At 43.5% G+C, this 103,789-nt stretch overlaps 2 protein-coding genes and 1 long non-coding RNA gene across 8 annotated transcripts; 2 read left to right on the top strand and 1 right to left on the bottom strand.

The window, feature by feature from the left end:
- The first annotated feature begins 4,518 nt into the window (after positions 1-4,518).
- Positions 4,519-10,253, top strand: LOC117077334 (melanoma-associated antigen 9). Of its 3 annotated transcripts, none has more exons than XM_033201005.1 (5): positions 4,535-4,601; positions 8,061-8,132; positions 8,281-8,367; positions 8,526-8,596; positions 8,672-10,253. In XM_033201005.1, exon 5 carries the CDS (start codon positions 8,737-8,739, stop codon positions 9,679-9,681), a length of 945 nt encoding a protein of 314 aa, XP_033056896.1. In that variant the 5' UTR covers positions 4,535-4,601; positions 8,061-8,132; positions 8,281-8,367; positions 8,526-8,596; positions 8,672-8,736; the 3' UTR covers positions 9,682-10,253. The 3 variants fall into 3 exon arrangements, with proteins under 3 accessions (XP_033056898.1, XP_033056896.1, XP_033056897.1); XM_033201006.1 differs by lacking the exon at positions 4,535-4,601 and adding an exon at positions 7,450-7,522; XM_033201007.1 differs by lacking the exons at positions 8,061-8,132; positions 8,281-8,367 and having other exon boundaries at positions 4,519-4,601.
- Positions 10,254-29,237: 18,984 nt separating this feature from the next.
- Positions 29,238-33,562, bottom strand: LOC117078037. The gene is made up of 3 exons (XR_004434907.1): positions 30,439-33,562; positions 29,912-29,978; positions 29,238-29,396 (listed from the first exon to the last, which is right to left on the bottom strand). It is a non-coding gene; the product is annotated as an uncharacterized LOC117078037 (long non-coding RNA).
- An 8,711-nt stretch (positions 33,563-42,273) lies between these two features.
- Positions 42,274-89,480, top strand: MAGEA8 (MAGE family member A8). 4 transcript variants are annotated; one of them, XM_033201551.1, is made up of 4 exons: positions 42,274-42,373; positions 45,433-45,494; positions 45,570-46,118; positions 88,403-89,479. In XM_033201551.1, the coding sequence occupies exons 3-4, from the start codon at positions 45,633-45,635 to the stop codon at positions 88,874-88,876; spliced, it is 960 nt and encodes a 319-aa protein (XP_033057442.1). In that variant the 5' UTR covers positions 42,274-42,373; positions 45,433-45,494; positions 45,570-45,632; the 3' UTR covers positions 88,877-89,479. The 4 variants fall into 4 exon arrangements, with proteins under 4 accessions (XP_033057442.1, XP_033057443.1, XP_033057444.1 ...); XM_033201552.1 differs by lacking the exons at positions 42,274-42,373; positions 45,433-45,494; positions 45,570-46,118 and adding exons at positions 84,824-84,960; positions 86,663-86,939; positions 87,718-87,779 and having other exon boundaries at positions 87,854-89,480; XM_033201553.1 differs by lacking the exons at positions 42,274-42,373; positions 45,433-45,494; positions 45,570-46,118 and adding exons at positions 84,824-84,960; positions 87,467-87,779 and having other exon boundaries at positions 87,854-89,480.
- Positions 89,481-103,789: the final 14,309 nt, after the last annotated feature.

Raw genomic sequence — 103,789 nt, 5'->3', positions numbered from 1 at the left:
TGATTCCCCCACTACACCCCCACTTTTTCTTTCTTGTTTTCCTTCCTTCCTTCCTTCCTTCCTTCCTTCCTTCTTTCCTTCCTTCCTTCCTTCCTTCCCGTCTCTCTCTCTCTCTCTCTGTCTCTTTCGCTCCCTCCATTCCTTCCTTCTCTTTCTTTCTTTTTGAGTCAAAAATTAATTTAAAAGATGTCATGTTTTAACTAAGGAAGCAGCCTTTTATGGTGACTTGGAGTGTTCAACTTAGAACACATGCTATCATCAACGAATAGGTTCAAGTTCTTACCGTAGACACAACTGGGCACAGACATCAAAGCAGCTCTGAAATCAGGGCGTGCAGACAGCCCCACACCCACACATATCCCTGTCTGTGATTTTTAATTTGACAGTAGGTGGCAGAGTCCTGGGAGAAATGGGAAGAGGCCATAAGAGAATGCAGACATGGGAATGGATTAATTCACAGTCCAGCCATGGTCTGCAGGTGGATCTCCCTGTCTCGACCTGCTCACTTACAAATGGGTGCTCATGTACAAATTGGTGTGAATCACATTTCATCATTTGTGAGCGCCTTAGCTTCCAAGAAGTACAATTTTCATATGTATTTCTTGGACTTTATACATATGCCTCCAGAGTTTGAATCATGCAAAGATGTTGCCACTTAAACACCTCTTTCCTGGCCAGGCGCGGTGGCTCATGCCTGTAATCCCAGCACTTTGGGAGGCCGAGGTGGGTGGATCGTGAGGTCAGGAGATCGAGACCATCCTGGCTAACACGGTGAAACCCCGTCTCTACTAAAAATACAAAAAAAAAAAAAAAAAAAAATAGCCAGGCGTTGTGGCAGGCACCTGCAATCCCAGCTACTCGGGAGGCTGAGGCAGGAGAATGGTGTAAACTCGGGAGGCGGAGTTTGCAGTGAGCTGAGATCACGCCACTGCACTCCAGCCTGGGCGATAGAGTGAGACTCCGTCTCAAAAAACAAAACAAAACAAAAACTCTTCCCTACAAACTTATACCACTCCAATCCTGGTTTTCCTGTAAATCTCAACTTGACGCAGTGGCTCACGCCTGTCATCCCAGCACTTTGGGAGACTGAGGCAGGTGGATCACGAGGTCAGGAGTTCAAGACCAGCCTGGCCAAGATGGTGAAACCCTGTCTCTACTAAAAATACAAAAATTAGCCGGGCACATTGGCAGGCACCTGTAATCCCAGCTACTCGGGAGGCTGAGGCAGGAGAATCGCTTGAACTCGGGGGGCAGAGGTTGCAGTGAGTCAAGACCACGCCACTGCACTCCAGCCTGGGCGACAGAGTGAGACTCTGTCTCAAAAAAAAAAAAAAAAAGAAAAAAAAAAAAAGATACTGTTAGAAGAAAGGGACAAAATATATAGATGGAGAGAAAATATTAGTAATCTGATGTCTGATAACTCATATGCTAAATAAATACCAAACTTTTAACATTCAACCATTTGGAAGCAAAGAATCCAATTAAAGATGGAAATCATTTGAAGACATTCACCAATGAAGATACACAGAAATACATATACATTCACCAATGAAGATACACATATGAAAAGATGATCACCATAATTATTCACTAATAATGCAAATGTCAACAGCACTAAGATTCCTCTACCCACCTTTTACAATGGATAGAATTCAAATACCTGAGAATTCCAAATTCTGGAGAGGATGTGGAATTCTCATTCATAGCTGGTAGACAAGAAAAACGTTACATTCACTCTAGAAGGCCTTTTGGCCCTTTCTTAGGTAGTAAAACAGACTTACCATTAGACCCATCAGTCATACTCCTAGGTTTTACCTAAGTGAATTGGAAACTTGGGTTCTCACATGGAAAATCGTGTACACGAACGTATGTAGTAGTTTATTCATAGTCGCCAACCAAGATGTCCTTGAAGAGGTGAATGGATAAAACCAATGGGACATCCACAAACTGAAAGTGTATTCAAAGTTCAGTCTACCCTCAAATATTCCAGGACAGGAAATTTTGGAGGCCAGTTCAGCCAAGTGGCAAGGGAAAATGAATCACCATCTTATCTCAACTCTTCCAATGCATCCAAAAATGGGCAATTGTTCAACTCATTCTCCCAGGCTCGCTCTCCTGGATTCAAAAACAGATGAAGGCACCCAAGCACTCACGAAAAGAATTTGTGAGGCAAGTGTTCACTCATATCGCAGCACATCTCATAAACAGATAATCACATATCCAGCACAACAGTGGATTAACCAAAGAAGCCACCTGTACGCGTGGAATAAGAATACGATTAAATGTTAGCAAAAAAATCAATTCTAATTCCCTGCATACAAGATAGACTAAAAGAAAAAAAACTGCCATGACAATGGGTACAGGAAAAGGCTCTGAAAAAAATTCTATGTAAGTACAAATTAACAACGTTTAGCAAACTAACATTAAAAGGAACTTCCATTTCCTAAAATCAGCAGCAAGCATATGTAAATGTGAAATGTCAGAAGGGAGCCATTCACGGCAGTGACCAGTCATTGACATATGCTGTCACCTTTACCACCCACATCTGCAGTGAATATCAAAATGAAAAAGAGCCAGAGCTATGGATGACAAAATGAAAATGAGATAGGAAGACTGCAAAGAAATAGATAGTATGTGTTAACTATATGATTGTCTGCATAGAAAATTCAAAGGAATAGACACATTGATTATTCAAACGAGTAAAAGACTTCAGAAAACATCATATAGAAGATCATTACAGCGAAATCAAGAGCCTTGCCACACAAAAGCGGCTTAGCGCATAAAATAGAAAATAGAAAATATACCATTCACAACAGCATTAAAATCCACAATGTGAATAAGAAGAGCCTAACAAGACCTTTATGGAAGCAACTGTGCGAAGTTGCTGATAGACTCAGGGAATAATCTCAAGTAAATGGATCTGTATACCATATTCCTTGATGGGGAACAGAATATGGCAAAGATGTAAATGCCACTTAAATACAGAGTGAGTGCCTTAACTGTCATTGCCAAAGTGACAACCAAGCTCAGGTTGCTGTGCTCTGCTCCCCAAATCAACCCCAGAAAAATATAGAAGGGAAAAGACAAATATATATATATGTGTGTGTATATATGTATATATATGTGCATGTGTGTGTGTGTACACATCAACATCAAAACAGAGAAAGCCCTGGGGATGACTGAAGACTGTGCTCAACTAGTACTGTGTTGGGGTCCAGGGAGCAGCAGGGAAATCGAGGAGGTCTGTACCCTGCGTAGATGGCAGATTACAGGATAGGTAGGAGAAAGTGTTTAACATTCCACCCCACATCATCGCACAACCTGAGGCAACACCACAAAATCTGGTGCCAGTAGCCCTGGGGTAATATCAGGACACCAGGAAATTTGAGTTGATTGAGACACTATGGCTCCAGAGTTCTGCTAACAACCACCTGAAACAAACTTAGTAGAAGACCCGCCCTCCAAAAACTTACTATTTTAATGGAATATAAAGAATGAACTAGGAATAGAATAGTAAGTATGTGTGAAACCCACATACTATGAGTAGATATTAATAAAATATGTGTGCATATATATAGTATAAAGTCTACAAATACAAATGCATATGTATCTAAAGATATATACATATAAGTACAAATAATTATACATATATGATATAAAGATATATATGCATGTATATATACATATAAGCATAAATGTATATGATGTCTAAAACAGGTATGTATATAAACAAAATGTACATATAACATATATAATGTACATATACAATGTAAAATGTATTACCATATGAATGAGGATTAAAATATGAAAATCACTAATCTGGACTCTGATATGTCAGATACCTTCAAAACACATGGCTTCTCCAAATCTCTTGCTGCTACTCAGCCTCCTCCCTGTAAAAATAAATCTTTTAGGACAAAAGGTTTGCAAAGTCTAGCTCTGGCTGGGGAGGAGCCCCCATGGGAAGGTGTGCATCTATCTTCGCTCAGAGGTCCTACAATCACAGGTGCTGCAGCCCCCCAGGGAGCATCTAGCCTTGGACCTGCAGCCATTTTCTGCAACGCGTGCAGCTGAGCAAATGCTCAAAGGTGATATAAACAGATCATCTCCCACCCATCACTTCACCAAAGAGCAGGAGCCAGGAGGAGAACCCTCCTGAGTGGGGACTGAAGGTTCACCCCCCCCCCCACATAGAGGGGCCACAGAATCCAGCTCAGCCCCTCCTGTTAGCCCTGGAAGACCCTGGCAATGTTGTCACCCCGACCACACCCCTCCCTTCACTGCCACCTCATGTGACTGGGGGTCAGAGACTTGGTCCCAGAGGAGCAGACCCAATCGGCAGAGGATGGGGATCCAGACTCAGGCATCAAGGTCAGGACCCCCTAAGGGATGACTGAGGGCCCCTATCCCCATCCCCACCCCTACTCCGCCAGAACCCGGTTCAGCCCCTACTGTGGACCCAGGGAAGGCCCAGGCTTGGAGGCCGGATGTGACGTCACTGACGCGCGCACTGGGGGGCAGAGAGAAGGGACACGCCTCCTTCTGAGGGGTGGCTTGATACCGGTGGAGGCAAGCGGGCCCAGGCTCTGTGAGGAGGCAAGGTGAGGTGCTGAGGGATGACTGAGGACGTCCCCACCCCAGATAGAGGACTCAAATAACCAAGTGCCGTCCCTGCTCCCAGCCCTGGACCACCCGGGGGCGATCTGGGGCCGACTTGTGAGGTTGGACCGACTCCCTCCCTCCGCCGCTCAAGCTGCTGGGCACTCTGGAGTGAGAGCTTGGTGTGACCAGGGCAGGGCTGGTTAGGAGAGGGCAGGGCCCAGGCTCTGCCGGGCATCAAGGTCGGGACCCTGAGGGAGGGCTGGGCACCCCCCCACCCCACCATGACCTACGGCCCCAGGTTCCCCAGCCCCATCCTCAACCCCACTCTCCAACCCACCCCCAACTCCCCCGGGCCAGAATCTCGTTCCGCCCCTGCTGTCCATCCAGGGAAGCCCCAGGTGCCGGGATGTAAGACCGGTGACTCGCACTTCAGGGGTCAGAGAGTAGCGGGGGCCTCGCTCTGAGGGGTGGGTTGATATCCGCGGAGGGAAGCGGGCCCAGGCTCTGTGAGGAGGTAAGGCGAGACCCTCAAGGAGGACTCAAGACCCCCCCACCCCAGATACAGGACCCCAAATAATACGGCGCCGCCCCTGCGCCAGCCCTGGATCACCCCGCAGGGTCGGGCTTATCAAGCTGGGCCTAGGCTCTGACTGGAATCAAGGTCAGAACCCTGAGGGAGGGCCGAAGGCCTCCACACCCCTAACCCCGCCGCCACCACCGTGACCTACAGCCTCAGGTTCCCCACCTCCATCCTCACCCCCCCCACTCCACACCCCCCACCCCCAGGTTTCCCGCGGCAGAATCCGGTTCGGCCCTTGCTGTCAACCCAGAGAAGCTCCAGGTGCCCGGACGTAAGGCCTCTGACTTGCGCACTGGGGGGTCAGAGAGTAGCAAGGGCTTGGTTCTGAGTGGTGGCTGAAGATCGCTAGAGGGAAGCGAGCCCAGGCTCTGTGAGGAGGCGAGGTGAGACGCTGAGGGAGGACTGAAGACGCCCCCACCCCAGATAGAGGGTCCCAAATAATCCAGCACCACCTCTGCTGCCAGCCCTGGACCACCCGGGGGCGGACTTCTCAGGCTGGACCCCCCTTCGCCACCCCACCGCTTAAGGCCCAGGGGACTCTGGGTCAGAGCTTGGTGTGACCATGGCAGGACTGGTTAGGAGAGGGCAGGGGTCAGGCTCTGCCAGGCATCAGGGTCAGGACCCTGAGGGAGGGCTGAGGCCCCATAGAGGGAGTCACTGCCCCTGCAGTCAACCCTGGGAAGTTCCGGCATGGCAGGCAAGCGGATCCTGATGTCTGCATCCTGGGCTGACCAAGGCAAGGGGCTTGGTATCGTTAGCATGGCCGCGGGAGAACAGAGGGAGGGCCCAGGTCCTGCTGGGAGACAAGGGAGGCCTGAGGGTACGCAGCACCCCAGGACAAGGGGCCCACCCCACCCCCATCTGAGACCGAGGCGCCTCCTCATTCAGCCTCGGGAATCCGACAGATAGAGACTCAGGTCCACAGAGGGGTGGGGCCCAGCCCTCTAGGAGACCAGGGAAGGAACAAGATGGAGGACAGAGGGGATCCCAGAGTCCAGCTCAGTGGGGATCGTGGCCTGGGCTATCCCGGGCACGGTGGCCACATGTGGTGCATTGTGGCTTCTGAGATCGGGTGTCAGTGGGGACAGGGCTGTGCTATGAGGAGTGGGGCCTCAGGTGAGCAGAAGGAGGAGTCCCAGAGCCCTGAGGAAGGATTCACCAGATCTCTCATCCCAGACCTAGGAAACCTGCCCCTGCCGTCAGTCTTGGGAGGCCCCAGGCAGGACTGTGAGGAAGGGAAGTGATCCCCCACCCCCAAAACACACTATCTCAAAGAGAGTCTAAGGGAGAAGTTGTCCTTGGTCTGCAAGACTCATCTCTGGTTCAGCAAAATGGCAGGGGCCAGATTCTGTCCCAAGTAAATATGAATACCTAGAGGACACCCAGATTGACGAAGCCCCCTGACACCTGCTCCTTTGGTCAGCCTCGGGTATCTCATGCATGAGTGACCATGAGGTGCCCCCTCACTTCTGCCTCCCGGGTCTCAGGGAGGTGGGGGCCTTGGTCCAAGGGGCGTCCTCAGCTCAGCAGAGGGAGCCACACCTGGTCAGCACAGGGTGGAATCCAAGGTCTTCCAGGAGTGACGGGGAGGAAGTTTGGTGAGGACCGAAGATAAGAAGGTACCTCCATGCTCCCAAAAAACAAAGGACCTCACAGACACTGGTGTCACCTATTCTCAGCCCCAGGTGGCCCCAGGCAGGAATGACATGTGGCATGCTCTCATTTCTGCCACGTGATTTTGGGTGAGAAGTCTCAGGGAGGTGAGTACCTTGATCCCAGGGGCACTGAGAGATTCAACAGAGGGATCCACACCTGGTCAGCAGAAGGAGGACTCCCAGGATCAGCAGGACCCAAGGTGTACCCCCTTCATGAGGAATGGAGGTACTCCCAGCCCAGAAAGAAGCCACCCCACAGAGTCTAGGTGAACTCTGTTCTTAGATCTGGGGGAGAGGGGGGAGCCTGATCAAGGATGGCGCTAAGTGGCAAGCTCACTTGTACCACGGCAGGAAGTTGAGGAACCCTCAGGGGGATGAGGCGTTGGTGTAAAGGGAGATGTCTGCTCATCTCAAGGGTTTGGGGGTTGAGGAAATCTAAGCCCCAGCAGGAGTAAAAATGAATCACCCACAGGAGGACTTTGGAACACCCACCTCATACCCGAAAGGGTCAACTGGTGGGGCCAGCCCTGGACACCCCACGCAGGGGTGACAGATGTGGGGCCTCCTCACCTCTGTTTCTGGATCTCAGGGAGGTGAGGACTTTGTTCTCAGAGGGTGTGTGGACAAAACAGGGACCCCCTTTCTTCGACAGACACAGTGGTCCCAGGATTGGCCAGCAGTCCAGGTGAGGAACCTAAGGGAGGATTGAGGGTACCACCAGGCCAGAGAAACTCTCAAATCAAGAGAGTTTGCCGTGTCCCTACTGTCACCCCAGAGAACCTGGGCAGGGCTGTCTGCTGAGGTCCCTCGTCCGTCCTGGGATCATTGGTGTCAGGGAGGGCTGGCCTTGGCCTGAGGGCGCTGCACACGTCAGCAGAGGGAGGGTCCCAGGCCCTGCCAGGAGTCAAGGTGCAGACTGAGGGGACCCCACTCACCAAACACAGAGGACCTAGCCCCACCCTGCCCCTTCTGTCAGCTGAGGGAAGCCGCTGGGTGGACGGACTCCCCTCACTTCCTCTTCAGGTGTCTCCTGGAGATAGGGCCTCAGGTCAACAGAGGGAGGGTTCCAGACCCTGCAGGCATCAAGATGAGGACCAGGCAGTATCCTCATCCCAGACACATGAACCCCATTGAATTTGGACATCTCTTACTGTACTTCCGGGGAAACCCTGGGCAGGTGTGTCCAGATGTTGGTTGGGACACGTCCTTCTGTTCCATATCAGGGATGTGAGCTCTTGATCTGAGAGATTCCCAGGCACATAGAGGAGTGGAATCCAGTCCCTGCCAGGAGAAAGGTGAGGGCCCTGAATGAGTGCAGAGGGGACCATCCACCCCAGAAGTGTGTAGAACTCAAGAGTGTCCAGCCCGCCCTCTTGACGGCACTGAGGGACCGGGGCTCTGCCTGCAGTCTGCTGCCTAAGGGCCCCTCGATTCCTCTTCCAGGAGTTCCAGGAAGCAGGCAGGCCTTGGTCTGAGACAGTGTCCTCAGGTCACAGAGCAGAAGAGGCCAAGGCAGTGTCAGCAGTGAAGGTGAAGTGTTCGCCCTGAATGTGCACCAAGGGCCCCACCTGCCCCAGCACACACGTGAACCCAGAGCACCTGACCCCATCCATCCTACTGTCACTCATAGAGCCTTGATCTCTGCAGGCCAGCGGCACGCTGAGTAACCCTCTCACTTCCTCCTTCAGGTTCTCAGAGGACAGGCTGACCAGGAGGACAGGAGCCCCAAGAGGCCCCAGAGCAGCACTGAAGAAGACCTGTAAGTCAGCCTTTGTTAGAACCTCCAAGGTTTGGTTCTCAGCTGAAGTCTCTCACACACTCCCTCTCTCCCCAGGCCTGTGGGTCTCCATCACCCAGCTCCTGCCCACGCTCCCGACTGCTGCCCTGACCAGAGTCATCATGTCTTTTGAGCAGAGGAGTCCGCACTGCAAGCCTGATGAAGACCCTGAAGCCCAAAGAGAGGACTTGGGCCTGATGGGTGCACAGGATCCCATAGGCGAGGAGCAGGAGGCTACCTCCTCCTCTGATGAGGAGGAGGAGGTGTCCGCTGCTGGGTCATCAAGTCCTCCCCAGAGTCCTCAGGGAGGCCCTTCCTCCTCCACTTCCGTCTACTACACTTTATGGAGCCAATTCGATGAGAGCTTCAGCAGTCAAGAAGAGGAAGGGCCAAGCACCTCGGTCGACCTAGCTCACCTGGAGTTCATGTTCCAAGAAGTACTGAAATTGAAGGTGGCTGAGTTGGTTCGTTTCCTGCTCCACAAATATCGCGTCAAGGAGCCGGTCACAAAGGCAGAAATGCTGGAGAGTGTCATCAAAAATTACAAGCACTACTTTCCTGTAATCTTCGGCAAAGCCTCCGAGTTCATGCAGCTGATCTTTGGCACTGAGGTGAAGGAGGTGGACCCCGCCGGCCCCTCCTACGTCCTTGTCACTGCTCTTGGCCTCTCATGCGATAGCATGCTGGGTAATGATCATAGCATGCCCAAGGCTGCCCTCTTGATCATTATCCTGGGTGTGATCTTAACCAAAGACAACTGCGCCCCCGAAGAGGTTATCTGGGAAGCGTTGAGTGTGATGGGGGTGTATGTTGGGATGGAGCACATTTTCTATGGGGAGCCCAGGAAGCTGCTCACCCAAGATTGGGTGCAGGAAAACTACCTGGAGTACCGGCAGGTGCCCGGCAGTGATCCTGCGCACTATGAGTTCCTGTGGGGTTCAAAGGCCCATGCTGAAACCAGCTATGAGAAGGTCGTAAATTATTTGGGCATGGTCAATGCAAGAGAGCCCATTTGCTACCCATCCCTTTATGAAGAGGCTTTCGGAGGGGAACAAGAGGGGGTCTGAGCACCAGCTGCAGCCAGGGCCAATGTTTGTGGGGTCAGGGCCCCATCCGGCAGCTGCCCTGCCCCATGCGACATGAGGCCCATTCTTCACTCTGTGTTTGAAGAGAGCAATCAGCGTTCTCAGTGGCAGTGGGTGGAAGTGAACACACTGTATGTTTTCTCTGGGTTCCTTGTCTGTTCGGTTATTTGGAGATTTATCTTTGCTCCCTTTTGGAATTGTTCAAATGTTCTTTTAATGGTCAGTTTAATGAACTTCACCATCGAGGTTAATGAATGACAGTAGTCACACTTATTGCTGTTTATGTTATTTAAGAGTAAGATTCTTACTTTTGATTCACATGGGGAAATCCCTGTTATTTTGTGAATTGGGGCAAGATAACATAGCAGAGGAATTAATAATTTTTTTAGAAACTTGAACTTAGCAGCAAAATAGAGCGCATAATGAAATGAAAATGTAGTTAATTCTTGCCTTATACCGCTTTCTCTCCCCTGTAAAATTAAAATATATACACGTATACCTGGATTTGCTTGGCTTCCTTGAGAATGTGAGAGAAATAAAAATTGGAAGAATAATTTTTCCTGTTCACTGGCTCATTTTTTCTTCAAACATGCACTGAGCATCTGTTACTCGGAACACCCTGGGTTAGTAGTAGAGAGGCTAGGTAAGCCAGACCCACCGCTTCCCCATAGGGTGGTGAAGTCTAGGAGCCACAATCCTAAAATGAAGGTGGTGCCATGTCCTCTAAGAACTAGAGGAAAATAAAACGTGGGTGAGGGTTTGGGGCTCTAGGTGACAGCAGTCGAGTGTATATGCCCTGAGCCAGGGTCTTTCGGGCTTTGGGAAACTGCAATTCCTTCTGGGGGAGGTAATTCTATTGAAGCTGGATGGTGCCAGAGCCAGATTCTCAGAGGATGAGAGAAAGGCCTGGAATGGAGAACTGCTCAGCAGTTCCTTTTGGAGAGTGGATGAACAGAGGAGAGTCTCCACCTGGGACAGGAATAGAAGGAAATTGTCCAGCGCTCTCCTCTCGGTGTGGTTGAACACAGTGCAGGGGCTAGGTGATGGATACCTAACATCTGCAAGGGTTTCCCGCAAGATGAGGGTGAATCTCCCAGGAAGGGAAGCCCAGAAGTCACTGGCCAGGTGCTTTTCTGCCTGTCTGGGAGAGCCAGAGTTGATCATATTTAAAAGGCATTCTAATCAAGTTATCTCAGGTGGGATTTGACCAATTGTAAGCAAAGGTTAGATTTTGAGTGTTAACAAAATAAGTGAAAACAGTGTCTTGAATCAAAAAGCAGGTGGCAGAGAGGAAAGGAGTTGATTCTCGATTCAAATTCTGGGAGCTTTGAGCTGCATTCAGCTGTGCAAGACTCCAGCACACCCACATTTTCAAGTACATTCGATAAGAGGAAATACTTAACTTTATTGATGAAACTTCCTGTTTGGGCTGATTATCCCATGTCCTGTTGAGCTGTATATTCTCTGGTAATTCCTGGAGAACAACAACATTTACAAAATCCCAGAGTTCTAGAGTCTAGGGTCAAATGGTATTACATACTCGGGTGGCTGAGGCAGGAGAATCCCTTGAGCCCAGGAGGCAGAGGCTGTAGTAAGATGAGATCTCACTACTGTACTCCAGCCTGGGCAACAGAGCTAGACTCTGTCTTAAGAAAAAAAAAAAGTTTATTTTATGACTCGAGATAATCTAGCTTGGCGAGTCTTCCGTGTGTGCTTGAAAAAAGACGTATTCGGATGTCGGTGGTGCTGTGATATTTGCATCCATAGTATTTGTGAGTCATCCTGAATAATGGCTGAGAACTGGGTGATGATCTACCACTAGTTCATTTCTCCAGTCCTTGGTAACTATGAAGATTTCTGCGTGAGCACCTTAGGTTGGGCCCAGGAATTCCTGCTCAATTTCATGTGTTCTCTTGCTTACACTTGCTACTCTCAGTGGTTTTTCCCAAGTTCACTGGGTCCCTGGGGACTTCCTCTGATCTTCTAGCTAGAAGGTAAGTCTTTGGTGTCCTCACATTGCTGTGCATTTCCCTTTCAGGAGTCAGGCTAGGCGGCCAAGTGTTGGGAGGATGACAGAGAAACATAATATGGATTTCTCTCACACTTGTTTTTCCTCCAGCTTCTCTCAAGACCTTTTTCTCTTTGATTTCCTGCAGTTTGAATAGGATATACATAGATGTATACTTCTTAGTATTTATCCTGTTTCCTGTTCCATGAGCTTCCTGAATCTGCAGTTTCATGTCTGTCATTAATTGGGGGAATTCTCAGCCATTACCACTTCAAATATTTCCTTCGTTTCTTTCTCATCTTCTGAGCATGGTATTTCAGTTATGCACAATGGTGACTTTTGTAACTGTCTCAGACTTCTTGAACATTCTGTTCTGTTTTTTCCTTCCTTTTTTTTCTCTTTGCATTTCAGGTTTGGCTTTTCGATTGACATTTCTTCAGGCTTGGTGCTTGTTACCTCAGCCACATCCTGCCTATTGATGACTTAATCAAAGATATCCTTCATTTCTGTTACGGTGGGGGTTGTTTTATTTTTCCTAATAAATTATTTTTATCAGGATACAACACATATCACATAAACCCTCCTAACCATGGCAAGTGCACAGTTCAGGGGTCTTAATACATTCATACCCTTATTCAACCATCACCATGTCTCATCTGAAGAACTCTTTTCCTCTGACAAAAATGAAACACTATACCCGTTAAAAATAACTCCCCATTTTTCCTCCCTCTCATCTGGTAACTAGCTTTCTATTTCCTGTCTCTATGAACTTGACCACTCTATGTACTGTGTGTAAATGATATCCTACGGTATTGTCTTTTCATGCCTGACTTATTTCACTTAGCATAATGTCCTCAGGTTCAGTCACGCTGTACCTTATGCCAGAATTTCCTTCCTTTTGAATGCTGAATAATTTCCCATTGCATGTATATTGCATTTTCCGAATCCAATTATGTGTCAAGGGACACTTAGGCTGCTTTCACAGTTTAGCTATGGTGAACATTGCTGCTATATATATATATATATATATGGATCTACAACCATCTGTTTGAGACTCTGCTTTTAATTATTCTGGGTATACACTTAGAAGGGGAATTGCTAGATGATATGGTAACTCTATTTGGAATTTTGTGAGGAATCACATACTGCTACCCACAGCAATTTTGTAACATTTTACATTCCAACCAACACAGAGTTTCCAATATCACCACATCCTTGCCAACTTGTTATTTCCTGGTTCCTTGTTGCTTTATTTGTTTTAACAGTAGCCATCCTAGTGAGTGGGAGGAGGTGGCTCATCGTGCCTTTGATTCCTGTTTCCCTAATGATTAGTGGTGTTGAGTGTCTTTTCTGGTGCCCATCAGTCACTTGCATATATTTTTAGGAGAAATGTCTATTCAAATATTTTACCCATTTTTGATTTTGCTGTTGTTGTTGTTTTGTCGTGTTTCAGGAGTTCTCTATACATCCTGGGTAAATATCTCTTATCAGATCTATGATTTACAAATATTTTCTCACAGTCTTTGACTTGCATTTTAACTCTGTTCATAGTGTTTTTTGATGCACAAAAGTTCTCAATTTTCATGAAATCTAATTTGTCTGCTTTCTTTTATTGCCTATTTACAGTGTTTTAGATTTTTAGTGTTTTCTTGTGATTCTTCTTAAAGAGTTTCCATCCCCCTGCTTATATTACCCACCTGTTCTTGCATGTTGTTCACTTTTTCCGTTAGAGCCCTTAGCCTATTCATCATAGTGGTATGAATTCTCAATCCGGCAATTCCAGCATCTCTGCCATACCTGCGTCTGTACCTGATATTTACTCTTCAACCTGTGATTTTTTTCCCCCCTTCACTATGCCTTGTAACATTTTTTGATGAAAGCCAGTAGTAATGTCCTGGGTAAATGGAATGGAAGAGAATGGGCCTTTCAGGTGAGAGTTTATTTTTATCTGACTATGCGGTAGACTGTTTACTGTTTGCTGGAGCTACAGGTGTCAGAGGTTAAACTTTACTCAGGTGTCCTTGTTTTGTTCTTACCTCCTGTCTTGGATTTCCCTAGAGACTTTTTCTTCTTCTATTTTGTTTGTTTCTTTTAGACACAGTGTCGCTCTGTGTTGCCTCGGCTGGTCTCAAACTCCTGGCCTCAAGTCACCCTCCCGCCTTGTCAACCAAAAATGCTATGATTACAGGTGGGAGTCATTGTGCCTGGCATGGGACTGTTCTTAAATGAAGTTTGCGACGTGCACTTGTTTCAGTACTGTTCCCCTGCTATTACACAGGAGCCTACTGACATCGTGGAAAGGTATGGGGGAGAGGAAGCGCTCTACACACCTGTGAGTAGGCCTGTCTTTTCATTGGCCTCTGCCACTGTGCCATGACCTGCACAAGCGCTTTTCGTTTCTTACCCCCGAACTCTCCCCATACTTTTTGGTTGAAATTTCTTGTCAGAGAGCAGGAATCATCTATTCGAGGGTTTTAGATGCCCGCCCAGCTGTGGTTGATGCTGCCGCCGCAGGTTACAGATTCAGGATTGGGACTGGTGTGGAGGCAGGTTTTATTCCCTCATTACCCATGTCCTCTACGGGCCTGCCTTCCTAGCTCTTGGACCGTACAGAGAGACCTTCATACACACAGATTTTCGTATCCTTGTGTAATTCTCAAATTTAGGCTGCCTTTGAGTCCGTGCTTGGAGACACAAGAGGGAAAAATAGCACAGGCATTTCTCCACCATACTGACCTTACTTCAACTTCTGGTTTCTTTGCCCAGTGCTCCTTTTCTGAACCATGCACCCTTCTGGACAAGGCGTCTTTACAGGAAATTGTCAGTAGGACCTGACACAGCAGGGAGAAACTGAGCTGCATATTGATGTCGCTTATGCCGTTAGGGGTCCTGGACTGAACCAGTTAACACAAACCCCATTAACCACAGAGGTGCATCTTAGACAGCCACGTGGCTTCCCTCTTAAATTTCAGTATTAACATTTTCTTTATATTTGGCCAATTCAATCACTTGGGGCATCAATTCAGGCAGGACACAGCTCTGGACTATTGTGACCTGACCTGAAAGTCATCCAGGACTGAGGCCCTGTCACAAAGGCAGGGCACACATGGGACTTACAACCCCGAGGGCACATGTGGTCCCCCTGCAAACACACAGTGTATCACAATTTGGGCACCCCAAGATGGCCGAACTCAGTCAGGAAGCACAGAATATCAAGGCCTCACTGTGACATCCCACCATGGCACCTCCTGCCAGCTACAAGGGTATCCAGTACACAGGACACATAATCCAGTTCAGCCCCTGGTTTCGCTTGCAGACAATTTGGCTTTTCCATGACTGGTAGGGAGGGCATCTGGAGGTACTCTGTGAGCAACGTAGCGGAGGCGGGGCCTCTCCCTCTGTCCCCTAGTCAGCAAGGTCAGATGTTGTCATGGGTGCAGCCGTGAGTTTGGAGTCACAGAAATTGCAGCTGCTGGCAAAGGCAGCATGGCGAGTTTTCCTTCAGCAAGAGAAGAAAGCTTCCGGGAACAGTTCTGCAACACCAAGATCACAATGCCCTCCTCACACCTCCCCAGATGTTGTGTTTTTCCTCCATCCTTACTAAGTCAGCATGGCCCACTCAACAATAAAAGCTTTACATTGCTTCAATCATCCCCTACCCCGCCGAGGCCTTCTCACCTGGCAGGGTTACGTGGCATGGGGACAAAAACATTTTCACAGAAGAACACTGTCATAAAACAAGATGTGAATAGAAAGACCCGTCCTGTTTAGGAAGCAGCCAGGAAAAAGTCCTGTGTTTCCAGAAGATTCCAAAATGAGTTTGCATAACCCTTTTCGTCCTGCTCATTTATGCAGTAAACAGTGTAGAACAATAACGACAACAAGAAAAAAAAATCCATCACTTCCTGGGCTCGGCTGCATTTGATAATCCTACTGCCTGGCGTGTGGACCAGGAGGAAGGAGAGGAAGCAGAGTTAGGCTGTCTGTCCACTACCTAAAATTGCAACTGATGTGGGTCCTGGGACACAAGTGACTGACAGCGGACATGCTAGAGAGAAGGTCTCAGACTGAGCTGTCACGAGTGGGTGGAGAAATCACAGTGGGTGCGGGGTGCCATCCCACAACATGCAGCTTTCAGCAGACATCTCACCAGTTAGAAGTGCAACCTGTCTGCGTCAGAAATACAGTGCCCATGAGCAGCTTCACTCCAGTTGGCCCCACCGGAGAACAAGCCCTTCATCACGGGCATCTGCAAGAGATGTGTGAGGTCCAGGGCTGCATCTGTGTTGTGTGGTGACAGTTTTGAACCTCACTAACAGGTGTTTAAAGCCTACCAGGGTTCCAGAGTCAAAGATGCCTTTGTTGCGTTGAGCTATGCCTGCTTTCTGCTTGGCCCAGCCTGTGGTGAGTCTGAAACAGCCCAGAGCAGATCCTTTGGTTAGAGTCAAGGCCAGCCTATTGAGATTTGTGAATCTGCAATTCCAAAACAGTCGGTAGTGGGGGGAAGGGATTCTGTAGCAGCAGATTAGCCAGCATGCTGCAAGGCCAGACAACAGTGAGGCAGGGAGACACCTGCATGGTATGCTTTCCTATGGCCTTTAGGCCTTACCAGCCTTACGGTCCAAACGTGCACCTCAAATCAGGCACCTTAGCTCCAACAGTCATCGGTTTATACGTGGCTGACATCCCAGTTCAGAAGAGCTCATTTCACACTGTTTGGGACTGGGGGTTGATCAAGGAAAATGATAGGATCACCAGAGGCAATACCACACAAGCAGCTTTATTGGGTGGTGCTTGGACAGGGAATGCAGGGAGGGGACAGACTGTCCAGAGTCTGCGTTTCCAGGGTCACCATCAGAACGGGAGGAAGGCAGGAGAACTGATGGGCAGATGGGAATTGGAGAAGGACCTTATGAGTATAGGTGATATTGCTCAGCAGCTGGGCAAAGTGGCTTGGGAGTCTCGTAACCGTAAGATTCTATCTTATCTATGGTTAGCAGATGTTAGGTGAGGACTAGCAGGGTATGGAAGCCAGCAAGGCTCTGAAAGCCTAACAATCTGCTTAGCAGTGCCACGTTTCAAACAATCAAATGTGTGAAAAATTCAGTTTCGTGCTGATGGGCTTCTGAGCCAACAGGTCTCAGTCTTGTGAAGGAAAACGTAGAGAAACATGAGCAATGCTGCACGACAGCTGAGATGCTGCTGCAAGGCCCTTTGCCAGCCACATCCCATGTCTAAACAATAAGCAAGGCCTTCCTCCAGCCTAGGGGCTACACACACAGGTCATCTTTGGTTCATTTATAGAACACAAGCTGAAAGCTGTTTTTAAAGACTCTGAAGATGGATCTCCACCTGGAGACCGTCTCTCTTTTTCCATGTGGATTTCCTTCCTCCAGGGATCCCAGGAGGCAAGAATTATCACCTTCAGAAACGCTTTCTGTTTCCCATACTTGAAAAACTTAACGCAAACACACACGCAGAGTTAGACAGAAAAAGCGTGAAAGCAAATCCAAGCACTAGATATAGATTGATTGCGAATAATGTTAATACTACAATTCCTCACAGACAAAGTTTCCTCCAAAAGGCTTTTAAGATTCTGTAGAAAAGAAAATCAGTGGAAATCACGAGCATCCAAGTATCCCTATCTAGAGCAAGGGAGGAAAGCTCAGTGTTAAGCAAAGCTAGCACTGTCTCCTTTAGAAAGGCTGATTAACTGACCGGCCTGTGTGAAACACCATTCGGGGAGGCCACTGCTGTGGACTAGCCTCCTGCCCTTAGCCCCAGCTGATCACACCCGACCAGAATGGGGTCACTTGTGCTGAGTGCCACATAATCATCCTGAACTTTCCAATGGGCTAATTAAAAAGAAAAAAAAAAAAGAAAGAAAAAGAATAAACAAAACTTAGAATCTTCCAATTAACCTGAGCCAGCGAAATGAGGAAGACCCTTCTGCTCTAATCTTAGAAGGAAAGGAACTTTGAAATGCTGAATCTCTTTTCCTTTTCTTTCCTTTTCTTTCTTTCTTTCTTTTTTTTTTTCTTTCAGTTTCTGCTTTCTTTAGCACTGTTCTGCCTACAAAGCCAACCTCGTCTGCTTGGTTCATTGTAACACTCATTTTATTTTACAGAATGTAGTGTTGCTCAATTCTAGCATCGCCAATAAAAGCCAGTTTGATCTTTAAATCATATTTGCTGTTATTATTTTTTTGGCAGATTCTGGTGGTTTGGAGGGACCCAAAAGACACAGCTGATGTCTCTGGAGACCCCTTGACAAATGCAGGGGAGATGCCGCTGACAGCTTTGGAGGCCCCTCTCACCCTCACAGAGGCACAAGGGTTGTCAGTTCCTCTCGGGTCACATTTTTGCATTGATTCCCCTGATCCTTTTGGCTCTTGATTCCAGGATTCGTTTGTCCTGTGAGAGAGAACATGACCTGGGGGTTTGTGGGGGCTGACAAGTCACTGACAAGACGTGTAGTTTTAAAGGAAACTGATGGAGGGAGCAGATGATCACAGGCAGTGTGTGACTCTGGCTTTGGGAAATCTGCAGGGATCTGGGTTCTCCAGTTTCTTTTGCTTGTATGCTTCGGTAGGAGAGATTCACTGGTTACGTTAGTCAAGAGAAGCTCAGAGTCATAGCCAGGACTGACTGGTGGCTCCAGTTTGGGCACTCAGGAGCGACTGGAGCACTCGCCACCTAAAAACTAGATGTCTGTATTAGGATCAGCTGGTCATGAAACAAGTGAAATACCATGTCACCGCCAGCCTCAAGACAGCATCCATGCAGCAACAGGGAGGACTCTGTGCAGCTGCTGACACTTACTGTTGTATGTGGATGAAGAAGACAAACAGGCTGGTTGGTTAGAATGGGTAGATTCCTCATCTGGCTCATTCTTTGGTCTGTTCAATTTCAGTTGGTTTAGCTCATGGGAAGCCTGCCTAAGGGGCTGTTTTCAGAGCCCCCAGCCAACCTGAGATTCTAGTACCAGAGTATCTGGAAAGGCTGACCTAACTGGAAATGGAGGGGAGCTGATGGCAGGTTTTTCCAGCATGCTTTCCATAGGGTAATTCTTGTGCCTGGCAGACAGCCTAATATCCAGTTGTCCAACCCACCGGTGATCACGTGGCCCCTCATATGGGAAACTTGTTTACTCTGGCAGATGTCCTTGTGCTTCTTGTCTGATCTGTGTCCAGCTTATGCCTGCCTGTGACCATCATTCGGGCGCTTGGAGTTTGAAATTCTCTCCATCCCCCAGCATCCCAGATAAAGTCTGACCTTGGTTGCCATCTGATGTTCAGGTGAAAGGCACACCTTCAAATCACCACCACAACACAAAATAAATTCAAAGATTTGTTACTTACTGATCCTGGGCAGAGAGAGCTCAAAGAGTTGAGAGGACAATTCTCCGTTCCCTGATCACGTGAGGCAGAAACGAAGAGTCAAAGAATCAGGCAGGTAGAGAGAGAGAGAGGGAAGAGAGAGAGAGAGAGAAAGTATAAATATACAGGAATAGGGAATGGGTCAGGTAGGTTCACAGTCAAATGTCTGAATAGTCCTTTCAAAGAAAAGGATTTTGAGGGAAAAGCGGGGAGAGATGCCTCTAAAGTTTTATCTCTGCCCACAGGCTTGAGCCAGTTGAGTGTACTGTTCTACTTCAACTTCCTAGGCAGCAACCTCCACTCTGCCATTCCCATTACAAGGGCATACTCCGAACTATGGGTATGATCCTCTTGACAGTCATAAGAGTAGTCTCCCTGGTTCACTGCATCCTCTCAAAAAGGCTTATTAATCTCCATGCAGCCATTGTTGAATGCTATATGGTCTGTCTGCAGCTGGAATGATGAAAGCTCCAAGAAACACATGGTAACAAGGACACTGCAACATATGAATGGCATGTTAACTCCGGAAACCCAAAACTGATGGTGACTAAGTGTAGCATTCATGCCCTACGATTTGGTCATGGCCCAAAGGAAGGGAGACTGTGAAACAAAATTAATGGGAGGCCATTGTGCCAGCCTAGCTTCCTGTACTAGGCCCTGGAAGACAATAAAACCAGAATGGGGTCACTCATGCTAAGTGTCATGAAATCAAACTGAACTTTCACAGAGGCCAGTTAAAAAGTTTCAGAAGATGCCAATCAATATGACTCAGCATAATCAAGAGATGTGCTCTGCTTGAACCCTAAATGGAAAGGAACTTGGAAATGAGCAATCTGCTCTTTGCTTGCTGTTTCTGCTTTCTTCAGCACTTTTCTGTGTAGAAAGGCAAACTCCTCTGCACAGATCATTAGAATACCCATTCTAAATGAGTGAGGTTGCAGATCCGAGGGTCTGACCTTGTGGGCCTATTTCTGGTCCTCTACTTCCTCACTGTGGAGCCAGGGTCATGGCTCAATCCCACCATTGCAAAGGTTAGCTCATTACAGAGATGGCCTCATTCCTACTAACCACCCAAGGGAGGCTTGCACACAGAAAATGACACAGACCAGCAGAGCGCTTAGCAGAGCAGCTGCCTGGCACCCAGTAAACCCTGAACCAAGCAGGGTGAAGGGCAACTGGTGTGGCAGATGCCTGAGTGTGTGAAAAAGAGGAGTGCAGTGGCTGACAAAGAAGAAAGGAAGGCCTGAGACATCTGAGGAGTTGATGTCCATGCAATCAACAAGTTCTGAGCCGTGATTCAGCATATACTCATGTCCTGGGGACAGAATTCCTCTTCTGGCTGCTTTCTGGAAGGTAATACAGAAAAGGAAATTGGAACGATCATAGGTTCAAGAGAGATTTGCAGCTACTAAATAGGTAACCGCAGGCTGTTTCAAACCGTGAAAACAACTGTGTGGGCGAGACTGTGTTTCAAATAGCCATGTAGAGGGCTGCCCTGCATGTCTAAGCTGTGGCCGAAGAATTTGCAATGTGGCTTCAGCCCTCCTTAGAAACTTGCACCTGAAAGGTTGAGGACAAGCAAAGTGGGGGCATCCACAGTGTCCAGGCGGAGGACTCTCCTCTCAGAGCTTTTGAGTTGTGGGGATGGATACAGGCAGGGTGAGCCTGGAGAATGTCTTGGAAGACTCCCCCAGGGCCGACTCCCCCAGACACATGTATTGATCCTGGGTCTGGTTCAATAGCCCTGGCTGTCGTCCCAGGCAGGACTAGAACAAGTTCCACCATGCCTACACAGGTCTGAGATGTGAGATGATTTATCCGTGATGGCAGATTTTCAGGAGAAAAAGAAAATAAATGCATTAACCAATGTGCATGTGGATCATAAGACACATATAGGTTTAGAAATGTTAAAATATGGGGGGAAGTTACAACTTAGGCACACAGTAAAGAAAGCTACTTCTTATTCACCACGTCATTTGGGCCAGGCATTTTACATGCAGGTGACCTCAGGTATAAACTCACAACAATGCTCTTACTTCGTACTGTTCCATGTCCATTTTACAAATGAAGAACTGAGGCACACAGAAGGCACATGATTGGCTCAGCTTATAACCAGCAGCAGTCACATTTCACAGAGCCCTGCCCTCGCCCTGGCCTGGCTGTGTTCCCCACGACCAGGGGAGGGATGCGCTCATCAACAGTTACCCAATGTCCGAAGCCCCATGCCACATGGCTGAGGCCTGCAAGGAAGCCAGTGAGAGACTGTCACTGGATCCGGCCCACCTGGCCTCTCCCCAACCCCATTAGGACACCACCCTTTCTGAAATTCAGATGAGGGCTCTGCTGGAGACGTTGGGTTTAGAACAGAGTGAGTGAGGATGGAGAAGCTTCCACTTGTACATGGATGATGCAGGTCCCTTCCGCCCTTCAGAGGCTGCACTCCTGTCCCGGCGTGGGGCCTGCACCCCCATAAACCTGCCCCGACTCCTCCCCATCTCTCCCCGCTGACTGGGTGGCCCAATGATCTCCTGTGGACCAACTCTAATAGGTCAAAGAGGAAAATATATGAACAAATATTACTAAGGTTAGTAATTGTGTGCAGCCTTCTTCATAACTGCAGTCATATATGAAATACTGTGACCAGCAAGCTAAGTCATCCTAAGACATCTATCAAAAACCTTGACAGATCACACTGCATATAGTTTCACCCAAGGAGTCAAGATCATGAGAAATTTTTTCTTTCACAAATGAAGATTTAAAAAAGGACATCTCTTCATTTATTGAGCAAGTGTCAATGTTTATTCATGTACCCACAGTGCTTGCACACAGAGTTAACAATGGGATAACGTACGTTTGTGGAGTCAAATCTGAAAAATGCATAAAACAAATTAGAACTCTCTCAAAGTCTCCACACAATTTATACCTCCAGCATTGGAAATAATGCAAGGAAAGGAATAGGCACTACAGGTAAAGATATAAGCAATTGCCTGGGGATAGTCCTTAAGAGCTGGCTGAATTTCACAGTCGCTAACTATATGTTGAAGTTTTGCATCACATGTACCTGCTGTTTTTTCCTTTAGGACATGTGTGTCCTCAAAGGATATCTCACATTCATTTTCTATTTGGCGCTACTCTTTTAGAAATTCTATGATACACGAAATGAGCATTCCTTATTAACCCTCCCTATTTTCTGCTTAGGGGTATTGATCATTTCGAAATTAGATGTCAAAGATATTGACATTATGGGCTTCCAGCATTTGGCATTATGGCCTACGGGGTGGGGTCTTTTGGGATTCTGATCCAAACCCACTAGGTTTATGCACTACTTTTGTTCGTGTCTCTTAATCCTCTCTCCCTCTGCTTAATGAGTGCACAGATCGTAAATGTAGGGCTCTTTAATTGTCACCCGTGAACATCCTTGGGGAGCCCATCACCCACCACACAAAAAACATCTGCCATGAGGATTTCCCCTCATTTCCCTCCCAGTCTCTGTCTCCCAAGGTAGCCACTATCCTGACTTTAGTGCCATAGAGTAGTATTGCCTCTTTTGATCTCCATCTAAATGGAATTATGGAACTGATATTCTCTGCATTGGCTACTTTTGCTCAACATGAGGTTCGTGGTCTTCTTCCACGTTATGGATGTAGCCATAGCTTTTTTACGCTCAGGGCTGTATAGTATTCCTTTGTATGAGCTCCAACGTATTTCCCCATGCTCGTGGTGATGAACATGGGGGTTGCTTCTAGCATGCTCCTAAGGGCGTTCTTGTACACATCTTCTGTTGAATGAATGTGTGCCTTTCCACTAGTACATACCTCTGAGAGGACATTCTGAGGGGCTTAAAGTATGGGTGTTCAGCATTAGTTCATACATTTGGGTCTCTTTCAGTCTCTAGCAGACCTATGGCCCACAATGCCCTCCTGCATCCCACCATCCTTTTCCATTGTATTGACTTGTTGTAGCGGACTGATCAGTGGACCTACAGCATGTCTCACCACTACTCATTTGTCTGTCTGCTGCCTCATTGTGTCATTTAACGCTTGCTCCTTCCCATGGATTCTGATTATCGGGCTTTAGGCTCATATCTACGTTTGAGGCAGGTCTCACTCTTTTCTGACGAAAATGCTTCGTCGCTGGTTCCCTGTCTCCTACTGCATCCTAGCATGAGGCATATGATTTCTGGTTGTTTCACTCTTGAGCTTATTGACACTGACAGGTGGGTTCAGGTGATGACAGTCTCATTCCTCTCTTGTAGGATGCCTCACTGACCTTGAACCAAAGCGTTTCATCCATCCTACAGCAAGTGTCTCACTGGGAGTTGCAGATACTGGGTTTGGTTTTGGTTTTGGTTTTTTTCTGAAACATACCCTTTACCATCCTCAGCTGCAATGTTTCAGTGAGGAAGACCTCTCCCTCAACTACTGTAACTATTGTGAAATCTTGAAATACACAGGAAGGGCAGAAAAAAAATTAATGATTTCCAATGGATTGCCGATAGTCACCAAGTAAGGAGTGGTTGCACTTCTTCCTTTTTTTTTTTTTTTCTGAGATGGAGTCTCGCTCTGTCCCCCAGGCTGGAGTGCAACAGCACAATCTTGGCTCACTGCAACTTCTGCCTCCTGGGTTCAAGCAATTCTCCTGCCTCAGCCTCCTAAGTAGCTGGGATTGCAGGCACCCACCACCACACCCAGCTAATTTTTGTATTTTTAGTAGAAGTGTGGTTTCACCATGTTGGCCAGGCTTGTCTCAAACTCCTGACCTCTGGAGAATCACATGCCTCTGCCTCCAAAAGTGCTGGGAATGCAGGCATGAGCCATCGTGCCCGGCTCGTACTCCTAATGACATCCAAGTGTCATTTTAAAATAAACTTTTAGATTTCAGAACAGTGTTAGATTTACAGAATTATTGCAAACATGTTACAGAGAATTTCCATACACTTCACACCCAGTTTCCCTATTATTAACATCTTACATTAGCATCTATATTTGCCCCCATTAATGAATCAATATTGATACATTGTTATTAAGTCCATACTTTATTCAAGTATCCTCAGTTATACCGAATGTTCTTGTGCTGTTTCAAGATCCCATCGACGATACTTCATGACATTTGGTCATCCTGTGTCCTTTGTCTTATCTTCGTTGTGACAGTTTCTGAGGTTTTTCTTGTTTCTGATGACCTTAACAGCATTGAGGAGTATTGATTAGGTCTTCTGCATAAAGTCCATCCAGTGGGATTTGTCTTATCTCTTTTCTCATGATTAGCATTGGAGGTATGAGCTCTCAGAGGAAGATCTCAGATGGAAAACCCCATTCTCATTACATCATGTCAAAGGAAGTTACCAGAAATATGACTTCTCACGACTGATGTTAGCTTTGGTATGCATTTCTTCTGTAAAGCGACACTAATCAAGAAAATATGGGTATTGGTGGAGGAATAGACACACATCGATGGAACAAAATAAAACCCCAAAATGGACCCACACAAATATTGTCAACTGACTTTTGACAAAAGTGCACAGGCTATCATATGGAGAAATTGTAGTTTTTTCAACAAATGGCACCTGACAAAATGAATGCCAAGACACAATGAAATGAACCTAGGGAGAACGTCACACCTTTCACAAAGAATTAACTCAAAATAGGTCATAAACCCAAATATAAAATACACGATTTTAAAATTTCTGGAAGAAGACACAATGGAACATGCACATGACCTTGATGTTGGAGATGGGTGTTTAGATACAACATCACAAACATGGCCCATAGAACACAAAATGGAAAAGGTGCACTTTCTGAAAATTAAAAAAAAAAAAATTGCTCTGCAAAAGACACTACTAAGAAAAAGAAAAGGCAAGCTACAGACTATAAGAAAATATTTGCAAGGCATACATCTGACAGAAGACTCATATCTAAAATCTTTACAGAAAGCTTAAAATTAAACAATAACAAGTATCTAAAATCTACAGAGAATGCTTAAAAGGAAATGATTTAAAAAATAGCTGAGGGGACTGTACCCTGCAGAGCCAAATGGGCAGAGATGCCCAAGGTCTTGGGAGCCCACCTCTTGCATCAGTGTGGTCTGATTACTAGACAACGTCAATGGAGATTATTTTTGAAGCTTTAAGATTTAATGACTGCCCTGTTGGGTTTCAAACTTGCCTGTAGCCCTTTTGTTTTGGCCAATTTCTCCCATTTGGAACGGGAGCATTTACTCAATGCCTATGCCTTCATTGTATCTTGGAAGGAACTAACTTGTTTGTTATCTTACAGGCTCATAGGCACAAGTGACTTGCCTTGTCTCAGATGAGACTTTCGACTTGGACTTTTGAGTTAATGCTGGAATGAGGTAAGACTCTGGGGGACTGTTGTGAAGCCTTGGTTGTGTAAGAACATGTAAGAAAAGACATGAGATTTGGGAGGGGCCAGGGGTGGAATGATATGGTTTGGCTCCGCGTCCCCACTCAAATCCCATGTTGAATTATAATTCTCAGTGTTGGAGGAGAGGCCTGGTGGGAGGTGATTGGATCATGTTGTGGGGGGACTTCCTCCTTGCTGTTCTCAAGGAGTTGATTGAGTTCTCACAAGATGTGGTTGTTTAAAAGTGTGAAACTATCCCCTCTTTGCTATCTCTCTCTCTCCTACTCCACCAAGTGAAGTTGTGCCTGCTTCCCTTCCACCTTTCCTCATGATTGTAAGTTTCCTGAGGTCTCCACAACCATACTCCCTGTACAGCCTGCAGAACTGTGACTCAATTAACCTCTTTTCTTGGTAAATTACAAAGTCTCAGGTAGTTCTTTACAGCAATGTGACAACAGAATAATTATCTACCTATCTATCTAACTATCTACCCCATAGTCCAACTAATTATATAGATGAAGGATGGTGAGAAGTATCTTTCTCACTGTTGAAGTAGATACTTACAGATAAACAAAGGAAGGAGACTAAAAGCTCTTTGTGGTATTAGAGTAGTGTCGTGGACATCAGGCAATACTCATACAGAGGGTGCACACATAAACACTGATAAACAGGTAAATAAACACACATATATTTCTTTGTTCTGTAAATGAGAGAGCAAGAAGCAACATCTCCCAAGGAATGATGAGCATGCCTAGCACGAACATCTAGGATTCTAATACTTTTCCTCAATACAAGGAAGCAGAAATACTTGGAAAATGGATTCTTCTGTGACTGGAACAGAAGATATAAAAATGATAATCATTGTAATTATTCAATGAAAATGCAAATATAAAGAGCAGTACAATTTCTCTACACACCTAATACAATGAATACAATTCAAAGACCTGAAAATATCAGACTCTGGAGAGGATGTGGAAGTCTCATTCATTGCTGGGAAAGAAGAAAACTGTTACATTGCACAACAGGACTTTTTGATTGTTTCTTACATAGAGAAACATAGAATTACCATTAGACTCAGCAATCCTACTCCTAGATTTCGCTTAAAATGAAAATGTAGGTTCCCACAGACAAAACTGTGTGCACAAACATATATAACAGCTTATTCAAAATCAACAACCAAGACTTCCTTTAAGGGGTGAAGGGATAAAACAAGTGGTACATCCATCAACTGAAAGATTATTCAAAGCTCAAGCCACCCTCAAATGTTCTGGAACAGACACTTTTGGAGGCCAATTCTAACAAATAGTCAGGGAAAATTATCATCAACTTATCTCAACTCTTCCAAAGCAGCCAAAAAGATGAGCAATTGTCCACTTCATTCTCCCGGGCTAGGACTCCTGGATTCAAAAAACAGATAAAGATGCATCCGCAGCTCACATGAAAAGAACACGTGAGTGAATGTTCACTGGTAACATAGCAAATGTCCTAAATATGTAATCGCATATTCAAGAGAACAGTGGAAATGCATAAGCAACCTGTATGTCAGACATAAAAACGTTATTTCACGTTAGAAAAAGTTGCAGTTGTAATTCCCTACATACAAGACAAAGAAAAAGTTCCGTCGTGTAAATGGGTACAGAAAACCCTTTGAAAGAAATTCTATGTGATTTCAAATTAACAACTTTCAGCAAACTAACATGAAAAGGAACTTCCATTTCATAAAATTGGCAGGAAGCATACTTAAATCTCAAAAGCTAGAAGCATTCTCATTCGCAGCAGAGACAACCATCGACATAGACTATCACCATGGCCTTCCATAGGTACAGAGGATATGAAAATAAAAAGGAACCAAAATTATGGACATGAAAAATATACATGAGGTATAAAGATTGAAACAAATAGTATTTTGACAATATAATTATCAAGAGAATTCAGGGGAACAGACACACGAAGTGTTCAAATGAATAAGAGACTTCAGAAAACATCATATAAAGGATGACAACAGCAAAACAAGAGGATTGTCACACAAAAGCAACTTAGGTCTAAAATAGAAAATATACCATTTGCAAGAGCATTGAAATCCAAAACATAAATTAAAAGAAGCCTAACCAAAATGACCTTTATGGAGGCAACCATACAGGTTTACTAGTAGATTCAGGGAAAAAAATCCAAAATTAATGGAGTAACATGCCACATTCATTGATGGAGAACAGAATATGGTAAAGATGTAAATCCTGCTTAAGTTATATACAAAGTGCCTTTCTCGTAGCTGTCAAAGTGAAAGTCAAGCTCAGGCTGTTGTGCTCTGCTCCCAAAATCAACCGTGGAAAAATATAGAAGGATAAGAGAAAAAAAAAAATCTGAAGAAAACAGAAAAAACCCCGGGGATGATTGAAGACAGTGTTGAACTGGTATTCATGTTTGGGGTGGGAGAAGCCAAAGGGATATTGAGGAGGTGTGTAGTCTGTATAGACAGCATATTACGGGATGGGTAGAAGGAAAGATATGAAAATCTACCCGACATCCCCACATCATCGCACAATCTGAGGCAGCACCTCAAAACATGATGCCAGTGACCTGGGGTAATACCAGGATATCAGGAAATTTGAACTGAGTGAGAATTTTTGACTCCAGAGTTTTGTTAATAACCACCTGGAAAAAACCTAGTGGAAGAGGACAGGCCTTCCAAAAATTATTTTCATGGAAAAAAAGAATGAACTAGAAGTAAAACAGTGTTTGTGAATCACACATACTATGAGGGGATAGTGTTTCATGAAATATGTATATGTGTGTGTGGTGTGTGTATATATATATAGTCTACATATCTACATGTACCTATATCTAAAGATACATACATATAAATATACATATATAAACATATATAAATTGATGTGTTTATGTATATACACATAAATATAAACATAATCTACATACACCATATATAATGTGCACATACAATTGCAAAGGTTTAAAATCTATTTCTTACTATATGAATGAGGATTAAAATACAAAAATCACTAAGTTGGAGTATGAAATGATAGATACCTTCAAAACTCATGGCTTCCCCAAATCTTTTGCTGCTGCTCAGCCTCTTCAGTGTAAAAACAAAGCTTTTAGGACAAAAGCTTTGCAAAGTCTAGCTCTGGCTGGGGAGGAACCCCCGTGGGAAGGTGTGTGTCTTCACCCAGAGGTCCTCACAATCACAGTTACTGCAGCTCCCAGGGACCATCTGGCCTTAGACCAGCAGCCATTCTCTGCAAGGGGTGGAGCTGGGCAAATGCTCAGAAGTGACAGAAGCAGAGCATCTCCCACCCATCACTTCATCAAAGAGCCAGGAACCAGGAGGAGGACCCTCCTGGGTTAAGACTGAGGGTTCTCTCACCCCACATAGAGGGGCCACAGAATCCAGCTCAGTCCCTCCTGTCAGCCCTGGAAGACCCCGGCAGCATTGTCGCCCAAGGACTCCCTTCCCTCCACTGCCACCTCTGGGGACTCAGGTCAGAGCCTTGGTCGGATGGGAGCCAACACCATCGGCAGAAGATAGGGATCCAGGCTCTGCGAGGAATCAAGGTCAGGACCCTGAGGGATGACTGAGGGCTCCCCAAACCCCACCTGCAGTATCCCACTACCCCACCCATCCTCCCCCACTACCACACCCCTCCCCTACCCCACACCACAGTCTCTCCCCCAGACCCTCACACCCCCACTACCCTCTCTGACCCCCACACCTCTTCCTACACCTACACCCCAATGTGTCCACTCCCCACCCGACCCCCGACTTCCCCTCTTCCTCACCACGACAGAATTCAGTCCCGCCCCTGCTGTCAACACAGGGAAGCCCGTATCTTGGTGGCCGGATGTGATGCCAGTGACTTGTGCCTTGAGGATCACAGAGAAGTGAGGGTCTGGTTCTGATGGCGGCTTGAGATTGTTGCGGGGAAGCGGGCCCAGGCTGTGTGAGGAGGCAAGGTGAGAGACGCTGAGGGAGGACTGAGGATGCCCCCACCCCAGATAGAAGACCCCAATAATCCAGCACCACCCCCATTGCCAGCCCTAAACCACCTGAGGCGGACTTCTCAGGCTGGGCCACCTTTCACTACTCCTCCCCTTAAGCCCCAGGGGACTCTGGAGTCAGAGCTTGGTTTGACCAGGGCAGGGTTGGTTAGGAGAGGGCAGGGGCCAGGCTCTGCCAGGCATCAAGGTCAGGATTCTGAGGGAGGGCTGAGGCCCCAGAGAGGGAAGCTCTGTCTTTGCCGTCAGCCCTGGGAAGCTCCAGGAATGGGGACCAGGCACATTGATGCTCTTGTCCACATCCTGGGCTGATGGAGGGAAGGGGCTTGGTATCATGAGCACCACCTCAGAGGAGTAGACGGAGGGCCCAGGTGCTGCCGGGAGAGCACGGACGCCTTAAAGGACAATCACCACAGGACAGGGGGCCCACCCCGCCCCCATCTCAGGCTAAGGTACCTCCTCGTTCCACCTCAGGAATCTGATGGATAGACTCAGGTCCGCAGAGGGGAGCTCTGAAGCAGCACTGCCAGGATCAAGGGGAGGAAAAAGAGGGAGGACTCAGGAGACCTTGGACTCCAGATCATTGGGGACAGCCGCCCTTGGAGGTGCCACGCACGATGGCTGCATGTGGTGCATCCCTGCCTATGCCTTGGAGATGACAAAGAGGAGAGGGCTTTGGTATGAGGAGTGGAGGCTCAGGTTAGCAGAGGGAGGAGTCTCAGGACCCTGAGGGAAGACTCAGCAGAGCTCCTTTCCCAGATGTAGGAAACCTGCCCTTCCTGTCAGTACTGGGGGGCCTTGGGCAGGACTGTGGGGAACAGACCTGGCCCCCACTTCCTCCTTAGGGATCCCAGGGAGATGGTGGCCTTGACCTACAAGACCCATCCAAAGTTCAGCAGGAGGGAAAGGGCCAGGCCCTGTCGGAAGTAAATCTAAACACCTATAGGACACCCAGACACAGGAGGCACTCCTGAAATATGCACCTTTTGTCAGTCTTGGGAATCCCATTCAGGGGTGTCAGTGTAGCGCCCCTTCACTTCTGCCTCCCAGGGCTCAGAGAGGTGGGGGCCTCCGTCTGAGGGGTGCCCTCAGCTCAGCAGAGATAGCCACACCTGGTCAGCACAGGTTGGGTCCAGAGTCTGCCAGGAGTCAAGAGGAGGAAGGTTGGTGAGGACTGAAGGTAAGAAGGTACTTCCTCACCTCGAAAAAGAAGGGAACTTGCAGAACCTGGCTTCCACTGTTCTCAGCCCCGGGTGGCCCCAGGCATAGGTACCATGTGGCATGCTCTCCTTTCTGCCACACGGCGGGAGGTGGGAGGTCTCAGGGAGGTGAACACCTTGGTATTAGTGGCACTAACAGTTCAACAGAGGAAGTCACATCTGGCCAGCAGAGGGAGGGGTCCCAGGATCAGCAGGACCCAAGGAGTGCCCCCTTCATGAGGACTGGAGGTACCCCTGGCCCAGAAGGAAGGGACTCCACAGATTATGGCTGTCACCTCTTCTTAGCTCTGGGGCAACCAGATCAGGAATGTCCCTAATTGGCAATCTCACGTGTACCACAGATAGGAATTTGGGGAACCCTTGGGAGCATGGGGTGTTGGTGTAAAGGGGAGATGGCTGCTCATCTCAGGAGTCTGGGGGTTGAGGAAGGGAGGTGCCAGGAGGAGCAAAGGTGAATAACCCACCAGAAGACATTGGAAGGCTCACCCCAGAACCAAAGGGGCCAGCTCCTGGAATGAGCCCTGGACACCCCATCCAAGGGTGATGGGATGTGGAGCCTCCTCACTCCTGTTTCTAGATCTCAGGGAGGCTCACCCTCAGGCCTTGTTTTCAGAGGGTGACTCAGGTCAACACAGGGACCCCAATCTGATCGACTGACACAGTGGTCCCAGGATCTGCCAGGTGTCCAGGTGAGGAACCTGAGGGAGGACTGAGGGTACCCCCAGGCAAGAATGCAAATGGGGGCCCCACAGAAATCTTCCTTGCCCCTGTTGTCACCCCAGAGAGCATAGGCAGGGCTGTCAGCTGAGGACCCTCTCTCATCCTGGGATCTTCAGTGTCAGGGAGGAGGATGCCTTGGTCTTTAGGGGGTTGCACTCAGGTCAGTAGAGGGAGGGCCCCAGACTCTACCAGGAGTCAACATGAGGACCAAGCAGGTTCCTCGCCCAGGACACATGGTGTCCAGTGAATTTGGATATCTCTTGCTGTCTCTCCCAGTGGACCTGGGCACGTGTGGCCCGACGTGGGTCCCCTCATACCCTTCTGTTCCATATCAGGGTTGTGAACTCTTTATCTGAGTTTCTTGAGCCAGCAAAAGGGCAGGATGAGACCCCTCCAGGAGAAAGGTGAGTGAGCACAGAGGGGACCATGTAACCCACTGAGAGTAGGGACCTCACAGAGTGTGGCCAACTCTCCAGACAGCACTGGAAAGCTGGGGCTGTGCTTGCGGTCTGCACCCTGAGGGTCCCTCGATTCTTCTTTTAGGAGCTCCAGGAACCAGGCAGTTAGGCCTTGGTCTGAGGCATTGTCCTCAGGTCACAGAGCAGAGGAGTCACAGGCAGTGTTAGCAGTCAAGGCAAGGTTCTGATCTGAATGGACAACAAGGGCCCCACGCTCCCCAGAACACAAGGGACTCCAGAAAGCCCAGCCTCACCCTCCCTACTGTCAGTCCTGCAGCCTCAGCCTCTGCTGGCCGGCTGTACCCTGAGGTGCCCTCTCACTTCCTCCTTCAGGTTCTCAGCGGACAGGCCGACCAGGAGGTCAGAAGCCCCAGGAGGCCCCAGAGGAGCACCGAAGGAGAAGATCTGTAAGTAAGCTTTGTTACAGCCTCCAGGGTGTGGTTCGCAAATGAGGCCCCTCACAAGCTCCTTCTCTCCCCAGATCTGTGGATTCCTCCCCATCGCCCAGCTCCTGCCCACAGTCTAGCCTGCTGCCCTGACCAGAGTCATCATGTCTTCTGAGCAGAGGAGTCAGCACTGCAAGCCTGAGGAAGGCCTTGAGGCCCAAGGAGAGGAGGCTCTGGGCCTGGTGTGTGCGCAGGCTTCCCCCACTGAGGAGCACGAGGCTGCCTCCTCCTCTACTCTGGTTGAAGGCACCCTGGAGGAGGTGCCTCCTGCTGGGTCACCCGGTCCTCCCCTGAGTCTCAGGGTTCCTCCTCTTCCCTGACCATCAGCGACAGCACTCTATGGAGCCAATCCAGTGAGGGCACCAGCAGCCGGGAAGAGGAGGGGCCAACCACCTCGCCAGACCTCACTCACCTGGAGTTATGGTCTTGACCATGATCTTAACAGAGGGCCACTGTGCCCCTGAGGAGACAATCTGGGAGGTGTTGAGTGTAATGGAGGTGTATCATGAGATGGAGCACAGTTTCTCTGGGGAGCTGAGGAAGCTGCTCACCCAAGATTGGGTGCAGGAAAACTATCTGCAATACCGCCAGGTGCCCAGCAGTGATCCCCCGTGCTACCAGTTCCTGTGGGGTCCAAGGGCCCTCATTGAAACCAGCTATGTGAAAGTCCTGGAGTATGCAGCCAGGGTCAGTACTAGAGAGAGCATTTCCTACCCATCCCTGCATGAAGAGGCTTTGGGAGAGGACGAAGAGGGAGTCTGAGCAGGAGTTGCAGCCAGGGCCAGTGGAGCAGGTTGGGGGAGGGCCTGGGCCAGTGCACGTTCCAAAGCCACATCCACCACCTTCCCTGTCCTGTTACATGAGGCCCATTCTTCACTCTGTGTTTGAAGAGAGCAGTCACCATTCTCAGCAGTGGGAAGCAAGTTGGGTGTGAGGGAATACAAGGCGGACTATCTCTTGGTTCCTGTTCTCTTGGGCGATTTGAAGGTTTATCTTTGTTTCCTTTTGGAGTTGTTCAAATGATCCTTTTAATGGATGTTGTAATGAACTTCAACATTCATTTCATGTATGACAGTAGGCAGACTACTGTTTTTTATATAGTTAAAAGTAAGTGCATTGTTTTTTATTTATGGAGGGAAATCTACGTTATTTATTTGAATTGGGACAACATCACATAGCAGAGGATTAAGTATCTTTTTTAATGTGAAAGGACAAAGTGGTAAAATGGGTGAGATAAAGAAATAAATTAAATTGGCCGGGCACAGTGGCTCATGCCTGTAATCCCAGCACTTTGGCAGGGCGAGGCAGGTGGATCACGAGGTCAGGAGATGGAGACCATCCTGGCTAACACAGTGAAACCCCTAAAATACAAAAATACAAAAAATACAAAAATACTAAAAATACTGAAAATACAAAAAAATTTAAAAAATTAGCCGGGTGTGGTGGTGGGCTCTTGTAGTCCCAGCTATTCGGGAGGCTGAAGCAGGAGAATGGTGTGAACCCAGGAGGCGGAGCTTGCAGTGAGCCAGGATTGCACCGCTGTACTACAGCCTGAGCGACAGAGTGAGACTCCATCTCAAAATAAATAAATAAATAAATTATAGTTCATTCTTGCCATTCTTGAATTCTGTGTAGTTAAGAAATACATATTCGCTTGGCTAACATATATGGGATTAGCTTGGGCTTTGAGAAGGTGATTGAATTAAATGTGAATAAATACATTCCCCTGCTCACTGGCTCATTTCGTCCTGAAACATTCATTGAGCTTCTGCTCTTTGGAAGATCCTGGGTTAGTACTGGAGATGCTAAAGTAAACCAGGCCCACCGCTAACCTTATGGTGGTTGAGTCTAGGATCTGCATTCATTTAACTAAGCTGGCCAGGGTCCCCTAAGATCTAAAGGAAATATAAGAGAGGGGTGGGGGTGGGGGGCAACAGGTGAGAGTGGTGGAGTGTACATGCCCTGAGCCAAGGCCTTCTGGGCTTTGGGAAACTGCAGTAGCTTTTGGGTGAGCTGATTCTAGTGAAATGGGGTGGGGCCAGAGCCAGATTCTCAGAGCATGAGAGAAAAGCTTGGAAGGGGAAACTGCTCAGCAGTTCCTTTTGGATGGTGGATGAAACAGAGAGGCATCTCCTCCTGGGGCAGGAATGAGAGGTGTCCTACACTCTGTCTCAGTGCGGTTGAACACAGCACACGAGGTTGGTGATGGATACCCATCCTATGCAAGGGTTTCCTTAGAGAGAAGCGTGAATCTTCCAGGATGTGAGGCTCATATGCCACTGGCCAGGTGCTTTTCTTCCTGGTTGTGAGAGCCTGAGCTGACTCTATTAAAGAGACATTCTAACTAGCTTATCTGAAGTGCAATTTGGCCAATTATAACAAGGGAAAGATTTTGGGTCGTGATATAATCAATGAAAAATGTGGTTTGGATGTAAAAGAAGCTGAGAGAGCGAGAAGGACTTTATTCTTGACTCATATTCTAAGAGCTTTGAGTTGCATCCCAGTTGGGGGAAAGTGCCGCACACTGAAATTTTGAAGTATATCCTGTGAGAGGGTAAACTCACTGAAATGCATTGACAAAAATAAAAGTCATGAGGAAATGAGTTCCTATTCAATAAATGGTGCTGGGATAAGTAGCTAGCCACACACAGAAGATTGAAACTGAGCCCCTTCCAGTTTCAACTCAAGATGAATTCATCTTTAATCCATTAGCTCAAGATGAATTAAAGACATAAATGAAAAACCTAAAATGATAAAAGTCCCAGAAGAAAACCTAGGAAATACCATTCTGGATGTAGGCCTTGACAAAGATTTAATGATGGATTCCAAAAGCTATTGCAAAAACCTCCAAATTGAAAATAAGGCCTAAGTAAACTAAAGAACTTCTTCACATCAAAAGAAACTATCAACAGAGCAAACAGAAAAGCTATAGAATGGGAGAAAGATTTGCAAACTACACATCCGACAAAGGTCTAATATCCAGAATCTATAAAGAACTTTAACCAATTAACAAGCAAAAAATAACCCCATTAAAAAATGGGCCAAGGACATGAGCAGACACTTCTCAAAAGATGACATACACACAGCCAACAAGCATATGAAAAAGTGTCCAACATCACTAATATAGAAATGCAAATTAAAATTACAATGAGATACCATGTCACAACAGTCAGAATGGCTATTTATAAAAAGTCAAAAAATAAAAACTGATGCTGCTGAGGTCGTGAGGAAACTAATACTCTCCTGGTGGGAATGTACATTCCTTCAGCTATTGTGAAAAGTAGTTTGTAAATTTCTCCAAGATATTAAATCAGAACTACCAATTGACCCAGCAATCCCATTACTGGATATGTACCGAAGGGAATATAAATTGTTCTACCATAAAAACACATGCACACATATGTTCATCACAGCGCTATTCACTGTAGCAAAAACATAGAATTAACTGAGATGCCCATCAATGGTGGACGGGATAAAGAAAACGTGGTATATATAGACCATGAAATACTATGCAGCCATTAAAAATAACAAAATCATGACCTTTGCAGTAACATGGATGGAGCTGGAGGCTATTATTCTAAGCAAATTAATGCAGGAAAGGAAAATCAAATACCACATGCTCTCACTTATAAGTAGGAGCTACACATTGAGCATACGTGGACACAAAGGAGGGAACAAGAGACACTGGAAACTACTCTACCAATGTGGAGAGTGGAGCTAGGGGTAGGGTGACAATTTGAAAACCACCTATCTGATACTATGATGATTACCTGAGTGATAAGTCATCAGCACACCAAACCTCTGTGACACGCAATATAGCCTTGCAACAAACCTGCACATGTACCCCCTGAACCAAAAATAAAAGTTGGAAGAACGGAAGAACCAAAACCTAATTAAATTTTTTAAAAAATAAATGCAGTAAAGACTGTAAAGCCAGAAAAAAATTTCCAAATCATTTCCCACAGTTTTTGTACTATATCATAGTTCCCACTGGCAACATACCAGATTTTAAGTTGGTCTTCACCCTTGCTAGCACTTAGTAATATCTTTTTTCGAAAAATTTTCATTTTCAACTATGTGTTATGCTATCTCTTTATGGTTTAATCCCCATTTCTCTTATAGATATGATGAATGATAATTTTTCATGTCTTAATTTGTCACACATATGTCCACATAGGGGAGGTGACTATTGATATCTTTTGCTCATTTACAAAATTTAGTTATTTGTGACAAGTGAACTCATGTCAGGTGATTGTTTTGGACCAAGGTCTGTGTCTGGGCTCTAGCAGAACAGACCGATACAGAATGGAGACACTGGCGCTAACTGTCACTTAATCAAAGCGAATGGTGGCTCATCCTGTACTCTCTTGTTCCCTGGACTGTCTCCTCTGCTGCTCTCCTTTTGCTCTACCATGCCCTGCTCTGAAAAGACACCTGCCATTTCTCCCCCAGCAAGCAGGCCTGCTCTGCTGAGGAGGGCAGCATGCAGCTGTGCTTTGCCTGCTCTCCAAGCATCCATGGCCCTGAACCAGGGGTCTTGGCTGACCGCAGACTATAGCCTGTATAGTGCCTACGATTGTACAATACCATCTACGGAGTAAGCTCTTGTGAACAATGCTCTTCCTGCTGGCTGCAATGGATGAGTGGCTCAGTGGTCTGGCCTGGCTGCAAAGCACTCTATAGATACAGGAGCTGGTGTCATAGACAAAGATTATAGAGGAAATGGTGGTGCTGTAGTGCTTAATTTTGGTAAAGAAAGGATTGAAGTCAAAAAAAGTGATCAAATTGCACAAGTCTTTTGTGAACGGATTTTCTATCCATAAATAGAAGTTCGAGCTCCGGAAACAGAAAGGCCTTCAGAAGGTTTAGGTTCCACTGGAAAGAATTAAAATCTCTGCCAAAAGTAGAAGATGAGAAATCATAACTTTTTCTGAAAAATGAAGAGTTTTGCTTAAAGGGATTTGTTGTTTGGTCCTTCTGTAAACTTAATAGCTTTAACCTTCTAAGAATACTGCATTTTCGTATGATCAAGGAATGAGTACATCTGTACAGATCACATAAAATACCTTCTTATGTTTTCTTCCAATAAGCAGTTGTATGTAAATCTGTCTTGTGGTGACCTTATTCAAATGGCGTCTTTTAAAAAATTAAATGCATAGAAATTACTAATATAGATAAACTTGTATTACTTCACTCAATAAATGATACCCCATTAGCAATTTATTTTGCTTTAATTGCTTTAAATCATTAATACCTTTTATTGAATAAACTTAAATTCTTTCATGGATACAAAATTTTGCATAAGCTGAACTAAAAGAAATAAAAAATGAAAAGGAGAGATTAAAGTTGTTACTTGTTCTTCCCTGCTCTTGACTAGTCTAATTTTTTAAATCTTAAAATTCTTTGTGAGGGTGAGAAAAGAGTCCTCAGTTTATTTTTTCATTATTATATTTCTTTTGGTAGATATCCTGTTGACTAGGAGAGGTATGCTCTTGAAAAGACATGGGTCTTGGGAATTTGCTACATTTAGTTTGTTTCCCTGAATTTCATCTGAGAACTAAAAAGTGTCTGAGACCGGTGTCAGTCAGTTTGGACATTTATTTTGCTAATGTTAAAGGCATGTCTAGGAGGTAGGTCTGTGCCTTTCTCCAGAGATGATTTTGAGGGCTTCAATATTTAAAGGGGAAAAGCAAGCTGGAGGAGATGGAGGCCATGGTCACATTCCCAAATGCACATGTTGCAAGAGGAATAGGAGCAGGAAGGGGGATAACCAGTTATGTATTCCTCTCTCCCTCATGAAATTGGCACTTTACACAAGATAAAGTGAACATAGGGTAGCTACCTGTGGATATGTTTAACCTTTTATCTGTAGCTCTCTGCTTAGGAGCAAAAGGAAAGGTAGCTTCTTACGTGACTCACCCTTTAGATTCTTTTTCTTCTTTTGGCGTAGTTAATTAGGGTCCCACATTTTATGTTTCTTTCACATTTCTCCCTCTTTTCTTTTGAAAATCTTGGAAACATAGCATTTGTATTAGTCATTTTCACACTGCTATAAAAAACTACCTGAGACTGGGCAATTTATATACAAAAGAGGTTTAGTTGACTCACAGTTCCGCATGGCTGAGGAGTCCTCAAGAAACACAATCATGGCAGAAAGTGAAGGGGAAACAAGGCACCTCTCACATGGTGGCAGGAGAGAAAGAGCACAAGGGGGGACCTGCCAAACACTTTTAAACCATCAGATCTCTTGAGAACTCCCTCACTATCATGAGAACAGCCTGGGGGAAACTGTCCCCATGGTCCAATCACCTCCTGCTAGGTTCCTCCCTTGTCATGTGGGGATTATAATTCGAGATGAGATTTGGGCGGGGACCAGAGTCAAACCCTATCAGCATTTTAGAAGAAATTGAATTGCTGGTTTTGGGTTTTGTCTGATCACTGGTGGCTAGGACAATTTATTCCTACACAAATAGGTCCCACATTGTTAGGAAAGCTCATTTTTAGCAGGTTGTGAAATCACACACCTTATGAAGGAAAATTGGGAGAGGAAGAGAGAAGGAAAACAACAACACACAAAATGGAGTAAAAACCGTGGAAAACGGATACAGCTGGTAATTCTCTGAAGTCCATATATAACTCGATAGGAATGAAAGTGTTTTATGTATATAAATTGGTTGCTGCTATTTTCTCCTGAAGTTTAAGCTGTCTAGCTCCAGTTCACAGGGCATTAACAAAAGCACAGCTCAATTTTTAGCAATTTCAAATCAATAAAAATGGGGAAATGGGGGAAAAAGAAGCAAAAGAAACTGAAAAATATATTTTGGAGACTTACTGGGTAAGTTTTAGAATTCAATTCAAATTGCAGAAAATAACAAAAATTGAAAAACATTAGACGAGACAAGAATTTAGTAACAGGTATAGTATACTTTATTTTGTAACAGTTTTTCTTTTGAATTCCTCAGTTTTACTAAAGTCAAAATCATAGTAGTACCAATTTATTTGTAAAATAAAATTTAGTTCTATTACACTTGGCTTATTTGCATAATCAAAAATAATCAATCGCCATATAGGTTCTACCTCTTTTTTAAAATTGACTCTGCTGGAAACTTTTTCATAAGGAATCAAAGATTAGAACTTTTTAAAAGCCTCCAGCTCAGCCAAGGATTTATCTGTACCTGCAGATACCTGTGTGAATTGGGTGAATTCCTCTCTGTCTGAGGTCCAAAGAAAACTTGAGATTCCCAGTCTATCAGAAACTAACATTGTATACCTACCACAGGTTAAGATCCTGTAAAGGACAAGGGATGGGGCCAGTTTTTCCAAGGGGCTTCCATTTCCTCTGTAAGTCAGTCTCATTTTCTCAAGGCAATCTAAAAACTGTTATCCAGTCAAGGCCTTGGTAGAATAACCAGTGTCTTCAATAATGCCATGTCATAAAAGAAAAGATACTTATTCAATGTGTACAAATAACCATATTGTCATAAAAGAAGAATACTCACAAAATAGTTTCCAAAACATGGAGAAATTAAGTTGAAAGAAAGAAATTATGTTTTAAATCTTGCTCACAACAGTATACTTTACTGAATTGTTAAAACCTGTAAATAGCTTAAAACAAGAGAAAGTTTTCTTGACTCTGAAAAACAAAACAAGCAGAATCATCAAATGTTTCCAACAAAAAGTCATAAAAGATTATTTCAATCGTCTGTTAGTTCAACCCATGCAATTAACTTCTAATCTGCTTGATATTACGTGTTCACTCAGATTGCAGCAAATGTCCTAAACGGATAATTGTATATTCAACACAACAGTGGACTAAATGAACAAGCAGCTCCTATGCAAGGAATACAAATGTTATTTAACAATAGAAAACTTCAATTTTAATTTTCTGCATACACGATAGAGTAGAAAAAGCAGTCAGGTCAATGGATACAGAAAAAGCGTCTGAAATAAATTTTATGTGATTTCAAATTAAAAACTTTTAGCAACCTAAGATTCAAAGGCACATTAACTTTCTAAAAATGGCAGGAAACATACTTGAATGTGAAATGTTAGAACCATTCCCATCCTGGTCTGGGGCAAGTCACTGATATATGCTTTCATTGCTACCGTTCATAGCTGCAATGGATATCAAAAGGAGAAAGTGTCAGAGCTATGGATATCAAGATGAAAAAGAGGTATGAAGATTGAAAAGAAATTGATTGTATTTTTCACAATATGACCATCAAGAAAATTCGAAGGAAGAGACACATGGAATGTTCAAATGAATAAGAGACTCCAGAAGACAGCATGCAAAGACCACTACAGCGAATACAAGAGACTTGCCACACATAAGCAACTTAGAACATAAAATTAAAAATACACCATCCCCGACAGCATTTAAATCCAAAATATAAAGAAGAAGAAGCCTAACCAAAATATGCAAGACATTTACAGAACAACTGTACAAGTTTGCTGACAGATTCAGAGAAAAAATTCCCAAATAAATGGAGTAGTATATGATGTTCACTGATGAGGAACAGAATACGGCAAAGGGGTAAATCTTACTTAAATTAAATAAAGAGTGAATGCCTACCTGTAGCTGCCAAAGTGACAATCAAGCCCAGGCTGCTGTGCTCTACTCCCAAAATCCACTGTGGAAAAATATAGAAGGGAAAAAGAAAAATAAAACCACAATATCAGCAACAAAGTCTAAACAACGAAACAGAGAAAAACCCTGGGGAAGATTGAAGACTGTGTTGAACTGGTACTTGTGTTCTGGGCAGGTGGAGAGGCAGGGAAGTTGAGGAGGTCTGTAGCCACTGCAGATGACACGGTGTGTTGCAGGAAAATTTTTAAATGACCACCTCACATCAATGTACAATCTGAGTCTGCACCTCAAAACACGAGGCCAGTAGCCACGAGGTAATATCAGGACACCAGCAAAATTGGATTCACTGAGAGACTATGGCTCCAGAGTTCTGCTAATAACAACTAGAGACAAAGAGAAGGTTAGGACTGACTTTCCAAAATATTATTATTTTAATTAAATATATAGAATGAACTAGAAATAGAATAGTATGAGCGAATCACACATAGTATGAGTAGATATTGTTTAATAAAATAAGTACATATAGTCCACACACATATATTTATGAATATATGTAAAGATACATACATATAAATACATATAGCTATATAATATAAACATATATACATACATGTATGTGCTTATGCATGTAAACACAAATATGATCTACATATACCATATATAATGCACATACACAATTGGCATAGATGAAAAATTTCTTCCTTACTATACGAATGAGGGTTAAAATACGAAAATCACTGAAGTGGACTAGGAATGGTTAGATAACTTCAAAGCTCAGGACCTACGCAAATTTCTTGCAGCTACTCAGCCTCTTCAGTGTAACAACAAGTCATTTAGTACAAAAGGTTTGAAAGGTCGACCTCTGGCTGGGGAAGAGCCTCCGTGGGAAGGTGTGTGTCTTCTCCCAGAGGTCACTACAATCGTGGGTGCTGCAACCCCGCAGGGAGCGTCTAGCCTGGGACCCACAGCCATTCTCTGTAAGGGGTGCAGTTGTGCAAATGATCAGAGGTGACAGAAACAGAGTATTTCCTAAAAGCAGGATTCGGGAAGAGGACCCTCCTGAGTGAAGACTGAGGGTTCACCCCCACCACATAGGGGGGCCACAGAATTCAGCGCAGCCCCTCATGTCAGCCCTGAAAGACCGCAGCAGCCTTGTCCCCCCACCACACCCTTCCCCCCACTGCCACCTCAGGAGACTCGGGGTCAGAACCTGGGTCTGAGGGGTGCAGACCCCATCAGCAGAGGGCGGGGCTCGGGCTGTCCCAGATCTCCAGGTGAGAACCTTGAGGGATGACTGAGAGGCCCCTCCCTGCCCGCACTAGAATCCGGCTCCACCCCTGCAGTCCACCCAGGTGAGCCCCCGGTGGCGGCTTGTGACGCCACTGACGACGCGGCCGCGTGAATCAGAGAGAAGCGAAGCCCTGCTTCTGAAGGGTTCGCTTGCGATCGGCTGAGGGAAGCGGGCCCAGACTCTGTGAGGAGGCGAGGTGAGACGCTGAGGGAGGACTGAGGAGGCCCCCGCCCCAGATAGAGGACCCTCAGTAATCCAGCGCCGCCCCTGCTGCCAGCCCGGGACCAGCGGGGGGCGGACTTCTCAGGCTGGGCCACCCCTCACCACCTCTGGCTCAAGCCCCAGGGGACTCTGGAGTCAGAGCTTGGTGTGACCAGGGCAGGGCTGGTTAGGAGAGGGCAGGGCCCAGGTTCTGCCAGGCATCAAGATCAGGACCCTGAGGGAGGGCTGAGGCCCCACAGAACACATCTCTGCCTCTGCTGTCAGCCCTGGGAAGCCCTGGGCACAGTGGCCGGGCATGGCGGCCGGGCACGCTGATTCTGACGTGCGCATAGGGGACTGATGCAGGGAAGGGGCTCGGTATCATGAGCACAGCTGCAGAGGAGCAGAGGGACGGCCCAGGCCGTACTGGGAGATGAGAGAGGCCTGAGGGGACCAGGAACCCCAGGACAGGAACCCCAAGGGGTAACCTACCTTACCCCTGTCTGAGACTGAGGCGCCTCCACATTTGGCCTCAGGAATCCGAGGGACTGAGACTCCAGTCAGCAGAGGGGTGGTGCCCTGCCCTTCCAGGAGTCAAGGAGAAGAAGAAGAGGGAGGACTCAGGGGATCTTGGACTCCAAATCAGTGGAGACCTCAACCCTGGGAGGTCCCAGGCTCTGTGGCTGCATGTGGCACATGCTTGCTGCGTTTTCAGGGTGTCAGAAAGGAGAGGGCTGTGGTTTGAGTAATGGAGTCTCAGGTCCCCAGAGGGAAGCGCCCCACACCCCTTAGGGAGGACTCAGCAGACCTCCTATTGCTGACCTAGGAAACCTGCCCCTGCTCTCAGGTTGGGGCACCTCGGATAAGACTGTGGGGAAGAGATGTGCTCCCCCACTCCCTAGTCGGGGGCCTCAGGGAGCTGCAAGACACATCCATGGTTTAGCAGGAAGGAAAGGACCATGCCTTGTCATGGAGTAAATATGAATACCTGGATGACATCCAGACAGAGAAAGCCCCCATGAAACTTACTTCTGTCAGCCTTGGAAATCCTATGCAGGGGTGTCCATGTAGTGCTCCCCTTACTTCTGCCTCCCAGGTCTCAGGGAGGTGGCAACCTGGGTCTGAAGGGCGTCCTCAGCTCAGCAGAGGGAGCCACACCTGGTCAGCACAGGGAGGAATCCAGGCTCTGCCTGGAGTCAAAGGGAGAAAGGTTGGTGAAGACTGAAGGTAAGAAGGTACCTACACAGCCCAAAGAAAAAGGGAACTTGTGGAGCCTGACTTCGGTTCTCAGTCCTAGGAGGCTTCAGGCATGGGTAACATGTGGCACGCTCTCATTTCTGCCACATGGTTGGGGATGGGCGGTCTCAGGAAGGTGAGAACCATGGTCCCAGTGTCACTCTCAGGTTAGCACAGGGAGCCACACCTGTTCAACAGAGGGACGGGATCACAACATCTGCAGGAGCCAAGGTGTGTACCCTTTGTGATGACTGGGAGTACTCCTGGCCTAGAAAGAAGGGACCCCACAAAGTCTGGCTAACTTTGGTTATTATCTGTGGGGAAACCCGATCAAGGGTGGCCCTAAGTGGCAATCTCACCTGTACTATGGGCAGGAAGTTGGGGAAACTCAGGAAGATGAGGTATTCGTGGTAAGGGGAGATGTCTGCTCATATTAGGGTGTTGTGGGCTGAGGAAGGGCAGGCTCCATCAGGGGAAAGATAAATAACCTCCTGAAGGCCTTAGAACCCACCGCTCAAGAACAAGTAGGGGCAGACCCTAGTGTCATCCATGGACACCACACCCAGTGGTCATCAGATGTGGTGTCTCCCCATTTCTCTCTTGGGATCTCAGGGAAGCGAGGACCTTGTTCTCAGAGAGTGACTCAGGACAAAACAAGGACCCCCATCTGGGCAACAGACTCACTGGTCCAAGAATCTACCAAGAGTCTAGGTGACAACACTGAGGGAAGATTGAGGATAGCCTCGATGGTTCTCCTAGCAGGCAAAAAACAGATGGGAGCCCAACAGAAATCTGCCCTGCCTCTGCTGTCACCCCAGAAAGCATGAGCAGGACTAGCAGCTGAGGCCCCCTGTGTGATACCAGACTCATTGGTCTCAGGGAGAAGAAGGCTTTGGTCTGAGGGGGCTGCATTCAGGTCAACAGAGGGAGGGTCCAAGGACCTGCCAGGAGTCAGGGACTCAAAGGACACCACTCACCAAATACACAGGACTGAACCCCTCCCTGCACCTTCTGTCAGTCATGGGAAGTGCAGGAAAAGGTGGGTGGATGGAATCCCCTCACTTGCTCTTCCAGTGTTTCCTGGAGATAGGTCCTTGGATTGAGGAAGTGGCCTCAAGTCAACCCAGGGAGAGTTTCAGAACCTGCAGGCATCCAGATGAGGACCAACCAGGATCCTCACGTTTGGACACATGGGCCCCAATGTATTTCGTGTAGCTATTGCTGTTTTCTCACCCTAGGACAGGACACATGGACCCCAATGTACTTTGTGTAGCTATTGCTTTTTCCCAGGAGGCCTTGGGCACGGGGGGCCAGATGTGGGTCCCTTTACGTCCTTCTCTTCCATATCAGGGATGTGAACTCTTGATCTGAAAGTTTCTCAGGCCAGCAAAAGGGCCAGATCCGGGCTCTGCCGGGAGAAAGGTGAGGGCCCTGAGTGAGCACAGAAAGGACCATCCACACAAAATAGTGGGGAGCTCACAGAGTCAGGTTCAACCTCCTGACAGCACTGGGGTGCTGGGGCTGTGCTTGCATCTCAGCCTGAGTTCTCCCTCAATTTATCTTCTAGGAGCTCCAGGAACTGGGCTGTGAGGTCTTGGTCTGAGGCAGTATCTGCAATCACAGAGCATAAGAGGCCCAGGCAGTACCAGCAGTCAAGCTGAGGTGTTGTTTCCCCTGTATGTATACCGGAGGCCCCTCTGGCATCAGAACAGCAGGAACCACACAGTTTCTGGCTCTACCAGCCCTTCTGTCAGTCCTGGAACCTCTGCCTTTGCCCGGAGGCTGCACCCTGAGATGCCCTCTCAATTCCTCCTTCAGGTTCGCAGGGAACAGGCCAGCCGGGAGGTCGGGAGGCCCCAGAGGAGCACTGAAGGAGACCTGTAAGTAGGCCTTTGTTAGGGCATCCAGGGTGTGGTATCCAACTGAGGCCTCTCACACACTTCCTCTCCCCCCAGGCCTGTGGGTCTCAATTGCCCAGTTCCGGCCCACACTCGCCTGCTGCCCTGACCTGAGTCATCATGCTTCTTGGGAAGACGCATCAGTCCTGCAAGGCTGAGGAAGGCCTTCAGGCCCAAGGGGAGGCACCGGGGCTTATGGATGTGCAGACTCCCACAACTGAGGAGCAGAAGGCTGCATCCTCCTCCTCCACTCTGATCGTGGGAACCCTGGAGGAGGTGCCTGATTCTGGGTCACTGAGTCCTCCCCAGAGTCCTCAGGGTGCCTCCTCTTCCCTGACCGTCACCGACAACACTCTACGGAGCCAATCCAATGAGGTTTCCAGCAGCAATGAAGAGGAGGGGCCAAGCACCTCCCCAGACCCAGCTCACCTGGAGTCCCTTTTCCGGGAAGCACTTGATGAGAAAGTGGCTGAGTTAGTTCATTTCCTGCTCCGCAAATATCAAATTAAGGAGCGGGTCACAAAGGCAGAAATGCTGGAGAGTGTCATCAAAAATTACAAGAACCACTTTCCTGAGATCTTCAGCAAAGCCTCTGAGTGCATGCAGGTGATCTATGGCATTGATGTGAAGGAAGTGGACCCCGCCGGCCACTGCTACGTCCTTGTCACCTGCCTGGGCCTCTCCTATGACGGCCTGCTGGGTGATGATCAGAGCACACCCAAGACCGGCCTCCTGATAATCGTTCTGGGCATGATCTTAATGGAGGGCAGCTGTGCTCCTGAGGAGGCAATCTGGGAAGCATTGAATGTGATGGGGCTGTATGATGGGAGGGAGCATAGTGTCTATTGGAAGCTCAGGAAGCTGCTCACCCAAGAGTGGGTGCAAGAGAACTACCTGGAGTACCGTCAGGCCCCCGGCAGTGATCCTGTGCGCTACGAGTTCCTGTGGGGTCCAAGGCCCTCGCTGAAACCAGCTATGTGAAAGTCCTGGAGCATGTGGCCAGAGTTAATGCAAGAGTTCGCATTTCCTACCCATCCCAATCAAACAATATCTAATTCGTGCCTTCCTTGTACCTCTTACTGTACACTGTATAGTTAAAAAATACATATGTGTACCTGGATTTGCTTGGCTTGAGAATGTAATAGAATTAAATATGAATAAAGAAGTCCCCTTGGTCACTGGCTCATGTTTTCTCGAAACATTCATTGAGCATCTGCTATTTGCAAGACCCTGGGTTAGTATTGGAGACGCTAAAGTAAGCCAGGCCCAGCCCTAACCTTACGGTGGTTGAGTCTAGGATCTGCATTCATATAACTAAGCTGGCCAAGTGTCCCCTAAGATGTAAAGGAAATATAAGAGAGGGGTGGGGTTTGAGGGCAACAGGTGAGAGTGGTGGAGTGTACTTGCCCTGAGCCAAGGCCTTCTGGGCTTTGGGAAACTGCAGTAGCTTTTGGGTGAGCTGATTCTAGTGAAATGGGTGGGGGCAGAGCCAGATTCTCAGAGGGCAAGAGAAAAGCTTGGAAGGGAAAATTGCCCCGTAGTTCCTTTTGGATGATGGAGGAAACAGAGAGGCATCTCCTCCTGGGGCAGGAATGGGAGGTGTCCTACACTCTGTCTCAGTGCGGTTGAACACAGCACACGAGGTTGGTGATGGATACCCATCCTATGCAAGGGTTTCGTTAGAGAGAAGCATGAATCTTCCGGGATGTGAGGCCCAGATGCCACTGGCCAGGTGCTTTTCTGCCTGGCTGGGAGAGCCAGAGCTGACTCTATTAAAAAAGCATTCTAATTAGCTTATCTCAAGTGTCATTTGGCCAACTGTAAGAAAGAGAATGATTTTCCATGGTGACAAAATGAATGAAAAGTAGTTGCTTTCTGTTGAGGACTTACTGTGAAAGATGTTATGGGAGAGCCTACAAGTGCTCATCCACATCTTGGCTCCTCTGCCAAAGGCACAAGTACCCTCCCAGCCAGCATGTCTGTCTGGGGACAACAGTTTCCCGACTTACAACACCCTTTTCCTGGTCTCCAACGCGTGCCTTCTATTCCAACTCAGAGGCCGAGCCTGGTGCTCGTGCTTCCTTGCTGCCTCTGGAGGCTGCATGGAATCCCCTGCTTTCCCCAGAACATGGACCATCTCTGTCCCCTGCAAAACCCCCCTAGATTTCCCATGGCTCACCTTCTGTCCTGTCCCATAGACACAGCCACTCTGGACTGTGACTTTAGACACCTGGTCCTCCCTCCCTAAGAGTTCTATACATAGTCTTTGTTTTCCCAGTGGGCTGTGAATAGAGTGTAGTTTGCCCATAATCTCCTGACTCTTGGGATACAGCCCTGAAGGTGGAGAGCAGTAAGTTTTCAAGCCACTCACATATTTGCAGTAGGATTTCAATGAGCTTCTTATCTGAAGCTGGGGACTGAATAGGCAAACAAACAGATAGTGCTCAGAAACTCCATTCTTTCATAAGAGGTAGAAGAGGAGCAACCACCCTCTAAAGTTGAATTCTTACAAACACTGGGCTCCTCCTGGGGTATAAGAAATGGGTCATTGATGGGCATGCCACCTGGAATTTGAAAAGAATAATTAATCACTCTTCCACTGCCCCCTGTCTGGCATCTGCACCCAGGGACATACTGGCTTTCAGTGTGACTAGTGACACCTGCACAGGTGTTCAGGCAAGAACAGTTATGTGGAGAGTAGCAGTATGTCAGGTAAGATTCTGCCCCTGCATCAGATGGAAGGAGGAAATCCGCAGCCTCCTGAGGTGATAGATGGCATTGCAAAGGGAAGTGCAGTCAATGCTATGTAAAGAAGGTGAAATCTCCCTGCTAAGTTTTGCAGGATCTTCTTCCATTTGATGGGTTAATGCATTTGAATGCATCTGCTACCTGGTAGACACTTGCAAATTCAGATAAAATCAAGGCAAAACTGGTCTTCTCAGAACCGTCTATAAGAAATGAAGAGTAGTTAACATGACAAATTAGAGTTTGTATGTAGTTTCCTCTACTTCTGGCTGCATTCATAGCTGTTGTTTCTCCACAGCTGTATTTTCAAATCTCTCAGATTGACATGGGACATTTTAGCTAGTCTAATCTATTGAAAAAAATAACAGTTGGTTTCATCAAATGCATTTATTGTTTCCAGAAGTTTCTGAAGCTTCAATTTCATTAGTTTTTCCCTTCCTGTCTATATCATCCCCATCTTTTTGTTTTCCTCAGGTTTAATTTACTTTTCTTTTCTTAATTATTTAACATCAATGAAAGTCATCCAGGGCTGAGGCAGTGTCACAAAGTCAGGGTGCACATAAGACTTACAACCCCAAGGGCACATGCAGTCTCCCTACAAACACACATTGTACCATAATGTGGGGACCACAAGATGGCTCTACTGAGTCAGGTAATACAGGATAGCGGAACCCCAATGTGACCTCCCATTGTGTTAATTCCTGTCAGCCACAAGGTACAGGTCACGTAATCCAGTTAGGTCCCTGTTTTCACTTGTAGACTGTTTGGCTTTTCCATGACCAGTTCAGAGGATGCCTACAGGTGCCCTGTGGGGAACATGGAGGAGCGGGGCCTGCCCCCCTGTCCCCTAGTCAGCGGGGTCAGATGTTGCCCTGGGCACTGCCTTCAGTTTGGAGTCACAGAACTTGCAGTAGCTTGCAAAGGCAGCATGGGGTGTTTTCTTTCAGCAAGAGCAGAAAGCTTTTTTGCTCCATCTTTACAAAATCAGTGTAGCCCACCAAGTAAAAAAGCCTTACATTGCTTCAATCACCTCTTACCCTCCCCCAGGCATCTCACCTGGCAGGGCTGTATGTCACAGGGACAAAAACATTTTCACAGAAAAACACTGTCATAAAACCAGATGTGAAAGAAAGACCCATCATGTTTAGGAAGCAGTCAGGAAAAATCCTGTGTCTCGAAAAGATTTCAAAATGGGTTTAAATATCACTTTTTATCCTGCTCATTTATGCAGTGAACAGTGGAGAACAACAACAATTAAAAAAAAAAATCCCTTCCTGGGCCCAGCTGCATTTGATAATCCCACTGCCTGGCTTGTGGACCAAGAGGAAGGAGAGGAAGTAGTCAGGCTGTCCATCCACTATCTCAAACTGCAACTGATGTGGATCGCCAGACACATCACCCACATTGGACATCCCAGAGAGGGGGTCTGAGACTGATTCATCACAATTGGAAGGAAGGATCACAGTCCTTGCTGGTGCCTTCTCTCAATGTGCAGCTTTCACCAGGCATCGCCAGTTAGAAGTGCAACTCTTCTGCACTAGAAATGCAGTGCCCAGGATCAGCTCCACTCCAGTTGGCCCCACCTGAGAGCAAGCCCTTAATCCTGGGCATCTACAAGTGATGCAGAAGATCCAGGGTTGCATCCGTGCTGTGACAGTTTCAAACCCCAAAGAGGGGTGTCCAAAACAACCAGAGTCCCCCAGTCAAAGACTGCTTCATTGTATTGAGCTATGCCTGCTTTCTGTTCAGCACAGCTTGTGGTAAGTCTGATACAGCTCAAGGTGGACACTTTGGGTTTTAGCTTAGAGTCAAGCCCATCCTATTGAGATCTGTGAATTCAGAATCCCAAACAATCAGAGGGGCAGGGGAGTTTCTCCAGCACAAGAAAGCCGAGATGCTGCAAGGCCAGACAACAGCAGCATTCTGCGTCCCCATGAGATGCCTGCCTGGTGTGCTTTCCTAAGGCCTTTTGGCCTTGTCAGTCTTACAGTTCAAACAAACCCTTCAAATCATGCACCTCAGCTCATATAGTCATCAGCCTCTAAGGGTCATATATTTGAGTTCATAAGAGCTTGTTTCACACTGTGTGGGCCTGGGGGTTGATCAAGAAAAATGATAGGACCACCAGAGGCAGTACCACACAAAGCAGCTTTATTGGGTGGTGCCTGGATAGGGTGCTGGGGAGGGGATATTCTCAGAGCAGAGGGCTGTCCAGAGTTTATGGTTCGGGGTCACCATCAGACGTGGAAGAAGGCAGGAGAACTGCTGGAGAAGGTGGAAATTGGATAATGGCCTTACAGGTCTAGCTGATGTGTCTCAGTAGCTGGACAAAGTGGCTTTGAGACCCACAAAGGTCTATCTTATCAATGGTTAGCAGATGTGGGGTGAAGTTTAGCAGGGAATGGAAGCCAGGAAGGCTCTGAATGCCTAACAATCTGCTTGGCAGTGCCATGTTTCAAACAATCAAACGTGAAAATTTCAGTTTTGTGCTGGTGGACTTCCGAGTCAACAGGTCTCAGTCTTGTGAAGGAAAACATAGAGAAGCACGAGCAGTACTGAAGGATAGCCGAGATGCCTCAAGGCCAATCAACAGCAACATCCCATGTCTAAACGACAACCAAGACCTTCCTCCAGCCTAGGGACTACACACACAGGTCATCTTTGTTACATGTATATAACACCGGCTGAAAACTGCTTTTAAATCTCTGAGGATGTATCTCCACCTGAAGATTGCTTCTCTTTTCCATGTGGACTTCCTTTCTCCAGGGACCCCAAGAGGTAAGAATTATCACCTACAGAGACATGTTCTAGTTTCCATACTTGAAAAGCTTAACACACACACACACACACACACAGAGAGAGAGAGAGAGAGAGAGAGAGACAGACAGACAGAGAGAGAGAGAGAGAGAGAGAGAGAGAGAGAAAAGGCAAATCCAAGCACTAAATATCGATTGAGAATTTTAATACAACAATTCTTCACAGACAAACTTTTCTATGAAAATCTTTTAAGGTACTATAGAAAGGAAAACCAGTGCAAACCACTAGCATCAGATCTTCCTGTGTACAGAGGGGGAGGAACGCTGGCTGTTTAGGAAAGCTAGCACAGCCTCCTTTAGAAAGGTCCATTAACTCAGGGGCTTGAGTGAAACAGCCTACACAAGAGGCCACTGCTGTGAACTAGCCTCCTGTCCTAAGCCCCGGCTGACCACACCCCACCAGAATGGGATCACTTGTGCTGAGTGTAGCAAAAGCACCCTGAACTTTCCAATGTGGGGGGGAAAAAAGAAAAAACAGAATCTTCCCATGAACCTGAATCCCTGAGTCAGTGGAATATCTTCTTGAACCCTAAATGGAACGTAAATTCAAAATGACTAACCTGCTTCTTTTTTTTTCCGTTTCTACTTCTTTCAGCCCTTTTCTGCTTTCAAAGCCAACCCCCTTCTCTCGGTTGATTGGCACACTCATTCTATTTTATAGAATGTACTGTTGCCCAATTCTAGTATTGCAAATAAAAGCCAGTTTGATTTTTAAATTGATTTGCTGTTATTTGTTCTTTTGGCAGTTTCTGGCAACCCATGATAGGACCCAAAAGGCACTGCTGATGACTCTGGAGATCCCTTGACAAATGCAGGGGAGATGCTGCTGACAGCTTTTGAGGACCCTTTCACCCTCACAGAGACACAAGGGTGTAAGTTCCTCTAGGGTCACATTTTTGCATTGATTCCCCTGATACTTTTGGCTCTTGATTCCAGGATTCATGTGTCCTGTGAGACAGCACATGAGTTTCTTGGGGGTTTATGGGGGCTGACAAGTCACTGACAAGACCTGCAGTTTTAATGGTAACTGATGATGAGAGAAGCTTACCACATGCAGTGTGTGACTCTGGCTTTTGGAGATTTGCAGAGATTTGGTTCTTCCAGTTCCTTTTTGTGGGCATGCATAGTAGGATAGATTCAATGGCTACATTAGTCAAGGGGACCCCAGAGTCACAGCCATGACCTGACTGGGCGGGCATGGTTTAGGCACTTAGGAGCGATTAGAGCACTCACCACCTGTAAATAAGATACCCATGTTAGGATCAGCTGGTCATGAAATAAGTAAGTTTAATACCATGTCACCCACCAACTTCAAGACAGCATCCATGCAGGAAGGTTCACTAGAAAGCAATCCAGGACCCAATTCCATGGCATTTCCTTCTTAGACTTTGATGTCAGCCCTGAAAGACCCAAGAGTCAACATAAAAATGAGACCTCTCGGCCATTTGTGTATCTTATTTTGAGAATCATCTATTCATGTTCTTATGCAAATCAAAACCACAAGGTGATACCACCTTACTCCTGCAAGAATGCCCATAATCAAAAAAAAAAAAAAAAAAAACAGTAGATGTTGCCATGGATGTGGTGATCAGGGTATACTTCTACACTGCTGGTGGGAATGTAAACCAGTAAACCACTATGAAAAACAGTGTGGAGATTCCTTAAAGAACTAAAAGTAGAACAACCATTTGATTTAGCAATCCCACTACTGGGTATCTACCCAGAGGAAAAGAAGTCATTATACAAAAAAAAATACTTAGATACGCATGTTTATAGCAGCACAATTCACAATCACAAAGTCGTTGAACCAACCCAAATGCCATCAATCAACGAGTGGATAAAGAAACTGTGATATATATATATATATATATATGTGTGTGTGTGTGTGTGTGTGTGTGTGTGTGTGTATGATGGAATACTACTCAGCCATAAAAAGGAATGCATTAATAGCATTCACAGTGACTGGGGTGAGATTGGAGACTGTCATTCTAAGTGAAGTAACTCAGGAATGGAAAACCAAACATCATATGTTCTCACTGATATATGGGAGCTAAGCTATGAGGACTCAAAGGCATAGGAATGATACAATGACTTTGGGGACTTGTGGGGGAAGAGTGGGAGGGGGTGAAGGATAAAAGAATACAAATATGGTGCAGTGTATGCTGCTCAGGTGGGTGCACCAAAATCTCACAAATCACCACTAAAGAACTCACTCATGTAACCAAACACCACCTGCACCCCAATAACCTATGGAAAAAAAATTTAATGAGATCTTTACTTTCCAGAGACCCACGTCCTCCACCTTCTGGCTATACTTGCTTTTAATATGTATAAGTATTAGGCAGCAGAATCTGCAAGCCCTTTAAAAAATGGCACAATCTAATAAGGATAATTTAGACTTACAATGGCCATCATGTGGAACATTTCAGATGAACAAGGTTGTTCATCCCAAAAATGTGCTTAAAAATTAGGCCTCCTCCTCCAGCTCCATCCATGTCCCTGCAAAGGACATGATCCCATTCTTGTTTACAGCTGCACTGTATTCCATGGTGTATTTTCTTTATCCAGTCTCATTGATGGACATTTAGGTTGATTCCATATCTTTGCCATTGTGAATACTGCTGTAATGAACATACACATGCATGTGTCTTTATAATAGACTGATTTGTATTCCTTTGGGTAAATGGGATTGCTGCGTAAAATGGTAGTTTTGTCTTTAGGTCTCTAAGGAATTGCCACACTGTCTTCCACAACGACTGAACTAATTTACAGTCCTACCAGCAGTGTATAAGTGTTTCTCTTTCTCTGTCACCTCACCAGCATCTGTTGTTTTGTGACTTTTTAATAATAGCCATTCTGAATGCTATTTATGATATCTCATAAAACCCAAAACTAAAAACACTGGAAGACAACCTAGGCAATACCATTCAGGACATAGGCATGGACAAAGATTTCATGATGAAGATGCCAAAACCAATTGCAACAAAAACAAAAATTGACAAATAAAATCTAATTAGACTAAAGAGCTTCTACATGGCAAAAGAAACTATCAACAGAGTAAACAGACAACCTATACAATGGGACAACATTTTTGCAAACTATGTGTCTGACAAAGGTCTAATATCCAGCATCTATAAGGAACTTAAACAAATTTACAAGAAAAAAAACAAACAATTCCGTTAAGTGGGCAAAGAACACGAACAGACACTTTCAAAAGAAGGCATGCATGCGGCCAACAATCATATGAACAAAAAAGCTCAAGATCACTGATCATTAGAAAAAAACAGTTATTTTAGATTTTATTAGAATCAACAAGGTCTTTCAATTATCAAACTTGACTCTCAGTTGTTGATTTCAATGGAATAATATGTATCCATCATATTAGAAAAAGACACTTTGCTTCTAAGAAAGTGTCAAATAATGTTTCTGCAGGTATCAATTTTGTTAAAAACAAGAGTGTTCACCACAATGTGTGGACAAGTACTGAAATAAAGATACAAATTACCTGTCAAAAAAAAGTTAGGCCTCCTGAAATAGGTCCCCACACGGATGACTATTCATGTGCACAAAGTTCTGAAAATATTTTTTAAGCCTTGCCTCTTTAAGAAATCCCTCATAGAAGACAAATGCAAAGTTTAAGTAGGTAATTAATAGGAAAATGGAATCTGCCAACATTTTCACTTAGTTACTTTCCTGCTCCAAGGATAGAAAGGAAGCTAGATAAGGCGTTTATAAGTTAAGTCGAGGACAAGCAGGCTTGGTTCTTTTTCAGAACTATCCATGTTGATGATTCCAGCTATAGAAAATGCTTTGCCTGCACTATTCCTTAATGAACATTGCCTTAAACTCAGTCATTTGGTTGAGAAACAGAAGCTGAGTTGAAAATACCACACATCGAACTAAATCAGTCTACAAAATACAACTTTCTGGCATTTAGAAAATCACCAGAAATTCTTGCAGTGGGAGAAAGTATTGCTTTAAATAAACCTCACCTTTTACCATTTTGTCTTTACTCAACTTCCTAACTATTCCTTTTTCAGTCTGGCAAGTAAAGGAACTCAGTCCTGAAATCTAAGTTCTGTGCCTTTGACATGTAAGTTTCCTACTTTGATTTACCTAAGAACTATCCCTTTTGAGAAGCAAATTTAGGATAATTTTTCTTTCTTAAAAATTGGATGAATTAAAAGGACAGTAATGGAGTTAGAACAAGGGTTAAATTTACTAATAGTTGAATGGACCAGAGAAACTCTCTGCTAGTCCCCTAACTTTTGCAGTACCCCAAACAAATCTGTTCTGCTTCTCTCTTTCTGTAAAATGTTAAAAACCACAAGGCAGAGATGACAAAGAACACCCCAGATAAGAATTGCTCAGGGCAACAATCAGGTAGGTGGATCAAGAATAGGGCAAGGGTCCCTTGATTCAACCCCCTCACTGGAGTGGGTAAAATGGTCAGGGGATGAAGAAGAGACATCCTCAGAGTAACCTGATTTGGAGGGAAGATGAATGATCTCTTAGAAGAACAGATGGTGGTTTGTGAGGAGGTCTGTCTGGGTATGGTGTCGACTTCTGACCTCCTGTTCTGTGATAAGAGTCATCTTCAGAGGACTCATGACAGTTGAGTTCCTTTTGAAGGATCTGTCTTTAGGTAGGTAAGGGGAATTCAGAGAGCCTTGCCTTACATTTTGCTATTCTTCAAGAGCCTTAAGCTCAAAGTGATTAGTATACCAAAGCAATGCATTGTAGGTTGGCATTTTATGAGCTCCTCCAATAGCTAGCTTTGCTTAATGAGCAATTGAATTGTTAAGAATGAGTAAATTAGGTAAATATAAATGGAATAAACTTTATAAGTAAGCTTTTCATAGTTTCAAAAATATTTTTCCATATGGCCACATAAGAGGGGAACGACACATACTAGGGCCTATTGGAGGGTAGAGGGTGGGAGGAAGGAGAGGATCAGGAAAAATAACTAATGGGTACTAGGTTTAATACCTGGGTGATTAAATAATGTGCAAAACAAGCCCCCATGATACAAGTTTACCTATATAACAAACCTACGCATGTACCCCTGAAAGTAAAATAAAACTTAAAAAATCTTGTTTCATCACTTGGCATCTTAATATTATGTTATGTTAAATGAAATAATAAATAGTCATAAAATGTCTAAGTCTTTCCTAAGTGTTAAATTATTGAAACATTAATTGCTGAACATAAATATAAAGTATCGATACTTTGGAAGCTTGTTTTTATAACGTATAGTGAAGCTTAATATATTTGAGTCTGTTGTTAAACAAAAAAATTGTTATATGAAAAGTATATTTATAAAATGTTAGTATATGACAGTTCAAAATTGCTTACTGTATAGTTTAACAAAAAAAATCAAGATCATAAGGGATTTTGAAAAATCTAATATGTGGTAACTAAAACTAAAATAAAGGAAAACAACTCTATATGTGAGGAAAGGAAGGCATATTTTATTTAAAAAAAAAAAAAGGCAGATGTATGATGCTGTGTTTGCCTTAAGGGAAAAAGAGAGTAATTTTTATCCTAAAATAAAATGACTGATTGTTCCACAATGTGAAAGAGAAAAAGTATATGAAAGATCAAAGAGATACAAGAACATAATAGGACTGTGAAAATAATTTCATGTGGGGTCAAGCATGCTAAAACGGAATAAATTTATTATGAGTTTTTTTGAATGAGCTTTAATATCAAAAGTACCCTGATACAAAACTAGAATCAGATCTTTGCTTTTGAAAATGGGTATTTCCTCGGAGTGTTAATAAAAGACTAGGAAAGATTTTCATATGCTTATAGTGATCTACCTAAGGAACAAGAAAATAATAAATTCGGTGTTTCGTCAAGATTTTTTTGTTGTCTTTTATAAGGTATTTCTCCTTTTATGTGTCTTTTATCAGGTATTTCAATTAAAAAAAAAAAAACTGAGTCCTGCAAATCTTCAGAGACCTAAGTCTTTTGAAAGCTATGTAACATATCTGTAGTTGTCTTTGCTTCATATTGATCGGTGATCCTGTTTAGTGAAGTGCTTTAAACCTTGTGATGTCTTTCAAAAACTTCCCAAAATCATATCCTAAATTAAGTCTTTCTTCATCCTAAATTAATGTTAGAGCATTCCAAAGGGCTCCTAAACCTCTTCAAAGGAAGGGAGATATTGAACCAATTAGGCTTATTTGATAAGTTAAATTATTGGGACACATTGTCAAATAAAAAGTGATATTTAACCTTCTTTGACTCTATTTTTACAGATGTCATTAATATGCACTCCAAAAGTTGCATGAGATTCCTAGAAAACTGGTATGTTATCAGTCATCATTTCAGCCATTATGTTAAAATGTTGTATGTCACAGAAATAGCCAAATTTCCTTGTCAACAGTGGCATCATTATAATGCACTCTCATCAGATTTTTTTTTTATTATTATACTTTAAGTTCTAGGGTACATATGCACAACATGCAGGTTTGTTACATAGGTATATATGTGCCATGTTGGTTTGCTGCACCCATCAACTCGTCATTTCTATTAGGTATTTCTCCTAATGTCATCCCTCCCCCAGCCCCCGACCTCCAGGCAGGCCCTGGTGAGTGATGTTCCCCGCCCTGTGTCCAAGTGTTCTCATTGTCAAATTCCCACCTAAGAGTGAGAACATGCGGTGTTTGGTTTTCTGTCCTGGTGATAGTTTGCTGAGAATGATCTCATCAGATTTTAAACCATGACCATTTCAAGTCTTGTCACCCACAGTTAATTATTTTTTGAATGCTTTTCAAGCAACTGTAATCCTATTTTTTTTTCCTTTTTTTTTTTTTTTTTCTTTTTTGAGATCGAGTCTTACTCTGTCGCCCAGGCTGGAGTGCAGTGGTGTGATCTCGGCTTACTACAACCTCCGCCTCCCAGGTTCAAGTGATTCTCCTGCCTCAGCCTCCTGAGTAGCTGGGACTGCAGGCGTCTGCCACCACACCCAGCTAATTGTTGTATTTTTAGTAGAGACAGGGTTTCACCATTTTGGCCAGGCTGGTCTCAAACTCCTGACCTCAGGTGATCCACCCACCTCGGCCTCCCAAAGTGCTGGGATTACAGGCATGAGCCACCGCGCCCGGCCCAGCAACTGTAATCCTTAAGTGCTTTGTTTTCAAAAAGACTCATGCAAAAGACTCTGAAAAGTACAGGATTCTGGTAACTTTAAAATCATACCATTGGACTTGACAAGAATGTCCATAAATCTAATGAAGAAACTGACGACTTCATGAAACAGTTGCTCCAACATCAAGCAGAACAAGAATTAATTACATGGGAATAAATGAACTGATAAGGATAATGTTTTCATATTTTTTATTTTGGAATTTCCTTGCTTCTTTATTTTAATGTTTTGTTTTCCAGATTTAGGAAACTTCTTTATTTTAAGGTATCCAGGGCTTACTATAATTTGGTAAAGTATAATTTTGTGAACAAAATTGAAATCATTTAATTTTTCTGTCTACTTAGTCCCTCTAGGAATCAGAAACAATATATATATTTTCTAGTTTTTATGGCGATGTTGTTTGCATAAGTTCAATTACAATCTGCTCTCTTCATAACAGGATACAATTGGCAATGCTAGTTATATTACCAAGACAGTCACTGGGACACCACATTTGAGAAAGTCCATATAATTAATGGCTTTGAGGGTTCCTAGCCTTATAGTGAGTGAGAAAAAAAAGTCACTTCCTAAAGGCCTAGGGACCTCAAAATATTTTGGGGACCCAGAGAAGAGAGGAATTCACCCAAATCTGTACAGCAGGCAAAGTCTGAAGTCTGCCTTGGTTTGGCTTCCTAGCATAAAGAGGCTTTGAAAAAGTGTAATCTGAGAATCCTTATTAAAAGTTCCAGCAGAGCAAACTTTAAAAAGAGCTGTTTGGCTAATCACAATCTTTACTGTGCTTAAGTAAATAATCAGGGCAAGTTTGATGATACTAAACTTATTTGCTATCAAAATAGTCATACTCTGATTATCTTTCTCAGAAATGGGGATGACTGAAGACAGAAAAAATATGTTTTGGGAAAATTAAAAAAAAAAAAACCCTATTGTGCGCCTATTATTAGACTGTATCTCTGTTCGTTGTTTTTGAGTTCTTATTATCTATTTGTAGACCATACTTGATTTCAAATTGTTCTAGTTTTCTCCATTACCTGGCTACAAGTCCTGTACTAACAACAAAATCTGCTCGGTTCCTCTATAGGCTGGAGGTGAACACCTCAATGTAAATATCAAGGGACAACATTCCTGCCTGATATGTGAGCCAATCAGGAGTTCACCACAATCCTTAAAGTCATAACCAGGGACATTCAAACTGCAAACGAAGATAAGAAGTTGATGACTTCAGAGTTTCAGTCATGATGGTTAACTAGACACAGCCAGGAGGATCATCTGCCACCAAGAGACTAGGACATATGGAAGATTGTGATACTCCAAGCAGATCTTCAGAGGGAAAGCATTAAGAGTGGATGGAGATGGGATGCAGATGCTGGACTGAAGGGGGAGGAAGCTGGGAAGGCTGCACAAGGCTACCATGCACCAGGACTCATTCCTGGCAACCAGCGACAACTGGGGAAGGGATAAGTTAAACAGGCAAAGAGTGGTCTGCTCTTGCCATAGACCTGAGGAATCCTAGCAGCAGGAGACCCCATCACCCCACAGGCACTTGAGCTGGCAGGGAGAGCTACTTAGAGAGGTGGTAGGGTCAGTAGTCCAGCCTGTGCAGAGCCCAGATGGTTTAGTGCAGAAATGTCTGCAGTGGAGCACCACCAGGGATGCCCATTCCACAAGGCTCACCCTTTTCCTCTAGGAGATTTTAGCCTTGGGGCAACAGTCGGACCTGGACAGATCAGCATGGTATTGCCTGTGATATGGGACCTGTCCAATCTGAGTGCCACCCTGTCTGTTGTCATCTCCAGGGCCACAGCCTAGCTTTGCCTGCTTGCAGTACAGCCTGGGATGCTCTACCACAGTGCTTCCTGGGGTCTTTATCATAGCTCCTTCACCAGCAGAACATGTTTGACCAGCAGAGAACTGCAGCAGAGTGGCCCCCATCAAAGTGCCCCAGCCCACCTGTACACTCTCCCCATTGCAGCCTCCTCCACACCACTTTGCTGGCATATACTCACCCACAGCCACCACCATACCACTTTGCTTATGCATGCATGCAGGCAGACCTCAACTCCCCTCCTCAGCTGATATGCATATAAGCAAACAGGATGCCATGCCACTGGTGCTGGTGTGAGCACATTCCACCACATCACCTGCTGACGTGTAGGCACCCAGCTATCTTGCCACTTCTGGCGTGAATGTGCAAACGTATGCTGGCAAACCACCCCCTCCCCCATGCTGCCACAGGTGTGAACTTAGGCATGGACACCAGCAGCTCTGCCCCACCACCTTGCACTGCCACCTCTACTGGTACAAACACACTCATGGAAGCCAGCAGCTCCAGGCCTCCCTGTGTCCCACCCCTGCTGTTGCCACCACTGGCATGAGTGGACACACAGACTCCAGGACCCCCGCCCCTGTCCACATCACATACCTGTCATACTACAGCTGCTGCCACTGCCATGAGTACACACTACAATGCCTCAGCCTTGTTCCTACTAGAACTCAGCCTCAGCCATGGTGCATGTACCATGCTGTGTTTCTGTGGCTGCTAACATGTGTAAGGAGGCAAGGATCCCAATGTCACTTCCCTAACAATGTGCTTTAGCCAGCACCACTCATGGGAGTGTGGTGACCAGCAGACCAGGAACACTTCTTCCCCTCCAGCATGGCAAGTTGCTAACCTTGAGCGGCTGGAGAACAAAGCTAGGGGCCCAGTCTCAGCCCCCAACAGTTAGAGCCCACAATTCAGGGGTGCTGAGCTGAGCCTTGGCCTCCTAAAATCATCCAGAAATGAAGCCAGTTCACTGCACACACTTGATACAACAATCAAACCCTTAAGAGCAAAAAAGAAGATAAATGCAAAAAAAAAAATCCAAAGTACAGCAACTTCAAGGAACACCAGCGCACACAGATGAGAAAGAAAGTGCAAGAACTCTGGAAACTCAAAAAGTCAGAGCCACACTAGGTCCCCAGCAATGGTTCTTAACCAGGCTGAAATTGCTGAAATGACAGACATAGAATGCAGAATATGGTTAGGAATGAAGATAATCGACCTTCAAGAACAAAACTCAATCCAAGGATTCTAAGGAATGCAATAAAACAATCCAGGAGATGAAAGATGAAATGGCCATTTTAATAAAGAACCAAACCAAGCTGATAAAGCTGAAAAATTCACTTCAAGAATCTTGAAATACAATTACAAGTATTAACAATTAAATGGATCAAGCTGAGGAAAGATTCTAAGAGATTGAAGACCTGATTTCCAAAACAACTTAGACAAAAATAAAGGAAAAACAATAAAGAAGAATGAATAAAATTTCTGAGAAATATGGGATTATGTAAAGAGACCAAATATATGACTCACTATTGTCCCTGAAAGACAGAGAGAGAAAGCAAGTAACTTGGAAAACATATTTAGGATATCATCCATGAAAATTCCCCCACTTTGCTAGAGAGGCCAAGATTCAAATTCAAGAAATGCAGAGAACCCATGTGAAATACTACACATGAGCACTGTCCCAAGACACATAGTCATCAGATTCCCCAAGGTAGAAATGACACATACACAAAAAAATGTTAAAAGCAGCTAGAGAAAAGTGGCAGGTCACCTACAAGGGAGCCCCAACAGACTAACTGAGGGTCTTCTAACAGAAACTGCACAAGCCAGAAGAGAATGGAGGCCTACACTGAGCATTCTTAAAGAAAATAATTTTCACCCAAGAATTTCATATCCAGCCAAACTAAGCTTCATAGGCAAAAGAGAAATAAATTCCTTTTCAGACAAGCAAATGTTAAGGGATATTATTACCACCAGGGCTGCCTTACAAGAGATCCTGAAGCAAATGCTAAACATGGAAAGGAAAGACCATTACTGGCCACTACTAAAATACACTTAAATACATAGACCAGTGACACTATAAAACAACCACACAAACAAGTCTACTTAATAACCAGCTAACAACATGATGACAGGAACAATTCCACACATATCAATTGTCACCTTGAATATAAATGTGCTAAATGCCCCCAATTAAAATCCACAAAATAGCTAAACAAGCAAGATAAATAAGCAAGATCCAATGGTATGCTGTCTTCAAGAGACCCATCTCACATACAATGACACTCATAGGGTCAAAGTAAAGAGATGGAGAAGAACCTATAAAACAAATGAAAAACAGAAAGAAAGCAGAGGTGGCTATTCTAATTTCAGACAAAACAGACCTTAAGCCAATAGAGATGAAAAAAAGACAATGAAGGGCATTATAAAGTGGTAAAGGGTTCAATTCAACAAGAGAACTTAGCTATCCCAAATATATATGCACCCAGTTTCATAAAGAAAGTACTTAGAGATCAATGAAGAGACGGACATAACCACACAATACTAGTTGGAAAATTCAACAATTCACTGAGAGTATTAGACAGATCACTGAGGCAGAAAACAGAGAAAGATATTCAGGACCTGAACTCAACACTTGACAAAATGGACCCAACAGACATCTACAGAGCTCTCCACCAAAAAAACACAGAATACACATTATTCTCATCTGCACATGGCACATACTCTAAGATAAGCCACACAATTGGACATAAAACAATCCTTAGCAAGTTTTAAAAAAAAGAAAAGAAAAGAAAACATGCCAACCAACCACACTCTCAGACCACAGTGAAATAAAAAGATAAATCAATTCTAAGAAAATCACTCAAAAGTATACAATTACATTAAAATTCAACAAGCTTCTCCTGAATGACTTTTAGGTAAATAATAAAATTAAGTTAGAAATTGAAATATTCTTTGAAACTAATGAGAACAAAGATACAGCATACCCAAATCTCTGGAACACAGCTAAAGCAGTGTTAAGAGGGAAGTTTATAGTACTGTATCAAAAGGTTGGAAAGTTCTCAAATTAGCAACCTAATGTCAAACCTAGAGGAACTAGAGAAACAAAAGCAAACCAACCCCACAGCTAGAAGAAGAGGAAAAATAACCAAAATCACATCTGAACTGAAGGAAACTGAGACGTGAAAAGCCATTTAAAAAAATCATCAAATCCAGGACTTGATTTTTTGAGAGAATAAATAAATAAGATTGATAGAACACTAGCCAGACTAACAAAAAAAAAAAAAAGAGAGAGAGAGAGAGAAGATCCAAATAAACACAATCAGAAAGACAAAGGGGACGCTACCACTGACCCCACAGAAATACAAAAAAATCTCAGAGACTACTATGAGTACCTCTATGCACACAAACTAGAAAACCTAGAAGAAATGGATAAATTCCTGAAAACATACAACTTTCCAAGATTGAACAGGAAGAAACTGAATCCCTGAACAAACCAATAATAGTTTCTAAAATTGAATCAGTAGTAAAAAGCCTACCAGCTAGAAAAAGCTCAGGACCAGACAAAGTCACAGTCAAATACTACCAGATGTATAAAGAAGTGATGTTACCATTCCTACTGAAACTATTCCACAAAGTTGAGGAAAGGGGACTCTCTTTAACTCATTCTATGAGGTCAGCATCATCCTCATACCAAAACCTGACAGAGACACAAGAAAAAAAATAAAACTTCAGTCCAATATCCTTGACAAACACAGACAAAAATCATCAACTAAATAGTACCAAACCAAATGCAGCTGCATATCAAAAACGTAATCCACCATGATCAAGTAGGCTTTATCCCTGGGATGTAAAGATAGTTCTACATATGCAAGTGAATAAATGTGATTCATTAAATAAACAGAACCTAAAACAAAAACCACATGATCATCTCAATAGATGAAGAAAAGAGTTTCTATAAAATTCAACATTCCTTCATGTTAAAAACCCTCAAAAAATCAGGCTTTGAAAGAATGTACTTCAAAATAATGACAGCAATCTGTGACGAGCTCACAGCCAACATCATACTGAGCGGGCAAAAGCTGGAAGCATTTTCCATGAGAAATAGAAAAAGCCAAGGATGACCACTCTCACCACTCATATTCAGCATAGTAATGGAAGTCCTAGCCAGAGAAATAAGGCAAGAGAAACACATAAAAGTCATCGAAATAGGAAGAGAGAAAATCAAACTACCTCTGTTTGTAGACAATTTGATTCTATAACTAGAAACCCCATCGTCTCTGCCCAAAAACTTCTAGTTCTGATAAACAACTTCTACAAAGTCTCAGATACACAATCAATGTACCATAATCAGTAACATCTCTATACACCAACAACATCCAAGAAGAGAGCCAAATCAAGAATGCAATCTCATTCACAGCAGCCACAAAAAAAGAATCTAAGAATACAGCTAACCAGAGAGATGAAACATCTCTACAAGAATTATAAAACATTGGTCAAAGAAATGAGAGATAACACAAACAAATGGAAAATATTCCATGTTCAAGGAGAGGAAGAATCGATATTGTTGAAATGACCATACTGCCCAAAGTAATTTAGAGACTCAATACTATTCCTATCAAACTACCAATGACATTTCTCTCACAATTAGGAAAAAAAAAAAAAAAACTATTTTAAAATTCATATGGAACCAAAACCAGCCCAAATAGCCAGGGCAATCTGAAGCAAAAAGAGCAAAGCTTGAAGCATCACACTGCCTGAATTCGAACTGTACTGCAAGGCTACAATAACCAAGAAAACATGGTACTGGTACAAAAAAACAGACATATAAACCAATGGAACAGTTTATTTGTAGAGAACCCACAAATAAAGCCACACACACCTACAATCATCTGATCTTTGACAAAGTCAACAAAAATAAGCAGGGGGGAAAGGACTACCCATTCAATAAATGGTGCTGGGATTACTGGCTAACCATATGTGGAAGATTGAAACTGGACCACTTCATTACATCATATCCAAAAAACAACTCAAGATGGATTAGAAACTTAAACGTAAAACCTAAAACTATAATAACCTGGAAGAGAACCAAGAAAATACCATTTTAAACCTAGGCCCTGGCAAGGATTTCACAATGATGCCAAAAGCAATTGCAACACAAACAAAAATTGACAAATAGGACCTAATTAAACTAAACAGCGTCTGCACAGCAAAAGCAACTATTAACAGAATAAACAGATAATCTACAGAATGGGATAAAATATTTGCAAACTATGCATTTCACAAAGGTCTAATATTCAGAATCTATAAGGAACTTAAATTTACAAGCAAGAAACAACTCAATTAAAACGTGAGCAGGGGCCAGGCACAGTGGCTCATGCCTGTAATTCCAGCACTTTGGGAGGCTGAGGCAGGCAGATCACAAGGTCAGGAGTTCAAGACCAGCCTGGCCAATGTGGTGAAACCCTGTCTCTACTAAAAACACAAAAAAAATTAGCCAGGCGTGGTGGCACATGCTTGTAATCCCAGCTACTCGGGAGGCTGAGGCAGGAGAATTGCTTGAACCTGGGAGGCGGAGGTTGCAGTGAGCCGAGATTGCGCCACTGCACTCCAGCCTAGGCGACTGAGTGAGACTCTGTTCCCCACTCGGCCCACCCAAAATAAAAAGTGAGCAAGGGACATGAACAGACACTTTTCAAAAGAAGACATACACGTGGCCAACAAACATATGAAAAAAATTTCCACATCACTATTAGAGAAATACAAATCAAAACCACAATGAGATATGATCTCAAACCAGTCAAAATGGCTACTACTAAAAAGTGAAGAAAATAACAGACACTGGTAAGGTTGCAGAGAAAAGGGAATTCTTATACACTGCTGGTGAGAATGTGTATTAGTTCTGCCACTGTGAAAAACCCAGTCATGATTTCTGAAAGAACTTAAGGCAGAATTACCATTAAACCCAGCAATTCCATTATTGGGTATATACCCAAAGGAATCATTCTACCATAAAGACACATGCATGCATATACTCATTGCAGCACTATTCACAAAAGCAAAGATATAGGGTCACCTACATATCCATCAGCAATAGATTGGAAAAAGAAAATGTAGTACATATACACCATGGAATACTACACAGCCATAAAGAGAAAGAGATCATGTCCTTTGCAGCACCATGGATGGAGTTGGAGGCCATTATTCTAAGTGAATTAACACAGGAACAGAAAACCAAATACCACATGGTCTCAGTTAAAAGTGGGAGGTAAACATGGAGTCCACATGGACACAAAGAAGGGAACAACAGACACAAGAGTCTATTTGAAGCTGGAGGGTGGCAGGAGGGTGAGGATTGAAAAACCATCTATTGTGTACTATGCTTATTATCTGGATAAGACAGGCACCAAACCCCCATGACACACAATGTACCTGTATAACAAACCTGCACATGTACCCCTGTACTTAACATAAAAGTTAAAAATGTATGACTTCTTATGAAGTCACACTTGAAATAAAACTTATCGACTTACTGAAGTCTTATTGAAATAAGACTCTCTATCACAATGACACCCTTACCCCTCTTAATTTTTTCTTGCTTATGTTTACCTCATTCACTTGTCAGGATAATACCTGTACAACTGATCCTTGAATAAAGTGAGGGCTGGAGGCACTGACTCCAATGCAGTCAAAAATCTACGTATAACATATGACTCCTTAGAAACATAACTACTAATAATTTACTGCTGACTGGAAACCGTAAGAATTAACACATATTTTTTCTGTTTAATGCATTATGTACTATATTCTTACAATAAAGAAAGCTAGAGAAGAGAAAGGGTTATTAAGAAAATCCTGTGTAAGAGAAAATATATTACTCTTCATGAAGTGAAAGTGGATCATCATAAGTGTTTTGTATTATATATTTTATGTATTTGTATATTCTAGTAAAATATATTTACTATTTATTAAGTGAAGTGGGTCATGATAAGGGTTTTTGTCCTCATTATCCACACTTTCAGCAGGCTGTGGAAGAAAAAGAAGAGGAGGGGTTATTTTCACAGTCTCAGGAATGGCATGAGCAGAAGAAAGTTCATGTATAACTGGACCCACACATTTCAAACCCACATTGTTCAAGTGTCAAAAGTAGTTAGAATTTTACAATGATTAGATTCCATAGAAAGTTGGATATGCCATGCCAAACCCATATTTTTATGTGACCTAAGAGAATTTTTAGGTCCACCCAGTAGCTAGTTTTATCAACATCCTTGATGCAATTGTTTATCCAAACTTTGCTAGTAATCCTTTTATAGAGTCAGACTTCCAGATCCACTTGACCTCACTCTCTGCTTTAATTTAGCCCTGTGATAGGATAGTAGATCATAGAACTGCAACCTTCTAGCTCAAAAGAGAGGGATCTCTACAGTTGCTAACACTTTCAGTTGCACGTGGATAAATAGGACAAACAGACTGCTTGGCTAAAACGAGTAGACTCCTCATCTGGCTCATTCTTTGATCTGTTCAATTTCAGTTGATTTAATCCATGGGAAGCCTGCCTAAGGGGCTGTTTTTAAAACCCCCAGCCAAACTGAGGTTCCAGTACCAGAGTAGCTGGTAAGGTTTCCCTAACTGGAAATGAAGGGGAGCTGAAGGTAGATATTTCCAGTATGCCTTTCACAGGATAATTCTTGTGCCTAGTTGTCCAACCAGCGATCAGGTAGCCTCTCATGTGGGAAATTTGTTTATACTGGCAGATGTCACTGCGGTTCTTGTCTAATTTGTGTTTATGCCTGCCTGACCACCGTTCTGTCACATGGAGCCTGATCTTGTGTTCCTCACAACATCCCAAGTAAAGCCTGGCCTTGGTTAGACACAGGATATTCAAATGGAAGGCAAAAATTCAAATTGCCACCATGACAGGAAATAAATTCAAAGATTTATTACTTACAGATCCTGGTCAGAGAGGGTTCAAAGAGTTGGGAGGACAGTTCTCCATTCCCTGATCATATGAGGCAGGAATGAAGAAGCGAAGAGTCAGGCACAGGGAGAGGCAGGGGAGAGAGACAGAGACAGAGAGAGAGAAAGAGAGAGAGAGAGCAGTATAAATATAGAAAAATAGGATATGAGTCATGTTAAGTTCACAGGCAAATGCCTGAATGGTCCTTTTAAAGTAAAATATTTGGGAGGAAAAACAGGGGAAGCCCAGTCTTTTAGGTGGGAGATACACCTCTAAATTTTTTGTCTCTGACCAGAGGCTTGAGACATTTGGGTGTGATGTTCTGCTTCAACTGGCTAGGCAGCAACCTTTGCTCTGTCATTCCCATTGCAAGGATATGCTCCAAACTCTTGGCATTATCCTCCTGACAGTCATAAGAGTAGTCTCCCTAGTTCACTGCATCCTCTCAAAAAGGCTTAAAAATCTCCATGCAGCCATCTGCTGAATGCTGAATGGCCTCTCTACAGCTGCAATGATGAAAGCTTCAAGAAACACATGATAACAAGGACACTATAATATATCAATGGCATGTTAACACCGAAAATCCAAAACTGATGGTGACTGAGGGTAGCACTCATGCTCTCTGATTTGGCCACACTCTCACCCTGGCCAAAATGGGGGGATTGTGAAACAAAGTTAATGGGAAGCCATTGTGTCAGACCAGCCTCCTGTACTAGGCTCCAGAAGAACAAATCAGAATGGAGTCATTCATGCTAATTGTCATGACATCAAATTGAACTTTCAAATGGGCCAGTTAAAAATAATTCAGAAAATTCCAATCAACATAAGTCAGCATAATTAGGAAGTCTCTTCCACTTTAGTCCTAAATGGAAAACAACTTTGAAACGACCAACCTGCTTTTTGTTTTCTGTTTCCACTCTCTTCAGCACTTTTCTGGCTACAAAGACAACTTCGCTCCTCTGTTCAATAGAACACTCACTCATTCTACTTGAGAGAGGTTGTGAGTCTGAGGGTCTGACTATGTGAGCCTATTCTGGTACTCTTACTTCCTCACTGTGGAACCTGGGCCATGTCTGAACCCTTCCATGGTCTAGGCTGGCTCATTGGAGGGATGGGCTCTTTCCAAATACCCGTTGAAGGGAAGGTGGCACATAGTAAATGACACAGACTCCCAGAGCACTTTGTGCAGCAGTTTCCTGTCACCCGTTGAATGCTAACAGAAGGTGGGTGAAGGGCAGGTGGTGTGGCAGATTTCTGAGTGTGCAAAAAAGAAAAGTGCAGTGGATGACAAAGCTGAGAGAGCAAGGCCTTGGACATATGAAAGGTTGATGTCTATACAATCAACAAGTTCCTAGCCATGGTTTAGCACATAATTGTGTTCTGGGGACATAATTCTTCCTCTGGCTGTTTTCTGGAAGAAAATCAGAAAAGGAAATTGTAAATATCTTAGGCTCAAGAGAGGTTTGCAGCTTCTAAGTAGGTAGATCTAGGCTGAGTCAAACCTTGAAAACAATTGTGTGAGCAAAAATGGTTTTAACATACCTGTGTGGAGGGCTCCTTGCAAATCCAGGCTATGGCAGGAAGAATTTGGAATGCGGCTCCAGCGTGCTCTAGAAACAGGAACCTGGGAGTCCAGGGACAGGCACAGTGTGGGCATTCAGGGTTTCCAGCTGGAGGACTGTCCCTTGCAAAACTTTGGGGTCTGGGGTTGGGGTCAGGGAGTGCGGTCCTGGAAGATGTCTTGGAAACCTTCCCAAGGCCAAGTCCCACAGACTCATGTAGTAATCCAGGCCCTGGTCCAGCAGCTCTGACTGTTATCCCAGCCAGTGCTGGGAAAGTTATACCATCCCACAGTTCCGAGATGTGAGATGAACCATCCATCATAACAGATTTTCAGGAGGAAATGAAAATAAATGCATTAATCAATGTACAAGTGGGTCTGAAGACATATACAGGTTTAGAAATATTAAAATATGAGTGAAGGCATATTTTAGACACACTGTAACAAAAGCTACTTCTTACTGACCACATCATTTGGGCCAGTCATTTTACACGCAGGTGACATCAGGTAAAAACACACACCAATTCTCTGAACTTGTACTGTTCCCACTTTACAGATGAAGAATTGAGGCAGAGAAGGTACGTGATTGGCTCAGCTTATAACCATCAACAGTTGCATTTAACAGGGCCCTGCCCTCCCCCTGGCCTCAGCTGTCTACCCCATGGCCAGGGAAGGGTTGCTGTAATCAACAGTTACCCAATGCCAGATGTCCCATGCCACATGGCTGAGGCGTGCAAGGAAGCCAGTGAGAGATTGTCACTGGACCTGGCCCACCTGTCCTCTCCCCATCTCCATTAGGACACCATCCTTTCTAAAATACAGACAAGGGCCCTGGAGGAGGGTTGGGGTTTAGGACAGTGTGGGTGAGGATGAAGAAGCTTCTACTTGTACATGGATGGTGCAGGTCCCTTCCACCCTCCTGAGGCTGCACTCCTGTTCAGGGGTGGGCCCTACACTCCCATATACCTGCCCTGAATCATCTCCTTCGTTCCTAGCTGACTGGGTGGCCCAAAGGTCACCTGTGGGCCAATCCCACTGGGCAGGCTGACCATTAGGCCCACACTAGGGCCAGCAGGCCAGAATACGATGTCTACAGTGAGGAGTCCACCATAATCCCACAAGATGCAATGCCAATCACCATAACCCTAAATGCTGAAATTCCAAAATATCAAAATGCCGAAAATGCACTTCTGGGAAAAATAATTTTAAAAATCATTGAAGATGTTTATTTACTTTTTAAAATGTAGGCTTATTTGAGAAATGCAAAAACATGACAGGATACTTCATAAGCCACTTTATATAATGAAATAGACAATAATAACTTGCATATATTTGCAAGCACAAACAGTTATACCAATGACAGTCACACAAGTATAACTCTTATGAGCAGACAAACCATAATCATAAAGAAATAGGTCACACAGGGAAGTGTATCAACAAATATTACTATTATTGATAATTTTGTAAGCTCATTTTATAAATTTGGTGTCATATGAAATACTGCGACCAACAACCTAAGTCTTTTATCAAAAACCATTATAGATCACCACTGCACACCTTCACCTAAAGAGTCAAGATCTTGAGAAATTTTGCCTTTCAAAAATGCACATGAACAAAAAAAGACATCTCTTCATTTATTGAGCAAGATTATACATACATCACAATGCTTACACACAAAGCATTGTGATAATGTACTTTTGTGGACTCTAACTTGAAAAAAATGCATAAAACAAATTAGGCTCTTTAAAAGTCTCTATGTAATTTACACCTCTAGTACTGGAAGCAATGCCAAGATGAAAGAAATATGACACATTGTAAAAAATAATGCTGACAATTTAACATAGTGAAAAAAAGAAAATAAATAGGAAACAAAAACTTTAAGAATGACATAAGAAAAAGTGCATCACAGATATAAATTATGGGCTATTGCATGGAGATAGTGGTTAAGAACTGACCAGATTTCGCGATCATTTACTATATTTTGAAGTTATGCATCACATCATACAGCTGCTTTTTTTTTTTTCTCATTTAGGACGTGGGTATCCTCAGTGAATATATTCACATACATTTTCTTCATGGCACTGCTTTATTGAAATTCTATGTTACACTGACATGAGCATTCCCTATTAACCTTTCTCATCTTCTGCTCAGGGATTTTGATCTTTTGGAAATTAGGCTTTAGAAATATTGACCTTTTGGGGTTTCAACATTTGGAATTGTGGCCTATGGGATTGTGTCTGTTTGGATCCAAACCCACTAGATTCACACACTGTATTCATTCATGTCTCCTAATTCTCCCTCTCCCTGCTGACGAAGTGCACAGATCACAGACATAGACTTGCTTAATTTTCACATGTGAATATCCCTGGAGGGCCCATCATCTCTCAAGAAATTAACATATTCTCTGAGAATCCCCCTCATTCCCCTCTCAGTCACTGTCTCCCAAGGTAACCACTATCCTAACTTTAGTGGACAGAGTAGTACTGCCTGTTTTGATCTTTATTTAAATGGAATTATTGAGCTGATACTCTTTGGGTCTGGCTATATTTGATCAAAAATAGATTAGTGACCTTCATCCATGTTGTAGAAATAACAATTTTTTTCATGTTTGTGGGTGTATAGTATTCCTTTGTATATGTTCCAATATATTTACCCATGCTAGGGTGATGAACACTGGGGCTGTTTCTAGCATGCTACTGAGGGCATGCTTAGACACATCTTTTGCTGATGAATGTATGCCTTTTCACTAGTACATACCTCAGAGAGGACATTCAGGAGCTTAGGGTGTATGGATGTTCTGCTTTAGATCACACTCCTGGGTCTCTTTTAGTCTCTAGCAGACCTATTGCCCACAATGTCTGCCTCCATCCCATTGTCCTTTTTCATTCTATTGGCTTGTTTTAGCAGACTGACCTGTGGTCCTGCAGCATGTCTCATCACCATTCATTTGTCTGTATGCTGCCTTCTTGTGTCATTTAACTTGTTGCTCTTTCCCAGTGTTTCTGATCATAGGAAGTTAGCCTCTGTGTCAAGGTTAGAGGCAGGTCTCACTCTTCTGATAAAAGGACTTCGTCAGTGGTGCCATGTCTCCTACAGCATCCCAGCATGAAGCGCATGAGTTCTGGTTTTTTCACTCTTTACGATATCAGCACTGATCGTGGGTTCAGGTGATGACAGTCTCATTCCTCCTTTGACTGATTCCTTACTGACCTTTAACCAAAGTGTTTCATCCATCCTACATCAGTTCAGTCACTGGGGTTCTAGATATTGTTTCTTTTGTTAAACATAGCCTTCACTAAGCTTGGCTTAAATTTTTCAGTGAGGAAGAGCTCTCCCTCTTCAAGTGTGCCTATAGAGTAATCTTAAAATACACAGGAAGGGCAGAATAAAAGTTTAATTCTTTCCATTATGTTGCCAATATTCAGAGTAAGGAGTGGTTGCCCTTATTACTTCTAGTGGGGTCCAAGATTCATTTTTTTAAGTAAAACTTTAAAATTTTAAAACTCTTTCAGATTTACAGAATTATTGCAAGTATGATAAAGAGAATTTCCATACACTTCAAACTCAGTTTCCCTGTTATTATTATCTTACACTATCCTGTACATTTGTCCCCATTAATGAATCGATATTGATACATTGTTATTAGCTAAAGTTCATACTTTATTCAGATATCCTCGGTTATACTGAATTTTCTTTTATTGTTTCATGATCCCATTCAGGATACTTCATTACATTTGCTGGTCATGCTTCCTTAGTCTTGTCTTAGTTGTAACAATTCCTGAGACTGTTCCTGTTTTTGATGATCTTAACACTTTTGAGGAATATTGGTCAGCTCTTTAGCACAAAATCCATCCAGTGGTATTTGTCTTATCTTTTTCTCCTGATTAGAATGGGGATATGACAACAGATCCTCCCCCACAATGAGTGATCACTCCTGCTTGTAGGGCATAGAGAAGGCACGTAGACCTGCACCCACCAGCACCCCACCCCTGAGCCACCACCACCTCCACTGTGACCACACACACAGTCTCCAGCAGAGGGCCCCCATCCCCCATCCAGCTGTATTGCCTCCACCACTGGTGAACACACACAGGGAGGTAGGCACCCTGGCACCCACAAACACTCTACCACAGCTGTTTTACCTCTGCCTGCACAGTGCAGTGGATTCCAAACCTCAAGGAGCCAGAGAACAAAGATGGAACCCAATACAAATCCCCCAGAGTTAGAACATAGAGCCCAGGTGTTGAGTGCTGAGTGTTGGCCCCCTAAAATCTTCCAGAAACAAAACCAGCCAGTTGAATCCACCTTACACCACAATCGAACCTTCAAGGTCATCAAATGGGATAAAAGAAAAAATCCATCCAAAGGTCAGCAACCTCAAAGACTGAAGGTACATAAGCCCACAAAGATAGTAAGAATCAGTGCAAGGATAATAAGAATCAGTGCAAGAACCCTGATCCTTGATGAAGAGTAATGCAAAAATCCTCTCAACAAAATACTGGCAAACTAAATCCAGCAGCACATCAAAAAGCTTATCTACCACGATCAAGTAGGTTTTATCCCTGGAAACAAGTTGGTCCAATATATGCAAATCAATAAATGCAATTCATCACATAAACAGAACTAAAGAGAAAATCACACAATTATTTCAATAGATTCAGAAAAGACTTTCAATATAATTCTACACCCCTTCATGTTAAAAATTCTCAATAAAATAGGTGTTGAAGGAACATACCTCAAAATAATGAGATTCATCTATGACAAACTCACAGCCAACATCATACTAAATGGGCAAAAGCTTGATGCATTTCCCTTGAAAACCGGCACAAGAGAAGGACGCACTCTCTCAGCACTCCTGTTCAACGTAGTACTGGAAGTCCTGGACATGACAATCAGGCAAGAGAAAGAAATAAAGGGCATCAAAATAGGAATAGAGGCAGTCAGTTAAACTATCCCTGTTTGCAGATGACATGACCTATATCTAAAAAACTCCATAGTCTAAGCCCAAAAGCTTATTGAGCTGATAACATCAGAAAAGTCTCAGGATACAATATCATGTACAAAAATCAGTAACATCGCTACACACCAACAACAGTCAAGCCAAGGGCCAAATCAGGAATGAACTCTCATTCACAATTGCCACAAAAAGAATAAAATACCTAGGAATACAGTTAGCCAGGGAGGTGAAAGATCTCTACAATGAGAACTACAAAACATTGCTCAAGAAATCAAAGATGACACAAACAAATGGAAAAACATCCTATGCTCATGGATAAGAAGAATCAATGTCATAAAAATGGACATACTGCCCAAATCAATTTGTAGAATCAATGCTATTCCTATTGAACTACCATTGAGATTCTTTATGCAACTGGAAAAAAAAAACTATTTTAAAATTTATATAAAACCAAAAAAGAGCCCAAATAGCCAAGGCAATCCTAAGCAAAAAGAACAAAGTTGGTGGCTTCCCACTACCCAACTTCAAACTACACTACAGGTCTATAATAATCAAAATAGCATGGTACTGGTACAAAAAGACACATAGATTAATGGAACAGAATTGAGAACCCAGAAATAAAGCCACACACCTGCAACTATCTGATCTTCAACAAACCTGACAAAAACAAGTGATGGGGAAAAGATTCCCTATTCAACAAATGGTGCTGGGATAATTGGCTAACCATATGCAGAAGATTAACACTGGACCCTAGCCGGGTGTGGTGGTTAGCACTTTGGGAGGCCAAGGCGGGCATATGACGAGATCAGGAGATCGAGACCATCCTGGCTAACACAGTGAAACCCTGTCTCTACTAAAAATACAAAAACTAGCTGGGCGTGGTGGGTGCCTGTAGTCCCAGCTACTCAGGAGGCTGAGGCAGGAGAATGGCGGGAACCCGGGAGGCGGAGCTTGCAGTGAGCCGAGATCACACCACTGCGCTCCAGCTTGGGCGACACAGTGAGACTCCCCATCTCAAAAAAAAAAAAAAAACTGGACCCTTTCCTTATACCATATACAAAAATAACTCAAGATGGATAAAAGATTTAAATGTAAAACTTCAAACTATGAAAACCCTGGCAAATAACCTAAACAATGCCATTCAGGACATAGCAATGGGCAAAGATTTCATGACAACATGCTAAAAGGAATTGCAACAAAAGCAAAAATTGACAAATGGGATCCAATTAAACCAAAACGCTTCTGCACAGCAAAGGAAACTATCAACAAAGTAAACAGACAACCTACAAAATGGGAGGAAATTTTTGCAAACTATGCATCTTACAAAGATCTAATATCCAGCATCTATAAGGAACTTAAACAAATTTACAAAAATAAAATAAACAACCCCATTAAAAAGTGGGCAAAGGACATGAACAGAAACTTTTCAAAAGAAGACAGAAAACATACATACAGCCAATAAGCATATAAAAAAAACTCAACATCACTGATCATTAGAGAAATGCAAATCAAAACCACAATGAGATACCATCTCACACCAGTCAGAATGGCTATAATTAAAAAATCAAAAAATAACAGATGCTGAGGATGTTACAAAGAAAAAGGGATGCTTATAAACTGTTGATGAGAGTGTAAATTAGTTCAACCATTGTGGAAGATAGTATGGCAGTTCCTCAAATACCTAAAAACAGAAATACATTTTGACCCAGCAATCCAATTATGGGTATATATCCAAAGGAATATAAATCATTCTATTATAAAGACACAAGCACATGTATGTTCATTGTAGCATTATGGACAATAGCGAAGACATGAAATCAACCTAAATGCCCATCAATGATGGACTGAATAAAGATAAATGGTCCAAATACACTATGGAATACTATGCAGCCATAAAAAATAATGAGATCCTGTCCTTTGCAGGAACATGGATGGAGCTGGAGGCCATTATTCTAAGCAAACTCATAAAAGAACAGAAAAACGAATACCACATGTTCTCACTTATAAGTGGGAGCTAGATGATGAGAACACATGAACACATAGAGGGGAACAAGGCACACTGGCACCTCTCAGATGGTGGAGGGTGGGAGGAGGAAAAGGATCAGGAAAAATAACGAATGGGTACTAGGCTTAATACCTGGGTGATGAAATAATATGTAAAACAAAACCCCATGACACAAGTTTACCTACATAACAAACCTGCACATCTACCCTTGAACTGAAAATTAAAAAAAAAAAATTTTTTTAAAGAATGGAGATAGGAACATTTAGGGGAAGATCTCAGAGGAAAAATGTCATTCCCATTACATCATATAAAAGGAAATTACTAGACATATGAATGGTTTCTCATGGTTGATGTTAGCTTTGATATACAGTTATTCTGTCAACCTACAGTAATCAAGAAAGTATGCTATTGGCAAAAGAACAGGCACATATCAATGGAACTAAGTAGAGCCCAAAAAAAAGACACACAAATATAGTCTACTGATTTTTGACAAAGGTGCAAATTCAATTCTATGGAGAAATGACAGTCTTTCCAACAAAAGGTACCTGAACAAATGCATATCAATATGCAAAGAAATGAACCTAGAAAGAGCCTTACAACTTTCACAAAGAATTATCTCAAAATACTTCACAGACTCAAATATAAAATGTAAAATTATAGAATTTCTGGAAGAAAACATAAGTGGAGATCTACCTGGCCTTGATATTGGTGAGGGGTTTTTACATACAACATCAAAAGCATGCCATAGAAGACAAAATTGAAAAGGTGGACATTCTGAAAATTAAAAACAAAACTACTGCTCTGTAAAAGACACTGGTAAGAAAAAGGAAAGATAAGCTACAGACATTAAGAAAATATTTGCAAAACGTACATCTCATAGAGGACTTGTATCAAAAATCTACAGAGAAAGTATAAAACTAAACAATGAGAACTATTCAGAATATACAGAGAATGCTTAAAAGTAAATAAGAAAACAAACTTAAGAAACCTCTATTAATAGATGTGCAAAAACTCTGAACAGACAAATCAACAAAAAACATGTACACATAAAAAATAAGCGTAAGACAACATAGTCAATGTCATTCTTTATTAGAGAATTATGAATTAAATAACAAAGATACACACTTACTAGAATGTCCAAAATCCAAATACTGACAATACCAATTCCTGGCAACAGGGAACAACAGGCACTCTCATTTGTTGCTGTTGGGAATGCAAAGTAGTACAGCCACTTTCAAAGATGGTTTGTCAGTTGATTTTTTTTTTTACAAAGCTGAACAAATTCTTGACACTCCTAGGTATACATTGAACTAATTTGCAAACTTATGCCCACACACACAAAAAAAACTTGCATATGAATGGGTGTGGCAGCTTATTTAATAATTGGCCAAAACTGGAAGCAACGAAGATGTTCTTCAAGAGACAAATGAATAAACAAACTGTGGTCCAACAACAATGGAACACTATTCATCAACCAAAAGATTTACTTATCGGCCGGGCGCGGTGGCTCAAGCCTGTAATCCCAGCACTTTGGGAGGCGGAGACGGGCGGATCACGAGGTCAGGAGATCGAGACCATCTTGGCTAACACGGTGAAACCCTGTCTCTACTAAAAAAATACAAAAAAATTAGCCGGGCGCGATGGCGGGCGCCTGTAGTCCCAGCTACTTGGGAGGCTGAGGCGAGAGAATGGCGTAAACCCGGGAGGCGGAGCTTGCAGTGAGCTGAGATCCGGCCACTGCACTCCAGCCTGGGCGACGGAGCGAGACTCCGTCTCATAAAAAAAAAAAAAGAAAGAAAAAAAGATTTACTTATCAAGGCACACAAAAACATGAATTAATCTTAAATGCTTAGCTCTAAGTAAAAGAAGCCAGTCCAAAAAGGTTACATAGTATATGATCCAATTTATTTGACGTTCTCCAAAGACAAGACTATAATGACAGTAAAAATACCTGTTGTGGCCAGGGATCAGGGGTGGGGAAAAGGTATGACTAGGATAAGCAGAAGGAATTTATTAGACTGGTGAAACTATTCTCTAGGCTACTTTAATGATTGATTGTATCATGTCATGGTTGATGACATGCTGTCAAAAAATGGAATATGTTATGCATTTGTCAAAAAGGATAAAACTTTTAGTTCTAGATCCTTGAGGAATTGCCATACTGTTTTCCATAATGGTTGAACTAGTTTACAATCCCACCACAGTGTAAAAGTGTTCCTATTTCTCCATATCCTCTCCAACACCTGTTGTTCCTGACTTCTTTTTTTTTTTTTTTTTTTTTTTGAGACGGAGTCTCGCCTGTCGCCCAGGCTGGAGTGCTGTGGCCGATCTCGGCTCACTGCAAGCTCCGCCTCCCGGGTTCACGCCATTCTCCTGCCTCAGCCTCCTGAGCAGCTGGGACTACAGGCGCCCACCACCTCGCCCGGCTAGTTTTTTTGTATTTTTTAGTAGAGACGGGGTTTCACCGTGTTAGCCAGGATGTCTCGATCTCCTGACCTCGTGATCCACCCGACTCGGCCTCCCAAAGTGCTGGATTACAGGCTTGAGCCACCGCGCCCGGCCGTTTCCTGACTTCTTAATGATTGCCAATCTAACTGGTGTGAGATGGTATCTTGTGTGGTTTGATTTGCATTTCTCTGATGGCGAGTGATGATGAGCATTTTTTCATGTGTCTGTTGGCTGTATGAATGTCTTCTTTTGAGAAATGTCTGTTCATATCCTTTCCCCACTTTTTGATGGGGTTGTTTGTTTTTTTTCTTGTATATTTTTTTGAGTTCTTTGTAGATTCTGGATATTAGCCCTTTGTCAGATGTACCATATGACCCAGCCATCCCACTACTGGGTATATACCCAAGGATTATAAATTATTCTACTACAAAGACACAAGCACACGTATTTTTATTGCGGCACTATTCACAATAGCAAAGACTTGGAATCAACCCAAATGTCCATCTGTGACAGACTGGATTAAGAAAATGTGGCACAGGCCGGGGCGCGTGGCTCAAGCCTGTAATCCCAGCACTTTGGAGGCCGAGACGGGCGGATCACGAGGTCAGGAGATCGAGACCATCCTGGCGAACACAGTGAAACCCCGTCTCTACTAAAAATACAAAAACTAGCCGGGCGAGGTGGCGGGCGCCTGTAGTCCCAGCTACTCGGGAGGCTGAGGCAGGAGAATGGCGTAAACCCGGGAGGCGGAGCTTGCAGTGAGCTGAGATCCGGCCACTGCACTCCAGCCTGGGCGACAGAGCAAGACTCCGTCTCAACAAAAAAAAAAAAAAAAAAAAAAAAATGTGGCACATATACACATGGAATACTATGCAGCCATAAAAAAGGATGAGTTTGCATCCTTTGTAGGGACATGGATGCAGCTGGAAACCATCATTCTTAGCAAACTATCACAAGAACAGAAAACCAAACACCGCATGTTCTCACTCATAGGTGGGAACTGAACAATGACATCACTTGGACTCGGGAAGGGAACATCACACCTGGGGCCTATCATGGGGAGGGGGGAGGAGGGAGGGATTGCATTGGGGAGTTATACATGATATAAATGATGACTTGATGGGTGCTGACGAGTTGATGGGTGCAGCACACCAACATGGTATAAGTATACATATGTAACAAACCTGCACGTATGCACATGTACCCTAGAACTTAAAGTATAATAATAATTAAAAAAAGAAATAAATAGTTCTTATTTTCCACTTAAAAAAAAGGATAAAACTTTAAAGCACAAAGAATAAACCTCAATGTATGCAAAACTGAAAAAATTAGGAGATTGAGGAATGCCAAGGTGGAGTATAGAACATGACAAAACAATATAACTGTGTTACAAATCTATGAAACAACCTCTAATGAGTATCTGGGGATATGGTGCTGTCCTAAGTACCTGTGGAAGTCAGTCTCTGAGACTGAAGTTAAAAGAAACTGTACTGAAGCAGTACTGTCTGGCTTCTAAAGCTATTTCCCACAGGGATTGGGTTTAAGAATTCTGCTTATGGATATGTGTATACACACAGGTTAATATACAAAAATATATATCCTTACTGTGAGAATTGAAGTGGCTAGGAATCACAAATTCTCAGGACCAATGAGCATGCCTAACACCTACCTCTCACATTCCAGTACTCTTCTCCCATAAAAGGAAGCAGAAAACCATGGAAAATGGACTCTTCTATGACTGGAACAGGAAATATAAATAGGAGCCTGCATCATCTTGTCATACCATAAGGTAAGACAGAGCTACAAACAAGTGTAATGACTCAGTTGCTTGAAAGGGACATCAGAGCCAACAGAAAGAGCCTCCAATGGACAAAGATGAACAATTTGAGCAGCAAAATAAAAGTAGTGTTGAATTATAACCCCAACATATAATAAATTACCATGAGTTCATCTGAGATAAATCGAGGTTACATAAATACAAATAAGGGGGAGAATAGACAAATCTCCCATTGAGATGAATCCCAAATCATTCATGTCAATACTATCCCTTCCCAAGAAGGTGGACCATACTTCCCTACTACCCAATGGGCTGCCCTTAGTGACTTTCTTTTATAAGCACAATACAGAAAGGGGGAATGTAATAACCTTGCAGAGGGAAATACTGACAAACACTACCTCAGCCAGTTGATCAGTCAACATCAACAGTGATGAATCATGGTGCTAAAATATCATGTAATGAGAATGTCATTCCACCTGTCTGGTCTCCTACCCCAAAACAATTGCTCAAGTCTATATATGAAAAAAACTCAGACAAATACCAAATGAGGGTAATTCCACAAATAGCCTGATCAATACTTCCCCAAACTGTTAAAGTCATCAAAAACAAGAATAGTCTGAGAAACTATCACAGCTTAGAGGATTCTAAGGAGACATGATGACTAAAGTAGCATGGTATCCTAGATAGGATCCTGAAACAATGACAGAAGTGTCAGTTGAATATTGATTTGTGAATTATGAAGAAGTATCATATTATTGTATGATGCTAATAATAGGAGAAACTGGACATGATGTATAGGAAAACCCTCTTAACTGTCTTCACAACTTTTCTGTAAATTTAAAATTACTCTAAAATGTTTACTAAAAAAAAAAAAAAAAAACAGTTAAAAGATGGGGAAAAAGCCAAAAATGGGGAGAAAATACTTGTAAACCCTGTGTCGGATAAAGGATTTGTATACTGAATGAATAAACACCTTATAACACGCAATCATATAAAGATGAAGAGTCCAATAAATAGTAAATGATTTGAAGACTTCACTAGTGAAGATACACAGATCACAAAAAAAGCATATGAAAAGATGATTACCATAATTATTCAATAAAAATGCAAATGTAAGCAGCAATAACATTCTTCTACCCACCTGTTACAATTGATACAATGCGACAACCTGAAAATACCAAATTGTACAAAAGATATGTAGTTATCTTTCATTGCTGGTAGAGAAGAAAAAAACACATTCACTCTAGAAGAGATTTTGGCTATTTCTAATATAGCAAAACTTAGACTTACCATTACACACAGTAATTGTACTCCTAGGTTTTATCAAGGAGAATTGGAAACAGTTCATACACACAAAATCATGTACACACAAAAACATATATAGCAGCTTATTTATAATGACAATCAAGACTTTTTCCAATTGGTGAATGGATAAAACCAATGGTACATCCACAAACTGAAAATGTATTTAAAGCTCAATCCACCTCTACCGTTCTAAGGCAGGCAGTTTTGTGGGTCAGTTCCACCAAGTGGTCAGGGAAAACGAATCACCATTTTAACTCTTCCAAATAATCCCAAAACACGGGCAATTATTCAACGAATTCTCCAAGGCTCCCTCTCCTGCATTGGAAAAACAAAGAAAAAAAGAAAAAACAGATAAAGACATCCAGCATTTATAAAAAGAACATGTGAGCCAAGTGTTCACTCATATTGCAGCAAATGTCCTAAATAGATAATTGTATATTCAACACAACAGTGGACTAATGAACAAGCAGCTCGTATGCAAGGAATAAAAATACAGAAAAAGCCTCTGAAATGAATTTTATTATATTTTCAAATTAACATTTTTAGCAAACGAAGATTAAAAGGCACTTAATTTTTAAACTGACAGGAAACATACTTGAATGTGAAATGTTAGAAGCATTCCCATTCTTGTCAGGAGCAAGTCATTGATGTATGCTTTCACTGCTACCATTCATAGCTGCACTGAATATCGAAATGAAAAGAGTCAGAGCTATGAATATCAGATGAAAAAGAGGTATGAAGATTGAAAAGAAATAGATAGTATTTTTCACAATTTGACTATCAAGAAAATTCAGGGCCGGGCGCGGTGGCTCAAGCCTGTAATCCCAGCACTTTGGGAGGCCGAGACGGGCGGATCACGAGGCCAGGAGATCGAGACCATCCTGGCTAACATGGTGAAACCCCGTGTTACTAAAAAATACAAAAAACTAGCCGGGCGAGGTGGCGGCGCCTGTAGTCCCAGCTACTCGGGAGGTTGAGGCAGGAGAATGGCGTGAACCCGGGAGGCGAGCTTGCAGTGAGCTGAGATTGCGCCACTGCACTCCAGCCGGGTGACAGAGCGAGACTCCCTCTCAAAAAAAAAAAAAAAAAAAGAAAATTCAAAGGAAGAGACACACGGAATATTCAAATAATAAGAGACTTCAGTAGACAACATACGAAGACCACCGCAGCGAATACAAGAGACGTGCCACACATAAGCAACTTAGAACATTAAATTAAAAATATATGATCCCCGATAGCATTTAAATCCAAAATATAAAGAAGAAGCCTAACCAAAATATGCAAGACATTTACAGAACAACTGTACAAGTTTGCTGACAGATTCAGAGAAAAAATTCCCAAATAAATGGAGTAGTATATGATGTTCACTGATGAGGAACAGAATACGGCAAAGGGTTAAATCTTACTTAAATTAAATAAAGTGAATGCCTACCTGTAGCTGCCAAAGTGACAATCAAGCCCAGGCTGCTGTGCTCTACTCCAAAATCCACTGTGGAAAAATATAGAAGGGAAAAAGAAAAATAAAACCACAATATCAGCAACAAAGTCTAAACAACGAAACAGAGAAAACCCTGGGGAAGATTGAAGACTGTGTTGAACTGTACTTGTGCTCTGGGCAGGTGGAGAGGCAGGGAGGTTGAGGAGGTCTGCAGCCACTGCAGATGACAGGGTGAGTTGCAGGAAAAGTTTTAAAGGACCATACCACATCAATGCACAATCTGAGTCTGCACCTCAAAACACGAGGTCAGTAGCCAGGGGTACTATCAGGAAAATTGATTGATTGATTGAGAACTATGGCTCCAGAGTTCTGCTAATAACAACTAGAAACAAAGAGTAGGTTAGGACTGACTTTCCAAAATATTATTATTTTAATCAATATATATATGAACTAGAAATAGAATAGTATGAATGAATCACACATTATATGAGTAGATATTGTTTGTTAAAATAAGTATGTATAGTCGACATACATTTATGTATATTTGTAAAGATATATACATACACATACATATAATTATACTTACATAATATGAATATATACATACATATACGTGTTTATGCATATAAACATAAATATAATGCCATATATAATTGGCATAGATTTAACATTTGTTTCTTACTATATGAATGAGAATTAAAATATGAAAATCACTACAGTGAACTAGGAATTGTTAGATAACTTCAAAACTCAGGATCTCAAATTTCTTGCAGCTACTCAGCTTCTTCAGTGTGAAAATAAACCATTTAGTACAAAAGGTTTGCAAAATCCTCTTCTAGCTGGGGAAGAGCCCCCGTGGGAAGGTGTGCCTCTTCTCCCAGAGGTCACTACAATCATAGGTGCTGCAACCCCACAGGGAGAATCTGGCCTGGGACCCGCAGCCATTCTCTGCAAGGGGTGCAGCTGTGCAAATGCTCAGAGGTGACAGAAACAGAGCATCTCCTAAAAGAGCCAAGAGTCAGGAAGAGGACCCGCCTGAGTGAGGACTGAGGGTTCACCCACACCACATAGAGGGGCCACAGAATTCAGCTCAGACCTCATGTCTGCCCTGAAAGACCCCAGCAGCCTTGTCCTCCCACCACACACCTTTCCCCCACTGCCACCTCAGGGACTTGGAATCAGAACCTTGGTCTGAGGGAGGCAGACACCCTCAGAAGAGTACGGGGCTCCAGGATCCGCCAGATTTCAAGACGAGAACCTTGAGGGATGACTGAGCCGCTCCTCCCTCATCCCCCGCCCCACCGGAATCCGGTTCCGCCCCTGCTGTCCACCCAGGTGAGCCCTAGGTGGACGGATGTGACGCCACTGACGTGGCTGCGAGGATCAGAGAGAAGCCTGGTTCTAAGGGGTCAGCTTGAGATCGACTGAGGGAAGTGGGCCCAGACTCTGTGAGGAGGCAAGGTAAGACCCTGAGGGAGGACTGCGGAGGCCCCCACCCCTCATGTAGAACCCGAAATAATCTAGCGCCTCCCCTGCTGCCAGCCCTGGACCACTAGGGGGCAGACTTGTCTGGCTGGGCCACCCCTAGCCAGCCCTGCGCTTAAGCCCCAGGGGAATCTGGAGTGAGAGCTTGGTGTGACCAGAGCAGGGCTGGTTAGCAGAGTGCAGGGCCTAGGTTCTGCCAGGCATCAAGGGCAGGACCCTGAGAGAGGGCTGAGGCTCCACAGAGCATATCTCTGCCCCTACTGTCAGCCCTGGGCATGGCGGCCGGGCATGGCGGCCGGGCTCGCTGATTCTGACGTCCCCATCCGGGGATGATGCAGCGAAGGGGCTTCATAAGCACAGCCTCAGAGGAGCAGGGGGAGGGCCCAGGCCATGCTGGGAGATGAGGGAGGCCTGAGGGGACCCAGGAGCCCAGGACAGGAGGCCCACCCTACCTGTCTGAGACTGAGGCGCGTCCACATTTGGCCTCAGGATCTGAGGGACTGAGACTCAAGTCAGCAGGAGGGTGGTGCCCAGCCCTGCCAGGAGTCAAGGAGAAGAAGAGGGAGGACTCAGGGGATCTTGGACTCCAAATCAGTGGAGATCTCAGCCTTGGGAGGTCCCATGATCTGTGGCTGCATGTGGCACATCCTTGTTGCGTTTTCAGGGTGTCAGAAAGGAGAGAGCTGTGGTTTGAGGAGTGAAGTCTCAGGTCACTGGAGAGAGGTGCCCCAGAGCCCTTAAGGAGGACTCAGCAGACCTCCCATCACTGACCTAAGAAACCTGCTCCTGCTTTCAGGTCTGGGCATTCCAGGCCTGGAAGGGAAGTGCCCCCCGCCCCGCACTTTCTGGTCGGTGGCCTCAAGGAGATGGTGGCCTTGGCATGCAAGACACATCCATGGTTCAGAAGAAGAAAGGGCCATGCCTTGTCATGGAGTAAATATGAATAACTGGATGACACCCAGACAGAGAAAGACCCCATGAAACCTACTACTTCTGTCAGCCTTGGGAATCCCATGCAGGGGTTTCCGTGTAGTGCCCCCATTACTTCTGCCTCCCGGGTCTCAGGGAGGTGGTGACCTCGGTCTGAAGGGCGTCCTCAGCTCAGCAGAGGGAGACACACCTGTTCAACAGAGGGACAGGATCACAACATCTGCAGGACCCAAGGTGTGTACCCTTGTGATGACTGGGGGGTCCTGGCCTAGAAAGAAGGGACCCCACAAAGTCTGGCTAACTTGGTTATTATCTGTGGGGAAACCGATCAAGGGTGGCCCTAAGTGGCAATCTCACCTGTACTATGGGCAGGAAGTTGGGGACTCAGGAAGATGAGGTATTCGTGGTAGGGGAGATGTCTGCTCATATTAGGGTGTTGTGGTTGAGGAAGGGCAGGCTCCATCGGGAAAGATGAAGAACCTCCTGAAGGCCTTAGAACCCACCGCTCAGAGCAAGTAGGGGCAGACCCTAGTGTCATCCATGGACACCCCACCCAGTGGTCATCAGATGTGGTGTCTCTCATTTCTCTCTTGGGATCTCAGGGAAGCGAGGACCTTGTCTCAGAGAGTGACTCAGGACAAAACAAGGACCCCCATCTGGGCAACAGACTCACTGGTCCAAGAATCTACCAAGAGTCTAGGTGACAACACTGAGGGAAGATTGAGGATAGCCTCGATGGTTCTCCTAGCAGGCAAAAAACAGATGGGAGCCCAACAAAATCTGCCCTGCCTCTGCTGTCACCCCAGAAAGCATGAGCAGGACTAGCAGCTGAGGCCCCCTGTGTGATACCAGTCATTGGTCTCAGGGAGAAGAAGGCCTTGGTCTGAGGGGGCTGCATTCAGGTCAACAGAGGGAGGGTCCAAGACCCTGCCAGGAGTCAGGGACTCAAAGGACACCACTCACCAAACACACAGGACTGAACCCCTCCCTGCACCTTCTGTCAGTCATGGGAAGTGCAGGAAAAGGTGGGTGGATGGAATCCCCTCACTTGCTCTTCCAGTGTCTTCTGGAGATAGGTCCTTGGATTGAGGAAGTGGCCTCAAGTCAACCCAGGGAGAGTTTCAGAACCTGCAGGCATCCAGATGAGGACCAACCAGGATCCTCACGTTTGGACACATGGGCCCCAATGTATTTCGTGTAGCTATTGCTGTTTTCTCACCCTAGGACAGGACACATGGACCCCAATGTACTTTGTGTAGCTATTGCTTTTTCCCCAGGAGGCCTTGGGCACGGGGGGCCAGATGTGGGTCCCTTTACGTCCTTCTCTTCCATATCAGGGATGTGAACTCTTGATCTGAAAGTTTCTCAGGCCAGCAAAAGGGCCAGATCCGGGCTCTGCCGGGAGAAAGGTGAGGGCCCTGAGTGAGCACAGAAAGGACCATCCACACAAAATAGTGGGGAGCTCACAGAGTCAGGTTCAACCTCCTGACAGCACGGGGTGCTGGGGCTGTGCTTGCATCTCAGCCTGAGTTCTCCCTCAATTTATCTCTAGGAGCTCCAGGAACTGGACTGTGAGGTCTTGGTCTGAGGCAGTATCTGCAATCACAGAGCATAAGAGGCCCAGGCAGTACCAGCAGTCAAGCTGAGGTGGTGTTTCCCCTGTATGTATACCGGAGGCCCCTCTGGCATCAGAACAGCAGGAACCACACAGTTCCTGGCTCTACCAGCCCTTCTGTCAGTCCTGGAACCTCTGCCTTTGCCCGGAGGCTGCACCCTGAGATGCCCTCTCAATTCCTCCTTCAGGTTCGCAGGGAACAGGCCAGCCGGGAGGTCGGGAGGCCCCAGAGGAGCACTGAAGGAGACCTGTAAGTAGGCCTTTGTTAGGGCATCCAGGGGTGGTACCCGGCTGAGGCCTCTCACACGCTTCCTCTCTCCCCAGACCTGTGGGTCTCAATTGCCCAGCTCTGGCCCACACTCGCCTGCTGCCCTGACCTGAGTCATCATGTTTCTTCGGCACAAGCATCAGTCCTGCAAGGCTGAGGAAGGCCTTCAGGCCCAAGGAGAGGCACCGGGGCTTATGGATGTGCAGACTCCCACAGCTGAGGAGCAGAAGGCTGCATCTTCCTCCTCTACTCTGATCGTGGGAACCCTGGAGGAGGTGCCTGATTCTGGGTCACTGAGTCCTCCCCAGAGTCCTCAGGGTGCCTCCTCTTCCTTGACTATCACCAACGACACTCTATGGAGTCAATCCAATGAGGCTTCCAGCAGCAATGAAGAAGAGGGGCCAAGCACCTCCCCAGACCCAGCTCACCTGGAGTCCATTTTTCGGGAAGCACTTGATGAGAAAGTGGCTGAGTTAGTTCATTTCCTGCTCCGCAAATATCAAATTAAGGAGCGGGTCACAAAGGCAGAAATGCTGGAGAGTGTCATCAAAAATTACAAGAACCACTTTCCTGAGATCTTCAGCAAAGCCTCTGAGTGCATGCAGGTGATCTTTGGCATTGATGTGAAGGAAGTGGACCCCGCCGGCCACTGCTACGTCCTTGTCACCTGCCTGGGCCTCTCCTATGATGGCCTGCTGGGTGATGATCAGAGCACACCCAAGACCGGCCTCCTGATAATCGTTCTGGGCATGATCTTAATGGAGGGCAGCTGTGCTCCTGAGGAGGCAATCTGGGAAGCATTGAGTGTGATGGGGCTGTATGATGGGAGGGAGCATAGTGTCTATTGGAAGGTCAGGAAGCTGCTCACCCAAGAGTGGGTGCAAGAGAACTACCTGGAGTACCGTCAGGCCCCCGGCAGTGATCCTGTGCGCTACGAGTTCCTGTGGGGTCCAAGGGCCCTCGCTGAAACCAGCTATGTGAAAGTCCTGGAGCATGTGGTCAGGGTCAATGCAAGAGTTCGCATTTCCTACCCATCCCTGCATGAAGAGGCTTTAGGAGAGGAGAAAGAAGGAGTCTGAGCAGGAGTTGCAGTTAGGGTCAGTGGGGCAGGTTGCTGGAGGGTCTGGGCCAGTGCACTTTCCAGGGCCACAAACAACCCCTTCCCTGTCCTCTTACATGAGACCCATTCTTCACTCTGTGTTTGAAGAGAGCAGTCACCGTTCTCAGTAGTGGGGAGCATGTTGGCTGTGAGGGAACACAGTGTGGACCGTCTCTCAGTTCCTGTTCTATTGGGTGATTTGGAGGTTTATCTTTGTTTCCTTTTGGAATTGTTCCAATGTTCCTTTTAATGGATGGTGTAATGAACTTCAACATTCATTTTATGTATGACCGTAGACAGACTTACTGCTTTTTATATAGTTTAGGAGTAAGCGTCTTGCTTTTCATTTATATTGGGAAACCCATGTTGTTTCTTGAATTCAGACACTGTAAGAGCAGAGGATTAAGGTTTTTTAGAAATGTGAAACAACATAGCAGTAAAATACATGAGATAAAGACATAAAGAAATTAAACAATAGTTAATTCTTGCCTTCTTTGTACCTCTTGGTGTACCCTATGTATCTGAATTTGCTTGGCTTCTTTGAGAATGAAACTGAATTAAATATGAATAAATAAGCCCCCTGCTCACTGGCTCATTTTTTCCCAAAACATTCATTGAGCTTCTGCTATTTGGAAGGCCCTGAGTTAGTATTGGAGATGCTAAGGTAAGCCAGGCCCACCCCTGACCTTAGGGTGGTAGAGTCTAGTATCTGCAGTCACATAACTAAGGTGGCCAGGTATCTTTTAAGATCTAAAGGGAAAATAAGAGGGATGAGCATGTGGAGCAACAGGTGAGAGTGGTGGAGTGTACATGCCCTGAGCCAAGGCCTTTTGGGCTTTGGGAAACTGCAGTACCTTTTGGGTGAGCTGATTCTAATGAAGCGGGGTGGGGCCAGAGCCAGATTCTCAGAGGACAAGAGAAAAGCTTGGAAGGGAAAATTGCCCCGTAGTTCCTTTTGGATGGTGGATGAAACAGAGAGGCATCTCCTCCTGGGGCAGGAATGGGAGGTGTCCTACACTCTGTCTCAGTGCGGTTGAACACAGCACACGAGGTTGGTGATGGATACCCATCATACACATGGGTTTCCTGAGAGAGAAGCGTGAATCTGCTGAGATGTGAGGCCCAGATGCCACTGGACATGTGCGTGTTTTCCTGGTTGTGAGAGCCAGAGCTCACTGTATTAAAAAGGCACTCTGATTAGCTTATCTGAAGCGCAATTTGGCCAGTTTTAACAAGGGAAAGATTTGGGGTGATGATATAATGAATGAAAATGGTGGTTTAGATGGAAAAGAAGCTGAGAGAGAGGGAAGGACTTTATTCTTGATTCATATTCTGGGAGCTCTGAGTTGCATTCCAGTTGAGGAAGACTCCTGCACATTGAAATTTTGAAGTATACCCTCTGAGTGGGTAAACTTACTGAAATTCATTGACGAAACTTCCTTTTTTGGCTAAGTAATTCTTCCAGGTCCTAATAAGCTGCATATTTTCTGATAAGTCTTGGAGAAAACAACAAGAACAAAATCCGAGAGTGCTAGGATCTGGGGTCAAATAGTAGAAACATAGTCATCTGCCGTTCTTTAAACTTCTAAATTACACAAGGCCCTGAGCCAGGTGCATCATTTACATTGCATACACTCCAACAGTGCTATTGTATAGGGATCATCACACCTGCTTCACAGATGAAGAACCCAAGGCTCACAGGGCTTGGGCATTTCCCAGGATCACATGGCTAGTAATAGGGCTGGAACCAGATCTCCAGTGTGATTCCTATGGAGCCCATGCTCTTCCCATTCCTGACAGCCTGACGCCCACCTCCTGAGTAGCAAGTAGTTTATTTCTCAGCACTGCATCATGTCTCTCAGGTGACAAAAAGAAGGAGCCTGAGGCCAAGGTACTAAAAGCAGGCCAAAAGAAGGTGACAACGAGAATCAAACAGCATTAGGGGCATGGTGGCTCCCCTGGGAGCTGACTGTTGGGTGCTTTCTGTTGAGCACCTACTATCAAACATGTTATGGGAGAGCCTACAAGTGCTCATCCACATATTGGATTCTCTCCTTCAGCACATAGGACAAGTACACTCCAAGCCAGCATTTCTGTCTGGCTCCAGCACTTTCCTGAATTACAACACCCTTCATCTGGTCCCCCTCATGTACCCTCTGTTCCATCTCTGGAAACCTAGCCTGCTGCTTGCTCTTCCCTGCTACATCTTGAGGCTGCACAGAATCACCTGCCCTCCCCAGGACATGGAACATTCCTATCCCCTGCAAAAGTTCCCTGACTTTTCCACCACTCACCCTCAGTCCTGTCCCACAGCCACAGCCATTCTGGACTGTAACTTTAGACACCTGGTCCTCTCTCCCTGGGAGTCCTCTAAATACTCTTTGTTTTCTCAGTGGGGTGTGAGTGGAGTCTGCATTGCACATAATATCTTGATTCTTGGGATACAGCACGGAAGGTAGAGAGTAGTTTGTCTAAGTCGCTAGCATATTTGCAGAAGGATTGTGATGAGCTTCTTATTCAAAGCTGGGGACTGAACAGGCAAATGGATGGTGCTCAGGAATCCCATTCCTTCATAAAAGGTAGAAGAAGAGCAGTCATCTCCTGAAACTGAATTCTTACAAATCCTGGGCTCCTCCTAGGATGTGAGAAACTGTTCCTTGGTGGACATGCCAGCTGGAATTTGAAAAGAACCAGCCTTCCACTGCCTCCTGTCTGGCATCTGCCCCCAGGAACATACTGGCTTTCAGTGTGACTAGTGGCACCTATACAGGTGTTCAGACAACAACAATCATGTGGAGGGTAGCAGAGAAGGTGGGTAAGATTCTGCCCCTGCATCAGATGGAAAGAGGAAATCCTCAGCCTCCTGAGAAGACAGATGGTGTTGCAAAAGGAAGGGCAGAAAATGCTATGGAGTGAAGAAGGTGAACTCACCCAGCTGACCTTACAGGATTATCTTCAAATTAGATGGGTTAATGCATTTGGAAGCATCTGACACATAGCAGTCCCTTACAGATTCAGAGAAATTCAAAGAAAATCTGATCTCAGAACCTTCTCCAAGAAATTAAGGGTGTAGTTATCATGACAAATTATAGTTTGTGTATAGTTGCCTTTATTTCTAGCTGTGTTCAAAGCCAATGCTTCTCAACACAGTATATTTTTTTAATTTCTCAGATTGACATCAGACATTAGGACTTGTCTGATCTATCAAAAAAGCTAACTATTGGTTTTGTAAAGTTCATTTATTATTTCTCTGAAATTTCTGAAATTTTCATTTCATTAATTTTTCTCTTCCTATCTATACCACCCCATCTCTTTCTTTGCCTTAGTTTTAACGTACTTTTCCTCTACTGGTTATTTAAGAGCAAATTTTAGATGTTTTATTTGAGCCCTTTGTTACTTTCTAATGTAAGCATTTAAGGACATAAATGTTTCCATAGGCACTACCTTAGCTGAATTCCACAAATTTTAAAACATCATATTTCCATTTTTATTTATCAGAAAATATTTTTTAGTTTTCCTCAATAATTTTTTTAAACTTAAAGTAGTAACAATGTGTTGTTTATTTAAAAATACTTGGGGACTTTATAGGTATGTCCTTTGTTATATTTGTACTTTATTCCTTTATAGATTTTTAAACTATACTTTGTACAATTTCGGTTGTTTTAAATTTTTTATGGGTTGTTTAATGGTCTATTTTGGTAAAAACTCCACATACACTTGAAAATATTATACATTCTGTTCTTATTCTGTGGAGTGTCCAGTAAAGGCCAATCAGATCAAGTTAGTTCCTTGTGCTGTCAGTTTCTTCTATAACCTTGCAGAGTTTCTGTCTACTTCAGCCATTTACTCAGAGAAGAGTTTTGCAGTCTCCAAATGCAAGTGTAGATTTGACTATTTATCCTTTCAGTTCTATCAGATGTTGTTTTGCGTATTTTGAAATAATGCTTTTAGGTGAATTAACGGGATTATGTCTTCTTTCTTAATTAACTCTTTTATCATTGCATAATGTCCCTATTTATCCATGGTAATTTTCCTTCCTATAAAGTTTTAAAAAGTTTACTCAATGTAATCACTCCAACTTGCTTTTTTTAATTTTTAATTTCATTATTTAAATTAACAGTAATTTTGTTTTCTTTATGTGTCCTGTTTTGTGGCCTTAGTCCATGTGTAGATTTAGGGAACCACCACCATCAAATCATTTTCCACAATGGTTGTACCATTTTCATAATTCCCACTAGCAACATATCAGATTTAAAATTGTTCTTCATCTTTGGTAGCACTTAGTAATGGTTCTTTGTTGTTGTCGTTGTGGTGTTTTTTTTTTTTTTTTTTTTTGAGACATTGTCTCACTCTCTTGCCCAGGCTGGAGTGCAGTGGTGGGATCTCAGCTCACTGCAGCCTCTGCCTCCTGGGTTCAAGCCAGTCTCCTGCCTCAGCCACCCGTGTAGTTGAAATTACAGGCATGCACCATCACGCCTGGCTATTGTTTTTTTGTTTTTGTTTTTGTTTTTTGTATTTTTAGTAGAGATGGAGTTTCACCATGTTGGCCAGGCTGGTCTAGATCTACTGGCCTCAAGTGATTCGCCTGCCTCAGTCTCCCAAAGTGCTGGAATTACAGGCTTTGAGTCACAGTGCCCAGCCATGTCTTTTAAATATCTTTTTCAAATATATGTTACCATATCTCATTATGGTTTAACATGCATTTCTCTAATAGCTGTGATGTAGAATAATTTTTCATGTGCTTATTTGTCATGAATATGTCCACATTGGAAAATGCCTTCAAACAACTAGGCATGGAAAGAACATACCTCAAAATAATATGAGCCATCTATGAAAAACGCACAGTCAACATCATATTGAATGACCAAAAGCTGGAAGCATTCCCCATGAGAAGTGGAACAAGACAAAGATCCACACTCCCACCACTCCTACTCCACATGGTACTGGAATTCCTAGTCAGAGCCATCAGGCAACAAAAAGATACAAAAAGGAATCCAAATAGGAAGAGAGGAAGTCAAATTATCTCTCTTAGCAGATGATATGGTTTTATGCCAACAAAACCTCATAGTCTGTGCTCAGAAGCTCCTAGATCAGATAAATAACCTCAGCAAAGTTTCAAGATACAAAATCAGTGTACAAAAATCAGTAGTATTTCTATACGTCAACAGTATACACAAAGACAGCCAAATCAAAAACAAAATCCCATTCACAATAACGATGAAATTATAAAATACCTAGGAATACAACTAATCAGGGAAGTGAAAGATCTCTACAATAAGAATTACAAAACACTACTGAAAGAAATTGGAGTTGACACAGACTAATGGAAAAATACTCCATGCTCATGGATAGGAAGAATCAATATTGTTAAAATGGCCATACTGCCTAAAGCAGTTTACTGATTTTTTTAAATTTTTTATTTTTATAATTTCTTTCTTTTTATTATTGATTTATTTTTATTTTTTTTATTATGCTTTAAGTTCTAGGGTACATGTGCACAACATGCAGGTTTGTTACATATGTATACATGTGTCATGTTGGTGTGCTGCACCCGTAACTCGTCATTTACATTAGGTATATCTCTAATGCTATCCCTCCCCCCGTCCCCTCCCCACAATAGGACCTGGTGTGTGATGTTCCCCTTCCTGTGTCCAAGTGTTCTCATTGTTCAGTTCCCACCTATGAGTGAGAACATGCAGTGTTTGGTTTTCTGTCCTTGCAATAGTTTGCTCAGAATGATGGTTTCCAGCTTCATCCATGTCCCTACAAAGGACATGAGCTCATCCTTTTTTTATGGCTGCATAGTATTCCATGGTGTATATGTGCCACTGATTTAATGCTATTTCGATCAAACTACCAATGACATCTTTCATGTAATTAGAAAAAAAAATTCTACAGTTCATACAGAACCAAAAAAAGAATGTAAATAGCCACAGCAATCCTAAGCAAAAAGAGCACAGCCACAGGCATCACACTAGTCAACTCTAAACTGTACTATAAAGCTACAGTAACCAAAACAGCAATAATATTGGTAGAAAAACAAGACACATAGACTAATGAAACAGGTTAGGGAACCCAGAAATAAAGCCACACACATACAACCATCTGACATTCAACAAAATTGATAAAAACAAGCAATGAGGAAATGACTCCCTATTTAATAAATGGTGCTGGAATAAATGGCTAGCCATAGGCAGAAGATTTAATTTGGGCCCCTTCCAGTTTCAACTCAAGATGGATTAATCTTTAATTCATCAACTAAAACTAGATTGAAGACTTAATTCAAAAATCTAAAACTATAAAAATCCTAGAAGGAAACCTAGGAAATACCATTCTGGAACTAGGCCTTGGCAAAGATTTCATGATGCAGATTCCAAAAGCAATTGCAACAAAAACAAAAATTGACAAATGAGACCTAATTAAACTAAAAAGCTTTTGCACATCAAAAGAAACTATCAACAGAGTAAACAGACAAGCTATAGAATGGGAGAAAATATTTGCAAACTATGCATCCAACAAAAGTCTAATATCCACAATCTATAAGAAAGATTAACAAATTAACAAGCAAAAACAACCCCACTGAAACTGGGCAAAGGACAAGAGTAGGCATTTCTCAAAAGAAGCCATACAAGTGGCCAAAAAGCATATGAAAAAGTGTCCAACATTGCTAATATTAGAGAAATGCAAATCAAAACCACAATGAGCTATCATTATATAACAGTCAGAATGACTATTATTAAAAAGTCAAAAATAACAGATGCTGCTAAGGTTGTGAGGAAAGGGAACATTTATACACTGCTGGTGGGAATGTAACTTACTTCAGCCACTGTGGAAAGTAGTTTGGAAATTTCTCCAAGAACTTAAAACAGAACTACCAATTCACCTAGCAATCCCATTACTGGGTATGTACCCAAAGGAATACAAATTGTTCTACCATAAAGACACATGCACACAAATGTTCATCACAGCACTACCTACAATAACAAAGGCATGGAATTAACCTTGATCCCTGTCAATGGTAGACTGGATAAAGAAAATATGGTATACATACACCATGGACTATTATGCATCAGTAAAAGAAAGAAATAATGCCCTCTGCAGCAACAACGATGCAGCTGGAAGCCATTATCCTAAGCAAATTAGTGCAGAACAGAAAACCAAATACCCACGTCTTCACTTAAGTAGAAGCTAAACATTGAGTATACATGGACACAAAGGAGGGAAAAAGAAACACTGGGACCTACTTGAGGGTAGAGATGGGAGTACCTACCTTTCTTGGCTGGGCACGGTGGCTTATGCCTGTAATCCCAGCACTTTGGGAGGCTGAGGTGGGTGGTCAGGAGTTTGAGACCAGCCTGGCCAACATGGTGAAATCCCATCTCTACTAAAAATACAAAAATTAGCCAGGCGTGGTGATGTATGCCTGTAATCCCAGCTACTCAAGAGGCTGGGGTGTGAGAATCGCTTGAACCCAGGGGTTGCAACAAGCCGAGATCACGTCACTGCACTCTAGCCTGGGTGAGAGAGTGAGACTCTTTCTCAAAAACTAACAAAACTACCTATCTGGTACTGTGCTTATTACCTGAATGATATGAAATTGATGCACCGAACCCCCATGACATGCAATTTACTCATGTAATGAACATGAGCATGTACCCCTAAAGCAAAAATAAAAGTTGGGGAGAAACAAAAGATAATTAAATAAAATGTTTTTTTAAAAAAATGCAGTACAAACTGCAAAACTAGAAAAAAAATTAAATTACCAAATCATTTTCCACAGTGGTTGTACCATTTCATAATTCCCACTAGCAACATACAAGATTTTCTTCATCCTTGCTAGCACTTAGTAATATCTTTATTTTTTAATTCAGTCATTTTCGGCCAGGTGCAGTTGCTCACACCTGTAATCCCAGCACTTTGGGAGGCTGAGGCGGGCAGATCACCTGAGGTCAGGAGTTTGAGACCAGCCTGGACAACATGGCAAAACTCCGTCTCTACTAAAAGTACAAAAATTAGCTGGGCATGGTGGCAGGTGCCTGTAATCCCAGCTTTAAGAGACTGAGGCAGGGGAAGCTTGAATCCAGGAGGTCGAAGTTGCAGTGAGCCGAGATTGCGCCGCTGTCCTCCAGTCTAGGCGACAAGAGCAAGACTCCACCACAAAAAAAAAAAAATTTTTTTTCAGTCATTTTCAAATATGTGTTTTGCTTTCTCATCATGGTTTAATTCTCATTCTCTAATAGATGAGATGGACAGTACTTTTTCATGTGCTTATTTGTCATGTGTATGTCCACTTAGGGGAAGTGTATATTGATATGTTTTGCCCATTTACAAAATTTGTTTGTGTTAAATGAATTCCTACGAGTCATTGTTTTGGACTGAGGTCTGTCCCCAGGTCCCCGAAAAAACAGACCAAAACAGAATGGAGACACTGGTGCTAACTGCCACATAATCAAAGTGAACTTGGGTTCATCCTGTGCTCTCGTTCTCTGGGCTCTTTCTTCTGCTCATCTTTTGCTCTGCCATGCCCGGCTCCAAAGAGACAGCTTCCATTTCTTTCCCAGCAAGTAGGCCTGGCCTGCTGAGGAGGGCAGCATGCAGCTGTGCTTTGCCCACTCTCCAAGCATGCCATGGCTCTGACCCATGAGTGTTGACTGACCATGGATTATGTATAATGCCTATGATTATACAATACCATCTATGGAGTAAGCTTTTATGAAAACGAACACTCAGATAGCTCTTCCTTCTGGATGTTATGGAGGAGTGGCTGTGGTCTGACTTGGCTGCAAAACACTTTATAGATATAGGAGCTGGTGTCATAGATGAAGATTATACAGGAAACATTGGCGCTGTCCTGCTTAATTTTGGTAAAGAAAGGTTCGAAGTCAAAAAAGGTGATCAAATTTCACAACTTTTTTGTGAACAGATATTTTTTATACTTTAAGTTCTAGGATACATGTGCACAACATGCAGGTTTGTTAAATAGGTATACATGTGCCATGTTGGTTTGCTGCACCCATTAACTCGTCACTTATGTTAGGTATTTCTCCTAATGCTATCCCTCCCCCAGTCCCCCACCCCCTGACAGGCCCCGGTGTGTGATGTTCCCTGCCCTGTGACCAAGTGTTCTCATTGTGTGAACAGATTTTTTATCCATAAGTAGAAGTTCAAGCTCTGGATGAAACCGAAAGGCATTCAGGAGGTTTAGGTTCCACTGAAAATAATTAAACTTTATGTCAAGAATAGAAAAGGAGAAATCATACCTTTTTCTGAAAAATAAAGAGTTTTTGCTTAAAGTGTTTTGTTGTTTTGTACTTCGGTAAACTTAACAGCTTTACCTTCTAAAGCTACTGCATTTTATTGTGATCAAGGAGAGTGCTTCTGTTCAGATCACATAAAAAAAAAAGTGTTGTTTTGCTCCAATTAACAGTTTTATGTAAATCTGCTTTGTGATGACCTAATTCAAACGGTGTCTTTTTAAAAATCAAATGAATATCCATTACTAATATGGAAAAAAACTGTATTATTTAACTCAATAAATTATACCCCTTTAGCAATTTATTTTGCTTTAATGGCTTTAAATCATTAGCAATGCTTTTTATTCAATAAATTTGGATTCTTACATGGATACAAAATATTGCATAAGCTGAACCAAAAGAAATTTTTAAAAAATGAAAAGGGGAGTTAAAAGTTATTCCTGGTTCTTCCCTTCTCTTCACTAGTCTAACTAAAAAAAAAAAAAAAAAAAAAAAAAAAACTTAAGATTCTTTGTGATGGTGAGAAAAGAGTCCTCAGTTTATTTTTTCATTTTTGTATTTCTCTTGGTAGATACCTGTTGACTGCTAGAGTTATGTTCATGAAAATACATGTATCTTAGGGATTTGTAATATTTAGTTTGTTCTCCTGAATTTCATCTGAAAACTAAAAAGTATCTGAGACAGGTCTCAATCAATTTGGAAGTTTATTTTGCCAATGTTAAAGACATGCCCAGGAGATAGGTCTGTGCCTTTCTTCAAAGATGATTTTGAGGGCTTCAATTTTTAAAGGGTAAAAGCAAGATGGAGGAGATAGAGAGTAGGCATGGTCACATTACTGAATACACATGTTGCGAGAGAAATAGGAGTGGGTAGGGGAATAATAAGTTATGCATTCCTCTCTCTCTCAGTAAATTGGCACTTTATGTAAGATCAAGTGAATGTAGAATAGCTACCTGTGGATATATTTAACCTTTTATCTGTAGCTATCTGCTTAGAAACAAAAGGAAAGGCAGCTTCTTACATGACTCAGCTTTCAGCCTCATTTTCTTCTTCTGGCATGGTGAATGGCGGTCCCACATTTTTATGTTTCTTTCACATTTCTCCCTCTTTTCTTTTGAAAATCTTTCAGACAAAGCATTTGTATTAGTCCATTTTCACACTGCTATAAGTAACTTCCTGAGACTGGGTAATTTATAAACAAAAAAGGTTTAATTGACTCACAGTTCTGCATAGCTGGAGAGGCCCTCAGGAAACTTACATTCATGGTGGAAGGTGAAGGGAAAGCAAGGCACATCTTACATGGTGGCAGGAAAGAAACAGCACAAGGAGGGAACTGCCAAACACTTTTAAACCATCAGATCTCATGAGAACTCACTCAGTAGCATGAGAACAGCATAGGGGAAACCACCCCTGTGATCGAATCACCTCCCACCCAGTCCCTTCCTGGTCATGTGGGGATTACAATTTGAGATGACATTTGGGTGGGGACACAAAGTCAAACCATATCAGCATTTCAGAAGAAAATGTGTTTCTGGTTTTGGGTTTTTATCTGATCACTCCTGGCTAGGATGGCTTATTCCTAGAAAAATAAGTCCCACATTGTTAGGAAAGCTCATTTTTAGCAGGTTGTGAAGTCACACACCTTATGAAGGAAAAATAGGAAGAGGAAGAGAGGAAGAAAACAACAACAAAAAAAGAAAAACAACCCTGGAAAACTGATATAGGCTATATTACTCTGAAGTCCATATATTAGTAGGTAGGAATGAAATTGGTTTATGTATATAAATAGGTTGCTGCTATTTTCTTCTGAAGTTTAAGTTGTCTAGCTCTAGTTTATAGGAGATTAAGGAAAACACAGCTTAACTTTAGTGATTTCAAATCAATGAAAATAGGAAAAGGGGAAAAAAGAAGTAAAAAAATTGAAAACTTTATTTTGGAGATTTATATGCAGGAAAAAATTTAGAATTCAATCCAAATTGCAGAAAATAATAAAATAATGAAAAACATTAAGCAAGACTATAATCTAACAACAGGTATAGTATAGTTTATTTTGTAACATAATTTTTCCCTTCAATTTCTCAATTTTATTTAAGACAAAATCATAGTGGAACCAATTTATTTTAGTCCTACTACACTTGGTTTGATTATTTGCATGACGTGCAGCAAGAATAATCATTTGTCATATAGGCTCTCTCTCTTTTTTCAAATTGGCTTTGCTGGACACTTTTTCATAAGGAATCTAAGATTAGAACTTTTTAAAAGCCTCAAGTTCAGCCAAGGATTTATCTTTTTTTTTTTTTTTTTTTTCTGAGGCGGAGTCTCGCTCTGTCGCCCGGACTGGAGTGCAGTGGCCAGATCTCAGCTCACTGCAAGCTCCGCCTCCCGGGTTTACGCCATTCTCCTGCCTCAGCCTCCCGAGTAGCTGGGACTACAGGCGCCGGCCACCTCGCCCGGCTAGTTTTTGTATTTTTAGTAGAGACGGGGTTTCACCGTGTTAGCCAGGATGGTCTCGATCTCCTGACCTCGTGATCCGCCCGTCTCGGCCTCCCAAAGTGCTGGGATTACAGGCTTGAGCCACCGCACCCGGCCCAGCCAAGGATTTATCTATGCCTCCAGGTACTTGTGTGAATTGAGTGAATTCCTCTCTTTACTACCACAGGTTAAGATCCTGTAAAGGAAAAGGCATAGGGCCAGTTTTTCCAAGGGGCTTTTATTTGCTCTATAATTCAGCCTTATTTTCTTAGGCAATCTAAAAATTGTCATGCCAGTCAAAGCCTTGGTAGAATAACTAGTGTCTTCAATTATGCCATGTTATAAAAAAAAATTCATGTTCAACTTATGCAAATAACTATATTGTCATAAATTAAAAATACTCACAAAATAGTTTCCAAAACTTGGAGAAATTAAGTTGAGAGAAAGGAATTAGATTTTAAATTTTGCTTATAACAGTATACTTTATTCAATTGTTAAATGCTGTAAATAGCTTAAAAGAAGAGAAAATTTTCTTGACTCTGAAAAACAAACCAAACAGAATCATCAAATGTTTCCAATAAAAAGTCATAAAAGATTATTTCAATCTTCTGTTAGTTCAATCCATGCAATTAATTTCTGATCTGCTTGATATTGGATCACCAATCCTCATGAATACGTCAGATCTCTATGGGAGTCCTGGAAGTTTTTCTCTCTATTCCAACTGCACAATCTCTAAAATTATCAGAAACCTATATTTAAAGTACTCCTCAGTGTTCTATAGCTAATTATAAGCCACTCTATAAAATAATCAAGGTAAAACAACAATTACAGATGACAAAAGACATAGAACAGCCATGGTTAAAGACAAAACTGACAGGGAAATTTGATTACTTCTGTGGCATACAATAATTTTACATAATAATATAAGTAATACTGATAACATAAAACAAGACATATCATAATCACAGGAGTCTCATATAATTTTGGAACCCATGTTAATAACATGTTTATATAATATAATCCAAAGAAGGATAGATACCATTTAATATTTGACAATGCTTCCTGTATTATTTTATTATAGAAAGTAAGCTGAGTATGTCTCTCTTGCACTTCAGAAGACCTAATATCAAAAAACGAATGAGGTCAAAAGGACTCAATTTAGCATTTAATTTTGGAAAGTTTGTCATATATAAAAAGGTTAAAACACTTGATATTACAAGATAGGATTACAGGTCACTGTTTTACAAAGACATTATTAATTCAGCCAAAGTGATAACTCAAAGATTTCAAAAAGAAGCAAGACCCTTTATTCTTTGGGAAAGGAAACAATTTTCCAAACAGTAAGCCTTTTCATTATGGGCTCATTTAGGGTCTACTTTGGTGAAAATTCCACATACACTTGAAAACCTTGTATATCCTGCTGCTGTGCTGTGCAGCATGGAATAAAAAGCAATCAGCTCAAGTTGGTTCATTTTGTTCTTCCGTTCCTTCTACAACTTCACAGAATTTCTGTCTACTTCTTCCATCATTACTTAGAAAGGAGCACTGCCATCTCCAAATATAATTGCAGATTTAACCACTTATCCTTTAAGTTCTATTAGATGTTGTTTTGTGTATTTTGAAGCTCTGCTTTTAAGTAAATTAACGGTTAGGATTATTGTGTCTTCTTTATTAATTGACTCTTTTATCGTTGCATAATGTCTCCATCCATGGTAATATTCTTTCTTATAAAGTCGAAAAAATTTATATAATATAGTCACTGCAGCTTACTTTTTAATTTTTTTCTTTAAAATATCAAACAGTAATTTTTTTTTTTTTGGCTTTTGGTGTTCAGTTCTATGGGCTTTAGCTCACATGCAGATTCATAAAACCACCACCATAATCATGATAGTAATACTTTCATCACCCTCCTCCCCCCAAAATCCACTCCACCAACTAAACCTTTATAGCTATACCCACCCCTTCACATCTAACCCTGGCAACCACTCATCTGTACTGTATCACTTCATTTTTCTCTTTCTAAAATGTAAGGTAAATAGAATAATAGAATATGTAACTTGTTGAGACTGGCTCCTTTCACAGAGCAAGACACCTTTGAGTTTGATACACTATACGTTGTTGTGTGTATCAATAGTTCATTTCTTTCTATTGCTGAGTGGTATTTCATAGTATGGATGCACCAAACCTTCATTTTCCATTTACCCATGGAAATATATTTGGGTAATTTCCAGATTTTGGCAAATATGACCAGAAATGTTATAAACATTGACGTATGTAAGCTTTTGTGTGAACATAAGCTTTTCTTTTTCCCTTGGGTGGGATTCCTAAGTCATATGGTGTGTTGATAAGACATTTGGAAATCATTTTCCATAGTGGTTGTATTATAATTCCCACTAGCAATGTATGAGATTTCAAGTTGTTCTTCATCCTTGTTAGCACTTAGCAATGTTTTTTAAAAAAATTTTTCAGTCATTTTCAAATAGGTATTACGGTATCTCATCATGGTTTAATTCACATTTCCCTAACAGATGTGATGTAGAACGATTTTTCATGTGCTTATTTGTCATGCACATGTTCACTTCGGTGAAGTATCTATTGATATCTTTTGGCGTCCACCCACCAAAAAAAATTTGGTTGGTTGTGTTAAATGAATTCACGGGAGACAATTATTTTGGACTAAGCTCCATTGAAAGGCAACAACAGAACAGACAAAACCAGAATGGAATCACTCATGCTAATTGCCATGCAATCAAAGTGAACTTTGAAATGGGCCAGTTTTCCAAAAATTAAAAAGAATTAGGAGAGTCACAGCATCCAATAACAAACGGCCCAGTGTGCTTGAGCAGGCATGGAAAGAAAATTTTCTCTGCTTTTATCATATAAGGAAATCAACTTCAAAATGACCAACTTTTTGCTTCTTGTTTCTACTTTTCTTCAGCCCTTTCCTGCATATAAAGTCAACCTCTTCTGCTTTGCTCATCAGAACACCCACTCTATTTGATAGAATTAGAAGTTGCACATTGTAGAATCACAAATAGAAGCCAATTAGATAATTGAGCTAAATATAGTGTAATTTTGTCTTGTGACACGTATTTTCTAATTTTTGAGATATTAGGACTCTTTACATAATCTTCATAAAAGACCATATGATTTGCAAATATTTGTCC

This window comes from Trachypithecus francoisi, unplaced genomic scaffold (assembly GCF_009764315.1).
Source record: "Trachypithecus francoisi isolate TF-2019V2 unplaced genomic scaffold, Tfra_2.0 Lachesis_group6, whole genome shotgun sequence".
Classification (NCBI taxonomy): Eukaryota; Metazoa; Chordata; class Mammalia; order Primates; family Cercopithecidae; genus Trachypithecus; species Trachypithecus francoisi.
This window is presented reverse-complemented; position numbering and strand designations above follow the sequence as displayed.

Excerpts from the sequence above, each read along its gene's own strand:
- LOC117077334 (XM_033201007.1), top strand. The coding sequence starts at position 8,737 with ATGTCTTTTGAGCAGAGGAGTCCGCACTGCAAGCCTGATGAAGACCCT.
- MAGEA8 (XM_033201553.1), top strand. The coding sequence starts at position 87,917 with ATGTTTCTTCGGCACAAGCATCAGTCCTGCAAGGCTGAGGAAGGCCTT.